Source organism: Phyllostomus discolor, chromosome 1, assembly GCF_004126475.2.
Source record: "Phyllostomus discolor isolate MPI-MPIP mPhyDis1 chromosome 1, mPhyDis1.pri.v3, whole genome shotgun sequence".
Lineage (NCBI taxonomy): Eukaryota > Metazoa > Chordata > Mammalia > Chiroptera > Phyllostomidae > Phyllostomus > Phyllostomus discolor.
The window spans coordinates 114,945,818-115,087,751 of NC_040903.2; the positions used below are offsets into that span (position 1 = coordinate 114,945,818).

A 141,934-nucleotide genomic window follows, 5' to 3' on the forward strand; every position below is an offset into this window, starting at 1 on the left:
CCTGAACAGACACTTCTCCAAGGAAGACACACAGAAGGCCCAGAGATATATGAAAGAATGCTCAGCATCACTAGCCATCAGAGAAATGCAAGTTAAAACCACAATGAGGTACCACTTCACACCAGTCAGAATGGCCATCACAAACAAATCAACAAATGACAAGTGCTGGCGAGGCTGTGGAGAAAAGCAAGCCTTAGTGCACTGTTGGTGGGAATGCAGACTGGTGTAGCCACTGTGGAAAACAGTATGGCATTTCCTCAGAAAACTAAAAATGGACTGCCTTTTGACCTTGGCAATTCCACTGCTGGGATTATACCCTAAGAAGCCCGAAACAGCAAATCAAAAGAACCCATGCACCCCAATGTTCATAGCAGCACAATTTACAATAGCAAACAAAGTCCTGGAAGCAACCTAAGTGCCCATCAGTAAATGAGTGGATCAAAAAACTGCAGTTTGTTTACACAATGGAATGCTACATAGCAGAAAGAAAGAAGGAACTCCTACTCTTTGTGACAGTATGGGTGGATCTGGAAAGCATTATGCTAAGTGAAATAATAAGTCAGGTGGTAAAGGACAAATACTGTAAGATCTCACCTGTAAGTGAAACCTAATCAACAAATGAAACATGTGAGCAAAATAGAACCAGAGACATGGAAACAAAGAACGAACTGGCAGTGACCAGAGGGGAGAAGTGTCAGGGGAGGGAGATAATGGGGGAAAGAAGGAGTAGGGTCAAGTCAAGGAACATGTAAAAAGAACCCTAGATCAAGGGCAATAGGATTTGGAGAGGACTGAAAGTAGAAGGTGGGGCAGGGGGTATATAGGGCAGGGAAGAATAATGTGGGGTAAATGAAGAGACAAAACATGTATAAGAAAAATATGAGAAGAGGCAAAATGTCAGAGGAGCGAATGGAAGCCACACTAACCTCCTCCCAGGGCCAATCTGGAATTACAAGTACATTGTGAAGAAACCACCCGGAACAAACAACTGAACAATAAATAGTGTGAGAGAAACCTTACAGCCTCGGACAGCTTCAGCACAACCTGTCTGGTAAGGAGCGCAGTGGAGGCTCGAGAGAGCTGGCTGGGCACCCACAGGTGGCAGCAACTGGTTGGATCCCCTGAGAAGAATGGGGTCTAAACTCTAAGAAACAAACATAAATTCAGTTTGACTTTCAGCTCTGCTCTTCTCAAGCCCACATTACACTGGTTTTTAGAGTCAGTTCAATGTGAGGATACCAGGTTAAATATCCTCTCAGCAAAAGTGTTTGAGCATGGAGTACTTTGGATTTTACTTACTAGCATCAGCAGAACTTTAGACTTGCAGGAATTAATTTTCACCTCTCCAAAAATGTTCATCCTCTTTGTATTTAAAGGCTTGTTTTGGTAGGCCAGCTGTTTGTCAGTCAGATTCTTTGCATCCATAAGTTAATCATAGAAGCTCTCCATGTCTAAAATGTTCATCCCTGTAAAATATTTCAAAGCACACGAAGTGTCATCACACATTAAACCTCTTTTCTCAGGGAAAAAAAAAGATTGTAAAGCACAGAGGTCATTTGAACTTGTGAAATTAAAGTTGGAGTTCAAATATCTTTCAGTTTTAGTAACAAAATCAGAAAGTCCTGTTTGATTTCACTGTCCTTAATTGATGATTTTTCCTATTCTAAAGCAGTCTTATTTCCAAGAAATTAGTCATGTTTCCACTGGATGAGATTTTGTCACAACCTGAACATAAATGGAACCAGTCAGGTGCACTTAATTTACCCTTTTCTATGGTCTCTTCAAAGATCAGAATGTTTTGGAGATACAGTGTAAAAATTTCCATTTTTCAGTAACTCCTTTGTACATTCTCATCCTCAATATATTTCCAATTAAAGAAGTTTTCACACTTTGAAAATATTATTTTGCAGCAGGCCAACACTTTTAAGGCTTTTCTACAAGACATCTCATAAGCATATGTCTAATGAGACTCTCTCCTTCCACTCCTAGGAATAAAACAATCTCATTAAGTGCTTCTGCATGCTCTGAGAAAACTGAAAAGTGACCCATAATTTCATTATGAAAGTCTCAATACCACAGGTAAATTGCACCTGTTTTTATTTTTATTTTTTAAAATATATTTATTGCCCTGGCTGGTGTGGCTCAGTGAGTTGAGCACCAGCCTGAGAACCAAAGGGTCACTGGTTTGAGTCCCAGTAAGGGCACATGCCTGGGTTGTGGGCCAGGTCCCCAGTAGGAGGCACTCGAAAGGCAACCACACATTGATGTTTGTTTCCCTCTCTTTCTCTCTCCCTTCCTTTCTCTCTAAAAATAAATAAATAAAATCTTTAAAAAATAATAAAAAATGAAAAGATATTTACTTATTGATTGATTGGTTGATTAGAGAGAGTAGGGAGAAAGAGAGGGAGAGAAATATTAATGCTAACCCGGGACCAGGCCCACAACCCAGGCAAGTGTCCTGAGCAGGAAAGGAACCAGTGGGATAATGCCCAATCAACTGAGCCACACCGGCCTGGGCCACCATATATCTTTTTAACAAGTGTTATGTAAAACGTGTGCAGGATAGTTAGCGGGTAAAACTTAAATTTTTTTTCTTGATAAGTTCATAGACTGAATGGAATTTTCCAAAATTTACATTTGCTACATTTTCACCATTTGCCAAATCCGCATCTGCACGAGCAAAGTCTAGTTTGGACAAGACACTGAATCTTCTGTTTCATATGTTCTTCAATTTCATGGAGATCTTCATGGAAATGAGGACAACAATTTGCAGCTCCATCTTTCAAATCAAAACACCCTGAAGTTGTGGGGAACAGGTTTTGCTGCCATGTTCAATATGACTCAATACTGGGGTGTCCAACTTTTTGGCGTCTCTGGGCCACACTGGAAGAAGAAGAGTTGTTTTAAACCATACATTACACAAACAGTAACCGAAACTGATGAGCAAAAAAGGGTTTTAAGTAGTTACAGTTTTGTGTTGGGCCACATTCATAGCCACTCTGGGCCGCACGCGATCTGCAGTCTGCAGGTTGACCATCCCCGCCACGTGTGCCTGCTGAAACAGCCTGCACATTCAGCTCTGCACTCCTAAGGGTCCCCACATCTGTTAGCAAAATTTCTCCCATTTCTTTCTCAACAGAACATTTTAGTTGCAAGCTCTGAACCAGGAAACATAACTTTACTTAGTTTCATAAAGCAATCAAAGGAACAATACAATAATGAGGGTTTGTTTGCACCATATGCCCAGGCTAATGCAGTGGCTGCTATGTTCAACCCAGTATTTGTGCCTTTTTGGAGGATAAAAGAAACTGATTCATTCAGAAATGCTTATCTCATTCTGCTGTGAGACTTAGCTTCCATATGTGCCAAACAGATCCCTCCCTCCCTAGCCAGACTGCTTGCCCAGTGGGCTCTCCCCACACTATGAGAATAGCTGAAGCACATCTCTTGGAACCAAATAAGAGTGTGTCACCTCTCCAGGCTAGAGCTGTTTTTCAGGGTGACTTTTCTAGATTGATACACAACTTATCAACTATGTAGATGGAAAGACAGGAAGTACTCATCATTGCTGCTTCTAGGCCTTACACCTGACTGAGAGGAGTGGGGGCATGCTTCGAAATGTGAGTGATGGGAGGATTTCACTAACATAATATCCTTAATTCTCTGCATTGAGGGGGGCAGGCATTGTGAGCAGATTCAGCTCCTGGGGTGCAGCCTGCATTCATGGGCCAGGAAGCAAGCTGGGTGACAGATGGGATACGCCTTTGTCATATTGGTGGGCAAGACTCTGCTCCATTCAGCCCCCTGGGAACAGAAGGTGCTCTGTCAGATTGAGATGGACTAGGTGGAGGTCCGCTGGTTGGAAGATTCCTGGGAAACACAGAGGGCTGGGCCACCTGACCACAGATTAGCTTCAAACTAGGCCAGTGGGAGGAGAAAAGTGAGCCTTGCCTGCAGCCTGAGCCCCTGTGGAAGGGAAACTCCCTTGCTGTTGGATGATTACATTGTTTCCAGTCTGTGGCCATTCCAGACAGTTCAGAGAAGGAATAATCAGCTAAGAACAATTGTTTTAAGTAAAAGGAAGAAAGAAAACCCATCATAATGAAAATCAAAGCATACAGATGCTTGAAGACGGGTGTTTGCAAAACTATGGGAAAACCAGTGATTGGGGTTAGGATATTCAGTGACTGGGGACATTCATGTGTGCTCAAATTCCTTTTGACGAGTCAATTTTTTGCCACAGTGGGGTGCTAGTTCTGTTGGACAATGTCATTTTTCCATGCCTTTCAGAATCACAAACTCCAGGAAGCTGGCAGAAATGGGGGACTTGTCAGGGGTCGGATATGGGGGTGCAGAAATAGTCCAGAGCCGGTCAAGTGTGATGAAAAGATAAAGAAGGCCCAGCCAAGCAGCCAGGCATTGGGACTCACCTCAGCAGCAGCTTGGGGGAAGGTGAACAGATTTTAGATGACCTGCTTTGTCAAGCGCAGCTGACTAACAGATCCACTTCCTGCATCAGTCACAGGTGCGCCAGTCCGCTGTGGAAACACCTGTACATATCCAGCAGCAAGAAGCTGGAGAAGGTGGACATGGATAAAGCAAGCAAGGCTGGCAGGGAACTCAAGAAACTGGCAGTCATTTTTGCATCTTCGACCAGCTGTTATAGCTTCATGTGAGAATGTCACATTAAGCACGTCAAGTCCATTACTGTTGTTCAGCACTGACCCCACCAGGAGAGAGGACTTTCAGACATCTGTGACTACGCATGTTTCCAAGGCAGAAAGGTGCATTTCTAGAATTCCTGGGAGCTACAGCTGAGAACGGGGAAACCTTGCTTCTAGGGCAAGCTTCCTTCTCTGTCTCCTGAGTTGAGTGCCAACCATTTATCCGTCTATCTGTCCATCCATCTGTCCATCCATCCATCCATCCATCCATCCATCCATCCAGAAAGCATACGTCCAGTACCAACTGTGCTTCAAGCACAGTCTAAGCTCTAGGAAAGGACGGTGAGTCAGGCACTATTCCGCCTCCTGCAGGGGTTCACTTCCAGGTTTCTGATGTTATCCAAGTTTTCATTCCCGGCAAACAATGTCTATAACTTGCCAGGCAAACAGAAGACCAGACTAAGGGAAAGATTTTCATGAGAAAGAAAGACTATTATTACAATAGTGAGAACATGCCTACCTCAGAGATCTGCACGTTAACATCAAACAGAAAAGGCTCTTCTTTCTCAGAGTGGAAGGATAGAGAGGAGAGGTGACCACACATAAGCAGCATCTTTGGAGGGGAAACTGAACAAGCAAGGGAAATACCAGTGAGACCTAACAGAAAGGTGTCCCCTGTGGTCAGCAAGTTCCCAGGAGAGGCTGACAGGGGGACACATCCCACTTTTTTGTGCTTGCTCAGGCTTGGGGGAAAGCTGAGTTCAGGGGCCTGTGGGAGAATGACAAGGCTGCCTAAGTGTGGTCAAGGCAAAGGCAGAGGGCTAGCCATGGGCAACTGCAGAAGCTTGGTCGGGCTCCAGGGACAGATGCTTATATATGTCAGGGAATGGCAAATACAAGACCACTGTGATGGCTTTCATTCCCCAGTCATTTTCCATTAACCATTCACTCACTTGCCCGCATACAGACAGACCCATGGGGCTTCCGTCCTGTGCTGATTTTTGATTGTGTTACTATATACTTTAAATATTTTTTAAAATTTTATTTATTGATTTGAGGGGGGAGGGAGAGATTTGTTGTTCCCACTTAATGCATTCATTGGTTGCTTACTATATATTTTGTATTTTCCTGGCATAAAGGGTATCTTCCCTTCTGGTGGGTAAAATTCAATGTAATTATACCTAGAGCACATCCTATATCCACAAAAAAAAGGAGAAAATGGTTCAGATATATCCCTTTGTTCACTGAGTAGAAAAGCAAGAAGATGGACACAGATTTTGTAACTTCCTGACCTTGAGAGGAAAAATACAATAAATAAAACTTCCTTCTACAGGAAATTATGAACTATATTTTATTATTATTTTTTCAATTACAGTTGACATTCAATACCATTTGATATTGCTTTCAGGTGTACAGCATAGTGGTTAGACATTTATATAATTTATGAAGTGGTCCCCCGATATTTCAAGTACCCACCTGGCACCACACATAGTTATTACAATATTATTGATTATATTCTGTACACTGTACTTTACATTCCTGTGAATATTGTGTAACTCCCAATTTGTACTCCTCAATCTCTTCAACCTTTTTCATTCAGCCACTAAAATCAACTCCCATCTGGCAACACTCAGTTTGTTCTCTTTATCTGTCAGCCTGTTTCTGTTCTGTCTGTTCATATATGTTGCTCTTTAGATTCCACACATAAGTGAAATCATGTGGAATTTGTCTTTCTCTGTCTGATTTAGTTCACTTAGCACACTAACCTCTAGGTGCATCTATGTCTTCAGATATGGCCAGATTTCATTCTTTTTATAGCTGAGTAATATTTCATTGTCTATATGTACCACATCTTTATCTACTCATCTATCTATGGGCACTTGAGTTGCTTCCATATTTTGGCCATTGTAAATAATGCTGCAATATTATGCAGTATTAATATGTGCAATATAGGGATGCACATATTTTTTCAAATTAGTGTTTTGGATTTCTTCAGATAAACACCCAGACGTAGGATTTCTGGGTCATATGGTAGATCTAATTTTAATTTTTTGAGGGCTCACTCTACTGTTTTCCATCATGGCTGCACCAATTTGTGACCCCAACAGTGCATGAAGTTTCCCTTTTCTCCACATTCTCACCACCACTTGGTGTGTGCTGATTAGTAGATGGTAGGCATTCTGACAGGTGTCAGGTGGTATCTTGTTGGGGTTTTAATTTGCATTTCTCAGATGATTAATGACTTTGGGCATCTTTTCATATGTCTATTGGTTATCTGTATGTCCTCTGGAAAAACATCTATTTAGGTTGTCTGCCCATTTGCGGGGAGCGGGGAGTTCTTTCTTTTCTTTTTCTTTTCTTTTTTTTTTTTTGGTGTTGTGTGAGTTGGCAAATATCTTGTCCCATTCAGTAGATTGATTTTAGTTTTACTGATAGTTTCCTTTTCTGGACAAAACCTTTTTAGTTTGACGTAGTCCCACTTGCTTTATTTTTTCTTTTGTTTCCCAAGTCCAAGGAAATATATCCAAAAAAGAGTGATTTCAAAGAATTTACTGCCTATGTTTTTTTCTGGAAGTTTTATGGTTTCAGGTCTTACATTTAAGTCTTTAATCCACTTTGAGTTATTCTTGTACATGGTGTAAGAAAGTTTCATTTTTTACATGTAGCCATCCCATTTTCCCAACACCATTTATTGAATAGACTGTCTTTACCCCATTGCCTCCTTTGTCATATATTAGTTGACCATATGAGCGTGGGTTTATTTCTGGGCTCTGTTTTCTGTTCTATTGATCTATGTGTCTGTTTTTATCCCAGTATCATGCTGTTTTGATTACTATAGCTTTATAGTATAGTTAAATGTCAGGTAATGTGATACCTCCAGTTTTTCTCTCTCTCAAGATTGCTTTGTCTATTTGGGATCTGTGGTTCCATATAAATCTTAAGATTATTTGTTCTAGCTCTGTGAAAAATACCATTGGTATTTTGATAAGGACTTTATTGAATCTTTAGGTTGCTTGGAGTACTATGGACATTTTAATGCTATTAGTTCTTCCTATCTATGAGCACAGTATAATGCTTCCATTTATTTGTATCTTTTTGAATTTCTGTCTTCAGTGTTTTATAATTTTCCAGGTACAGATCTTTTATCTCCTTGGTTAAATATATTCCTCGGCATTTTATTCTTTTTGATTCAGTTGTAAATGAGATTGTTTTCTCAATTTCTCCTTCTGATAGTTTGTTATTGTATAAAAATTCAATCAATTTCTGAATATTAATTTTTTTATCTCACTACTTTACTGAATTTATTTACCACTTCTAATAGTTTTTGGTGGAATCTTCAGAGTTCTTTCTCTCTCTATATATATTATTATGCCATCTACAAATAATGATCATTTTACTTCCTTTCTAATTTGAATACCTTTTATTTCTTTTTTTATCTGATTGTTGTGGCTAGGACTTCCAATACTATTTGCAATAAAAGTGGTGGAAGTGTACATCCTTGTCTTGTTTCTGATCTTAAAGATATTTCTTTAAGCTATTGTTTTCAACTTTTCACTATTGAAAATAATGTTAGTTGTGGGTTTGCCATTGGTAGGACTTTATCATGTTGATATGTTCCCTCTCTTCCCACTTGGTTGAGAATTTTTATCATAAATTGATGCTGGGTTTTGTCAAATGCTTTTTCTGTATTTACTGATATCATCACATGATTTTTATCTTTCATTTTGTTTTTGTGATGTATCATATTAATTGATTTGCAAATTTTGAACCAAACTTGCATCCCAGAAATAATTTAATCATGATGTATGGTCTTTTAAATGTACTGCTGAATTTGGCTTGCTAATATTTTGTTGAGGGTTTTGCATCTATGTTCATTAGAGACATTGGGCTATAGTTTTTTTGGTAATGTCTTTGTCTGGTTTGGGATTCAAGGTAATTCTGGTCTCATAAAATGAGCTTAGGAGCCTTTCCTTCTCTTGAATTTTTTTTGAATTGTTTGAGGATAAGTGTTAATTCTTCATTGAATGTCCGGTAAAATTCACTTATGAAGCCACCCAGTCCAGGAATTTTGTGTTTGTTGTGAGTTTTTTTTTTATTACCGATTCAATTTTGTTAGTAGTTATCAATCTGTTCAGATTTAATGTTTCTTCTTGATTTATTCTTAGAAGATTGTATCTTTCTAGGAATTTACTGATTTCTTCAAGATTGTCCAGTTTGGGGGCATATAATTGTTCCTTGTGTTTTCTCATAATCCTTTGTATTTCTGTGGTGTCATTTGTCACTTCTCTTTAATTTCTGATTTTATTTGGGTCCTCTCTCTTTTTTCAACTTTATCTTTTCAGAGAACTAGCTCTTGATTTCATTGATCTATTGTATTGTTTTTAGGATTATATTATGTTTATTTCCATGCTAATCTTTATTATTTCCTTCATTTGCTCCTTTTGGGCTTTGTTTGTTTGTTTGTTTTTCCCATTCCTTTAGGTGTGAGATTAGATTATTTACTTGATTTTTCTGGTTTCTTGAGGTAGGCTTGTATTATTATGCATTTTCCTCCTAGGACTGCTTTGGTTGTGTCCCAGAGATTTGGGGTCATTGTATTTTCATCTTTATTTGTTTCAAGGTATCTTTTGATTTCTTCTTTCATCTTGTTGTTAACACATTCATTGTTTAGTAGCATATTATTTAGGCTCCATGTGTTTTCCAGTTTTTAAAAAAAGTTTATTTAACTTTAGAGAGAGGGAAGTGGGGAAGAAAAAGTAGAGGAGAAGAGGGGGGGAAAGAGAAATATCCAAGTGTGGTTGCCTTTCGTGGGCCCCCTACAGGGACCTGGCCCACAACCCTGGCATGTGTCCTGACTGGGAATCAAACCAATGACCTCCTGGCTCACAGGTTGGCACTCAACCCACTGAGCCACACCAGCCAGGGCTCAGTTTTCTTTTCATAATTGATTTCTAGTTTTATACCATTGTGTTCAGAAAGAATGTTTGGTATGATTTCAATCTTCTTAAATTTATTGACACTTGTTTTGTGGCTTAACATATTGTCTATTCTGGAAAATGTTCTATGTGCACTTGAAAAGAATGTATTTTCTGCTGCTTTAGGCTGAAATGCTCTAAAAATATAAATTAAATCAATCTGGTCTAATTTGTCATTTATGGTTGCTGTTTTAATGTTGATTCTTTTTATTTGTCCGAAAGATCTACCCATTGATGTCAATGGGGTGTTTAAGTCCCCTACTCTTCCTGTATTAGTGTCTGTCTCTTGCTTTATGTCCATCAATAATTGCTTTAAATTGCAATAAATTTAGGTGCTCCTATGTTGGGTGCATAAATGTTTACAAGAGTTATATCTTCTTGTTGGATTGATACTTTTATTATTAGGAAATGTCCTTATTTGTCTTACTATAGTCTTTTTAAAAAGTCTATTTTGTCTGATGTAAGTATTGCTGCCTCAGCTGTTCTTTTTGTTTATATTTGCATAAAATATCTTTTTCCCTCCCTTTACTTTAGTCTGTCTTTCAATCTGAAGTGGGTCTCTTGTAGACAGCATACATATAGTTGCTGCTTTCTTATCTATAAGCCACCTTACATGTTTTGATTGGAGTATTTAATCCATTTACATTTAAAATTATTATTGAGGGGTATGTATTTATTGTCATTTTATTATTTATATTTGTTTTATTTACCCTTCTTTTTCTTTTTTAAAAAGATTTTATTTATGTATTTTCAGTCAGAGGGGAGGGAGGGAGAAAGAGAGGAAGAGAAACATCAATATGTGGTTGCTGCTTCTCACATGCCCCGTACTGGGGACCTGGCCTGCAACCCAGGCATATGCCTTGACTGGGATTTAAACTGGCCACCCTTTGGTTCACAGGTCAGCACTCAATCCACTGAGCCATACCAGCCAGGGATCCCCTTCTTTTTCTTACAGAAGTACTGTTGATTCCTTCTAGTGTAGCCTTCTTTTAGGTTGTTGTATTGTTCATTTCTGAGTGGTTCCTTTTTACAATTTCTATGTCCTTTTTTTTTTACCATTCCTCTCTGTAAAAGTTCTCACTAAATCTATCTATTCTCCCCTAAGTTTGTTGAGCACCCTTATAACCAGTATTTTAAACTCTGTATTTGATAGAGTGCTCGCTTCCATTTCATTTAGTTCTTCTTCTGGAGTTTGCTTTTGTTCTTTCATTTGGGACATGTTTGTTTCTATGTATTAGGTAGATTTGCTACATTTCTGGCCTTGACACGGTAAGTGTCCTTTGGGGCCCAGTGGTGCAGTCTCCCCAGTCACCTGAACCAGGTGCTCCAAAAGTGTGCTTTGTGTGAGATGTGTCTGTTCTCCTGTTGTAGTTGAGCCTTGGTTGCTCTTTGCATGCTAGTGGGTAGGGTAGACCCTCAAACTGACTAGCTGTGAAGATCAGCCATGACAGTAGCAGGGGCTGGTCTCCTGGACCAGGAGTGCCTGCCCTGGCAGGGTTTTGGCACCTGCCAAGATTCACCCCTTAGAAGTGCCATTTTTGAAATTAATCAAGTGGTGCTTTTTTGTGGTCTAAAGCTGGCCACCCAGTGTGTTGGTTCTGGGGCCTCTCCTGAGAGGTCCCAGTGCATGATGAGGTCAACCTCAGCCTTTGCCCAGCCCAGGGTCACCTCACTGGAGCTACAGAGCAATCTGCAGTTGGTAGCTCCCTGTGCTGGGCCTGGAGTCACATAGGAAATACCAGGCTGTGACCCAAGACTAGCTGCCACTTGTGTTGATCTGGGGCTGCTTAGCAAAAGGTACAGGATATGCAAGGCTAGTCATTGCATGCCTGAGGCCTGCAAACCTTGGAGAATTTTTTAAAAGTTTGTGGCATAGGTCATAGGTTTTTGGCACCTGTAGACATAGCCACTGAAATAGGCAAGGGCAGGGCATGAGTAGGATTCCAATGTCTCAGGGAGTCACCAGGGTGAAGTTAACAGTATTCAGCAGGCTAACGCAGATTCAGATTTGATGCCTACCTGTGTGTGTAGGGCTGAACATGTGGTGGTCTTCATCCCAAAGCCGCACGATACAGTTTCTCCTCATATGTCTCTTGTGCCTTTTGAGCTGCTATCCCTTTGCTGGAGCTTAGATGAGTGTTTGTGTGTCTGGGTGTGCCATTTAAGAAGCTGTCTGACTCCCTAGCAGCCCTCTGTGTCACCCAGGTAGAATCCCTGCTGATTTTCACAGCTGCCTGTCATGGGGACTCCTCTTCCTGGCACTGGACCCCTGGGCTGGGGAGGCCAGTGTGAGGCTGAGATCCCAGGGAGGACCTCTGCAGCTGAGATATCCTTCCTGATTCTCCAATTGTGGGCACTGGGGGGAACCCTTTTCGTATCACCACTTCTCTTACCAGTCTCAGTGTGGCTTCTTCTTTATATCCTTATTTACAGGAGCTCTGTTTAGCAAGTCTTCAGCTAGTTCTCCAGGTTTATTGTTCTGTATTTTAGTTGTAATTTTTATGTGGTCATGGGAGCAGGTGAGCACATTATTTCTCACAATAAATGGAACTTGACCTGTCTAATAAAAGGCAAGAAATAGGAGGACACAAAAACATGGCAGATAGGAAGCTCAAAATAAGGAGTTAGGAAGAGGCAATACATTATGAGTAAGTTGTTATCAATGGAAAAGAAAGCATTGAGACTGGGTTTTTGAAAATCCAGTTATATGTGATTTGCAAGTGTTGTTATCTATTGCCCCATGGCAAACTACTCCAAAACTTAGTGATTAAAGACAAAAATAATTTATTATTTCTCACAATCTTGTAGCTGGTGATCTGGACAGTTCTGTTGATGTTGTCTGGGATCACTCATGTGGCTGCTGTCAGCTGACAGCCCCACTAGGGCAGGAGAGTCCAGCATGTCCTCAAAACTGCATGGCAGTCGGTGATGGCTGCTGGCTGGGGCCCCTGTGTTCCCTTCTATGTGGCCTCTCATCCTGCAGGAGGTCAGGCAGGCTTCTTCAAAACATGTGAGCAGAGGGTTCCCACAGAATAAAAGAGGGAGCGCAAAGCCTCTTGAGACCCAATATCAGAAGCCACATGTCCCTTCTGCCACATTCTATTAGGCAGTCACAATTCTTATGTCAGTTGGTGTGAGAGGGACTGCAGGCATATTTGGGATCAGATAAGAATATAGTCAATGATATTTGAACTACTGTGTATGGTGTCAGATGGGTATAAGGTTTATTGGGATGATCACTTAGTAGGTTACACGAGTACAATGTCTAATTACTAGGGTGTACACCTGAAACTAATATAATATTGTGTGGCAACTGTAGTTGAAAAATAAAAAATTATTTTTAAAAAATGATCTTTAAAAAATATTGGCTGGTGTGGTTCAGTGGATTGAGCACTGGCCTGTGAACCGAAAGGTCACAGGTTTGATCCCCAGTCAGGGCACATGCCTGGGTTGTGGGCCAGGTCCCAGGTGTACAAGAGGCAACCGATCAATGAGAAGCAACCAATTAATGTATCTCTTGCACATTGATGTTTCTCTCCTTCTCTTTCTCCCTCCTTTCCCTCTTTCTAAAAATAAATCAATAACATTTTTTTGTTATTAAAAAACCCTGAACTTATGACTGCCTAAGGTTCAGTTTTCTCCTCTGTAAAAAAAAAAAAAAGATACCGAAAGGATAATAATAGTACTCTTAATTTATCAAATCACTTAGAGAGTTAGTGTAATGAACAAATTAGACAATTCACACACACAAAAGGAATATATTGAGCTGGTGATACATTTAGTTTTAGTTCAGTGACAAATGTTTATGTGGTTTTCAGTCACTTCTTTATAGAGTCATGTAATGGTAAAAACGGTGTTTGGGAATACTGCCATCAGCCACCGGGCTGACCTACCAGACGCTGTGACCTGAAAGGGCAAGACCAAACGTTGTATCCTACAATGAACTTGTTCTATGGCATTTGGAAATTATGTATGTGAGTAGTGGAGAAAAAACAGGTTTGAGATGTATGGAGCCAAAAGCTAGTCTGTGGAACATTCTTTCCATCCTCAGAGGTACAAAACTGTAAGGAGAGGACTTAGTTCTCACTGTAGCTTACTTAATGCCAATATCCTCTCCTGTGAGGACCATCAGATATACAAAATAGTGCAATACCTTCCAAATACTAAGACAAAATGGTCTCAAACCTGGAATTCTATACCCAGACAGATATTTTAAATAATTTTAAAATTTTAATTGTTGTTCAAGTACAGTTTTCAAGACAGATTATTGATTAAGTGTTATTTATTGATTCCTTTTTCTTTTTGAGTAGGAATCACATGAAATAGAATTTAGCAGGATCCCAGCATCTGTGAGACACAAAACTATAATGGTATCAAACGCCAAGTCCATTTATGTGAAGTCCCATGTTTTATGAATCTCACCTGGAAATATTGGAAAATAAATTTTGATCAAATGTGCTAAAGCAAAGACTGAATTACCTTTGTATTCTCTCAGTGGAAAATATAAACTGTTACAAAATCACCAGGAAGAAGCACTGGTGGCTTTCCAATGTGTCAACGAGGCTACTAGGCTGAAATTCCCATACGTTTCCAGTTAGGGTGCCCAAAGGAGAGGTTCTGGAGGGAGACATGAAGGGCGGGAGAGCAGCAGCAGCCGTTTTGTAGCTCACAGGTGGTGCTGCTGTCCAGCTGGCTTGCATCCTCGGTGTGGGGCAGCAGCAGGGCCCGCAGCTGCTCCACCTCCCCCTGAATGCTCCTTTAGCTCCTCCAACTCCTGAGCCACATGTGTGTGCTTAGCTTTGTGAGGCAGAGAACCAGATTCTGCAGGACACCCACATCATCTGGGTGGAGATAATTCCAATCTGTCCTTGTGGGTCTCAGCTTGTGCTCTTGGGTTTCAGGTGGTCCTTGCTCTCCCCCATTTTACATCCATCTTCCTTTCCACCCAGCCTGCCTGTTGACTTTAAGATCCAGCTGCAAATGCAAAGGCAACAGCCTTATAAAGCATGTTTAACTAGCTTCCACCACATGGAAGGGCAAAGCCCTGGAACAAATCTATAGATAGATAGATAGATAGATAGATAGATAGACAGATAGATAGATAAAAGATACATAGGTAGATGGATAGATGGCAGATGGAGGGATAGACAGATAGAAACTTTGCTTTCTAGTGGGATGTTCCCTCTAGTGGGATGTGCTTCTGATTGAACCTCAGCTAATACAGAAGCCATCAGAAATACGACTAAATTAGTCCTGCCTGGTGTGGCACAGTGGATTGAGTGCCAGCCTGCAAACCAAAGGGTTGTCCGTTTGACTCCCAGTCAGGGCACATGCCTGGGTTGAAGGCCAGGTTCCCAGAAGGGGGTGTGTGAGAGGCAACCACACTTTGATGTTTCCCTCTCTTTCTCCCTTCTTTCTTTTCTCTTTAAAAATAAAGAAATAAAATCTTTAAAAATAAAAAAGTTTAAAAAGTGTACATAAGAGGAAAGAAAATAAATAAATTTTAATAGTAGAAACAGATATTAGGCATATAATTTTTAAAAAGGAATTGCAATATGAATATGTGAAAGAATAAAATGAAAGACAAAATGCATTAAAAAGAACAAGGATACTATTTCATATTAATAGATTATGTAGTTCACCAAGAAGACATAATAAGCATAAACATTTATGCATCTACTAATATCACTTTGACAGAAGTATAAGAAAACAAATCTACAATAAAAGTGGGAGATTTTTGACACATCTTTCAGAAGATCAGATAAATAGAAAATAAGGATGTGGGTGGTTTGATAATAATTAAGTAGCTTGGTAGAAAACATGAACTAAAACATTTTACCCAATCATTGAAAAGAGCATATTTTCTTTAAGTACACATGACATTTCCCCCCAAATAAAACGTTTTTAGGCCACAAGAGAAATTGGTAAAGCTAAAGAAACAGAAATCAGGAAGTTCCGGCCAAGATGAAGGAGTAAGTAGAAACCCTTTGCCTCCTCGCACAACCAGAAGGAGAATAACAACAAATCTAAAAACAATAAACAATCAGAAGTGCCAGAAAATCAAACTACATGGAACTCTGACAACCAAGGAATTAAAAAAACCATCAACCAGACCAGTAGGAGCGAGCTGGGGTAGAAGGGTGGAGGGAGAGAGCCCCCAGCAAGGCAGCAGACTGCATGGGCGGGCCTGGCTGAATGGGAAACTGAGACTGATAGCTGACTATGCACTATGTTGGGGGTTGCCGTGGTGGGAAAAACTCCCAATCTCACACGAGAGTTTGTTGGAAAGTGGGTTAGAGCCCAGTAAGCAAGCCACATTGTTCCCTCTCTGACCGCTCCCCCACAGACAGCACCACAATGCAGCAAAGAGGGTTGCCCTGCCTGGATGAATACCTAGGGCCCCACCCCCTTATAACTTAACAGGTGTGCCACAAAAATATATGGCCCAAATGAAAGAACAGATCAAAGCTCCAGAAAGAGAGCTAAGCAATGAGGAGATAGCCAACCTATTTGATGGAGAGTTCAAAACCCTGGTAACCAAGATGCTCACAGAACTGATTCGGCTTAGTCACAAAATGAAAACACAAATGAAGGCTACCCAAAGTGAAATAAAGCAAAATAATCAGGGAACCAACAGTTAAAAAAAGGAAACCAGGACTCAAGTCAATGGTGTGGAGCAGAGGAAAGAAATAAACATTCAACCAGAACAGAATGAAGAAACAAGAATTCAAAAAAAATGAGGAGGCTTAGGAACCTCTGGGACAACTTCAAATGTTCCAACATCCAAATCATAGGGGTGCCAGAAGGAGAAGAACAAGAGCAAGAAATGGAAAATTTATTTGAACAAATAATGAAGGAGAACGTCCTCAACCTGGTGAAGGAAATAGACTTCCAGGAAGTCCAGGAAGCTCAGAGTCCCAAAGAAGTTGGACCCAAAGAGGAACACACCAAGGCACATCATCACTAAGTTACCCAAGATGAAAGATAAAGAGAGAACCTTAAAAGCAGCAAGAGGAAAGGAGACAATTGTCTACAAAGGAGCGCCCATAATGCTATCAGCTGATTTCTCAAGAGAAACCTTGCAGGTAAGAAGGGGCTGGAAGGAAGTCTTCAAAGTCATGAAAAGCAAGGACTTATATCCCAGATTAATCTATCTAGCAAAGCTATAATTTAGAATGGAAGGGCAGATCAAGTGTTTCCCATATAAGGTCAAGTTAAAGGAGTTCATCATCACCAAGCCCTTAATATACGAAATGTTAAAGGGACTTACTTAAGAAATTGAAGAAGATAAAAAACTATGAACAGTAAAATGACAACAAACTCACAACTATCAACAAAATGAACCTAAAACAACAACAACAACAAACAATAGTGAAAACAAATACTAAGCAAACAAGTAGAACAGGAACAGAATAAGAGAAATGGACATCACATGGAGGGTTATCAGTGGGGAGGGGAAGGGGAAGAATGGGGGGAAAGATACAGGGAATAAGAAGCATAATTGGTAGGCATAAAATAGATGGGAAGAGGTTAACAACGATATAGGAAACAGAGAATTCAAAGAACTTGTATTACCCATGAACATGAACTAAGGGGAGAGGAATGCTGGAGGGTTGCAGGGTGTAGGGTGAAGGTGGGATAAAGAGGGGAAATTGGGAAAACTGTAATAACATAATCAATAAAACATTTTAAAAAAAGAAATCATACCATAACACCTTCACAAATCACATACAACAAAATTAGGCTGGAAAAAAAAGCCACTGGGGGAGTGGGCTGGGACGGGAGTAAAAGGCAGAAAACTGTACTTGAACAACAATTAAAATAAAAAAAATTAAAATTAAAAAAAATAGCCAGATGAAACAACAGCACTAGCCACTACAAAACTGTCCACTTGAGAAATTTAAAGTACACTTAATGAAAACTCTTGAGTTAAAGAGGAAATTCAAACTGGAATTAGAAACTTTTTTATTGTGGTGAAATATACCTAACATAAAATTTTAATCATTTTTGATTACAGAGTTCAATGGTGCTAAGTACATGCTGTTATGCAACTGTGATCATCCCTACAAGTTTTTCATCATCTCAGACTGAAACACAAACTTTTTAAAAGAATGAAAACATTGCATGGTAAAATTTGTGAGATTTATCTAAAACAATATGCAGAAGATCTATAGCCTTCAATGAATTTACTCAAAAGCAATAAAGGTTAAAAAAATTAATTAAGTTCTCAACTCAAGAAACTGGAAGAAAAAAAATAAACCCAAAGAGAGTAGAAATTAAAAATTAGTAAAAATAAAAGTCAGAAATTAATGAACTGGACCAAAAATATAAAATGTAAAGTAATCAAAATTACGAAATTTTGAGAAAATTTTGAGAAATCCACAAGGATAGATTTTTTATTGTTGTTTTATTAAGTTTGTCCCAATTTTTCCTCTTTGCCTTCCCACCCAGTAATCCCCATTCCCTCCAGCAATCTGTCTCTTAGTTCATGTCCATGGGTCATGCATATAAGGTCTTTGGCTTCTCCATTTCCTGTACTGTTCTTAACATCCCCTGTCTATTCTGTACCTGCCAATTTGAACTTTTAATCTCTGCATCTTTTCTCCCATTCTCCCGCTTCCTCTTAACTGATAATCCTCTAAATAATCTCCATTGTCTTTGATCCTGTTTCTGTTCTGCTTGTTTGCTTAGTTTATTTTTTAGATTCAATTGTTGATAAATGTGAATTTATTGCCACTTTAATGTTCAGTTTTGATCTTCTTTTTCTTAAGTAAGTCCCTTTAACATTTCATATAATAAGGGCTTGGTGATGATGAACTCCTTTAACTTGACCTTATCAGGGAAGCACCTTATCTGCCCTTCCATTCTAAATGATAGCTTTGCTGGATAAAGTAATCTTGGTTATAGTTCCCTGCTTTTCATCACTTTGAATACTTCTTGCCAGTCCCTTCTGGCCTGCAAAGTTTCTTTTGAGAAATCAGCTGATAGTTTTATAGGAACTCATTTATATGTAACTCTCTTCTTTTCTCTTGCTGCTTTGAAGATTCTCTCTTTATGTTTAACCTTTGACATTTTAATTATGATGTTTCTTGGTGTGGTCCTCTTTGGGTCCATCTTGTTAGGGACTCCTTGTGCTTCCTATTTCTTTCACCAAATTAGGGAAGTTTTCTTTCATTATTTTTTGAAATAAGTTTTCAGTTTCTTGCTCTTTCTCTTTTCCTTCCAGCACCCCTACAATTCAGATGTTGGTATGTTTGAAGATGTCCCAGAGGCTCCTAAGCCTATCCTCATTTTTTGGATTTTTTTTCTTTTTGCTGTTTTGATTGATTTTTTTTCTTTCTTATGTCCCAAATCATTGATTTAATTCTTAGCTTCATCCTCTCCACTGTTAGCTCCCTGTAAATATTTCTTTATTTCACTTAGAGTAAACTTCATTTCTTCCTGGGCCTTTTTAATGCTGTTGAAGTACCCAATGAGTTCCTTGAGCATGTTAATAACCAGTGTTTTGAACTCTGCTTATCTCCATTTCATTTAGTTCTTTTTCTGGAGTTTTGTTCTGTCCTTTCATTTGGGCCATATTTCTTTGTCTCCTCATTTTGTCAGCCTCCCTGTGTTTGTTTCTGTGTATTAGGGAGAGCTGCTTTAACTCCCTGTCTCAGTAGCATGGCCTAATATAGAAAAGCAAACTGGTGGTTGGATGGGGAACAGCCTGAGGTAATCACCAGGGCAGGGCAACCCAAGTCACTGCTCTATAGCTGTGTGGGTGATGGCTCAGAGAGGGGACAATGCAGCTGCCTGGCCTCTGGAATTTTGTCCGGGAGAAACTTGTCTCCTGGCACTCACCCTGATATCAGTCACTTCAGTTTCTCCCTGTATGCCATTGGTGCCCTTCCAGCTGTTTTCCTGATGCTGAATCCTAGAGGGAATGAATCTACATTAAGTTCTAAATCCATCGTGGGCCTTTTAAGAAGAGATTCCTGAGAATCCCACAGTTTCTTCCACTGCCCCAACCCTCACTGATTTTTATAGCTAGAGGTTATGGGACTTACCTTCTTGGCACTGGAACCCTGGGCTGGGTGGTCTGGTGTTGGGCTGGGATCCCTCACTCCCAAGGTATCCCTCCCAATTTTTATCCACCACATGTGGATGTGGGACCACCAATTTCACGTCTCTGTGCCTCTCCACGCTTCTCTGTGCATCTCTGCATCTCCACCCTTCCTACCTGTCAGGATGAATGTGGCTTCTTTAAATCCTTGATTGTCAGACTTCCACACAACTCCATTTTCTGATAATTCTGGGTGATGTTTGTTTTGTAGTCTAGTTGTAATTTTTGCTGTGGTCATGCGAGTAGGTGAGCTGTGTTTATCTACACCTCCATCTTGAGCAGAAGTCCCCCACAATGATAGATTTTAACACACTTTCTAAGAAACTAATAGAGCAAGTAGACCCAAAATATTTGGTGAGAAAATAGAAGATATAAACAATAAAATTAACAAGCTTGATCTAATGAATGTATAATTATGAACCCAACAATCAATAATAAACATTTTTTTCACACATATAACATTTATAAAAATTAACTACATATTATTCCTTAGAATGAATTTTAATAATCATCAAATAACCAACATCATACAGTTCATGTTCTCTGACAATGATATTAGTATCAAAAACAAAGCAAAAGTCACAGGAAAAAAAACACACACATTTGGAAACTTAAAAGCACATGTCAAAGTAATTCATGAACCAAAGAAGAAATCTCATGGTAATAAAATATTTAAAACTAAATGACAATGCAAACACTACATACCAAAACTTGGGGGATGCTATAAAGTGGTACTTAGGAGGACATTAATAGCTATAAAGGCATATTTTAAAATGAAGAAAGCTTAACAATTAATGAATTAAGACAGGATTCAAAACATAAACAGTGAAAGGGTATTGGTCTGAGTCCGAGGGAACCAACACAATACATTCTGTAGTGCTACTCAGAGAAAATTTTGTTGTCATCAACAGGATTCTGGGCAGCCTCAGAAGGGATTCCCTGCTCCAGTGTGGCATCAAAGCAGCAAAAACCCTTTGTGAGAGGCAGTGGGAGCTGAGTCATGCCTGCAGACTTTTTGGACTTCACCGGGGCAAGTACCACCATCAGGCTGGCCCTGGGCCAAAGGCTAGCTCTCCATACAGTCACTATGGAGTAAAGATGCCACTTGATTTACAGTGGATACCGTGTTCTGGGAGCACCCAGTAGGAGTAGCACTTAACAGCTCTGCACTGAGACTGTGCTTGGTCCTCCTTTCTGACTTGCCCCACATGACATTTTGTTCTTACAATATCCCAGGACCACAATAGCTTGAGATGAGGAGGAGTGAGTCCTAGACCCTGAGAGGGATATGGATGGCAGGATAACACCCTCCACATGCCCTTGAGGAGACTGAATTCAACCAGATGGAAGTTCCCTGAGCTGGGGTGGTATTACTGACATTGCTGTATATTTCCATACAGATACATGCATGTTTATAAGTGCATGCAAAAAATTATCTGAAAAGACACATGTTGTTTTGGTCACCACGGGGGAGGTCTCTGAGATTGTAGGTGGTGATCAGGTGGCATTTCAGTTTACCAATATTTAATTACTTTAGGACAAGAGTGTGTTCATATGTTACTCATGATTTAATAAAAAATCTTTTAGAAAGAGACTGGGAGGGATATAAAATGTTAACTATGCTTTTCATTGGATGAGCATATTATAAATAATAGGTTATTTTTCTATACACTTCTGTATTTTCCAGTGTTCTATGACAACACTACCAAAGCACTTTCTGTGATGATGAAAATGTGCTACACCTCTGCTGTCCAATATACAGCAGTCACCAACAACGTGTAGCTATTGAACACTTGAAATGTGGCTGCTGTAATTGAGGAACTTAATTTTTAATTTAATTTTTTAAAAATATTTTTTAATGATTATACTATTACAGTTGTCCCCTTTTTTCTCCCCTTTATTCCCCTCCATCTTGTACTCCACCTCCCACCAGCATTCCCCAACCTTAGTTCATGTGCATGGGTCATACGTAAAAGTTCTTTGACTTCTCCATTTCCCATACTATTCTTAACCTCTCCCTATCTTTTTGTACCTACCATTTATGTTTCTTATTCTCTGTACATTTTCCTTCATTCTCCCCATTCCCCCTCCCTGCTGGTAACTCTCCATGTGATCTCTATTTCTGTGAATCTGTTCCTATTCTAGTTGTTTGCTTAATTCCTTTTTGTTTTTTATTTTGTAGGTTAAGTTGTTGATACTTGTGACTTTGTTATAATTTTCTGTTCGTATTTTTTATCTTCTTCTTTTACTTAGATAAGTCCTATTAACATTTCATATAAGGGCTGGGTGATGATGAACTCCTTTAACTTGACCTTATATGGGAAACACTTGATCTGCCCTTCCATTTTAAATTATAGCTTTGCTAGATAGATTAATCTGGGATATAAGTCCTTGCTTTTCATGACTTTGAAAACTTCCTTCCAGCCCCTTCTTACCTGCAAGGTTTCTCTTGAGAAATCAGCTGATAGCATTATGGGCACTCCTTTGTAGACAATTGTCTCCTTTCCTCTTGCTGCTTTTAAGGTTCTCTCTTTATCTTTCATCTTGGGTAACTTAGTGATGATGTGCCTTGGTGTGTTCCTCTTTGGGTCCAACTTCTTTGGGACTCTGAGCTTCCTGGACTTCCTGGAAGTCTATTTCCTTCACCAGGTTGAGGACGTTCTCCTTCATTATTTGTTCAAATAAATTTTCCATTTCTTGCTCTTGTTCTTCTCCTTCTGGCACCCCTATGATTTGGATGTTGGAACATTTGAAGTTGTCCCAGAGGTTCCTAAGCCTCCTCATTGTTTTTGAATTCTCGTTTCTTCATTCTGTTCTGGTTGAATGTTTATTTCTTTCCTCTGCTCCACACCATTGATTTGAGTCCTGGTTTCCTTTTTTTAACGGTTGGTTCCCTGATTATTTTGCTTTATTTCACTTTGGGTAGCCTTCATTTGTGTTTTCATTTTGTGACTAAGCTGAATCATTTCTGTGAGCACCCTGATTACCAGTGATTTGAATTCTGCATCTGATAGGCTGGCTTTCTTTTTATCACTTAGTTGTATTTTTTCTGGACCTTTGACCTGTTCTTTCATTTGGGCTATATATTTTTGTGTGGGCATACCTGTTATGTAGTAAGGGGTGGAGACTTAGGTATTTGCCAGGGCAGGGCAACCCATGTCACTGCATTGTGGTGCTGTATATGGGGGACAGGTTCAAGAGGTAACCATGCTGCTTGCTCGGCACTTACCTGGCTTTCAGTCACTTCCTCTGGTTCCTATAAGCAAATTGGGCCCTTCTGGTGCTGATTCCCAGGTGGGTGGTTTTGTGTACATTCTAGGGCTCTGTGAGTCTCTCCAATGAATTCTGCTGTGAGGCTGGAAGATTCTCTTGGTGATGCAACCCCCACAGGTTTTTTAAGTCAGAGGTATTTTTTAAAGATTTTATTTATTTATTTTTTAGAGAGGGAAGGGAGGGAGAAAGAGAGAGAGAGAGAAACATCAATGTGTGGTTGCTGGGGGCTGTGGCCTGCAACCCAGGCATGTGCCCTGACTGGGAATCGAACCTGCAACACTTTGGTTTGCAGCCCACGCTCAATCCATTGAGCTACGCCAGCCAGGGCAAGTCAGAGGTTTTTAAGCTCTACTTCCCTGCACTGGAACCCTGGGTTTCGCTGTCTGTCTTGCTCCCCAGTTGTTCCTCCTGGTTTATCTGCACAAAGATGTAGAACCACTCACTACACCAGTCACTACCTTGTCTGCCAGCTGCCACTTTGCTGCAAGTCTTCTGCACCCTGGCTGCCCATCTCCACACCTCCTACCAGTCTCATGAATGTTTCTTCTTTAACTCCTTGGCTGTTGGATTTCCATAACATTTGATTTCTTGGCAGTTCTGGTTATTTTTTTGTTGTTGTTTTTAAATTTGTTGTTGTCCTTATTTTGGTTGTGTGATGAGGCAATGTGTACCTACCTGAGCATCTGTCTTGGCTGGAAGTCCAAATTTTATTTAATTTTAATTAATTAAAATTTAAATGTAAATATTTACATGTGGCTAGGGACTACTGTATAAGATAGTGAAGTTTTGTAGTAAGTACATGCTTGATTTTTCGCCCTATTTCCAAGGGTTACTTTTGCAGTTTTAAAGACTGAGATATAGATTTTCTACCAAGATGGTGGTGTAAGGAAACAGTACTTGTAACCTCCCACAACCATATCAAAATTACAGCTAACCTACAAATGACCATCATTTAGATCTACCTAAAATTCAGACGAACTGAAGTCCCATAATTAAGGATATAAAGAAGAAGCCACATTGAGACTGGGAGGAAGGATGGATACGCAGAGTAGGCTGGTCCCACACGCATGTGTGGCAACTGAAAGTCAGGATGGATATCTTGGCTGTGGAGGCCCCCCTGAGGAGCCCAGAGTCCCAGCCTCACTCCAGATCCCCCAGCCCAGGGCTCCAGTGCCAGGAAGAAAGTATCCCTAACTTATTACTGTAAAACCAGTGTTGATGCTGAGCCCCCTCCCCACAGAGCTGGCAGGTGGGTACCATATCTGAGTCTCTATCAACTTGGCTCACACTGCCCTGCCCTGGTGATTCCCTGAGACCCAACCCCACCTAATTTTTGGACCCCACCCAAGCCCTTTCCAGCGACTTTTCCATACCAACAACCTGTCTTGGCTCATTCTGCCAACTTTCCTAAAATCTCTGAAACAAGCAGGATCTGGCCTCTCTATACCATGTGTCTCTTCATAGGTGGCCCCAGTACTAGCACTAGCAGCAAGAGGCCTCATTTTGTAGTTTGGCTTCTACCAGGCACCTCCAAGCTCAGTGCAACTAGCAGCTGTCTGCATATCACTTTGTAGTTCATGCCTGGTGGCCTCAGGCAAGGCACAGTTGTCAAGTCGCCTTGGCTTGCACCTCCCAGGAGGCTCCAGAGCTAGTGCACCCAATGAACAGCTACAGACCACACTGAAACACCACCCAACCACCTCCATGAGCAATGCACTGAAGGGGTGAACTTCGGGGGTACCTGAGCCCTACCGAAGTGAGTCCTGCTCTCTGGGGTTGGTGCCTGCACAGCAGATCCTCTATGGTGGCCACAGCCAGTACTTGCAGCTGATTGGCCTTGGTAAATTCCTCCCATTGATGTGCCAACAGAAATCAAGGCTCAACTACAAAAAGAGAGTGCACACAGCTCACAGAGGGGGCAGGGTTCACCAGAAGTGCTTAGCATGGGTGATAGGGGAGGCTGTGCCAATAGACCCTACAGAAGACCTACTACATGTGGTCACTCAACCAAGACCAGGAGACATAGCAGCTCTGCCTAATACATAGAAAACATGGAAACAGGGAGGCAGCCAAAATGAGCGGACAAAAAAAACATGTCCTAAATGAAAGAATAGAACAAAATTCCAGAAAATAACTCAACAAAATGAAGACAGTCTACCAGATGTAGAATTCAAAACACTGGTTACAATAAACAACAACAACAACAACAACAACAACAGAATCAGACTCACGGATACAGAGAACAGACTGGTGGTTTCCAAAGGAGAGGGGAATTGGGGGCCTAGGTGAAAAAGATAAAGGGATTGAGAAGTACAGAATGGTAGTTACAAAATAGTCATGGGGATATAAAGTATAGCATAGGAAATATAGTCGATAATATTGTATTAACTATGTATGGTCCAGGTGGGTACTAAAAATATCAAGGGGACAGTTTGTAAAGTATATGATTATCTAGCCACTATGCTGTATACCTTTATAAAATAATATAAAATAACATTACACATAAACTGTAATTGAAAAAAATTAAAAATAATAAAAAATCAAAAATAAAATCACCAGAAGAAAAAGAAAAAAACCCAAAACATTGGTCATAAGGATGCTTAATGAACTTAGAGGAAGAGTAGAGGAATTTAGAACTTCAACAAAGAGATGGGAAATATAAAAAAGAACTATTTAGAACCCTGGCTGGTGTGACTCAGTGGATTGAGTTCCAGCCTGCAAACCAAAGGGTTGCCAGTTCGATTCCCAGTCAGGGCACATGATTGAGTTGCAGGCCAGGTCCCCAGTAGGGGGCACACAAGAAGCAACCACACATTGATGTTTCTCTCCCTTTATTTCTCCCTCCCTACCTCTCCCTCTAAAAATAAATAAACAAAATGTTAAAAATAAAAAAAGACCTAGTCAGAGCCCTCTCTGGTACCTCAGTTGGTTAGAACATCATCCTGATATGCCAAGGTTGCAGATTTGATCTTCAGTCAGGGCACATACAAGAAGCAACCAATGAATGCATGAATAAGTGGAACAACAAATTAATGTATCTCTCTCCCTCTCTCTCAAATCAATCAATAATTAAAAAAAACTAGTCAGAAATGAAGAATACACTAACTGAAATGAAGAATAATTTACAGGGAATCAACAGTAGAGTAGGTGAAGCAGACGATAAATAAATGATTTGGAAGATAAGGGAGCAGAAAACAATCAGAACAGCAAAAATAAAATCCAAAAAATGAGGCTAGTGTAAGGAACCACTGGAACAACTTCAAACTTACCAATATTTGCATTATGTGAGTGGCAGAAGGAGAAGAAAGAGAATGAAAAATTGAAAACCTATTTGAAAAAATAATGATGGAAAACTTCCCTAACTTGGTGAAGAAAATAGACATACAATCCCAAGAAGCACATAGAGTTTCAAACAAGATGAACCCAAAGAGGCCCACAGTATAATTAAAATGCCCAGTATTAAAGACAAAGAGAGAATCTTAAAAGCAGCAAGAGAACAACAGTTAGTTACTTACAAGGGAGCTCCCAGAAGACTGTCAGCCAATTTCTCAACAGAAACTTTGTAGGCCAGGGGGACTGGCACAAAATATTCAAAGTGATGAAAACAAGGACCTACAACCAATATTACTTTACCCAGCAAAGCTATCATTTAGAATCAAAAGACACATAAAGAGTTTTTCAGCCCTGGCTGGTGTGATTCAATGGATTGAGTGCTGGCCTGTGAAACAAAGGGTTCAATTCCCAGTCAGGGCATATTCTTGGGTAGTGGGTCAGGTCCCCAGTAGTGGGCACTCGAGAAGCAATCACACATTAATGTTTCTCTCCTTCTCTTTCTCCCTCCTTTCCCCCTCTCTAAAAATAAATAAATAAAATCTTTTTTTAAAAGTTTTTAGACAAGAAAAGCTAAAGGAATTCATTATCAACAAACCAATATTATAAGAAATGTTAAAGGGCCTTCTTTAAGAAGAAGAAAAAATAAAAGACAAAACTATGCATAATAAAATGGCAAATATACATTTCCATCAATAATTACTTTAAATGCAATTGAATACTCCAAACAAAAGACATATGGTGGCTGAATGGATAACAAAACAAGACCCTTACCTATGCTGTGCACAAGAGATTCATTTCAGATCGAAAGACACACACACAGACTGAAAGGAAAGGGATGGAAAAAGATATTGCATTAAAATGAAAATAAGCAAACAAACAAAAGGAACAGCTGGGATAGCAATACTTATACTAGACAAAATAGACTTTAAAACAAAGGCAACAAAAAGAGGCAAAGAAGGACCCAGGAATTCCACTTCTGGATATTTATCCAAAGAAATCCTAAACACTAACTCAAAAAGACACATCCATTCATATGTTTATTACAGCATTATTTACAATAGCCAAGACATGGAAGCAACCTAAGTGTCCATCAGTAGATTAATGGATGAAGAAGAAGTGCATATATACAGTAGAATAAGATTTGGCCATAAAGAAGAATGAAATCTTAACACATGCAGCAACATGGATGGACCTACAGGGTACTGTGCTGAGTGAAATAAGTCAGAAAGAAAAAGACAAATGTCATATGATTTCACTTATATGTGGACTCTAAAAAAACAAAGTAAATGAAGAAGCAGAACAGAAACAGACTCGTATCAAGAACAGTTTTGATGGTGGCTAGATGGGAGGTGGGCTGGGGGACTGGGTGAAAGAGGGGAAGGGATGTAGAAGTATAAATGGGTAGTTACAGAACAGTCATGGGGATATAAAGTACAGCATAGGGAGTACAGTCAATAATACTGTAAAAACTATGCATTGGGTCAGAGAGGTACAACTGGCATGATCATTTTGTAAGTTATATAAATGTCTAATCATGGGGTTGTACACCTGAAACTAATATAATGTTGTATGTCAACTGTAATTTTTAAATTAAAAAATTAAAAAAACTGAGGTATAACAAATCCAGCCAAGTGCACAGCCTTAAGTATATATACTTTGACGAATTTGTGTGTGTATGTACACCCCCATATAGCCACTACCAGGACTGAGATAAAATTACATGCCAGCACCTTGGAAGGCTCCTTAGAGCACCCTGTCAATCTTAGTCAGTACCTTCCAGAAATATTCTGATTTTGTTCACCAAAAGTCAGCTTGGCCTGTATTTGGACTGCATGTGAATGAAACCATGCGTTACGTAGTCTTCTGTGTGTGCGTCTCTCACCGGGCGTCATGCCATTCATCTCACTGCTCACTGTGTGGCATTCCGCGATGTGAGTATATATACCGCGCGTGTTTTCCCCATTCTGCTTCTGGTGGGTATTCGAGTAATCTCCAGTTCGGGGCTATCGCGAATGAAGCCTCTGAAACTCTCTGGTGCTTGTGCCCACGGACACACTTGCTGGTCTTTTGATGGGCGTAAACACTGATTTCTGTTGGGTATGAGCCCAAGAGTAAAATTCCTAAATCGCAAGCAATTTTAATTTTAATATCTTTAATTTTAGTATACTGTCGAAGACGTTTCCAAGTGGTTACACTCATTTACCTTTAATCATGCATAACTTTTATAATCATGGGAAAAATTATTTTGAGCAATAAGAAAGACAGAAGAAAAAGATTTTTTCTAGACAAACTCCAGAATTGGTAAATTTAACAATATGTAAAATATATTATCCTTTGCCTAGATTGACAGAGGCATGAGGAGGACGCTTGGCTGGGTGGCTCGGAGCTCTGGTGTTGGGGTCAGACGACCAAGTACAGACCTCATCACCAGGGTGCGACCGTAGCAAATTACCAGCCCTCTATGCTTTTTGGTTTCTCTGCCTGTAAATTGGGATAATAATATTATCACCTCACAGGATTATTATAAGGATTAATAAAATAATGTTTATAAATTCCATAGAGTATGCCTGGCATATGGTAAGAGTTCAATAAATGTTGGCTACTATAGATATTATCAATACTTATACTAATATATGGTGACCATTACCAATTTTAGCCAGTCTAAATTTTTATTTTACTTTTTAAATAAAAGTGTATCTTATTAAATTTTATTAAACAAAAGCCACTTTTATTAAAAAGCATTAATAATTAATTCTCCATTCCCATCCTTTCCCCATTTGAACACTGATCAATCCTTATGAAGTTCCTCAGTTCTCTACAACTGTGGCAGTTTTTCTCTCAAATGGCTTTAGACGCAATTTAAGGGCCAGTTTGCTAGAATGTTGCTAGGAGAAAATGCATTTAATTTGCCAAAACCAAATTAAGTCCCAATACACAAGGGGGCATGTTTAAACAGTAAACAGTTGCTAAAAAATATATAAACAGTTTTATTTTCCTTATTCCATGTGGACTTAAACTTAATTATTCATTCTACATTCACATGTCCAAACAAAGCACACACAATTAGCACAATTCAAATCACCAAAAGTACTTATTCAACCAAGGGATGATACAAAGTCTTTCCAATATATTTAACCCCACAAAGTTGGTTTTATTTTCTACCCATCATGGCATGTTTGGATGGCGGGTTTTTTTTTTTGTTTGTCCTGTTTTGTTTTTAATCCACATCAAGTCTCATTAGGAACATTGGCCATGTTTTAAACTAAAGGCAAGACACTTTATAATTCAATCTCTTTTATATGCCAGTCACAGCAGCTCTTTCATTTTCAATATAATGTTATTCTCTATTGAGTCCTAAGGCAAAAGTCTTGTCATTGAACACATGTGTGTGGGTGGCTGCTGTGTTGCAAGTGCAATCAATTAATTGACACACTACAACTGAAATGGTTCTGCTTGCACCATCCCCAGTTTTCTGGCAGAATTGGTCTTGTCAGTGACTTTATGTTGGAGACTCACAGGTAAAGGTATTTGTTAAGTCTGATTTGGCAACTTACTGTCTCTACACGGGACATTTCCTGGATCCCTGTACCCAGGCCTGGCTTTTTCAGCCGAGAACCCACCTCCTCCCTGAAAGGACAGGCCCCTCCAAGTTCGCTTGCTCCATGCTCACGCAGCGTGGCTCTGTCTCTGCAGATGGTGCCTCTGGCCGTGCAGACAGCAGGTCTCCCCTTCCCTGTGGACAGTCTCATAACCGAGGCTCTGATGTGAAATCTGAGGTGAGGCAATCATAGCAAGATGCCACCCCCCTCCCCCTTACCTATCAAAATGCCTGGCCCTGAGATCCAGGAGGAAAAGTTGAGAACAGTATCACCACCAGGGAGTAAACAGTCCAGACATTTACTGATTCAAAAAAGCTTCAGAGGTAGTAGCTTTAGTTGTGGTTGCTATTCAGATGTCACGGGAGGAGAGCTGCCCTCCAGACTCCGGACTAGGAAGCAGAGGACCCCACTCGGCAGCTTCTTCCTCAAAGAAGCAGTACTTCCCTTTGTCCTTTTATATTAATGTACTTTCTTGAATGATCTTTGATGTTCCTCATTCCTGCTGATGTTTTAAGAGACATTGGAGTGGGGGACACTCCATTCAAGTCACCTTTCGGCACACAGGTTTCCAATGATCCAAGGCCACATCCCAGGCAGGGCGTCTGGTGTCTGTAGCTCAGACAATTACTGCTCCTGATAAATCACCATGAGTTCCAAGGTTGCTGCTGTCATATCGCATTCTCTGACTATTTTCCAGGTACCTCCCCACTCCCTTACCAAATTTACACCCACAATCCTCAACACATTAGACTCCATTCTCCTGTAGCATCCAAATCGGTTTTCTGGCAAAACACACTGGGAAGAGCTAAGCCAGTATGGCACCTGAGTCACCAGATACTATAAACAAACAAACTAATAAACAAATATATAAATGTCAGTGAATGAAAATCTTTGAAGCCCTGGAGTGAGAGATAAAGGTAGGGATTTCACTTCCAAACCTCTGCAGATTCTCACAAGGTACATCCCATGGCAGACTTGGGCTTAAGGGTTACTTGAGGGTGGGACACACTCTAAACTGCTCGACAGTTGGTTCCTGAAGGGGAGGGAGTGATGGTGAGCTCCCATCCCTGGATAAATAAGTACAAACAACCTCCTAATGGGGACGTTGCAGAAAAATAATTAAACCTCAGATGGGTAGTTGGATTAGCAAATCTTCAGGATCCCTTTCAACCCTGGGATTTTATGAGATTCTTGAGGAAGAAAAGAGAGAGAGGCAGAAGGAAAAAGAGACCAGAGAGGAGAGAGGGGAAGGAAATGAAAGAACACAATTTAAAAGGAGACAAGAAGAAGGCCAGATGCTGGGGGGACCCTCAGACAGGAGGTTCAGACGGAAGTGGGAGAGTCCTAAGAAGGCGGGTATCCAGTGGGCAGTCAGTGCAGCGCGGTGGCCTCCTTCCACCTCCAGTGCGAACCCATTGCTGTCCTGTGGGAGAGCCTCTGGGCCCAGCCTTGCTCAGGGAGCAGGAGGCCTAGCTGAACAATATGTGTTCATCCTTAAAAAGCTCTGCCCAGGACCAAGTAGTGTCAGAACTCTGCACATTCCTGCGGGGGAACTCAGGATCCTAGGGGGGAGGGAAGATCTCCGGGAGAGTTTCCACTCGTTAGGACAGTGGGGACAGGAAGGATCGCTTCTTCCCCTTTCCCCCCATTCCTATGACCAGAGTGCTGGGTTGGGCCAAAAAAAGGACTTTAGGGACCTAGCCAGGCCTGTGCCTAAAAGCAATCATGTGGGTGGATTTTTAAACCAATCACAGGAATTGAGTCAGTCTCTGCTTCCTGCTCAAAGGCAGCGTTTTCAGGTGGAAAAAAGTTCTTTTCCCAAAAGCCTATATTTCTGAGCTGTGTCCCTGACAGTGGGTTGGCTACAGGGGCAGGGCTCAGGCTGTGGCTCTGGGAAGGGAGTTTTTCCCTAAGAGAGCTTTGCTGGTTTGGGAAGGGAACCCAGGCTCCAGCCCTGGGAAGTGTCATAGTCACCACCTCTGTCCGGAGACAGGCTTGGATAGCTTGCTGGTGTCTGGAGCTGGGCCTGGCCCAATTGGGAAGACCTTGCACCCACAGAGAGAGTAGAGATGTAATCTTCATCTGCTCCCTTCGTTTTTATTCCTTTGCTCTTCTGTCTCCCTTCCTGGGTTCACTCCCTGTCCTAAGGGAAGATTCAGCTGAAACACACAGACAGCCCAAGGACAGCACTTCAGGCTGATCCAGATGCAGAGCAGGCATCCGCTGTGGATCTGCCCCTTTGTCTCTCCTGTTCCTCACCCAGGAAGCCCCATTTCTGAGATTATGAAATCAGTGTGCTTTCGACCTGATTCCACATGTGCACCCACCTTAGACCATCAGGCTGCCTCAGGCATCCTGACGGTTGTCTGACCACCATTCACTGAGGGCCACCGCTCCTCGCCCCACCCCCCACCCCCACGCTGGTGCACAGACACCAGGCTCCTGGGCTTAAAGGCATCAAGTTGTTCTGTGGAACCAGCCTTGCCAGGCTGTCCCTTTTCTGCTCTCCCTCATTTGCCTGCTCTGTGATTTGTTATTTGTGACGTCTTTTGTGCAAGCCACAGCGGTGTTGCCCTGTGAATCTCTCCACTGGCTCCTCAGAGAACTAAGAGGCTGGTGTTGAACACAACAACTAGGCAGTACACACACACACACGCAGCCACATCCCATCCCAGAAACAGGGTCAACCCAAGGAGCATTGCGCACACCCCCTGGAGTTTCTCCTGTTCGGTCTGCAGGGACCCACCCTGTCCTTGCCACCAGCCTCTCTCTCCCACGTGTTTTGCCCTTCCGCCCGGGAGCTGGGGGCTCAGGGAGCAGGCGCGGGGTGTACACACCGGACAAAAATCACTGGACAGACGAACAAACATGAGATCTCACAAAGAATCCCAACGGGAGGGGCCTCGGAGCTCCTCCCTTCCTCAGTTTCCTCCTGCACTCCTCCCCCCCCCCCGCCCCCCGCGGCTTCCTCCTTCCGTCCCGGACAAAGAGTCACCAAGCCCAGTTCAAATCGACCGTTTTATTGACTGTGTACGTACAGACACACCTTTAGAAAAGGGCGCGGCCCCGGGGCCTCCTCCGCCCCGGGCTGCACTTGTGCTGCGGTTCGAGGACCCGACGACCCAGACGCCCGAAACTCCCCACCCCAACCCCAGTGTTTGCCTTCGAGCGCGAAGAAGGACCCCAGTCAGAGTCGCCGCGCCCAGACTACCCTCCTCCGCCCACCCTCCTTCCCTCCCCGCCCGCCCGCCCCTACACCATAAGGTCACACTTTACAGGACACAGACTTTTCTCCTACAGAGCACGCTCGTCTAGGACGACACGCCAGGCAAATACTATTGTCGTGGAAGAAGGGGCGGGGCGGGGCGAAATGGGGAGGACCGAGGGGCGCTTCCCCACCCGGATCGCGCTGCAGGTCACTCGCAGGATTTGTGCGAAACAGGGCGCGCGGCTTCTCGAGGAACCCGGCCCCCGGTACCGCAGTTGCGTCCTCTGGCCCCGGAGCTTCTCAAGATGAGGTCCGAGGCCGTGCAGCGGTGGAAGCGGAGCTGTCGAGTGAGTGCACCAGTCTCCTGAAAACCCACCCCACCCACAACGAAACTGGCTCGGGATCAAACTCGCACCCTCGATGGGAAAAGGGTGCGGTTCCGAGGAGCTTGAAATTAGGTTCAGAAAGCAGAAAAAAACGGACCCTCGCCCCCGAAACACACACATACACATACACACAATTTTCCCAGAGGCTGGGAAAAGAGTGTTAGCACCAGGCTCGGAGTGTTGCTGTCTTTGAAAACAACGAGAATATGAAAATCCAAGCGGGGAGGTGAAAGGCGCCCCGGGCACCCGGATGGGCTCCAGCTGGTCAGAAACGCAGTGAGGCAGAGGGGGGTGGGGGGGCGGGGGACGGGGGAGCAGAAGGGTTTGGTTCCCAGTCACAAGGGGGCTTTAAAACTAAAAACTAGGGAGTTGTCTTCAAACCCTGGCTTCTAGGACATGCACCCTGGAAAGCGCAGAGTAGGGGTTGAGGCGGAACCTCAGAGCGCCCCACTGTAGGGACGGACGTCTGTCCGGGGTCCCGGGCCTGGCCCCAAGCCACAGCGTCACCGCCAGATGTTTCCAATGTTTTCTCCCCTTTTCCCTGGCTCCGGGCTCATGGTCGGGCGGCCGCGGGGCAGATGTCGAAGATAACTGCGTGGGAATGGAGAGGCGTGGATTTTGCCTCATGGTCAGCGGTGGTGTCTTATATAGGGAGAGAGGAGCTGGGAACTGTGCTTGCTGGAGGGAATTCAGTGCACAAGGACAATAACGATCGTGAGTGTAGCGGGGCTGGGGGGGGGGGCTGGTGAAATTGTTCCACTCCCCACTGTAAGTCCCCAGGGGTCACAGTTGGGGGTGGGGGCGGTAAGAGGGCTGAATAATTGGAGGGGGGCATAAATCCTGCCAGGCCCAGATTTCTGCTCCCAGGTGCCCTAGGTGGGGATGAAACCGGGCAGGCGGGGCGGGGGGCGGGGTTAGCCCGCTGTCTGCCTGTAGTTGCCGTTAATCTCCTGGTCAATGTTGACCGCCTCCGCACCCAGGGGCAGCCGGTCACTGTACTCTGAGCCCGCCTCAAACTCCTCTTGGTTGGCCTTGGACTGGGACTCCACCAGCGAGCAGGCCGCAAGGCTCTCCTCCCTCTGCAAGTCCCCACATGGGTCCCCCTGCTCTGCGTCTTCGTCGGGACCCTCCCCGGGGGCCTCCTCTGGCTCCTCACCGCCAGCTTCGCCGCCTGCCGGGTAGCTTTTCTCGGACTCGAGGTAGGAGGCACGCGGGTCGAAGTCGGCGGCGATGCGCTTCTCCATGGGGTCAGGAACCTGCGGCCGCAGGATCAGACGGTAGGGCTTCCCCGGGTGTTTGGCCAGCAGGTGGCAGCAGGCGGCGCCCAGCAGGGGCACGGTGGCCAGGACCAAAAGGAACACACTCACCGCCACGATCACCAGCAGGGAGGGCAACTCCTTTTTGGTGGCGAACACCACTTGTACATGGCAGGCCTCGCCCGCCTGCGCCAGGCACACGGAATAGTTGGTGCCAGGCCGCAGGCCACGGAACCAGTAGGCGTTGACGCCTTCTTCCACGCGCGACCACTGAACTGCCGCGCCTCCCCCCGCCGGGCACAGATAGAGACGACGCAGCGGCCGCGGCTCAGGCAACCCGACTCCTCCAGCCCCCCCAGGCCCCGGGCTCCAGCGCGCCGCCAGCGGCGTCAGCTGCACCCGCGCCTCGCGCTCAGCCACGTCCAGCGCAATGACGCCCAGCTCAAAGACGTGCGGCTTGAGGTCCGCGCTCTGGTTGAACGCGTGATTGGACACATACCGCGAGGGGTCCCCGTGGCCACAGCGCTGCTCCTCCGCCAGTTCTGCAGAGACCTGGTTTTCCGCCTCCTCTGCTTCTCCAGCCTCCAAAGGCCCCGCCTCCATTTCCCCAAGGATGCTACCCCGGGCTGGGCCTTGGCCTTTGATTTTGCCATCGGACTTGGAGGACAGAACGCTGTTGATCCGGCCTTTGGCTGTGGACTTACGCTCAGAGGTGGGACTCTGCACATCCGTGTCTCCCCCTGCGCTAGGAGCGTGCTTTGAGGGCCCGGCAGCTGCGACCACCACGCGTACTGAGGTGGAGTTGGTGCCCAGCTCGTTGTGGGCACGGCACGTGTAGACGCCTGCCTCTTTGGCACTCAAGAGGGGCACCAACAAGGAGCCGTTTGTTAGAGCCAGGAAGCGTGGGGTAGCTGGGGGCGCGGGCCACGCTGGTGCTGGAGACGGGGTTGGGGCCTCCGTCTGCATCGGCCCATCCCCATCTCCTTCCCCATCTCCTTCCTCGTCCCCATCTTCCATCCCGTCCCTGTAGTCCTCCCCGCTCAGGACCGGCGGCTCTAAGACTATGATGCCACCCGGGATCTGGAGTTGCCATTGAAGGCGGGGCGTGGGGTGTCCTTCGGCGGCACAGTGTAGCATGAGCGCCATGCCGGAGCGCAGGGGGCTGCCCGGAGCCCCAATGGGCGGCTCGGCACTCAGGTGCACACTGGGTGGCTCACAGGACAGAGTGGGCAGGCGGTGCACCGGAACCCCCTGCAGCGCGGTGGGCGTGGCGCACGCAATGGAGTCGATCTCAGGTAGCGAGACTCGCGTGCTCTCGGCCCAGGCTTGCAGCCACACGAGGCTGCAACCGCAATGGAAGGGGTTGTGATAAAGTTGCAGATGTGACAGTGCGCTCAACGCGTCGAAGGTGCCGGGAGCTAGTGTACGCAGCCGATTGTTGTTAATGCGCAGGGAGCGCAAGTCGGGCAGCGCACCGAGTGCGTCCCGGGGAAGCGACCCCAAGCGGTTATGGTTCATTTGAGCAGCTGTAGCGCGCTCAGGTTACGCAGATCGCTCCATGGGAAGCTGGATATAAGGTTGTGGCTCAGGTCAAGGTTCTTGAGCTGGCTCAGCACCGCCAGCGCGCCGCGCTCCACGGTTCGAACCTCGTTGTGCGCCAGCCACAGCGACGTGACCTGCGTGACGTCGGCGAAGGCCCCGCGCCGCAGCACGGTGATCTTGTTGGCGGAAAGACTAAGCGTGGTCACGTTAGCTGGCAGTCCTTCTGGCACCTCGCGAAGCTCCTTGTATGCGCAGTCGGCGAACTGGTGTGCATACTTATCCACGCAGGCGCACGGCTCGGGGCATGCTCCCGCCACTCCTAGCAGCGCCCAGGCCAGCCACAGTACTCGCAAGGGCAACATTGCGGATCCTGCAGGTGAAAGCGGGGAAAGACCGGAGACGATTCACCGAGTCCCACCTTCTTTGCCCTATCAAGCTCTGCCTCCGAAAACCAGTCTTGAGTGGGCCCCAAGGGCTCCGGTAACCTCCTCTACACCCAGGTGCCTCTCTTGGGCATGGGTGTAGCACAATAAAAGTCTCCGGAATCAATGCATGCTCCCTCACGAAACCCTGGCTTCCTTTTCCAGAGGCCTTCTACCTTGCTCTTTTTCCCCCCGCCTGTCTACCCCTCTCACCCAGGCGCCGGCCCCCCTGCACAGGCTCGGCCGGCAGATTGCCGCTCTGCCTTGGGCTCTGCACGGACTCGTCTGTATTTCTAAGCCTTTGTTTAATCCCATGAAAGGGATACACAGAAAGGGTATTTTTTGGTCTGTGACTGGTGTCTCTCCTCGAACTCTTTGTCCCGTATACAGCACTGGCACACACACCCACGCAGGAGAACAACAGTACAAACACACGCTCAGGCACCACCATCAAACCGCCAATTTCTGTGGTGGTTTAGAGGTTCACAACGCATTTTGTAGACACACAAACGTAAAGGCACCCAGACACAGAGACAACATACCCTGGAGACCTCATTGTTCTCTCAGCTGAGCCCAGCATTTGCACAGCGTTTCCACAACAGTGCAAAGCGCTTTCCTGTTCATTGTGGGAATTGACAGACACAAGGACACAAGTCCTCACTCAAAACGACCCACACACAGGGACACAAGCCCGCACTGGCACCTGCACACAGCTCTCCGCTAAGACTAAAATCCCAGCGGATTAGCGATGCGGAGAATTTTCAGCGGGTGGCAAGAGCCGTGGGACCCGCAGAAGCTGACTGGCAGACCCCTCAGCCGCCGCAATCTGAGCCCCCGCAGCTCCCTCCAGGAGACAACCAGGGTTGCTCAGTCAGCCTCCCACCTGAGGAAGGAGGTCTTCCCCCTTGCGTGGACCAGGAGCATGGGAGGAATGTCACTAAGGGTCCCACCCCACACCACAGAGCCCAGGCGGCTCCCAAGGAAGCAGACCGGTCCCTAGCCCACATGGATGGGGGAGGGGGGGGCTACCACTAGCTACGGAATTAGGAGAAGGTTCAAGATTTTGCCCCTTTTCTGAAGCTCTGTGATGCTCCAGGGACCCTTCTCCCGGCCACACAAACGCACTTATACACAGGCTCGGGGCAGGTCTGGCAGAGCCCCTCCGGCTGGGTTTTGGAAGCCCTTGCTCCCCACTCCACCTTTGCTCTCTGGGGAGAGCTCCTCCCCATCCCTCCCCAATCTCACGGGGTCCAGCACCCTAGATGGGGTCTACCCCCCCCCCCACACACACACGGATCGAGGTTGTGGGGCGGTCCGGAAGCTTACCCGCAGCTCTTCTGACTCCTCGTGTGCTGCCTCGGGCGTCAACCCCTCCGCCAGACTTCACGTCTCCGAGCCAGGACGACAGCCCAAGGGCGCATCTGTTGCTGCGACTGCGGGGAGACAGGGGCAAGGGACGGCTAAGTCTGGGGTCCCCTCCTGGCCCTGAGGTCCCACTCCAGTTTTTCCTTTCGTGTCTGTTCCCCCCACCTCTCTGGCTGCTGATTGACGAGACTCTGCGCGCGCTCCCGGCTTGGCAGGGACGCGCGGAGCCTCTCCCATCTCCCGCATCGTCTACGTTTGTTAACGCGGTAGAGGCTCTACCCCTCGCCGAGCCCCGTTTCGGCCCCCACACCCACCGCCCTCGGCCGGGCTCTTGCCAGTTCACCGCACCCCATAATCCATGTCCCCCCACATTTACACACCTGCAGACGTCGCCGCTGGTCCTTATCGCATGGCTCCCCCCACACATCCAAACACGTCACGGACCCTCGCCCCCTCTACACGGTCGGCCTTCGCACGTTAGAATTAGCCACCATCATGTAATAGCGCTGATGTGTTGAGTTCTCACTACCGTTCACACTCATTTTCAAAGGCACACCTTCACCCAGGACACTCGCCACTCGCCGCCTCCCGCACGCACACACATTCACCCGCACTCACCTTAGAGCGGTCCGCCGGGCCCCGTGAGCGTGGCTGCTAATTGAACCAGAGCTGCTTTTATGTCCCGCAACACGTGAGACAAAACGTCCTCGAGGAATTTGGGGGAAGGCAAGGCGCACAAATAAAGGGGGATCGTGTTTTGTGTTTAAACTCTTTTTGGAAACGCATTTAGTGGAACAGACAGACCTCGAGTGGGACGGGCTGAGCGGCGCGCAGTCGGGCTCGCGGGGACCCTTCCTTCCCGCACCCCCCACCCCCTCTTCCCCCGCTAGTCGCCTCCTCCCCAAGCCACGTTCAACACGGTGCATAATTTATAGTGTTAGCGGAGCACCTCACCCTCCCTACCGTTTTTGCCTGAATCTGGGCAGGCACCTGCCCAGGTCTCTCTCTGGGCCCCTGCCCCAAGCCTGTCCAATCCGAAGATGAGAACGCAGGGCGCTGCAGGGCGTGCGGGGAAGCGATGTCCCCTCCCCAGCCCACCGCGTACCCTGCCTAGCCTTTTAAGCTCGACTCTTTACGTCTGGTCCTTTGTAGCTAAACTAGCGCTGAAGCCCACGGCCCACGTGGCTGGCTTGTGCGCACCTCCGGGAGGAGCCGGGTGGGGCGCGTGGGTATCAGGCTCCGTTCCCAGTAAGCCTGCCCGAGCGCACCCAACGCCTCACCCTCAGTCCTTGACAGCTAGAGGCGAACGGGACATCGGGGCTGCAGCGGACAACGCTGCCCAAAGGGATGGCTATAAAAATGTCTGCTCCTCTTGAGCTCTGTGGGCTGGGAACTTAAGGCTCGAGCACCACTCTCCCTTTCGTATCTTCACAGCCTCAGGAGCAAACACACCTCCAACCTTACACTCGGTTCCCACAGTCTACGCCGCCGTCACCGCCCAGTGTCTCGCACGTTCACACCACACACAGCCAACCTCGACATACGCCGGCACTCTCGCTCCCTGTCTCTGGCGAAACCCCTACATTTCTCTTATCGACAAGGAGGCAGAGACGCATGAGTGTGCTAGGCATTGGGCTAAAAACCTGATTCCTGTCCGCCTGCATGGCCCCGCGGCCTGGAGACAGAGCTGCTGGCCAGGATCGGGACACGGGTACAGGATCCCGGACACACGCAAAGCCCTCACGTTCCCCGGTCCTTTGGGGTGGCGCTGGGCTCCCCCAGCCCTCAGCCTGGGTCGTGGGGAGGCTCTGGCAGTGGGTCGATGGCACCAGTGAGGGCCCTCTGTGAAGCTCAATCTCCGGATTTAAATGTGGAGCATTTTAATGAGCTAGGGAGGTGGGGCGGGGGGGGGGGGCGGTGGACAGGAGAGAAGTGCTGCATCTAAAGAGATCGCCCGACCCTAGTTCCGAGGATCCTTTGTAAATTAAATATGAACAAACTGGCGAAGCAAGCTCCGCGTCCCTCCCTCTCTCGGCCTCCTGCCGCCGCTACAGGAGGCCGAGCGGGCTGCTGGGTCCAGCGCATCTCTCTCAGCCCAGACTTCAGAACCCAGAACTTCATTCCACCTGCGGCTGCACTCCCCACAGCGGGCCCAGAGGACGGCGGTGGAGGGGTGAGAGCACCTTGACCCGGTGGTGGGACGGGCAACGGGTCCCCAGTTCGGAAGTGAGTCCCTGCTGTTTGGGCCTGGCTGGGTCAGGGTGTGGCGCAGCCTGCGGACCTGGCACAGCCCCTTTGTCTGCGGAGTAAGGGGGTCTTCCCGGCAGCGTTGTCCACGTCTTGGGAAACTTGAGGAGGCGGCTCAGAAAGCCTGCGCTCGGGAAGAGCGGTCCGGAGGAGGCGGAGGCCCAGCATCGAAGACGGAGAGTGGGGTCCAGATGGCGGGTTCCGGAGCCTTCCTCGGGCGGGGCAGGGCGGGGCGCCTAGCGCAGAGGCACGGATTGGGGTTCTGGCGCGAAGGCGCGCGGCTCGTGGACCCTTCGCCCAGTTTCCACCTCTCTTCCGTCCCCTCAACCCCCAGGAGGCTGACGGAGAGGCGGGCGGGCCCGGGACAACTTGGAAGGGTTCAGGGACTGTAAGACAGAGGGGCTGGGAAGTGGAGGTCAGAATGGTTTCGCTCACTCTCCGCGGAGTGTTTCTCTGGATCTCAGGGACCCGTCCAGCCAGCGTGCCCGGAACCTCTGGGACTCGCTGGCGGAGCAAGAACCCTTTCCTTCGCTTTCCTGCCGGCGCTGCAGAAACTGGAGAAATTCAGCAGGGAGATGGGGCTCCAGGCGTCAGGACCGCGCCTAAGGACGCGGTGGCCACCCAGCGAGGGCGCGGGTTCCCGCGGGGCCCTGTGGTTCCCGCCCACTCTCCAGCGAGCGCTTTTGTTCCCCGAGAGTGCCCTGGGGAAAGACAACCCTTACCCCAGCCTTCGGCCCTGGAGAGCCCAGTGCCTGCCTGCCCCGGCAGCCTAAAGCCCGAGTCGCCCCCGGCAAGGTCCGCGGAGAACCGGGGTGGGAACAAGGCTCCGGGTTCAGCCTCCGAGCTCAGCTGGAATATTGAGCGCTTTTCTTGCGCCGCCAGGCGCGCAGGAGCAGTCTAATGACTATAATGTTAATAATGGTACAGTAACCGATGGGCTGGGGAAACCGGAGCTGAGATACCACCCCCACCGCCTCCCACGTCTTTGATCGTTAAAGAAACAGGCCCCTAATCAGGTGGGTGGGAGTAGGTGTGAGCAGGGGAAGGAGATAAGGTTCAGAGCCTACAGCGCGGGGGGCCGCGGGGTGGGGGGCGTAGGGAGGGTAGCGGATAGGACCTGTAGAAACCAGGCTAAGGCTTTTAGACTAGGATGGGGCTTGGACCCTAGACAGACCCAGAAGCACAGAGAGGGAGCTCCGGGAAGGGTCCCCCCCCCCCCCTCGGAACAACCTCTACTGTAGATGTTGCGGAGCCCGACGGTCTGAAGGGTGGGGCGGGTCCAAACCCAGGAAACCTCAATGTGTCCTGCGGAAGCCTGTTCACGCCCGCCCCCTGCCGGACACCGCCTGCAGGGCGCCGAGGCCCGGAGCAATGGTTGGGGGTGGGGACGCGGAGAGGACTGCCGCGCCGAGGCCTGCTGCAGCCCCCAGCTCTACAGACTCAATGGGGCAATGTTCTGAAGCGGGGGACTCTTAACCAAGGCACCAAAGCTTTCCTTTCCATGTCCACCCAGCCTAAGTCCCAGGAATTCGCAACCTCCTTACCTGCCTAACACAGGTACAGCCCTCCGCTGTGGCTCTACTGTGTTTCCAACGCCCAGAGCACAATATACGGTGCCATCTGAATACTTGATGAAGAATAGTCCCAGGCAGGAACCAATGAGCTTATGCCTCCTGGGACAGACTTTCCTCTGCACCTTCTCAATCCTCCCTCGCCTTTGGTTGGACCCTTTCTCTTAGAGCCCCGTTTGAAGCTCTAGAAAAAGGTCCTCGAGTCTCAATGCCCTATCAAATGTCTGATGTCTGAAAAAGAAAATCTTTTTGGCTCTTAGTGAGGCAAAGTAAATGCAGTTGAAAGTAATGGGTGTCTGAGTAAGATTCAGTTGCAACCACCGCACTCAAAGTTGTGCTCGCCCTGTATTTAGCATGGCACGTGGGTGATTTAATGGATGTGGGAGGGCCTCTGGAAGGAGAGCCAGGCCCCAGGAGGCCATCGAACACACCCAGCATGGCAGCCTGCTCAGGGGACTCTCCCCACAGCTGCCCTACACTCAGTGCTTCCCACCTTTCAGCTCTGTTGTCCTGCCCCCTTACCCCCCCAACACACATTCACACAGTGTTTCCAACATTTTCAAAAGCTGCTTTCCTTCCCTAACTTCTAGCAGAAAGCCCACTCTTCTGTTTACAACCCCCCTCCCACCTTCCATCTCTCCTTTCCCTAATACACACTCTACAGTGGTTAGGAGGAAAGATGGTAGTGTCAGACTTCACCATGTACTAGCTGTGTGACCTTGGCCAAGTTACTTAACCTCTCTGTGCCCTAGAAAAAAGGTTGTATATAAAAATAAACCCAATTTTATTGGGTTGCTGTGAGGAATAAATGAGTCAATGCATGCAAAATTCTTAGTACCTAGCACTTAGATAGTGCTTAGAAATGAGCTAGTATTTTTCAATAATAACTAGTATTAGCCATCATTATTGCCTTGCAGAGCTGAGTCCCAGTAGGGTGAGATGTTCTGCTGCACATGCCCCCACAGGCTTTTGTCTTGCCTCCTGCACAGGGGAAGGACCTTGGCCCTGCCCTCAAATGTCCCTCCTCACACCCTCTCCCTCCACACACACCACAGCACAGGTAGCAATCAGAATTCCTATTAGTATTTGTGAAGATTTCTAGTCTGAGATGCTTCCCGGATTCTGATCCTGTGGCTTTCTGTGTGCCAGTTTCCAAAGAGAGGCTTGCAGCTACAGCTTTGGTGGGAGGTTTTTGATTAAAACCACAATCTGTCTAAGTGTTTATTGGGCTCTGTGATTTTAATTATTTTCTAGGGAAAAACAAAAAACTCACATTTATACATGGGAAGACTGTTGATTCAGAGGAAAGCAGCAACCTGTGGCACTTTGCTGGAGGCAACCTGAAGGAGTTTCCCGAATGGCTCAAATGAAGCTTGACATTATTAATAACCTGGGATCCAGCCTGCGGCCTTCCTCCTAGTGCTTTCATGAAATCAGCATAACTGCTGGCAAAGCCCTTTATTGCCATCGCAATTAACGACAGCTCTTTCCGCGGCATCTCAGGTGATTGTCTTGGTTTGTGCTTGTCCACTCAAGACGGGGAGCCTCTGCCTGTAATAGGCAGCACCCCTGCCCATGAGGAGCAATATGCACAGCTGTTCTACCCACTGCAGATGGGACTGGCTCTCCCCAGATGGGAGTCCCTCCACAGCAGGGGAAGCAGGGGAGGGGGGGCAGGGAACCGTTTCAGATGCTTCATCTGCAGATATCAAAATTCCCGTCTCAAAGTGTTTTAAGTGATTGAGTGTCATCTCACCAGCGGAAGCAGGGCTGGCTTCAGAGCTGATTGACTGAATGACACCAGCAGGCCCAGTTTCTCTCTGTCTTCTCTCCTCTGCCAGCCTTAAAGGGTAGCAGCCTGAGACTTGCATTCCTTGGTGCCACTGGGGGTCTCAGCAGCAGCTGGGGACCCATGCTTATTGGTAACAGACTAGTGGATAGAGAGACTAGATTCTTTCCAGAAGCCACAGCCTCTCCTTAGGTCTTATCAACACACACTGGCGTAGGACTCCCCATCTCTGAGCCAATCACTGGCAGAGGGGATGGAATTAATTGGCTTGGGGTAATGATTATCTAGCCCTGAAATGGATGTTGAGGAGTCAATTCCAAGCATGAAATCCCCCTTAAATAGAAACATTGGAAAACTGCATGATCAAAGTAATCTAATACTGTGTCAAAATGAATTGAAATGAGACTGGCCATCATTACAGTGAACCATATTAGACAACCCCTTATCTGGAGATTAGACCAGTCCTTGTTCACAGTGTGGGGCTAGGATCAGGGCCCAGTGTGTGAGCAGGATTGGGGCTCAGTATGTGAACAGGGCCAGGTCAGTGTATGGGCAGGATCAGAGAGTTCTTTGGATAGGCATACATACAAACTAGAGGATTGTCTGCTTTCACAGAATTCTTGAAAGGATAAAAATGTGTTCTTGGAAATGTCTGTGCTGGGATCCAAAGCTATTTTCAGAGCAGTGAAAGCTTCGGTTTCTAGTTGGGTATTTATGAACAGGAGATGTTTATGAATTCAAAGATGATCCTACATGACTTCACATCCTGAATATGTTACCTGACCTCATATAGCTGAAAAGAGAACCGCTTTACTGTTGAGGTGGAAAACAGAAGGGAGAACTCTACCCTGGTCTTACACCGGGTGGGGAGGCCACCCAAGGCTGCCAGCTGTGCAGACACGCTGTGGGATCTTCAGCAGCTCCTTCCAAGTCTCCGCCCTTGCACCGGAAGGAGAATGTGCTGGGTGTGCTCTGAGGCCCTTCCAGTGTGGCTATCCTGAGACCCTGGCCCTTCGGTGCTTCAGGGGAAGCTGGTTTGAGGGTGAGTCCAGTGGGCCTCCACCTGGGCTTCCTGCAGAAGGATGTCTTCAGAAAGTCTGAGGACTGTTGCTGGCCCTACTCCTCATGCCCCTGGGCAGTTTCTTTGTTTTTCACCCCATCATACTCTGCACCTGTTTCATCCCTTGAGGTCATCAGCACACCTGGGCCCAGGAGTTAACCCCTCTCCCTAAAACTGCTGCTCATTCTCTGTGGGCAAGAGGAGTCCTCCTGCTATAAAACACTTCCTGAAGGCCCTTCATATAGCAGGATCAGGGCGTGTAAGGGGTGATGCCATTAGAGATAAAATCTGATCACTGTGTAGGCGTGTGGACCCAGGAGCTCCCTGGCTGGTGGGGGCATGTAGAAGGGCGACATGACTCTTCTTGCAGTTCTGGCCACTGCTTTCTGCCCTGGGGCCTTCGGTTCTCTGTTGTCTGGTGCCATCAGAGCATGTGGAGAGGGGCCACGATAAACACATATTCTGAGACTCATTCACAGCAGAGGACTAGTTCAGGAAGTCTCTGCCTGGCGTGTTCCAGGGAGCTCGGTACAGAAATCACACCTCAGGGTTTGTCCTGATTTAGGCAAGAAATTGGTTTTAGTGAATGCACAGCAGGCAGGCATTGGCCAGGGGCCACTCTGGGGACTGAGACTTCCAGGCACTTCCCTCTCTATGCCTGCAGGCAACCAGTTCCAGTAGCCCAAGGGCAGCTCGGAAGAAAGTTGCAGGTGTGAGCTGTCAGAAGAAACACAGCCCCAAGCCAAGGGATGGGCACACAGAACCAGCCTGCTATGTCACTCATTCCACAAACAGTATTGATAATTGAGTTTCCCCATGTTGCTGGGGCTGCACTGCCATGTGTGCAGCTGTGAACCGGGCAGAGGGAATCTCGGCCCTCAGGGAGCTCACAGGCTCCGGCACCTCCCAGCATGGTCAGGTCTCCTGTGTGTGAACCTCGGAGCTTCTGGAAGGCTAGCATCCCCAGGACAGGCTCCGTCTGCCCCAACAGGTCACTGAGGGCCATGGCTGCAAAGAGACTGCACCCACCTGAATGGACAGGGAGCTGTCCAGAGTCACAGGATGTCAGATCTTGGGGCCTGGAGGTCCTCTATCCTTACTCCTTCACTTTATTGGAGGGAAGACTGAGGCCGAGAAGGAGGTCATAGAGCAGGTGGGAGTGTGGAACGCCCCCAGTGTGCAGCACCTCTGGGCCAAGACAGGCCAATCTCAGTGGGCATCACTGATCCTGCTGGTTAGGAGACCCTTAAGACTCTCCAATGAGGCCTCTCTGATGGCTGTTTCTGGATGCGCAGGCGGTTTAGTTCAAGTCTGTAGTAGCTCCCTGGATTCCCCCAGAGACCAAGGCTGCGCCTCCGTTGGAGAAGCTCTAGTAATAGCATGCCAGCCCCAGCATCCAGCCCCCACAGAGACAGCAGCTCCAGCAGCTCCAGCAGCTCCAGCAGCTCCAGCACCCCCAGCACCCCCAGCCCCCACAGAGGCAGCCAGTTGGGACAGACGTTTGGAGGCAGTAGAGCCTTCCCCGAGGTGGCATGTTGCAGAGGTGCCTCTAACTGTGCATCTAGGCAAGGCCAGTTTTAATGGTAATATCTTGGGGACAGCCAGGTACAGTTCGGTGTAAGGGACCCTAGAGCAGGAGATCAAGGTCAGAGGGTTGTACTTGCCTTTCTGTGAGACTCTGAAAGTGTCTCTCTCCTTTCTTGGCCTCAGTTTCTCCTCCTGTGCTGTGGGGCTAAATGTCCCCCCAACCCACCCACCTCAGCTAGGACAGATCTGTCACATTTTTGCTCCTCAGGCCTGTCCCTACCAAATCCGACATGAGGAAGGTCCTTCATGCAGTGACCTGCCAGGAGGCGCAACCCCCAGGCATAGCTCTCTGCAACATTTCAAGTGCCCCAAAGAGGTTTTTCAGGAAAGCCAGTGTGGAAGGGTGAACCTGCACAGTGCCTGTGAGCGTCTCAGCCTCCTCTCCCCGAGCCCTTATCTCCAGACCCAGCTGGAAACTTGATGTATTTATTTGCTTCTCCCAGGACCTCCTCTGTCTGACCCACATCTCTGCTGGTGCTGAAAGAAAATGACCTTCCTGCAGATGGCTGTCTGGTAGCCAGGTGGGGGCTGAGGGAGGGAGTGTTATAAATCCTCCCAGCCTGCAGGGTGACCTTATCTGGGTAGGGGAGACAGTCCAGGGGGCTTAAAGAAATGGGAACAGAGGTACTGGGAGAAGTAGCTGGGGACAGAGTCACCCAGATCCTACACTCACCAGAGCCAGGGAAGAGAGGAGAGGGGGAGAAGAGAAAGGATGGGAAAGGGGCGAGAGGAAAGGGGAAGGGGGGCTTCAGCACAATGCTTTCTCCTCTAAGGTGTTGGTTGTATAGTTATTTTTTATTGAGCATTACCAATTTACAAAGTTTAGTGCTTTATGTTGAAGTATGCATTACACCCCCAGTTTGCACGAGACCAGAAAGACTAAGCAGTTTATCCAAGGTCACGCAGCAGAGCTGGCATTTGAGCCAGGTGCCCTAGGAAGCCCATATTCTAACTACTACATGGCACCCTCCCCCACCCCCAGGCAGACACCAGGGTACCCTGTGGGCACTTCCTCCTCGGTCAGCTGGACTTGCTGTGGGATTGGTTTACCAGGGTGTCATCCAGGGGCTTTATGGCTGTAGAACTCCAGGGGAGTCAGCCCTGGGGTAAATTCTGGGCTCTATCTGAGCAACAAATTTTATTTTTAAAAATTTTATTTATTTATTTTTAGAGAGAAGGGAAGGGAGGGAGAAAGCGATGGAGAGAAACATCAGTGTGAGAGAGAAACATCAATTGGTTGCCTCTTGCACACCCCCATCTGGGGACCTGGCCTGCAACCCAGGCATGTGCCCTGACAGGGAATTGAACCAGCGACCTTTCTGTTCACAGGCCACACTGAATCCACTGAGCCACACCAGCCAGGGCAACAAACAGTTTAAGACAATCAAATAAATGACACTGAACTTTCCAATATATTCTATTACACTTGTTGGGCTGGCTGGCTTTGTGGAAAATATCTGTGCTTAGCTTTTGCAATCTGCTTGGTTATCAAGTTTGGGATATTTATATTTATAGACTGATTTTAGCATAATCCAGGCAGCTGGTCTTTAGAGAGTTCCTTTGTGCTGAGCTTAAGGAAGTTCCTTGAACCAAGAATGAAGGAATTTTCTCCTCACTTGTCAACAAATGCATTTTGTAAGGGTGAGTAGAGACTCCCGAACTTTGTTTTGTTTTAGGTTTTTAGGTGTGGAATCAGTTAAAATTCTAGACCCTCCCCTCAACAGAGTCACCACAGACAACTCCCTTATTCAAGTCCAAAGGGTCTGGAGCTGACACCCTCATTCAGACACAGAAATAACGATGACACTGCCCTCCTCCCCCAGCCAGCCCCAGGCTCTGCCACGGGGCTCAGGCCAGGACCAAGGCCGCTCACGCCAGGGAAGCATGTCTTTCTTCAGACACCTCTGCCGCTGCTCCCTTCCACCTCCCTGCAGCCTGATCCCACCTCCCCCATGCCTGTGAGCTGAGCTCCATGGAGGGGTTAGCACCCCCGACACCCCTGTCTTGCATTTTAACTGGGGATGGACCTTCCCCCAAACCAACATACATTCTTGACAGGGGCAGTATTATGCCACAGAGAGTAAACCTGGTTCAAGAAGGCCCAGTAACAATCTTAGATATTCCAGTGGTTTCTGACCCTCCAGAGGACCGGAGCACGTGAATATTTCATCTGTGTACGAAAGAAGTCAAATGTTCTCTATTTGTAGGTGACATGATCTTGTATGTAGAAAATGCTAAAGAATCTGTAGTATATCTATGGTATTTAAATTTTATTGCAGGGAGCCATGACTAGGAAAAAAATGTCTAAAAAGGCTACTTATGGAGGCAATAGTTGGGGGGGGGAAGGTTTGAGAAACAGTCTAAAATGAAAAAAATTCAAATTAAAGTAAGTTTAAGTGCTGGGACCAGAAGGTAGGTTGTGAGCTTTTGGGGGCCTGAATTTTGCATCGTACGAGACCAGCAGACCAGGCGGGCATGGGAGCGAGAGACAAGGAAACTGGCTCCCCCAGCACACAGCAATGCGCCTGGCAGCGCGGGCCCCAGGTGGCTCCCGGGGAGACCCGTCCCACCCCGGACTCATCTGTAACGTGGGGAGGATGTAACCACACGGGGCTGTGGGGACACTAAACGAGGTTACCTGTGCTAAATGAGGAAACACCTAGTGTCTAGTTCACCATTATCTTCTAGTTGAGTTACCTGGGAGCATTAGTCACCTGCTTGCCCCAGCAGGGGTGTCCAACCTGTGGCCCGCAGGCCGCTTGCGGCGGGAATGGCTATGAGTGCAGCCCAACACAAAATCATAAATTTACCTAAAACCTTTTTTTTGCTCTTCAGTTTTTGTTAGTGTTTGTGTATTTAATGTGTAGCCCCCCAAAACTCTTCTTCCAGTGTGGCCCAGAGATCCGAAAGGTGGGACGCCCCTGCTAGCGGCTGTCATGCTCGGTTTTGCCCCTCCCCCTCAGTGAGCTCCTGCAGAACCCCTGCTGGGCGTCTCCAGAGGTGGATGCGGGGCGGGGGCGCCGCCCTTGGGGTGCCATTTTGGGGGGTCTTCCTCAGAAACACCTGCCCATCTGTCTGCAGTTTCATGGACTTTTCAGTTGCTAACATGACAAATACCTGTGGCCGAAAAAGTGACTCTAACTCTATTCCTCACTAAATTCCTAACTCCAGTCCTAACCTTAATCATCAAATATGACCCTAAATTTGATAAAACCCCAAACCCTAACTTCAGGCCTTGCCCCAACTCCTAACCCCGCCCCATCCCAGTTCTAACCAGGGCCCTCGCCCTTGCTCTATCCTTCATCCATAATCCTCTTCTTAATTCTGACGGTAACTGAGAGTTTCCCAAAATTATGTCACTCACTATCACAGTCACAAGCTTTTCTGTACCTGTGCTCCTTCTGAGCATATAGCTACTTAATAGTTGTCTTTAAATTAGACCTTTAAAGAATCCCACTGTAGAGTCATTCTGAGCAAGCATATCCCAGAAACAATTAACATTTAAAAAAATGTTTCTCCATGCACTATCTACCTAACTACCTAACGTTATTTCTCACACCGCAGGAAGCAGACCTGGACTTCAAAGCCCACGTGGAACAGCGAGCACCTCCACAGCCAGGCCTGGTGGGGCTGCTGCGCCCTCTGCTGGAAGAGTCTGGGAGCAGCTCTAGTTCAGCCCTGCTTCCCTCTGGGCAGGGTGCACAGGGTACTCTCTGACTTGAACTTTGTTGTCATTAGCTGTGGGGTTCCCTTAATTGTGAGTGAACAAAAGTGAGAAAGGACCCCCTTGCTCTAGGCATAAGGGCTGGGCGCCTGGGGTGTCGGGTGGGGACAAGTCTGAAGTCAGAGAAGGGTCCTGTCGAGCAGGGGAGGGGCCGTGTCTGCTGGGAGATTCAGGGTGCAGGGTACATTTTGAGACACAGAGTATTGTCAGAGTTGGGACTAGGAGTCAGAGTGAGTCTAGGGTAGAAATAAGAGTGTGAGTGAGGCAGGCCAGGGCTGGATGAGGGGAGGGCGCAAGGAGGGAGCACTGCAGGGCTAGGCACCAGGTAGCAGCTAGGTGTTACGCAGGTAGGAGAGCAAGGTTGGCTCCCTTGAGGCTAAAGCAACTTTTTAAGTGACCTTCCTGGGGTGTGACTGAGTCCTGGAGCCTCAGGAGGAGGCACTGGAGCAGGGCTGGGCGGGGCTGTCACAGGAGGTCTGCTTTCTGGGCGAGGCCTGCGTGGCTGATGTCCCTGCGCTGGGTGTATGGGGGACACAGAGCCAGCTGCTGTTTAACCACTCAAGGCGGATGCCCCTGCTCTCCTTCCCAGCTCCCTCAGACCCGGGACTCCCACAGTTATCTGCTTCGTGCCAAATCTTGTTCTTCACCCCCTGAAGACAAGCCCATATACTTTTTGCTAAGATTTAGTATCTGTTTATTTTTCTGTAACTTATAAATAACACTGTCACCTTGGTTGTCTGTAAAATAAGATCGTACATTTGTGTGGTTCTTCACATATTAAAGAGCTATTGGGTTGGCTAAAATGTTCATTTGTTTTTTTCTGTAAGATGGCTCTAGTAGCACTTAGTTGTCTTTAACTTCATTTGAAACAATTGTTAGAGTGTACTGTGACAGCTGTCATATCAGCCTGCATTTTTTAAAAAAATCAAAATTGGTGAAGTTTGTGTAGCTGTTTTAATATTAAAGATTGAAGAAAATATACAATGTATTTGGCATATTATGCTTTATTATTTCACAGAAGGTAAAAACACAACTGAAACACAGAGGAAGATCTGTGCAGTGCATGGAGAAGGTGCTGTGTCTGATTTATTGTGTCAATCAATGTGGTTTGCAAAGTTTTGTGTTGGAGATTTCTTGCTGGACGATGCTCCATGTTTGGGTAGACAAATGGAAGTTGATAGCAATCAAACTGAGACATTAACTGACAAAAATCAATGTTATACCATGTGGGAGAGAGCCAACATACTAAAATATCCAAATCAATAAAGTTATTGGTGAGAATGAAAAATATGTCTTTTATTTTATGGAAAAAACGATATGGACTTCTGAACAAACCTAGTATTTTCCCAGACATTTTTTCTCACTGGTTCATGCAACATCCTATGAGGTAAAAATGCCCTCATCCCACTTACAGAGTCAGAGCCTGAGCCTGGTGTACCAGACCAGCCACAGGCCAAGCACTCATGGTTAGATGACGTGGACAACCCTGACAGAATTCAAAGATGAAGCACAGATAACATATTTGGACTTGCTCTTAGAGATTAAAAACTCCAGGACTGGAATTTGGGCACCTGGGACAGGGCAAAGGGGTTACGGGTGGTAGCAGTGACCAAATCCCGCTAACTGGCTCTTCACCCAGGCCAGGGGAGAGCTGCCACCTAGTCTGTGCCACAGGAACCCCTGCAGGTACTAGTGTGCATTTCAACGGTGACATGTTAGTCACTCATTGTTAATATCCCAGGCCCCCCCTACCTGCCTGGTTAAGGGTTTCACCACTTGTGGCTTTGGGACACAGACAGGGCATAAGACGACCCAGCAGAGGACGGAAGTGAAGTTCCTGCAGACCTTGGTGTCTGGCTCCCGGCTCCCTCTGGGGGTAATCCTTGAAGCTGGTGCTTCATTCCCTCCACATGGCTCTTCCCTTCAGAGGTAATCCTGGGCAGGCCCACCCTCATTTCCCCACTTGGAATGGGGTGGGAGGGGGTTTTATCGGGGAGGCCTTCAGCACTGAGCAATGAGGGGCTTTCTGCTCAGCTAAGTCCTGGAAGGTACCCAGGAAGAGTAGCTCCCCTTGGCCTGGAAGCACCCCCTTCACAGGCTGCTGCTCAGTGGCTCCTGGGCAGGTGACATCAGGTTTTGAAGATTGATGACTTTATTAAAGGCTGTGAAAGTGGAGAGAGGAAAGAACAGCCTTTGTTATAAAAGCTTTGATGAACTGATCAGAAGGTGACAGGCACTGGGGGACTGGGCTTGAGCTGGAGTCACTAGGCGCTGCTCAGTCTGGGCCAGGCTGCCTCGCAGCTGCTAAGACGATGGCCGCCACAGCCCAGCTGGGGCCCCCGCAGCCATTCTCCCCACCAGCCTATTCCCATCAGGCTTCAGAGGCAGCACCTGCTTTAAGTCGGAACCCTGTTTTAAATGCACTCGAGTTCACTGTTAGAGCGGATGCTCCCACCATAGCAGCAAGATCCTATGTAATCCCTTAGAGGGTTTTCAGGGAGCCCCCTGAATGGGGGCTGGGGGGGCCCACAGACTTCACTCCTGGGACAGGTGAGCCCATGGAGGCTGGGGGTCTGGGCCGCATCCCAGGAGCAATGGCCAAGGAACAGGGATGGGAGGAAGGAGGTGACAGTGATTCTGCTAGTCAGAAGGGACGGCTCTGACCTGCCAGTGTTCTGCTGCTGCCCCTGGTGTGACCACAGGTTGGGAGCCTGAGCATAGGTCTGGCGGCTAGGCTAGGGTTCAAGAATGAAACCATCTTGTCCACTCCCTCATCAGCCTGTTGTCTGTTTTGGTTTTTTTGTTTTTGTTTTTTAAGATTTTACTTATTTTTAGAGAGAGGGTAAGGGAGAGATAAAGAAAGGGAGAGAAACATCAATGTGTGGTTGCCTCTCGTCCCACCTCCCCACACTGGTGACCTGGCCGGCAACCCAGGCATGTGCCCTGACTGGGAATCGAACCGGTGACCCTTTGGTTCACAGGCCAGCACTCAGTCCACTGAGCCACACCAACCAGGGCCTGTTGTCTACTCTTAAAACCCTGGAATGGCACAGTTGGATGGGACTCTGAGACTGTCCTGGCCAACCAGCCATTTTATAGGTGGGGACAAGGGGGCTCAGGTCACATCTGATGTACAGAGTCGGGGTGAGGCCAGGGTTTGCTCTGCTGCTCCACACGGCTCCTCCTTCGAGCAGCGATCTACACGGCAGTGGTTCTGGAACTCAGCGGGCACCAGCATCACCTGGACCACCTGTTAAACTAAACAGCGTGCTGGGGCCCACCCCAATGAGTCAGATACTGGAGGTCTTGGGTAGAGGCTCTCGGGAAAACCAAGGTACAAGTCCCTGCACTGCACTGAGCAGCACTGGGCAAGAGGACATTCCTTGACAGGGCAGAGGTGGGCAGTGCAGGCACAGCGACGGGCCATGCAGAGAGGAGTCAGTGGCCTGAGGACCAAGGTGCAAAGCCTCGACTAAGGGGAGGTGTGTGTGTGGCCAGGAGGAAGGAAGCAAGTGTGGAGGGCAGTGGGGACCGGCCTGGGCAGCAGGTTCTGTCCCTGCAGATATGACGCCCTGCAGGGATGAAAAGGGTCCAGAGGGAAATGAACAGAGAGCTAGCCTCTAGGAAGGCAGAGGCTGGGAGAACCCCAAATCATGAGGGGCAGTTTGGTTCGAAAGGCACTTTGGGTAGCTATGGGGCCTTAGAGAAGGAGAATTTGGTCCCAGAGAAGGAGAACTATTCTAGACCAAATGCCAGCTGAGTATTAGGGACCAGGATCTTGGAATGTTGTGATGGGCAGGCCTGGCTGAGGGACACCATCCCTCTGTGTCTTCCAGAGACGCCAAGTCAGTAATCTTCTCCTTTCAGTTCTCCTGGGGGGCCTCTTTGGCCAAGCTGTGGCTAGCCAGAGGGCTAGAGATGCCCTCTGCCTGGGCCAAGGCTGGCTCCTCCAACAGGCCTTTGAAGTAGGTGCTCAGAGCTTGCAGGTTGAGAGCAGGCTGGGCATGGGGCGATGAGGTGGCCTTCAGGTACCGGCTGTACTTCTTCAAGCCCCCCTGTGGATCTTGGCGGTGTGTGGTCATCAGCTCCATGAAGCTCACGTTGTGGAGGGCCAGGAGGCGGGCCTCGGCCCGGGATAGGACAGCTGCCTGCACCAGAGGCTGCAGGGACCCGAAGCACTGCAGGCTGCTGAAGAAGTAGACATGCTGGGCTAGCTGGGGGCCCGGGGAGACCTCGAGGAGGCGGCACAGGTCGCGCATGGCCAGCACGGCGGCCAGGGCGCTGTGCTCGCTCATGTTTCTTGCCAGGTAGGTTTTGGCCAGACTCTTGAGTTTGAAGCTGCTGGCCTGGGGCACACGCTCCTGGATGAGGGGCAGGGTGGCCAGGAAGCCGGAGATGGTCTCCCGGAACTCCCACAGCTTTTTCATGTTCTCCAGGGCTCGGAAGAAGTTGGGGAGGCTGGGCCCCCACAGCTTATAGCAGGCCAGGATGGGGCGGCGCATGGAGCTCAGGAAGCGGAGGAAGTGCTGTAGCCCCACCTCCAGGGAGACCGCCTTGGAGTAGATGCTGAAGGCCTCGGGCTGGATGAGCACCCGGAACTTGCTCTCCTGGTTCACAGCTGCCAGCTGCCTAATTTCCTGGGCTAGGCAGGGGAGAAGGGTAGGGTAAGGCCCCAGGGTCATGGGAGGCATTGGGGAGGGCTGGGGGATCTCCAGGGCTGCCAACCCACTAGCCAGAGACTCCACCTTGGGGCCTGCTGCCAGGAACCAAACATTGGCCTCAAAACGTTTGCAACTCTGCCCTTGGCTCTGCTGGGGACAGGGGAGGAGGCCTGCTGCCCTCAAATACCCCCTGCTCACTGGCTGGGAGTCCCCCTTCCCTGCCACCTGCTTCTGGGCTCACCAAACCCTTTAGAATCAGGTCCCTCCTATAGCTCTTCTGTCAGCCTCACCCACCTACACTTGAGACCCCTCACAGTTTCTACCTGGCCTTCTGCTTCCTGCCCTTGGCCTCCAGTACCATCAATCACTTAGCTATAGCTAAGGCTCCCAGCCAGTTGGAGGCTAGGACAGACAGCACACACCTGCCCAATCTACTGTACTCAGAGCATGGCCCAGAGCCTTATGTGAGGTCTGCAAGTGACTTCCCTGTCCTGCAGGAACACCTGCTGCTTCTGGCTGGCTAGGCTAGCCCCAAGCCGAGTCTGTGCCACAAGGCAGGGCCTGGGAGTCGCGGGGCTTCTGGAAGTAGGGGCCATATCTCTCTGGGCCCATGACTCTGTTGATCTCCCTGTACAGCCTCTTGTGGATTGGGTCTTGTACTCAGAAGCGTGCAGTTGCAGCCCAATGCCTGACTTGAGTTGCTGTTCTCAAAGCACTGACTTCCTGCATGCTCTGGGTTTCTGTTTAGAAGCATCTTCCCAAGGCTCTCCATGTAAGAGAAGTGCCCGTCAGAGGTGAACTCCTCAGGGCTCTGGACTCATGTTTTCAGGTGCTGGTCAAGGCAGCTGTCCTTATTCAGACAACCAAGTGGTACACCTGGGAGTCCCAGGGGAGATGCAGTTCTCTGTCTGTCTCTCTTCCTCTCCTCCCCCACCCCCCCCAGGTGTGGTCACTGGCCAGAGGTCAGGGCTTTCCTGGGCAATGCAGATGGCTCTGCCTGCCCTTATCTTGGGGACTTAGAGACCAAGCTAGAAAGGGGTAGGGATGGTCATCAGAGAACCCACTTTCACTGTCAATCTTGAGGTCAAAGAAAACCAGGGGTCTGTCTTCTGACCAGAGGTCTGTGAAGCCGTCATCCAGGGCCCTGAGGGAGCTGGGGCCCTCCAGCTGCAGGTCACTGGACTCGCTGCTGCTGTCATCTGGCTCCCGGAAGGACTGCAACACAGAAAACCAACCGGTCAGGGGGCCGGAGGTCAAGCATGTGCCCACACGTAGTCACACGTGTGGGAACACGAGCAAGCTGGTATGGCCCATGTATCTGCAGGCACAGGCCCAAGGGCACGCTCTTAGGGAAGAAAGGCGCAAGTACAGGCCAGTGCACATGCATGAGAGTGTGTGCATATGCAGGACATGGATGTACATGTGCACTTGTGCAGGCTGTGTTCCAGACAGTGCACGTGCATTAGTGAGGAGGGGTGAGGGGATGAGATTATGTGGGCAAGTGTGTGTGTGCATCTGGGTATGCAAAAGGAGGTGAGAATTTGTGAACCTGTGTTGCCACAAGTGTGCCAGCTGCAAGTGCAAACTTATGAGCAAGTGTGCACAGGGGTGAGTAGCGCTGGTTGTGGAGGCTTGGGGGAGGGGCAGTGCTATGGAGGGGAGGGCTGGAGTGCCTGCTCCTCACTTACTTCACATCTGAGCACACTCAGAAGAAACATGAACTGGGACAGGAGGAAAGAGTCTCACCTAGAACCCCATGTTTGTCTGGAAGGGACCAGGAGCCTGGCTTTTGTTGTCCCCAAGGCCAGCCAAGGTCCCAGTATCCTACATAAAGGGGAGGGGAGGACTGCACAGCCTCTAGGACCCACACTAAGGTGGACACAGAGCCTGGCACCAGGAGCAGTGGAGGGATAAAGCTCAGGGCCTGGAGGCTGTCTTGCAGCAACCAGGAGCCGGCTGCTCAGCGAAGCCTGAGGCTCCTCCAGGCTGAGCACCACGGCAAGAGCGGCTTGAAAGGCCTCTGCTGTCAGGGGGCAGAGGGGGGGGAGGGTGCTAGCTCCCAAGGGGCTGGGGCTAGAGAGGCAGATGCAGCCTCTCATAATATAGTCAGCTGCTCTTATCTGCACGGCTGCCAAACCCAGATGTCATCTTTGGTGGCCTGCTCAGAACCTCCTGTGCATGCCATCTGTGAGTATTAGCCAGAGACCAGGAGGGAGGCACGTGGCCAGAGTCCAGGGCTGGCTGGGGACACCACTGGGACATAGTCCACAGCAGTCCTGTCTTCCCTCCTATGGACTGCCTCTGGCGGGTTGATGGAGTTGGTCTCACTTGGGGCCATCGAGGCTTCTGACTAATGTCCCTGGACTGGGAGATAACTAGCATGTTTTCCTAGGCCCTTCTGTTCTCCAGGTGAAACATTTAATGAACAAAACATCAGCCCACAGTTAAGTCATTACTAACCACAGATAAAATATCCTTGATTTTCCTAGGAGTAGCAGAATTTTACTTTGTTTGCATTTCAAAGCCCTACCTCAGGCTCACCAAGTTCCTCCCAGTCATTGATAGAAACATTCGCTAGAAATCCATCTAGAGCTGGTTTTACTTAGAGAGGCCTGTGGGCTCCAGGGCTTTAGACAGAAGGCCCCAGTAAGAGACTTTCTCAAATGCCTTGCATATCAGTACCCTTGAATGGCCATGCATCCAAGGCTGTTTGCGTAATGGGCTCTGACTCTGTCTTGCTGTCCTGGCTTCCTTGCCTCCCTTGAAAGGAGTCTTTTGGACCATCTTCCTTGAAGTTGACAGCTGGTGCCCCAGAGACTCCGTCTTCCCCTGTGGGGAACCCAGTGCCTCTCTCTGCAGCCTTCCGGGGCTGGTTCCACTCACAAGGCAGAGGTGCTCTCACACTCGGTCTGGTGGAGAGCTGGCTCCCCTTGCTACGTGCTCGCCTGGGCCTCCGCCCTCTCTCACCAATGGCTGAAGAGTCATGCCTGTGGCTGAATCGTCTCTGCCACCCACTGACACAGCGCACTGGGCTTTCCAGTCTCCCGTCTTCCTTCTGCTCCAAGCCTGAGTGCACGAGCCCTCGCAGGGCCCCGAGGGCTTCCACCTGTCTCCTTCCTTCTGTGTGTCTCTTCGGGCCTTGAGCCAGAATCTTCTTCTAGGACATTCTTTTCCATGTCACCTCCCCGGAGAGCAGCACGACTGCATCCTTGGGCCAGTCCCCCATCTTCATGCTGGGGTTAGTTAGGATGGCCACCAGAGCTTCGTTATTGGAGCTTCCCATTGTCCTGGGGTCATTTTCTTTCACAGTCACGGACACGTCCTCTGTCCCGTACTCACTGAAGACTACGGAGGCTCCCTTAATGAAAGGGCACAACTTCCTTCCCGCTGAGCTTTCCAGTGGAGGGGATCCACGTCTCCCAGCCCTGGTTCCGCGTCCTCCCAGATTCCTCTTACCCCTGGGGACTTCCACAAAGTGTGGCTTCACTGTGGGGCTGGTCTCACAGGAACATTTTCCACTGAAATCAGCCACCTGTAACTCAATTCCCTCACCCTGAAAAGCACTAGAACATTTTAAAAAAAGACTTTTCTAAATATTTCATTTATAAAAAAAAAGAAAAGGTTAACAGAAGGGCAATCAGCAGATGGAGGGCCTGGAGCAAGACACCTTTCCGCCCCTGCTCACTAAGGAAAACCCTCCTGTTCCACCCCACCCCTCCACACCTCAACTTATTCCGCCATCTGGATAACCGAGCGGGCAGGGGAGCAGAGAGAGGCACAGCGCAAGAAACCACAACCCAAGAAGCCAGGAAATGGCCTTTACTTGGAAAAACCTGAGGCTCACTTGGCTGGGAAAGGGGTGGGACAGGCGTGAAGTGGGGACAGATGAGAGTCCCTGTGTGAGGGAGGACTGGACAGTGAGCACTGGGGAGACATTCTGAGGACCGAGGAGAGCTGAAAGCAAAAGAGGAAGTTAAGAAGTGCTGCTGAGTTATGAGTTGGATCCCTTTGAAAGATGCAAGTAATTACTGGAATGTATTTTTTAAAATTATACTTGGCTAATGAATGGACTGTGTTTCTCAAACTGAGCCGTGAGGGCATCCAGGATCTTCTTCAGGACACACATGCAGGCTGGCTCACAAGCTGCTTCACTTATTTTCATCACAGGCCAGCTGAGCAGGTCAGCCGCACCCCAGCTAAGCCCTGCAGGCCTACCGGCTACGCCAAAGGTCCAGGTGGCGTATCTGGGAACACCCAGCTCCCTCCTTCCCCTCTGGGTGATCTCCCAGGAGGTACGTGTCGCCTCCACCCAAGGCTAATGCACATGTCTGAGCACCACACCTCTGACACGCACGTGCCACCAAATCCTCCAGTTCTCCCAGGGTTTTCTCCTCTGGCTCGGCATGAGTAGCTTGAAGAAGTCGTGATGCCCAGCCCCCACCCCAGACCAATCCAGTTAGGGTCTTTGTGGATGGGACCTAGGAATCTGTCGTCGGTAAACCCCCAAATCACCAATGCCAGGCAGGGTTGAGACAGACTGTCCTAATATTGAGATAGTCCATGTTCAGTCATCAGCTGGTCAGAGAGGAGCCCCAAACCTTTGATATTCAGCATCTGGTCACCAGAAGATATCTACCTAGTGTTTGACATTATTGCTTCCCAAGAGTCTCCAACTCCTGAGGGACTTTCTCAGCGTCCAAGCTTCAGCAACAGCTGGGATCATTGGGACAGATACAAAACCCCAGTGCTTGCTAAGTCCAGAAAGCCCCAGAGATATCTCACCTGTACCTGTGACCAGGCCTCACCTGTATCTGTGCACCTGTGGCCCCACTGCCCCTCTGGCAAGCTGCTGCCGCCTTCTGGAGACCCAGCTCCTGTCTTCCCAGCAAGGTGTCTTTTTGTCTGACACGCTCACCAGCATCACTGTCCCTCCCCTGGATCAGCTGCTCCCCACGGGCCTCCCTTCCACTTGTCCCCACCTCCACTGCCACACCCCCTTGCTAGGCCCCCTCTGCTTCCACTTGGTCTTCCTGCTGCCAGACCCTAAGACCAATCATCTGCTGAAAGGGTGGTGAGAACACCTATTTTTTTCTGCCTTGGGTCCTAACACATGGCCCATAGCAGAAGCACTGCTGACCACAGGTGTCCACTGCCAGGCCTGGGTTTCACCTCTCCACTCAGCTACTGCCTCATCCAGCTGGGGCCGGAGGTCTCCTTCAGAGTTCCCCTCTTGCTCACACAGTCTCTTCCTGGTCGAGCAGGTCTGCACCAGAGACCTCAGACTGTCTACATTTCAGCAACTGGCACACCTGCAGCCCCAACGGGAGGCGGGGGTGCTGCATGCCCTGGTGCACTTGGAAAACACAGCGCGTTAGCAGGCTGGTATCCTACAACTGTCACCGGGAGGTCAGAGAAAGGCCACAGAGGGGGAGGACACGGCAGTGCAGGAGGCTGGAGCACCAGGGAGTGTAGCCCTGCCCCCTCCCTCCAAGCTGCTTTGAGTACTCCAAGAGCACCAGGGGGACTTGCTTACTTTTAAATTTTTTTTTCAGAAATTTTTTTGAGAGTCTTGTAATCGTTAATTTAAAAATAGTGGGTCTGAAGAATACCTACGCAAAAGCAGTTGTCCTCTGTCTCTCTCCACACCCACAGACCTAGTCTAAAACACAAGCAGTGGTTTCTAAATGTTTAATTCTTCGTGACCTTCAATGTGCTTCTCCCTCCTTCCTTGGTTAACCCCAGGCACCACCTAGCTCTTTGCTGACAGCTGAGCATTGGACTGGCACTCTCACCAACCCCCAACCGTGGCTGTCAGTTCCTCTGCTCGGCTCTCAGGAAGCCTGGTGAGACCAGTGGTATCGTCATTTTCCTTCCCAGGCCTCCACCTCCACCGGGCTCAATTTTCATTTTATCAAGGTTATGAGAGAGAAACAAGTGCCCAGATTTCAGAGGAATTCAGAACCTGGATAGAAAGGGGGATGTGTTATGGGCGGCTCCGAGGTGTCGGCTTGTATAACCGTGCAGATGATGCAATCCACCAAACAGAGCCAGAGCTGAGTCTGAGGTCTCTACGGGGCATCGGAATGCAGCTGTGGGAAGGCTGCCGGACTGTGAGTGAAGACACAGGCCTGGCTGAGATCACGGGAGAGTACACAGACCAAAAGAGAAGAGGGCCCGGGACCAACACTGAAACGTTTAAGGGACAGAGGCGCTGAAGGGGAGGAGCAGCAGCAGGCTGCAGGAGGGAGCCCTCCTGAACCAAGGGGAAGCAGCCTCTCGGAGGGTCCTGTCCTGGTCAAGAGTAACGACTGAAGGTGACCATCGGACTTGGAGGCAGGGAGGGCTCACTGGCACAGTGGGGGCGGGAGGGCAGGGAAGTGGGGGCGGGAGGGCAGGGAAGTGGGGGGAGTGAGGAGCATCCAAGGCTGGGACAAACACACAGGGAGGAGACGAAAAGAAGGCTCTGAGATGGGAAGACTTCCTTCAGCATGCTTAGATGTGGCTCATATGGAAGTGGAGGTATTTGGAGGCGCAGATGAGGATGGGGAGATGGGCAAGCTCCCAAGCAGGCAGGTGCTGGGATCAGGACAGAGGAAGAGTCCCAGCAGGAGGTGGCTGTCCCTCCACCCTAACAGGACAGGGGAGAATGTGAGGGGGTCCGGACAACATGATTGGATATCAAGATGTCGATGGCTCATTTGTCATCTGAGGGTTCCCACTGTCTACCTAGGACAGAGGGTGCAATCACTGCCACGAGTGTGGGTGGGAATGAGGACCCAACGCTCAGGCTGTGGAGGTGCAGTGAGCTGGGGTAGAGGCTGGGAGTGTGCCTTAGACTAACTATCCTTTGTGGTTTTCCTCCCATTGACTTTCTGCAGCAGAATTGGCTCCAGGTGGCAGTGCAGCGGCAAGCCACTCAATCCCTCCAGGGCTTTTTTTTTGGAGGGCAGGCTGTTAACAGAAGGTCAGGAGGAGGCAGGGCACTGAAATCCTGATGAAAGATTGGCTGAAATGGTGGGCAGACCTTGCCAGCTGGAGGTAAAGGCAGGAGGAGCTGGGAGAGACTAGAGGTCCTGGTCAGTCTTGAGTGGGCCGGTTTAGAGATGGACCGTTGTAGTGGGGTGAGGGCCTTCGGATGACCTTGTGGTGAAGACCCTTGAGAGGTCAAGGATAAGGGAGGACAGGGTGGTGGATGCTTTATTGTCCCAGGGAGAAGGGAGCGGAACCTCAGGAGGCAAGTGCCAGAGCCTTCCCCAGGTGGGGCAAGGGGGAGGACGTCTGACATGAGCTGGGAAAGCGGAGCTCACCTCAAAGGTGGTCTTCCCAGATGGCAGGACTGAAACAGCCCATCTGGTAGGCACAGAGGGTTTTGACCCCACCTCCTGCCGCTGACACTCACAGATTGTGGGAGGAACAGGACATAGTGACCCCACAGGAGAACCAAATGTCAGTGTAGGGAGGTGATAAAAGCCACCTGCAGGAAAGAGCTAAGAGTTAGTCCATGACTAACTCCTGCCCGTCTGTTGGTCATGGAGGAAGGGTTTACAAGTGCGGTCTTTCAACAAACATTTATTGAGCAGCCATTCACACCAGGTCCTGGGACGGACATAGTCCCTGCCCTCATGGGCTTAGTTCCTGGCAGAGGCCCAGTGGAAAAGCATGGGGTAAAAGGGTGGGGCTGTGGGAGGTACAAAGGGCAGGAGAAGCTTCCTTTCCTTGAGCAGAGGCCCAGGTATGTGAGAAGTGGTGGCCTGAACCTGCCATGTCCTCTTGGCTGAAGAGGACAGGAGTCTCCCTGCCCAGAGTCAATGCATTCATTCCCTCCTCGGTTTACTCCTTGACCAAGATATATGAATGCCTACTGTGTGTAGGGCCTTCAGGTGTGTGGGCTGGGCTGGGCTGGGCAGCAGGAGGGAGGAGGCGGTGGAAGCAGGACATGAGTGTTGGCCACAAGGTTACAAGCTGGCCAACACCTGCATGGGGAGGCACTCAGGGCTCTCAGAGGCTGGTCTGAGGGAGGCCCAGGCTGGTGGAGGGCCCTTCTGGGGTGGGAAGATGTGGGGATACATTTTGAGGAGCTTCCAGTGTGACCTGGATTTGGGGACTTTCCACAGGGGTCCTGTCAGAATCCTCGGGGGAGACTCCTGCCCTAAGAGTCTGGGGTGACTGGTCTTCTGCCCTTCCCCGCCTGAGAGAGGTATCAAGCTGGGGAGCCACAGAGGAGAGAGGAAAAGCAAATTTGTTGAGCCACTGAGCTACATGGAGGGACCCCCGGAGGAAGTGACCTAGAGACCTCCCTGCCCTTCTCGCCGGTCGGGGTTGGCTGATGGCCCTTTGGAAGCAAGCGAGACACTCCTGGGGATTGGCAAGATGGTTGGGAGGCTCTTTGACGGCAAGGGTGGCGGCTTGGACCATGGGAGAAGGACAAGTCCATGTGGGAGCACAATACACTTTGCGTGGCAAGCGGAAGATGTGGTGAAGGCGGGTGGCTCTTTGTGTTCTCCGAGACGGGTAGCTGATCCCACGGTGGATGGCAGCATGCTCCTGGTGTCCGGCTGGCGGGCTGGGAGACTTGGCATGGAGAACGGCAGCTTGCTTGGTGGGATTATAGGGAGTCCAAGTCAGGCGGCAGCGTATGCTTCGGGATAGATGGAAGGCCCGGCGGGTGTGGGATGCTCCTGGTGCTCTCAGCAGGGGCTGGGCTGGCAGGGAGTATGGCGCTGTGGTCTCCGTAGGCTCCATGCACTTTCCAATACAGAACCTCAGACTGAGGGCTGGAAGCAACTCAGGGGCCACCCAGTCCAACCTGCCACTCTGTTCAGATCCCCGTTGCTTCTGGAGAGGTGACTGCCTAGCCACCATTAACAAACCTCAGGGACAGAAGGGTCATAACCCACAAGCCACTGTTCCGTTACAGAAGTTCTTTCTTACCAAGAGTGAACCTCGCTTGTGTGGGCCCTGTGTGGTGCTGCCCGTGCCCTCACACCCTGCACTGGCCCTCACTGGTGTCTACCTCCCTTTCTGAGGACTTAAGAAGACAGAAATGCTTAAGGAAACTCCCCACAAAGGCAATGGCTAGTCCAGAAAATAGATAGAGCTCCGGAAGGAAGCATTCTACCAGCATTTCAAAAGAGAATATTCAGTTGCTGAAGGCCCCTCACCTGGAGGGAGGGCTGGAGCAGTTACAGCCCACAGCCGGCATTTGGAGACTGTCTTCAGGACAGCTCAGGACTTACTGCCTCGCTAGAAAATGCCCTAGGTGCAAGGCAGGTCTGAAAGTCACCTGCTGTGATTGTGTCCCCTGGGACCTGGAGTGGGGGGAGGCATGAGTCCCGGGCCAAACTTCTGGGCCACTCACCGAGTTTTCGACATCTGAGTCATCTGAGCTGATCACCACAATGCGCTCCTCTGAAACGAGGTAGGGGAGGCAGCATCAGGCCCTGCTGGGAATACCCACTCCTCCCCCCAACCAGTGCTCCCATAGAAACCCTTGCATTCCAGTGGCCTGGGGTGGGGGGCAGGGGGAGACATGTGGCTTGTAAGAGAGGATGTCAACACTGACGTGTGCCTACATGAACTGTCTACGCACATTGGCTTTCCATGACTGCCTGCTGTGCCTCCTGTGAATACTTAATCCAGCTGCTGGGCCTGAGGGCAGGATCCGCACCTGGTAGTGCTGCCTGCCAAGCACCAGCTGGTTTGGAACCTTGTGCGATGCTAAAGCAGCACACTGGTGTATTCCAGTTCTCAGCCCTGTGAGCTAAGATGTGCAAGTTAAAAGAGACCCTACTATCTAGTTAGAACCTTTTGATTTACCAATAGCATTTGTGAGTGAGAAATATCAGTTAGGGTTGGTGTGTGAGCAGGGTCAGGGCTCAGGCTGGAGCCTAGAATGAGAATAAACCTGGACTGTCATGAACATTCCAGAATTCTATGGGTTGGTCTCAAGTCATGCCCAAGGACTCCCTATCTGGCAGTGTCCATAAAAGATGTCTAGGACAAATGAGGTCTTTGAAGAAAAATTTGAGAACTGATGGGTGTGGATTTTACTCGAGTCCTCTCTGGGAGGCTGATAGGCACACACCAAACAAACGTTTCCTGGGGAGACCCACGCTGTGCAGAGGCATGGCGCTGCGTTCCGTAAGAGTATGCTGGGGGAAGGAGCTAAGGAAGTGTGGGCTTCAGCCCTCCAGCTCCCCACACTGGAACTTTAGCAAAAGCATCCCCTTTCACCACCCAGGCAAACTGTGGGCTCTCCTTGCCCCATCTGGTGGCAGCTGAGGGCAGGACACAGGGAATGCTGTTGGCTTTGGGCTCCCTGGGTGGGGTCAGAATACAGAAGAAGGGGCCCCACCCAACCCCTGGAGGACAGCCTGTAGGCCTCAGCCTCTGTGGTCCCAAACCTCCCTACCTGCCTCTTCAGAGTCGCCAGTCTGGTGGTTGCTGTTGAGCAGCAATCCCTCATCTCCCGTGGTGTGGCTCTCGGGGCCCCCCTCCTGGGCAGGTGGTGAGACTGCCTTGGAGGTGCTGGGCCTGGGCTGCTCAGGGGAGCTCTGGGCCAACCTGGCCTCCTTCTCTTCCTCAGACTCCATCTTGATGAGCTTCCTGGGGCACTCGGTCTGGCAGGACTTCCTCTTCCATTGTGTGGCTGTGGTGGAGACCTCCTATGCATAGAGGAGTTACAGTACCAGGTCAGGAGCCTCCATGGGCCCTGAGGTGGTGGGCAGAGACCCAGAACTGCATGGCAGTGACCTGTGGCCATCCCTCTGCTTTCCCCCATGCTTTATGCTCTTCCTTGCCCTTGGCTGCTCTCCCCACACAGAAGGCCCTCCCAGGCTGCCATGCACACTGGCCCTGCCTACTACCCCCTGGCCTCTGCAGGCCTCTGCCTCTCCTGCACTGGCTCCTAGCTTAGAGTAGAGGGGAACTTCCTGACAAGGCAGCCAAGGGCAAGGAAGGGCATAAAGCAGGTGCCCATTTAGATCTGCATTCTCACCCAGCTCCACCTCTTACTGCCTGGTGGAATCTGGGATCTCAAGACGGAGGCAGAGACTGGGGAGAACTTACCTGCCCGCAGGAGGGGTCTTTGATGGAGTAGGCGCACACTGGCACAGGGTGTGCCCCAGGCACCGACTGTACCACGGCCATAGGCTGAGTGTCAACCATCCCCAGGGCCTGCAACTGAGCGACCTGTGGCCCCTCTGGCTGCAAAGTCAGGAAAGGAGAATCAGAAATGATTGGGCAGCAGGATAAGGGCTGGGAACCCAGGTCTTGGGTCAGCCCAATCCCCAGGGCCTCACCCAGTCACAGGTACAAGCTGCTGGGTCCAAAGCTTGGAGTCCCTAGGGACCAGGCATCTTCCCCACACCCCAATGGCTTCACCTCATGACCCCGAGGTGCTGGCATCCTAGAACCACTGCCCAACAACTCCTCGAGGCTTGCTCAGTGTCCAGCCTGCACAGCTCCAGGGACCAGTGCTTGCTGCTGTCGAGACCAGCTCCTCTACAGCAGTGAGGCTGTAGCCAGAAGGACACCCTTCCACTGACCTGCAGCTGGCCTCGCTGCAGCCTTCACTCTGCCTGGGTCACAACGGCCATTACGCACCTTAGACAAAACACTTAAAACTCCTGGGGCCTCTCAGTCCCTCTCTGTAAGTGGAAATAACCACGTTGTCTGACTCACAGGGCAGCATGGGTAAAGCACGGTACTGGAAGAGCACCTGGCACTTAGCACCTGACGGTGATGACAGTGTTTTTACTATTGCTGTGCCAGGCGCAGTGCCGAGCGCTGCATGTACCCATCCCAAAATGAAGTAGAAACAGTTCTTCAAAAAGTTAGAGAATTTTCATGTGATTCAACAAGTCTATTCCTAAATATGTGCCCAAAGGAAAAGAAAACAAGATGTTCAAACCAAAACTTGCACATGAATCTTCACAGCAACACTTCACAACAGCCAAAAAATGTCTAGCAATAAAACGTGCTCACCCACACAGGGGAGTATTATTCAGCCATAAAAAGGACTGACATTCTGGTACACACACAGGAATGAACCTTGCATACATTATGCTCAGTGAAACCAGCTGGCCGTGCCCTGGCCAAGAGGCTCAGTTGGTTGGAGCGTCATCCCTTACACCAAGGGGTTGTGGGTCTGATTCCCAGTCAGGAGCCTGTACAGGGAGGTGGCTGATCAATGCTTCTCTCACACTGGTGTTTCTCTCTCTCTCCCCCCCTTCCTCTCTAAAATCAATAAACATATCCTTGGGTGAAGATTAAAAAAAAAAGCAAAACAATAGAAAAAGCCAGCCACAAAATATACATATTTTATGTTTCCATTTCTGTGAAATAATTCAGAATAACTAAATGCAGAGACAGAAAGCAGTCTGGGGGTTCCCAGTGGGTGGGGGTGGCACAAAGGAGAGCGAATGCTTCGTGGATGCAGGGTTTCCTTTTGGGATAGTGGGAATACTCTGAACTGGAATACTCTGAACTAGACAGGTGGGGTGGTTGTACAAGACTGTGAGAGTACCAAACGTCACTGACTTTCACATTTTAAAATCATTAAAATAGTGAGTTTTCTTACATGAACTTTACCACAATAAAAAGAAATTGTAGTAAGAAAAAGAAAAGTACCATCCTGATTATCACTGATCTACAGAGGAGGAGACTGAAGCACGAGAGGCAGAGTGGTGTCCAGAGGTCACACATCTAGTGTTTGAGGCCAGTGTTCTGAAGTGGAAGGTCCCCACCTGTGTCTCTGCAGCTGGCTTTTCTTGTCACTGCCTCCGGTATGTCCCTCCCTGTTGTGTGAAACTCAACAGCCTGCTGGACCACTTGCTGAAAATGAGTAATATGGGAAGTGCTCCTTCAAAAGGGGAGGCCCAGTGACTGCCACTCCTAATCTGACCCCTTGGCCCCTCAGTGGAGACCCACTACTCAGGAGCCTGCAATCTGTCCGCAGGGGAAGAACAGGCATTCCAGCCTGGCGGGGGCCCCTGGTCAGGCAGAGCTGCACGGGAACCACCAGGGGTACGGCCGGCCGTGAGATGACGAGGCCAGGGATCCGCTTTTTCTTACTGGGACGAGATCTGCCCCTCCTGTGTGGGGAAAGACTGGCCAGGCTGCCCTCAGAGGGGACCCCAGGGATGACCTGGCCGAGCCTGGGCCTGGGTAAGCAGGGAAGCCCGGTGCGGCGGCCGCATGCAGGGTGCCCACCCCAGCCAGGCAGGGCTCCTTCCCGGGTCAGTGATCCGAGGTGGGCTGTGCGCTCCTCCAGTCTACCACAACCGACTGATTTCCTCCTTTCCTCCTGCATTCCTGGGTTTCTTTTGCTCAGCATCTTTATAAAAGGGAGGAGCAGCCCTGGCTGGCATAGCTCAGTGGATTGAGCGTGGGCTGGGAACCAAAGTGTCCCAGGTTCGATTCCCAGCCAGGGTACATTCCTGGGTTGCAGGCCAGAACCCCCAGCAACCGCACATTGATGTTTCTCTCTCTCTCTCTCTCTCTATCTCCCTCCCTTCCCTCTCTAAAAATAAATAAATAAAATCTTTAAAAAAAAAATAAAAAAAAATAAAAGGGAGGAGCGTTGTCTTGGGATCAGAGAATGAAGCCTGTCTGGGGGAAGGGGAGAGAACGAACACTCTCTGACGCCGGACAGCGCGGCCCCCACTGAGCGCTCTATGCCGGTGTTTTCACACTGCACACCCCGGACCGTTAGATCGTGAGAGCAGGCAAGCGTGTCGTGACCTGTGTTTTTTTTTATGTTGTGGAGAACAGAAAACATCAGTGCAATCCCATGTGGTGAGTATAATTTGCTCTGCAAAACTGCTATTTTAGCTAGAGGCATGTGTGTGTCTATAGGGCATGGGCTAGATGTAAATACTTTTTTTTTACAATGAGTGGTGGTCCAAAAAGTTTAAACTACCTATTTAAAAAAAGTACGGGTGAGAATGTGGAAAAAATTGGAAACCTTGCATACTGTTGGTGAGAATGTACAAGGGAACAGCCACTATGGAAAATTGGAGGGCAGTTCCTCAACAAATTAAAAATAGAATCACCATATAATCCAGCAATTCCACTTATAGGTAAATTTTATGTTGTGTGTATTTTATCACCATTACATTTTTTAAAAAAGATTTTATTTATTTCTAGAGAGGGAAGGGAGGGAGAAAGAGAGAGAGAAACATCAATGTGCAGTTGCTGGGGGCCGTGGCCTACAACCCAGGTATGTGCCCTGACTGGGAATCAAACCTGCGATGCTTGGTTTGCAGCCCACGCTCAATCCACTGAGCTATGCCAGCTAGGACCATTACATTTTTTTTTTTAAGTTGAAAAGCTCCTGCTCTATTCTTTCATGTCTGGCTCCGCAGCTTCGCGTGTGTGAAAGGCCTCGGGTGAAGCCACGCCTTCTCTCTGGACCTTAGCTTCATCCTCCGTGAAGGAGATTAGACTCCATGCTCTCTCCTAGCTCTAAAACTCTCAGATCCAGAATCCTGTCTCCTCCAGGAAGCCTTTCCTGGTTCCTCAGCCTTCAGCAATCTCCCACTCCTATGGGCTATGCCACAGCAAAGCTAGGAAGGCTTGCCACCCTGACCGCCCCTATCAGAAGACATCCTTTCCACGGATGTCTGATCATTTCTGGGCCCTGATCCTGGACAGGCAGACACATGCAAACCTGGATGAGCAGGATGGCAAGGAGACCAGATGCCTGGTTCCAGAAAGAAATGAAGAAGCTGATCCTGGTGGAGAGTGCCATGCATACAAGCTCCCATGAGGGCAAGTCAAAGGTGTGCCATGGCATTTCTACCCAGGGAAACACTAAGTCAGAGCGGTCCAGAGATGGGAGTGACTGCCTTCAAGAATGAACGAGTTTCCTGTCCTTGGAGGTACATGGATGAAAGTGGAACTGCAATTGGTCAGAGGCACTGCAGAGGGAATGCCAAGATTAGAGGGGGTGTGGGCCCCTTCCAGCCCTGAGAAACTCTGGTTCTTGGATATATGCTGGCCCTGAAATCACACCGATAGAACCCAGACTTCTGGGTGGAGGTCTCACTCCTGGCGCCATTCTCCATTCACCATGTGTGAGGGAAGAGGAGGGAAAGGTCCACACATTGACCCCATGTAAATATCTGGGGTGGGGTACAAGGAAGGGTGAGGTCACCAGGGGCACCTATCGGTGACCACCTCCTTTACCTCCTGTCCATCCTTAGGTCTAACTGCTGCTGAATCCACCAAGAGCTCATGTCCCATCCAGAGCTACTGGGGCATATAGGAACCCAGAGCAAGCCAGCCCCTTCTTTCCTCCCTCCCACTGAAAGCTCCAGTCCAGTCACCTGCTATCCATCTCTCAGGTACTCTCTCTACTCTGCTGCCTACATACACAGGGATAGCAAGACTTGGTTTCCTTTCCAACACAGGGGAACTCCCAACCTGCCTGACCCCCTGACCCACTGGACCGTACCACCTCCCCATCAGCCCTTAAGCCCATCTCACCAGATTAATGTTCAAAGGCTCCCTGGGAGTGCTGGTAGCCTCTGGGCTGCCTCTCCTGGGGACGGCTGCATCTGGAGAACACAGAGAAAGTCAGAAGCAGGTCAGGGACATCCCTGGTGAGAGGTACCCTGGCCTGGGAGAGGGACAGAGGGAAAGAGGGAGTGTCCCTGTTGCTTTTCCTAGAGATCCATTCTCCATGGCCTCTCCCAGCACTGGAGCAGCTCCATGGAGGGACTGGCAGTTGGAAGAAAAGCTCCCTAACGGCAGTGGCATGACCCTAACCACAAGGGAGAAAGGGATGGCATTAGCGAGCACTCGCCTTTGGGCCCCAAACAACAAGCGCACCTCTCTCCATCTCTGGGCCGACACCAAAGCAAAGTGTGAACAATGCTAAAGTGTGTTATGGATCACTGACTTCTCTGCATACAGTGAGAACTCCATGATAGTCTTCTGACCCACAGCCTGGTTTTTATTGAGTCTCATGTAACTCTTTCATGCTTTAGATTAAAACATGTAACTCCTTTCTTTGCCACTGTCCAGTTCCAACACCCAAGGCAAGCTGTTTAAAAGTCTGTGGGGTCATTTCCTGTATATGGGGTAACATCCACTGCCTAGGTAGAGGAGGGGCAAGTCCATGCCCACTCTAGGACTAAACTTTTATGAACCCATGTCCATCAGCTCCAAGGGCAGGAGGGAGGAGCCCTCTATCACTGGCACCCGCCTCGGGGCCTTCAGATTCTTAGCCCCCTTTCCCTTTTTCACGCCAGCTGTCTAGAGCTCAGATTCCAGCCTAGAGGTTTCCTCAAAAAGCCATTAAAGCCTCCTCACTCTGGAGGTCCTCTTGTGTACCCCCACCTCTTGAAAGTCTCTTTTAAGTCCCCCTGGCTTTTCCAGCTCCATGGAGCTGCTACAGCTCCTGAATCTGGACTGCAGAGCCAAGCACTGTCTCCTCCAGCTACGTGATATGCCCCCATTTTGCCTTCCAGTTGGAGCAGATAACTTGAGGTGAAGAACTGGAGGGCGGTCTCCCACTTCCCAAGTGCCCAATACCAGGCAAGGCCCACGAAGTGGCAGTTGGTTCACATGACAGGCCATTTTGGTGGCAAATGATCTTCTTCATTGAGCCATAGTGTACTTCTGGGGAAGTACCCAGGCACCCCAGGGGATTCTGTGAGCCCCTTTCTGTCCTAACTTCATTTTCTAGTTCACTTTTCTGTTGCTAAACATAGCTGGCTTAAGAGAACTTCCTGGAATCCTTGGTTCCTCTGGGGCTAAAATGGCATCGGTCTAGTTCTCAGCTTTGTAGCTCCTTAACTTCTCCAAGGGTTGCAAGATCACAGCTAATCTACAGGGTCCTGTCAATTATTGGGTTGGCTAAAAAGTACATTTAGTTTTTTTTCCATAAGACACATTTTTCATTTTCACCAATAACTTTATTGATTTGGATATTTTGAGCATGTTGGCTATCTCCCACTATTGGCTTGTAGTGGGTAGAGGCCAGGGGTGCTGCTAAGTATCTCCCAATGCATAAGACAGCCCCAGAGCAAAGAATCATTTGGTCAAAATGTCAATAGCACCAAGAAACTTTGTAAACCACTTTTGACAGGTTTGATCAATTATAGCACCTTTTCCACATACTGCACAAATCTTTTTTGTGTGTTTCAGTTGTTTTTACTTTTTGTGAAATAATAAAGCATAATATGCCAAAAATGTTGCATATTTTCTTCTATCTTCAATATTAAAATTGCTACACAAAAATTCACCAATTTAGATTTTTTTAATACATGCTGATATGACAACTGTTACAATACTATCTAACAAAATTGTTTCAAATGAAGTTAAAGACGACAAAGCACTACTAGAGCCATCGTACAGAAAACAACAAATGAACTTTTTGGCCAGCCCAACAGTAAAACGCAACCCCTCTGGGCGGCTGCAGCCCCACGTCAGGGCCTCCTTTCCCCTTCATCCTGCGCATATTGGAACCTATGATGCGATCACACCAAAGAGACAATTTTTAAAGCCCTGTTTCCTTTTCTGTCATAAGGAAATATTTTCTCCCCTGCCTTCCTCAGAGAGCTGCAGCAAGGCACAACTCTTAAATGGTGAACAGACCAGCCATGCGGGTTACTTACCTGTCCGCTGGGTGATGCAAGAGACAAGATCCTGCAGGCGCACCTTGAATTCATCGAAGCTGTCAGTGCGCACGGTAGCTTCCAGGCTCTGGGGCTCCTCCCTGTGCAGTGCGTTGAGTGCCTTGCGGAGGAAATCATGCATGTCCAGCACCTCCTGGTCCGAGGCATAGCGCTTCATCCTCTGCACCAGCACACTGCCTGTGCGGATGCGCTGCAGAACAGCGTCCAGACGACCTAGTTGGCCTGCAATCTTCTCGTACTCACGCTGGTACCGCGTGTTCACTGCCTCCAGCAGCTCGGTCTCCTGCGCTTGCACGTGTGCTACTAGCTGGCGCACACCAGCGCGGATTACCTCCTCCGTGTCAGTGCGCACGCGCCCCAGCTGGCTGATGGCTGAACGCATCTGCGCCAGTGCCGAGTCGAAGGCGAGGTCCTGCCTCTCCAACAACTGGGTCATGGAGCCCAGCTCTTCCTGCCTCTGCTGGATCTCCTCAGTGATGTCACACTTGAGGTGGCCATGGCTGTTATCCAGGAGGGCACAAGTGCAGCACAGTGGCTTGGCACACCCTTGGCAGTAGATGCTGCAGACATACAAGGCAGGCCTGAGTCAGGGTTCTCCTGCCTTTTCCCCTTTAAGTTTTTATTAACATCCTTTTAAAAAATTATAAAACTTTGATTCATGGTATGTGTCCAGGTTTGTGCTATCCCCAGTTCAGTGTTTGTTGTTATGGTGATAGCACCCAAACTACCAATACATCATTAGAATATTAAAAAGTTACTGAAGAAACAATGGCTACCCTGTAGCCATGAAACAATGCAAAGATTTTTTTTAAAAAATCAGTCATCTATTCCCACCACTTCTGAATTTCCTTTCTCCACATCTGTGGTAACCCAGTGACCATCCTCCTTCCACACCTTTCTCCACTCAAAGCGCCCTACACAAATATCCAGACTAGGCAGTTGCTTAAAGGATTCTAAGGACTTGATACACTTTATCCCACTTCATCCTCGCTAGAGCTGCTTAGGGGAGAGTGGCTGTTATCCTCATTTCACAAAAGAAGAAACTGAGACCTTCAGAGGTTTAAAAATTGGCTCAAATAAATATAGCAATTGGGAGGGGGTTGATACTTGTACTTTAAAAAATGAGGTCATGCTATACCATTACTTTGCAACCCTCCTCTAATTTAACTTTCATTCAGAACATTGTCATATAATACGCCTTTTAAGTATGGAGCTAATGTATTTTCTTTAATAGCTCATTATATTACACATGGACCACAATTGATTCAGGCCTTCTCCCGTTAATAGACATTACAGTGATTTCCTGTTTATGCATTTTTTTCTTTTTCCTCTGTTTCTCTTTTGGCTGATATGGCCAATGCTTTATGTAGCCAAATGCATGGATGCTACTCCTTCTATGAAATGGATTAAAAAAAGTATTGCCAGATCAAAGAATGTGTACCTTTTTATTTAATAGATTTCAGCTAACAGACAATTCCATAGCATTTACTATATGTCAGACACTATCATAAACATGACAAATATTAACTTGTTTAATCCTCCCCCAAATCCTATAGAGCAGGAACTCTTATGCCCATTTTAAAGATGGAGAAACTGAACAAAAGGTAAAACAACTTGTCCAAGGTCACACAATTAGTAAGTAGTAAGAGTCCAGATGCAAACTGTAGTAGGCAGAATAACGGCCCCCATCCATGTACTAATTCCCAGAACCTGTGAATATGTTAGCTTATCAATATGTGGCATAAAGGGCTTTGTAGGAGTGATTACATTAAGGATCTTGAGATGGGGAGATCATCCTGGATTATCTGGATAGACCCAATGTGATCACAGAGGCTCTACTAAAGGAAAGGGGGAAAGCAAGAGAGTGAAAGAAGGGAGAAGTGATAATGGAACAGAAGTTGGAGTGATACTGTCCTGCTAGTTTTGAAGATGGAAGGGGGTCATGAACCAAGGAATGCAGGCAGCCTCTAGAAGCTGGGAAATGCAAGAAAATCCATTTTCTCCACAAGCCTTTAGAAGAGAAGACAGCCCTGCTGACATCTTGATTTTATCTCAGTGAGGCCCAATTCAGACTCCTGATCTCCAGAGCTACACAGTAATGAATTTGTATTGCTTTAAGCCCCTAAGTTTGTGGTAATTCGTTACAGCAGCAATAGCAAACTAATATAAAAACACAGGCCATCTGGCTCAGAGTCCATGCTCTTAGCCATTGTAACATTGCTTCAAATATTACTAGGAAAAACAGTGTTAGTTACTTTCTCAGAAATATTGTTATAATTTACTCTCACCAACGATAATACATCAGCCCGCGTAAGGCCAGGAGAAAGGCTCTCAGCTGACCACTCTAGTTTCAGTTACTATGATTAACTTGTCCTGGAACTGCAGGCAGACAGCCGAAGAGCCAACCTGACTTGAAAATCAGAGCACTAGACATGGGTCCTCAGCTTTGCTGGCTCTCAACCTTCCCAAGTCACCCAAGAAGTTAAGGTCTCAAGGCTTGATTCTTCTGATCAAGAACACTTACTCCAGGCTAGCCGAGATCTCTTGGAGAGCTCAGAGAGTGGGAAAAGGAACTGAGGGTTGATATTGGGTCCTGAGCATGCAGCCGCTCCAGCCTTTGGGCATCTGGTCTAAGTAACAGAGACCCATTACCTAGAGACAGGGCCAGTGACTGAGGTAAGTGGCAGCTGGAACAGAGAGAAGAGCCTGGCAGACCTGGCTCTGCCTCAGCTCTGTGCCTTTGGCAGATCACTTAACCTCTACGCACCTCAGTTTTCTTCTTTGTAAAACTGGGAAATTTCCCATCACATGTGGTAGTGCTGGAGAGGATCACATCAGAGAAGTCTCTGTTCTTAACAGAGACTTAACAGAGTTCTTATAATTGAGTGAAATATCAGTGCTCACCAACATCACTATTAAGGAGAAATACTAAGCAACTATGTAAAGAACTAATAACTTTACAACAGAGGGCAATTAGGCAATATCCATCAAAATCACAAATGTGGCCCTGGCTGGAGTGGCTCAGTGGATTGAGCATGGGACTGACAACCAGAAAAGTCACTGGTTCGATTCCCAGTCAGGGCACATGCTTGGGTTGTGCAGGCCAGCTCCACATTTGGGGGTGTGTAAGAAGCAACTGATCGATGTATCTTTCATGCATTAATGTTTCTTCTCTTTCTCCCTCCCTTCCCCTCGCTCTAAAAATAAATAAAATCTTTTTAAAAAAATCACAAATGTATTTATTCTTTGACCCAGCAACACCTCTTCTAGGTACCTATTCTGCTGCTCTATCTTCACATGTAGGAAATAAATCTGCACAATCCAACACAGCCCATGATAGTAAAGGACAGAAACAACCTAGTGGTGAATATACAACATAGTGTACAGATGACGCATTATGGAATCATGCACCTGAAACCTGCATAGTTTTATTAACCAGTATCACCCCCAATGAATTCAATGAAAAGGAAACAAAAAATCCTAAGTGTCCATCACTAGCAATGAGTGACATCAATTATGATGCACCCATACAACGAAGTACTATGAAGCTGTAAAAAATTAAGGAAGCTCTTTATATGGAAAAATATCCATGGCAAAATGAGGATGGTAACTGGAGTATTAGGAGGATTAAATAAGATAATACATATAAAAGGTTAGAACAGTGAATAGCATATGAGTGTTCAATATTTGTATTATGATGCGTATATTTATATATTTTTTAAGATTTAATTTATTTATTTCCAGAGAGGTAAGGGAGGGAGAAAGAGAGAGAGAAAGAGACATCAATGTGCGGTTGCTGGGGGCCATGGCCTGCAACCCAGGCATGTGCCCTGACTGGGAATCAAATCTGAGATGCTTTGGTTCGCAGCCCGCGCTCAAACCACTGAGCTACATCAGCCAGGGCATTATGTATATTTTAAGTAAAAAAAGAAATCAAAGTGCAAACATGTATGTATAGGGTGCTACCTTTTGTGTTAAGAGTAGAGAAAAATAAAATATATTTTTTAATATAGAAATCTCTGGAGGACATATAAGTAATAATTATGGATAGGGAAGGATAGATGGAGGGAAATACTTCATTGTATGTCTTTCAGATTACTTTCATTTTTGAACATTGTGAATATATTACCTATTATTTGAAAATAAATTTAGTGACTTTACAGGATATAGAAATACAGGAAGGAGAACCAGAGCCAGTTATCACTTTCCCTGCTTTGGATCTATGGGAAAGGGGCTGAGTCTGAAGCTGGCCTTCCTTCCTTAGAAAAAGCGCTCCAAGCCTGGGAGGGGCACACCTCAGGTGGCCTGGCTGAAGGGAGAAGACCTTCTGGGTGGACCACAGTCTCTGTCCATTTCTATTTCTAGGCCCCCTCTACCCTGAATGGAGCCTCCCTAGGGAAAGGGGTCACTCTCCACCTTCGGATGGAAGTGGACAATTGGCATGAGTTGGTTGGCCTAAATCAAACGCCCTGGGTCCAAAAGCCCACAGCCTTCTGATATGACTGAGGTATAGACCCTGTATTGGAATGACCCATTAAGGAATTTTTCTAGGACTAGAAATGACCTTCTTGGCCTAGGATGCCTTCACTCTCACTCAGCGGACACTCACTGTACCTACTGTGGTCTTAGCATTTTTGGGGAGCCAGAGGTGAGGTGGGCAGCACCCACAGGAGCTCCTTGACAAGAACCCAGACTTAACCAGACAGAGAATGGAATAGCTCTGAAAAGTAAAATGACAGTTCTTTGCTCCTGGAATACTCAAAAGAATGAACTACAACACCACAGAATTAATAAGTTGCTCAGCAAAGTGGCTAAATTATCTGAGAATTAGGAAGAGAAAACAACTTAATTCTATCCCAGCAAAGCAGATGAAAGGAAATATGGGGAAAAATCTCCATGCTCCCATTCACAACAGCAAGTTTTAAAGTAAAAAACAAAACAAAACAAAACAAAAAACAAAAAAAACCTAGATATAATTCTAATAAGCAATATAGGACTTATATGGAGAAAAGGACAAAAACACCCACTGAGAAAGTCTAAAAACCAGAAAAGTATATTGAGGTCCCAACCGAAGAGACTAAATATTTTAATGTTAATCTTCCTCACATTCGTATAAAGGTTTAAAGCAATTAGTCAGATTACAAATGCAATTCTGAAACTTAACCAACTAATTCCAAATTTCACATGACAAAATAAACAGATCAAACAGGTAAGACATTTCTGAAAAGTCAGTATAAGGAAGGGGACATATTATAGGGCTCCCATTATTAAGAATGTGGTACTAACTAGTTTAAGACTCAAGAGAAAAATCACCAGAACATACCACATAGCCCTGGCATCCACAAGAATGTACATTTTATATAATAAAGAGAGCATCCCAAATTGGACATTAAAGAGGTTTCCAACAACTGGGATCATATAAAATGGTGGGGCTGGGGGGACAGGAATTAAGTTAGAGCTTTGCTTCATATACACTCCAAGATACACTTCTGATGGCTCACAGAGTTAAATATAAAAATATCCCCATAGAGGAATGTAGTTGACTATCTATTCTCATAATGGTAAAGACCTTATAATCACAAAAGAAATGAAGAAATCACACACTCAACAGATGCAATTACCTAAAAATTCAAAACTGTCTATTTTTTTGGAAGACATTCATGACTTCCTATAATAAGGAAATTGACTTCCAGCCAAGATGGAGGCGTCGGTAGACACACTGTGCCTCCTCACACAACCAAAAGAAGGACAACAACAATTTAAAAACAAAAAAGAACCAGAACTGACAGAAAACCGAACTGTACGGAAGTCCAACAACCCAGGAATTAAAGAAGACACATTCATCCAGACCGGTAGGAGGGGAGGAAACAGGCAGCTGGGCAGAGAGGACTCGCAGCAAAGCAGTGGACTGTGGAGTGGGGTGGAGTGTGCAATTCTGCAGCTGGCTGGCAAGGCAGCAGAGGGCAGACCTGGTGAGGTGGTGGATTGTGGACCAGGTGGTCCCATGTTTGCATGCAGATAAACCGGGAGAAACAACTGGGGAGTGGGACAGACTGTGCGACTTAGGTTCCCAGAACCTAGGAAACAAAGCCTCAAAGCCTCTGACTGAAAATACCTGTGGGGGTTGAGGCGGCAGTAGGAGAAACTCCCAGCCTCACAGGAGAGTTCATTGGAGGGGCCCACAGGGTCCTAGAATGTACACAAACCCACCCACACAGGCATCAGCACCAGAAGGGCCCAATTTGCTTGGGCGAAGCAGGCAAAGTGACTGAAATCTGGCAGAGAGCAGAGCAAGTGCCATTGTTCCCTCTCAGACCCCTCCCCCACAAACAGCATCACAACACAATGACAGGTGTTGCCCCGCCTGGGTGAACATCTAGGCTCCGCCACTTACTATGTAACAGGTGCGTCAAGACAAAAAAAAAATGGCCCAAATGAAAGAACAGATCAAAGCTCCAGAAAAAATACAACTAAGCAACAAAGAGATAGCCAACCTATCAGATGCACTGTTCAAAACACTGGTAATCAGGATGCTCACAGAATTGGTTGAATTTGGTCGCAAATTAGATGAAAAAATGAAAGCTATGCTAAGTGAAATAAAAGAAAATGTACAGGGAACCAATAGTGATGGCAAGGAAACTAGGACTCAAATCAATGGTGCGGACCAGAAGGAAGAAAGAAACAACCAAACAGAAAAGAATGAAGAAACAAGAATTCAAAAAAATGAGGAGAGGTTTAGGAATGTTCAGGACATCTTTAAATGTTCCAACATCCGAATTATAGGGGTACCAGAAGGGGAAGAGGAAAAGCAACAAGTGGAAAAGTTATCTGAACAAATAATAAAGGAGAACTTCCCCAATCTGGCAAAGGAAATAGACCTCCAGGAAGTCCAGGAAGCTCAGAGTCCCAAAGAAGTTGGACCCAAGGAGGAACACACCAAGACACATCATAATTACATTACCTAAGATTAAAGATAAGGAGAGAATCCTAGAAGCAGCAAGAGAAAAGGAAACAGTTACCTACAAAGGATTTCCCATCAGACTGTCAGCTGATTTCTCAAAAGAGACCTTACAGGCGAGAAGAGGCTGGAAAGAAGTATTCCAGGTCATGAAAGGCAAGGACCTACATCCAAGATTGCTCTATCCAGCAAAGCTTTCATTTAGAATGAAAGGGCAGATAAAGTGCTTCTCAGATAAGGTCAGGTTAAAGGAGTTCATCATCACCAAACCCTTATTATATGAAATGTTAAAGGGATTTATCTAACAAAAAGAAGATAAAAATATGAACACTAAAATGACAGCAAACTCACAGTTACTAACAACCACACCTAAAACAGAAACAAACTAAGCAAACAACCAGAACAGGAACAGAACCACAGAAATGGAGATCACATGGAGGGTTAGCAATAGGGGAGTGGGAGAGGGAGGGAAGGGGAAAAGGTACAGAGAATAAGTAGCATAAATGGTAGGTAGAAAATAGACAGGGGGAGGTTAAGAATAGTATGGGAAATGGAGAAGCCAAAGAACTTATATGTACGACCCATGGACATAAACTAAAGTGGAGGAATGTGGGTGGGAGGGGAGTGAAGGGGGGAAAACAGGACAATTGTAATAGCATAATCAATAAAATATATTAAAAAAGAAAAGGAAATTATGGGACCTAGGTGTTGTTCATTTTGTTTCAGATGACTACAGAGATAGCCGGAAGGAAAGGAAAATGTTTATATTGGTAAGAGTTACCCTTCTCCTTTTCCCTCCCCCTTTTATCCTATTTAGATTTTCCAAAAGTTTCCATAAAAAGTTTGAAGCAAAGAAATTTGGATTTTAAATAAAAACCAATGGAGGGCCCTCAAAGAACATCCCATTTAGGAATTTCCACAAAGTTCTTTGTCCTCTTCCGTGAGATGTACTGTTTCACTTACCCCCTTTATGACTGTTCAGTGAATTTACTTGTTAATATTTTACTTGAAGCCCCAACATGTTTCCTGGGCTGTCAATCTTCCCATCCTGAAGCTGCTGCCTCTGTCTAAAATGGCATACCAGAGGCCACCTGTCAGCAGAAAAGGTATGAGTTCTGGTGGAGGTAAAACTTGGGCCTGACTCTGAGCTCTCTGATTCTTAGCTATGATCCGCTGAGTAAATTACTTTCTGTCTTTATGTCTTAATTTGCCCATCTATAAAATGGGGATAAGGATGCCTCTGTCATAGACTGCTACAAGGACAAGATGGGCTGGTGTGTGTGCAGTGATTGGCATGGTGCCAGGTACACAGTGGACATTCTGGAGCCATCACAGAAGAGAGGCATTAACTACCCACATACACATGGGCAGCCCAGCTGTGGCTGGGTGGACATCTCAACCTCAGCCAGTAAGGAAACATCACCACTAAGTGTGGTCTCTGAGCTGTCCCTTCCCGTATGGATAAGCCACCCCAGCCTAGTCATACCTCCTGCTGGGATTAGAGCACCATGCCACTTCTGTTGTCCTAGAAAACAGGGTACCTCAGACATGCAGAAATCCTGTGAAAATAGGACCCATGGAGGACAGCTAACCCCAGAACAGGACTCCAGGGCAGGGCCTGGCTTGCCTGAAGGGCAGCTAGAAAACTCTCCACTCCACTTCTCCACCACCTCCACAAGAATGGACTGTGAGCTTTCCCTTTGGTGGAGTAGCAAGAGGAGCAGCCTCCTTTGGAAACTCAAATAGTTAACTAGAAGGCATTTAAAGGGACCCATTAGTCATTTACACAGTAGTATTAATGCATTTACTCAGACTGGCTTCCTGCTATCCCCTGGGTGACACAGTGGAGGAAACAAGATTTCTGAAGCCAGGAGAGGAGATGGGTAATTCTGCAGAGTCTGGGATACTTTCAGAGAGAGAGTAAAAGCATCATTCCTACGGCCCTCCCCTCTTCCAAATATTCATTGGTTGAGAAGAAGGTGGCTGATATGGGAGAACCTGAGGGCACAGAGAGGAAGATACTGGAGATATTAACTATGATGCCAGTTTAAAGAAGCAGCAAGGAAAGGTGAGCGGAGGAAGCCTTGTCTGTTTCACACTACTGTCTTATGCTGGCTTCACACCTAACAATGAGGACAAGTAAGTTTGTGCTTTTTTTCCTTCCCCAATCTTCTATGTGGGTCCCTGCTCCCAGGACAAAGGGCTGGAAAATCCATGGTATATAATGTCCTGTTGGGTCACATTGCTCATTCAGGAGGTAGCAGAGGCGCTGCTGTGTGGGTGCCTTGATGCTACTGCCCCCTTTATGGCAGTGAATGGCACTACCTAAAATTCAAAGGCCACTCAAGCCAGAGACCAAGGGGAATTACAGATTCCTCCCTGCCCTCTACTGCTTCAACAATAATTCATTACTGCCTTATGAATTCTACTTTCATTCAAAAACAAAAACAAAAACAAAAATTACTGAGTACCAACTGCGTGCAGGTATGGGGCTAAGATATAAAGACGATTAAAGCAGAACCTGGTTCCTAAATCAGTTCCCATGGCTACTCTCCTTGTTTTTGCCCATTATGGCTTATTTCCTTTGGCACCAGCCCCTGACAGGCCTTCCTGCCTCTGGTCTCCCCAGTCAACCCTTCCCAGAGACACTGAGATGCTACTTCTGAAATGTGATTACTGTCATATGCTGAGATGACTGCAACGATGCCGCCAAGGAGTACAGTTGGAAGAGAATGAGTGTAAGACATTTTTAAAGTATCATATAAATTATATGTTCATAACGGAGATTCAATTTTTGGAACAGTTAGGTCACTGAGGAAAATGTATGGCTTTTATAGTAATGCACTACAATTATATAGGACTGAATATTAGTGAACACTAACGCAACATGAATTTACAAGCCAGTAAATGTTACAAGACAGTAAGACAAAATTTATCACATAGATGAGTACAGTGATTATCAAGCTATTTAAATCTGATCTAATTTCAGGAACTGAAATGGAAAGAAGTGGAAATAGCTAAAACAACAGATTGATTAAAGCCATAAATAAGAAAAATAATATTTGATAATTAAGGTAACAATAACACCATATGAGTTAAGTAACATAGTATAATTAGGCAGTTCTTCTATTTAGTCATACCAATCTCAAAATACCCCACCAACTCTACAGCTTTGGCAGGATAAATCCAAATTATAAAATATGCCAAAGCAGAAATCTGTTAGGGAATTAAATGACTCAGGTTTTTTTAAAGATTTTATTTATTTTTAGAGAGAGAGGGAGAAAGAAAGAGACAGAGAGAAACATCAATGTGTGGCTGCCTTTCGCATGCCCCCTACTTGGGACCTGGCCTGCGACCCAGCAAGCCAGGCATGTGCCCTGACTGGGAATCGAACCCTTTGGTTTGCAGGCTGGTACTCAATACACTGAGCCACACCAACAGAACTCAAGTTAATAAACGTTAAACAGAATCTGGTAACATAAAAACAGCCAGGGAACCCTATATGACAGAAAAAAATTTGGTATCCTCAAGTACTTTTATAAAAATGTGCATACAATGATTTTATGTAGCTTTGAATGTATACTGTGGTTCAGATCTTTGTTATTCATTCAACAGTCATTAGGTAAATTCCTCCAAATTGTAGTAATACCATTAAAATTAGTAATCTTAAAAAACCTAAAGATAAATTAAAAATTGTAATACTAATGGTAATAGAGCAAGAAGAGGAAAATTAGAAGGGAGAAGAGTAATATAAGAAAATGTCACTGAAATGAATAATGCAGTTAAATTAATAAACTTATTAATAAAGAAAGAAAAATATCTTTAGTCATTGAGACAGAAAAAGTATTAAAATAAGTAAATTATGCCTCAGACCTTTCCTCATGAACATTTGCTGTTGGAAGACAATGCAGCCAAGTCTATGAAGTTCTAAAAGAGAGAGAGTGACCCAGGTGCACCAGTACACTCAGCCAAGATTTCATTCAAGTATCCGAGTAGCCAACGGACATCCTGAACATCAGGAAGATTCTAGGAATTCAGGACCCAGTTGTCACTCTGGACAAAAAACAAACTGCTGATTGACGACATCCATCCAACCAAGAGCTGAATCAAAATTAAAAATCCATGAAATGTGATGTCAAAGTAAGAGAACCAGTGCTGTCTATTGGAGCCGCTAAGCCAAGGACCCAATGCATGGGAGGGGACCATGCTGACCTTCACAGCAGAGGCTCAATCACTTCTGTTTAAAGTGAAGCGTTTCATTAAAAGCAAACTATAATGACTGCTACCCTCTAATGTCTTAGCAATTATTTTGCTTACTCTTAGAGAGATCTTTTAGGAAAATATTTTAGGATGAAGAAATAGTTTGTTGAAGCTTAGTGTATCTAATTTTACTTCAGTTCCTTTTCGTTCCATTAAAGTCAAGGAAAATTAAATTTTAACATTGGTGAAGTAGCATGCTTCCTTTTAATCATCTAGTTCTAAGGGAAACCAGTGACTTACAGAATCCTTTTTTGAAACTCAACCCCGAGGTTCGTTGAGCAGTGTGTGAGTGCAAGGCCAGCACAGCAGGAAAGGAGCACAGGCTGCAGTCAGGAAACCCTGCATCCTGCGTGGCCCTGACTCAGGCTAGCTCTCCTGTTTGGGTTAGCTCTCATTAATGTTCTAGCCTATCGCCCCATTTGTATAAGGGAAATAGTTCTCTCTTCCTCAATAATCTTACAGGAGGCTGTGGGACTTAAGGATCATTTTAAGGGAGAAACATCTCAAAAGGTAGGAAAGCGATCTACTGCGTTAACAAGAGGTTGAATCCAGCCAGATATCCCCGCCTCTGACCATACTGGGAAAGGGAAGCTTCCTTTTGGAAAGGGGAGGCCAGGCATCAAGAAGTCAGGGAGCTTCACTTGAGGCTGGCGTCAGGTCCGTTCCTGCCCCAGTGCATTGCACATACCTGGAATCTTTGCTTTCACCTGCAGTGGTTGCTGCTCATTTTGCCAAGACACATGAAGGACACACTCATCTCTTTTTATACCATGCAGAATTGGACTTCCCCTTTAGGGAGCCCCACACTCCCTATTTTCAGCCCCGGGGAAAAGATTCTCACTCTCTGACACTGGATTTGAGGATGAGGGTGTGTAACCTTTGGAGCTGCTGCAATCATCTGGCAGCCAAGAGGTAGAAGCTCTTCTGTGCATGGAACTGACCTGGAGGAAAGCCAGGTCACAAGAAATACAAAGAACATTGGTCCTGGTGACATAATTTCAGTATCTAATAAGGTTAGGCCAGAGGCCAGCTCCACATCTATTCACTTACTTAAGCCATTCACTCAATTTTTGCTTAAGCCACTAAAAATCTGTTGCTAATTTATACCTTTGTTTTAGTTGAAACTCATACACACAAATCTCCAAGGTCAAAGTACAGCTCCAATGTCAACTCTTTTATTTATACCCTATTTCCCTTCCGGGGGTCCTCCCAACTAAACACAACTTTCCCCTCCTTAAAACTGCTCCAGCACTTTATCTGCCCGTATCTTCTGATATCTATGGGTCCCTGCCACAAACCACAGGGCTGTGTGTACCCACAATTTACTACAGACAGAAATCCTCCACAGATTCAGACTTCAAAGACAGGGATTCTTATGCTTGCTCTTGCAGCAATAGTAATCACAGTGCCAGGCATGAAATAAATGTTTGATATATGATTATTCAATGGCTGGCTGGACAGGTGGATGAATGTGGTTCCAGGCAGTTTAATCTTATGAGTTAGGAATCAATGACAAAAGCCTGTTAATTTCCAGACTTAGTGCTAAAAATTCTTCTAAAATGTCTAAGGCCTCCATCCCTGAAAAGCAAAGCCTACTGAAGAAAGCAGAGATCCGGCTTCAGGAGAACTGAGACAGGGACGTTAATACTAACCCTGACATTACCTTGGATTACTTTAAATTCTTTACTTCTTTCTCCAAAGCATGAAAAGGCATTGGGCAGGGTGGGGTAGGTAGGGAATTCTTTTTGCCTATGTATTATTCAACCAAATCTACCTTCAAGCTCCCTCATCCCCCACTCCATAAAAGGAAAAGCAGTTGCTCCTGGCTCTGAAACCAAGTACCGTGGGTGAATTCACAGAAAAACTTGAAAATGCGTTATTTGACTGTGCCCTAAGTTCCCACAGCAGCCAGGATGAGGAGGCCAACCAGACAGCTAGGATGCAGACTTTCAGGAGGGGAAGGGAGCCCCTCAGAGTTGGCACCCTTGGTACCTGGCTTTCCTCCCCCAGTCCCGGCCCGAAGAGGGCCCATCAGGATCTGTCTTTTCCATTTCTTCTTCAGCCAGCAGCCCTCCCCTTCCTTGCCATGAGCTTTGCCACTGCATGATGTCCACCTCTGCCCCGGAACCCTCCCCTGGCCTGCCTGGCGTGCCTCTCCCTGACCTGCTGCCAATTATTCCTACCTCTGGTCTCGGGAACTCTTTTCTCAGTTTATGATCTCATCACACCTTTCAAACTTTATTAATCAGTCTTTTGTTTTCTCCATTCAACTACAATTCAAGCTCTTTCTGTCCATAAACTTTGGTGGTCCTGAATTAACTGCCCCACCCCATCTGGTCAAGCTTTGGGATATGATACCCAGGCATGGGTCTCAGCTCCACCTGCCTCCTAGACCCATGTTACTTTTGGGCAGCGTCTCCATCACACATGATGGAAAAGCTGGTAGTTACCTTGACCTGTAGGTTAGAAAGGCCTTAACCTTCTTTCCACCCTTCATCTCTGCACTCTTGCAGGCCTCATGCCCCACCCCCTGCACCATGGCCTCAGTCTCCCACTGGGGCTCCCTTCTTTCTACTCTGGATTCTTTTTTAAAAAAATATTTTACTTATTTATTTATTTTTTAGAGAGGGGAGAAAGGAGGGAGAGAAATATGGATTGGTTGCCTCTCGCACACCCCCAACTGAGGATCTGGCCCACAACCCAGGCACATGCCCTGACTGGGAATTGAACCTGTGACCTTTCAGTTCACAGGCCTATGCTCAACCCACTGAACCACACCAGTCTGGGTTGGTCCAGATTCTTTGCTTCAGTTTCTGTTGGGCACATACTCAACAGCATGGTAGGAAATCCCCTCAAATTCTTAATGGAATGAAGTAAAATATAAATAAGCATGTAGCCAAAGAAGCAAATCCTGGTCTCCCTGTTCCCACACTCACCCACTTCAATCACAGTAGCACAGTGCAGAGAGGATCTGATCTTTCCACTCTCTGCTTTCACACCCACCAGTGGGTTTCCAAGAGTCCCCATGAGGTCCCACACATATGGTGTTCTACAGGACATTCACTGGTAAAACAACAGTAAGTTGCATGAGAAAGGAGCAAGCTGAGAACATTCTATGTCCTGGAAATTGTTGGACAGGGTTCTGATGCCTCCAAGCTCATCTTGTCTGACCCCAGCCCACTCTCATAGCTCCTGCCTTCATATGCACTCTGACTTGCAGTTCCTGAAATGCAGTAGACTTGATATTGCCTCTGTCTGCTCCTCCCCCTCCATGCCCTTCCTCCTTCCTTATGTCAGCCTGTGTTGACACCCACTTGGAAGCTACCTTCCCCAGTAGATGCAGGCTGGGCAGGTGGCCTTTTCCGAGATCACTCACCTCTGTGACTGCCATCCTTCTGCCCTTCTAAACTGACTGAGCATACACCAGCCGGGTATACTGGCGAGGGAGGATGTAAGCAAGAGGGTGGTGTGATAAGGGGAACTATCAAAGCAGAGTGACTGACAGTGGGGAATGGGTTTCCTCATGGCACTCTGCAGCCTTGGTTGTTAATTACAGATCTGGTTCCTTCATGGGATTGTGACCTCATGGAGGGCCAGGACTGTATCTGTTCATATTTAAACCCTATTACCTATCAGAGGGCCTGTCACACAGTAGGAAGGTGGGCTGAAAGAATGGATTCCATAGTCCTGGTGATCAAATGCCAATGTCTCCAGTTTAAGAGCATCTCTGGTGCTGCTCTCCAACATGTGTCCTAATCCCCCCAGGGTCAAAGGATAGAGTGACTTATTACTGGAGAAAGTTGTGGGATATTTCTGTCACTGAGGTTTTGTTTAGAAAAAACAAGCTGAGTTTTTCCAGTAACTACTGGTAACTTGTAAAGCAATGTGAAGTGTGTGTGTATGATTCTTAAGCAATCGGGTCATATTTTTTAAGCCATCTGCCATGCTCATGGATCAGGAATCCTGCCCCCTTGCTGGCTGAACCAACCTTACCCATTGTACCTGGGGATAAATCCACCCCTGACCCCTACACTACAGGTGGGGCCACTTATAAGCTACCACTATCTGGGGGAGAGGCCCCATCTTCACTGCAGGAGTGGGAGGTGGATATGGTGGTTTATACACCTCTGCCAGCCCACACCAGCTACTAAAACATTACAATTTAGATGTCAACATTTACATGTAAGCACACAACCCAGAATCACAGGACCTATAAAGAGAATCAGCAGCCAAAATGGGGACCAAACTGATTCTCGGCCCACTTAAAAAAGAGAAATATAGGGAACACAAAACATCTAAAAATTCTCAGTTTGCTTTTCAGGGAAATTAAAGAACATTCTATATAAAGAAAACAAGAATAGGCTGACAACAAAATCCATCCTGAGAACATGAACCTGTCAGCAATGAAAAACCATGGTTCTTAAGAAACACAAAACAATCCTGATTGGTGTGGCTCAGCTGGTTGGGCACCATCCTGCAGACCTAAAGGTCACCTGGTTCAATTCCCAGTCAGGGCACATGCCTGTGTTGCAGGTTCGCTCTGGTGGTGTCATGTGTGAGAGGCAACCGATTGATGTTTTTCTCCACATTGATGTTTCTCTCCTCTTTCTCCTTCCCTTTCCCCTTTCTAAAAATAAATAACCTCTTAAAGGGGAAAAAAAAAGAGGTTCTGGCCAAATGGAGGCATAGGGAGAAACCCTTCATTTCCTCGCACAACCAAAAGGAGGATAACAAGCAATCTAAAATCACTTCTAACAACCAGAAGTGCAAGAAAATCAAACTGCATGGACCTCCGACAACCAAGGAATTAAAGAAACAGTCAAACAGAACAACCAGACCAGTATGCTGAGACAAAGAAACATGGCCCAAATGAAAGAACAGAGCAAAGCTTCAGGAAGAGAGCTAAGCAATGAGGAGACAGCCAGCCTATCTGAAGGAGAATTTAAAGCCCTGGTAATCAAAATGCTCACAGAACTAATTGACCTTGGTCAAAGAATGAAAAAAACAAATGAAAGATACCCAAAATGAAATAAAGCAAAATATTCAGGGAACCAACAGTGACAGGAAGGAAACCAGGACTCAAAGCAATGATTTGAGACAAAAGGAAGAAATAAACATCCAACTGGAACAGAATGAAGAAACAAGAATCTAAAAAAATGAAGAAAGGCTGAGGAATCTCTGAACAGCCATTCAGGACAGCCTGAAACATTCCAATATCCAAATTATAGGGGTGCCAGAAAGAGAAGAACAAGAAATTAAAAACTAACTTGAACAAATAATGAAGGAATACTTTCCCAATTTGGCAGAGGAAATAGACTTCTAGGAAGCCTGGAAAGTCCCAAAGAAGTTGGATCCAAAGAGGAACACACCAAGGCACATCATCATTAAGTTACCCAAGATTAAAAATAAAGAGAGAATCCTAAAAGCAGCAAGAAGAAAGGAAAGAGTTGCCTACAAAGGAGTGCCCATAAGGCTGTCAGCTGATTTCTCAAAAGAAACCTTATAGGCAGGAAGGGGCTGGAAAGGAGCATTTGAAGTCATGAAAGGCAAGGACCTACATTCCAGATTGCTCTATCCTGCAAAGCTGTCATTTAGAATGGAGGGCAGATAAAGTGCTTCCCAGATAAGGTCAAGTTAAAGGAGTTCATCATCACCAAGCCATCATCATATGAAATGTTAAAAGGACTTATCTAAGAAAAGAAGATAAAAAAATATGAACAGTAAAATGACAACAAATTCACCACTATCAACAAAGGAACCTAAAAGAAAAGAAAAACAATGAAAACAAAAACTAAGCAAACAGCCAGAACAGCAACAGAATCAGACAGATGGACATCACACAGAGGGAGTTCAGTGGGGAGGGGGAAGGAAGGAATGGGAGGGAAAGGTACAGGGAAGAAGAAGCATAATTAGTAGGCATAAAATAGACAGGGAGAGATTAAAATGGTATAGGAAACAGAGAACTCAAAGAACTTACATGTACAACCCATGGACATGAACTAAGGCAGGGGGAATTCTGGAGAGTCGGGGGGAGCAGCTCGGAGGGGGGACAAAGTGGGAGAAATTGAGAAAACTGTAATAGCATAATCAATAAAATATACTTAAGAAAAGAAAAATGAAACTCATCATAGGTAGTAAATAGTAGAAAGGAGTCTCCTAAAAAACAAAAGAGTTAGTAAATTAGAAAATCAATTCAAAGAACTCTCTGAGAATCTGGAAGAATAAAAGCAAAGTAACAGAATTTTTGAGAAAAAGTATAAAAGATATAAAATATGGATTTAAAGCTCCAATATCCCTTTAATAGTTGAAAAGGAAAAATACACAAGTGAAGGGAAATCAATACATAAAAAAGCAGAAGACAATACTTTTGAGCTGCAGATTTCAATTTTCTGATCAACAATGTCGTAGAGGAGCATTGAAAAGAGACCTATACCTGACAGAGCCTCATCAATCATTTCTGATTACCCACAAAGAAGAAATAATTAGACAGTAACCGAATTTCTCGTCTGCAACACTGGGGGCCAGAAATTTATGAAGCAATGTTTGTATGTTACGTGATGAAGGAATTGTGATGGTGACCCCAGAGTTTTACACCTAGCCGAACTGTCTTTTATGTGACAGCAAATGTACATGCAAGTTAAGACACTTAAGGCCTCAGAAAGTAAATTTTCTCTAAACAAACAAACCAAAAAATTACTTGAAGTAGTCCAGCCAAATGGGAAATTAAAATCTAAGAGATGGCTAACAAGCAAGTTATAATGTGATTACGACATTTATTAACTATGAAGAAAGAAGGCTTATGATAGAAAAGGCATAAAAATTTGGCAATAGTGATAATCTACTCTCAATAAATGTACACACACACAAATATGTTCTAACGATGCTTGTTGAAAATTTAAACAAGAGTAAAAAGAGAGAGCTATATAAGATATAATATTTGCATATATATATAGGTGTGTGTATATATAGATGTGTGTGCACTCTATAAAGAATACAGATTTTTTTAAAGTCCTAGGAATATATTTGTTCAAGGAATATTCTAGACCCTAAAGAAAAACTCAATATAGTCTCAGATATAGAACTCTTACATATTAAGTGACTGGACTATAGAAATTAAGATCAAATACAGAAACCAAACATTACATGTTTTGAAAATGAAACAATATCAATAAGGAATATAAGACCAAACACTGGTACTTTGAAAGGATCACTGAAATAACCACAAATATAGATTAGAAATAAGACAGGAGACGTAATTACAGGCATAGAGATTTTTAAATTTTGAAAGATAACTCAGAAGGAACTAAAAAACATTCCAAAAAATCTGAGTTAAGATCCAAAACAGATCAATACCATGGAAAAATAACCTACTCTTCAAAAAAGGCACCAGTCTCACTGTTTTCCAAGAAACTTCTATAAGCCTTAATTGCTTATGTTCTTTAAATTGTTTTAGAGCAGAGAAAGGATAAGAACAGTACGATTTTAACATTGATTGTTAACATGTGCCAGGTACTATGCTAAGTAATTTATAGACATTATCACATTCAAAAAAGTTAAGCTTTGCCCTGGCCAGTGTGGTTCAGTTGGTTGGAGTGTCATTCCATACGCCATAAGGTCATGGGCTCCATTCCTGGTCAGGGCACACGCCTGGGCTGCGGTTAGGTCTGGCTGGGAGGTGCATACAGGAAGCAACCCATGGGCCATTCTGTCTCGCATCGATATTTCTCTCTGTCTCTCTCCCTCCCTTCCCTTCTCTCTAAAATCAATGAGCATGTCATTGGGTGAGGATAAATAAAAATAAAAAAAGGAAGTCTTACAAACTCATTAGTATAAAATGAGTAAGAAAACATGACAAAGAAATCATACATATTCATAAAAACTGATCACATCTATAAATATACATTATAGACTAAATAAGATGTTATAAATGGACTCCAGCTATGAATGAATGAGAACTAAAAAGCGGTTCAACATAAAGAAAACTATTAATATAATTCATCATACTAAAAGGAAACCTTCACAGCATCCAAAAGTACTCATTCCTGAGCACTTAACAAATATTTTTGTTAAAAATAAAACAAAACTACAACAAAATTCTTAGTAAAACAAGAAAAGGGCAACCTTTTTTTCTCTTTTTGTTAATGAGAGAGAGAGAGAAACATCGATTAGTTGTTCCATTTACTTATGAATTTATGCATTCATTAGTCGAATCTTGCATGTGCCCCGACCAGGGATTGAACCTGCAACCTTGGCAGATGGGGACAACGTTCTAATCAACTGAGCTACCAGACCAGAGCCCAAGGCAACCTTCTTAATTTGATTTTTAAAAGTTACCTAAGGAAGTCAATAATAAACCTCATATTAAACAAGAAAACGTAAGAAAATTTTTCATGTACCATAGGAACAAGATAAAGTTGTTTTTTCTAACCACTGTTATTCAATATTGTTCTGACCAATGAAACAAAACCACAAAGTAATGTATATAAATACTGGAAAGAAAAAAGATTTTATTATTTGCAGATGATATGACTGTTTACCTAGAAAATCCAAAAGAATCAACTGAAAAACTTAAAAAAATAAGAATTCAATATAGCTGGCTAGATGTAATGAACACATCTGAATTAAGACCATTAGTGAATGATAATGATGATCAGTTGAAATTCTAATGGAAAAAGATTCCATTCACAGTATTATTAAATATTCTAAATTTAACTATAATTTAAAAATTCAATATGTATGTGAATAAAAAGATAAACCAAAAAGATGAGGCCAATTCTTCCCAGATTTACTGCAATTTTAATAAAAATTCCAATGAATGTGTAAATTCTAAAATTGTGTAAGAGCAAAAAAAGCAAATTATTTTTGAAGAATGGGAACTTGTCCTATCAAATATAAAGTTACAGAACTCCTTATAGCAGGGTTAGCATAAGAATAGTCAGATTATTGTCACAAAACAGAGATTTACAAGCATACCTTTGACTACAGGGGCATTCAGTACATAAGAAGGGCATTTCAGACCAGAGCAAGGGCGCACTATTAAATTCTATCAATAGAAATCGAGAGAAAGGGCTTTCCATTTGGTGAGAAAAGCAAAGTGAAGGTTTCTGCCGTATATATGCCACACACAAAAATAAATGCCATTTGAATTCACTATTTAATTATAAAAACAAAACTATGAAATCATTAAAATAGACTATAAGAAAATATTTTTAACATTGGCTTGGGAAGAAAATCTTTCCTAGGACGATCAACACCAGACACTATAAAGGAAGAGGTTTATGGATTGGACTACATAAAACTAAAAAAACACTGATACCTCACGTTGTATGAGGTATTGTTTTTGCTAGTACAGGCTCTTACCATAAAGGAGATTAATTCCTCCAAGGAGGGAAAAAAAGGCAAAGGACTCAAATTGGCAATTCACAAATGAAGAAAAAATGGTAAATAAACATATGCAAAGCAGCTGAAGCTCAACCTTAAAAATAAGCAAAGAAATCCAAATTCAAACAACAATATCCACTGTTGAAGAATGAGGGTGAGGCAGGAGACTGTGTGAACCAGCGGGAAGTGAGCCACACGCAGTTTAGCAGGAATGTGGCTCTGAGCGCATCGGGCCGGCACATGCCTTCACTTTCTGGGCACGCAAAGCACAAGCGATCTATTGGGGGAGGGAGTCCCACAGTTCACTAGAACACTGCCTTTGTAGCAAAAAGGAGTAAAAATAAGTCCTCAAAAGACTATTTATTCCTATCCCTGTATATATTCACAAAGAAACTCTGGAAGCATTCCAAACTCATGACAATGGTTACCTGGATGGGGAAGGGAGAAGTGGTGGGAATTAGGCAAATTATAGAGAGGAACAGAGACTTTGCCCTCTTTACATTAAGTTTTGTTTGTAATTTTTGAACCATATAAATGTATTATTTATCAAAAAATGATTTAAAATCTTGCTGTTTAATGAAAATGATAACCGTAGTTGATTGTTTTTTCCATACATACATTCCCAGATAGCACAGTGTTAGGTTTTGACTTGAAGACAGAAACTACCTGCATCTGTCTCATCCTAGAATCCAGCTGTATACCAAGATCCCAGGGCAATGCTTGTGGAAAATTCCATGATAAGACTTTCTAAACAGCACTTTGATAACATGTATCAAAATGTAAAATTTTCACACCTAGCAATGGCATTTTTAAAAATGTTATCCTAGAGTAATTACTGAATAGAGTGCAAAGATGATTCTGCAGTATTATTTATTACAGGTGGACCCTGTAAACCATCATGATCCACTAGCGTGGCATAGCACAAATTGTGGTCACTGCCACAGATGCTGCTTGTTTGTGGACCACACTTGGAAGACCCTAGAAGCTCCCTGTCCCACGTTCTCAGCTTTGTGACTCTGGATCTCTGCTCCCCACTCACCCTCTACCTGGGTCTTTGATGCGCCGCCCCACCCTGGCCAGGCCGCTGGCTCACCTAGTAAGCATAGGGCTGCGGTGGTTGGGGTTGGAGCAGAAGATGTTGTTGGACTTGCGTGTGCCATCCAGGAACTCGCACACCGACTGGCTGCGGAGCTCTGCCAGGGGCCGGGCCTCGTGCTTGAGGAACCATTGATGCGCCTCAAAGCACCTGGCGCAGAGGAGCTGCTCACACTCGAAGCACCAGGAGTCCGCTGTCTCGTTGCAGCGGGTACACCGGGCCTGTGCATCCACGATCTGCCGGTACACCGACAGGCGCCGCTGCAGACTCTCGAAGAAGATGTTATCCAGGGCCGGCCCACTAGTGCGGAGGGACTGATCAGCCCGGCAGATAGGGCACTGCATGCCCGGGCCCTCCAGGCATCCTGAGCATAGTGTGTGTAGGCAATGCAATAGCTTAGGGCTCTTGGCTTCTTCCTGGCAAGAATGGCAGCGCAGGAACTGGAACTCCTCCTCCTCCACAGCTTGCTGGGGAAGCAGAGAGGGATGAGACCTAAAGTCCCAGGAGTCACCCCCCTCCCCTATGTCCAGTCACATGCTACTTCCCCTCTTCTCCCCACCCCTGCCCAACCAGACACCTGCCCCAATGGCTGGAGGCTGAAGTGGAATTTCATATTCCATTCCCTGGCAGTCACTAGATCGTGCAAAACCCAAGCTTATCAGTACCCCAATTTCCCACTTACTCAGGCCTTCCCACTCTAACTCCACTTCTCATCAGGCACAGTAAAAAGGTAAACATAGAACTATCTAACATATGATCCAGCAATTCCACTTCTAGATACCCCAAAGAACTGAAAACACTGACCCAAATGGATACTTTACCCACATTCATAGCAGCACACTATTCACAACAGCCAAAGGTGGAAACAACCCAAATGTCCACTATTGTTTGTGTATATTTTACCACAATTTTTAAAAATGCAAAAAAAGTACATAATGCAGTACATGGCAAATGAGAAGAGCTCATAAATACTAATTAGTAATGTTAATCAATATTATTTCTAGATGCAATTATGCAAGTAATACAACTTACTACAATTGGGCCTGGAAGAACATAGAGCAAAAGATCTAAGTAGTTCCTTTTGGGGGCGGGAAGCTGGGGGTTTGTCCAGAAGACTAAGGCAAAACTTCCCGGAGGAACACCTAATAAAGCCCCTTGGGAATAGGGGCTGGGCAGGCAGGGTGTTCCAGGAGACACATAGGGAAGGCTTCCTGGAGAAGGAACCACAGGGGCTGTGAGGCCTTAATAGTGATTCATCTCTTTTATCCCGGCCACAGTTTCCCATTCTGATCTGGTACTTGGGCTTCGTTTTTTCCAACATTCCTCCCAACCTCCCTCCCCAGTCAAGAGCCACGCTGAGGCAGGGGCAATAAGGCTACTGCCCTGGGGCCTTCGTTAGAGCAGGGGCAAAGAAGCAAGTTGCTGGCATGTGGGAGAGAGTCCGGTCCCACATGCCTCTCTAATCAGTGGAGAATAGCAGCCCAGAGGGGCTCCCCTAACTCACCCTGGTCCCTTTTCCTACTCTCCCCTACTCCTACTCTATCCAAGAGGGTCAGGACCCTAGGGTCTGGTCTTCCCTCTGCGTACCTGGTGGCCAAGTTCCCTCTCCCTTCTCGTATCTCCCTCCACCATAGCGAATTAACAAAGTCTAAACCCCGTCTCCCCAAACCAAATAGTACCTCCCTGGGGCTCTGGTCCGGGCTGGGCTGGTGGCTATCGGAGGACTCCGGGGGAGGCATGGTGGGCGCGTGCGGCAGTGCGGAGTCCTGCTGGGACACCAAAGATCTGCTGGGTACTGGTTCTTGCTGCATGAACCCCAACGCAGTTTCGATTCTCAGTTTTGATCTTGGAGGACAGGAAAAGCTGAACGAGAATCGTACGCCAGATGGCTGAGTTTCCGGAGCTGTCTGAAAGGGGAGGTGCCAGTTCTGAGCCAGTCTCGGGAGAGGAAGTGAGACAGGAGCTGGAGGCGGTTCTAGGGGCGGAGAGGCAGACAGTGGGTTTTGAAGACACTCCCAGCTGGGGTAATGGGAAAGGGGCAGAGCTGATGGGGAGGCAACCCTGGCCCTGGGCTTTGAACCATTCATCAGCCCATAGTGGTACAACTTTGTGGCAGCTCCGAGCTGGGAGCCCCAGGCACAGAGATGAGCCACAGATGGCTCTTGCTTTGTAAGAGTCCCAGATCTAGTGGAAGGACAGTCCCTAAAATGGAGATTTTCACACAGTATTGAGACAGGCTAGAAAGGAGGTCTCTCAGTTGGGACTTGGAACAGTGGAAATTCACCAGGGATTCAGAGATTGGGAAGACTGTTTACACAGAGAGAACAGTATGTGCAAAGGCATGGAAGTATGAAACAGGACAACCTGTTTAGAAACTAGTTTTGGTTATTTTCTGATTTAACAGGGATCCATGAACAATGTTGGCCCAGGAGTGGAGTGGGGAAGATTATAGCTACGGAGATGGGCCAGTTTTTTGGATGATAGAGTTGGTTTGGAACCTAGAAAAATGTGATCCATTGTGCATGACAGGAAAGTCACTCTGACAACCTAGGGGTAGGTGGTGTGTTCTAGGACAGTGGCTGTGGGATACAAGGAGAGAACTGAGTCAGAGACACTAGGAGGACACTGAGCAGAGGAGAACAGGCTGATGCCTTGGGTGATAATTAGAAAGGTGGGTAAAGCTTAGGCAATGGGGGATAGGGAGGGTAAGGGAAGAGCTGGAGACCAGGTATGAAGAGTGAGGAGAGAGCAAATTAGTTCTCGGTTGGCAGAGAAGCATGCTAGGCCCGCACTGGGTGAGGGGACAAAGTATAGCTCCAGGTGGCTTCACTGGGGCCATCCTAACCACTGTGCTGACCCTTGTGTACCTATTCTGTGCTCAGTTCAGGCTTAGAACAGACTAGAAGGGGTGGTGACAGGGCTCTGCTCTTATAAAGGCTTATACTCTGAAGGAATGAATGGAGGGGAAGTAGGGGACAACCAAGCGCCCAGGGACTGTGCCAAGGCCTCAGGAACCTCCTCTACCCTCCAGCCTGATCGGGATCCCTAGGGTTTTACAATCAGGCCATCAAACTAGGAAAAGCCAAAGATGATGAGCAGCCATCTGCAGCAGGGACCTATAGGAATGAAGATCTCACCTCTGGATGCTCTGGAGGGGCTGCCTGTGACCGTTCTGTGCAAACCCCTCATTTATTACTCTACTGTGCTTCCGGAAGTCTGCACACGAAATTTTCTCTCCTTTTGTGCCAGAGTTCAAGCCTTCCGGCCCCACCTTGACCACAGTGACTTAGTCAACAAAAAAGTACTGAGATCACTCTGTGCCAGGCCCTTCTTGCTGGGCTGTGGGGACACAAAGTGGAATGATTTGCTGACCACACCCTGGAAAAATCGTAATTCTAGATAATAGGCTTCCCACTCCCAACTCCCCTTCCCACAGGATACCCTAACCACCACTCCCCCCGTCGGTACTTGAGTTTGGAGAGGGAATAGTACCATTTCCGTGATTCTAAATAAGATTCGGCTACTGAAAAATCTCTTTCAAAGCCAACTTCCCCTCCTGATCTTTTTCTAAGGCCGAGGGGCAGCAAGCAGAAGGAAGCAAGGAAGGACTCTAGCCGACTTCCGGAAACGAAGACCACTCTCCCGCCCTGTCCTGCGGCCGCAGTTCGGCCCTCCCAGCGCAGGCGGCGCTGTGACAAGGCGGGAGTTGGGCAGGCTAGCCTCCGCGTCCTGCTCCCGGAGCGTCGCTGCTGGCGCGCAGGGAAAACCGGAAGTGGTGGCCAGCTGGGGCGAGGTGGGGCGGGGCAGAGCAGAGGCCTGCTGGCTGGTCAGGGACAGTGTGGGGGTGTGGGATTGTGTCCCTGCAACCCCACAGTCAAGCACCATGGTCGGCAGGTCAGGTTACCGGGCGCTGCCCCTGGGGGACTTGGACCGTTTTCAGCAGTCAAGCTTTGGCTTCTTGGGCTTACCGAAAGACTACTTGTTCCCGGAGCCGGGCAGCGTGGGACCGGGGGCTGGTGAGTGGCCCCCCAGCCCCCGCATAGAGGATCTGGGAGGTAGGGGGGCGACCCGAACTCTCTTCCCCTGAGAAGTCAGCTCGTCTGGCATAGTCGCACTCTAAGAGGAGGCGGGAGGGGACACGATGTGGAGAGGGGCCTGTATAGCGCTGGGATGCTAGCGCCGATCTGTCGTTTCTAGTGCCTTGGGGCTGCAGCCCCAGAGTTCTCATCTTCAAGGAGCCTCGCCCCACCTCATCCCTCCTCGGTTCTTATCAGCCTTTTAGGCCTGGGCAGAGGTTTCAAGTTCTCGTTTTGACCAAGAAGAAACAAAGGTCTAGGAATAGAAGGTAATCAGCACGCCAAGGGCACTTGGCTGCAGTGTCAGGGGATTCTCAGTGCCCCCACCCTCATCTCTTAGATTCCCTGAGCTTGAGCACCTACCTCCCTGTTTACTGGTGGAGATGTGCAGGCTAAAAAGGCTCTCGGCTGCCTCTGGTCTGCTCTGGCTCTGTCTTGCCCCAAAGGCTTGAGTCCCGCATTCCTCAGCCTGACAACCAAATTCTGGAGGAGTGGGTCTCTCCTTGACCCTCCTGTAATGACAGCTGCCCTATCCAAGGGTTCCTTTTCTGAAGGGGCCCTGTGGATCAGAGCCAGGCAGGAAAGGAGAGTTAGGATCCTGGGACACAGGGAACCTAGAGGGTATGGGGTTCCTGAGAAGATGGGGCAGAGGTTCCTTCCTGCTTCCTGTCTAGGGTTGGGAGGGAAAGAGAAGAGAATAACCTCATCCCAGATTCTGAGGTTGGCTCAGCTTTGCTCTCATCCTGGGCTCCTGGCTCTTCAGGGGCCATAACCTGAGGCTCAGATGAACCTCGTCTTCCTAGTTAGTCTCTCTCACCACCTCCCATCTAAAGCTCTTCAAGTGAAGCATGCATTTGGCGGTCCTTAGGGCATTAAAGCGGGGTAAAGAATTATGAGCTAGGAAAGAACATCTTAGTCCTCCCCTGTGGCTCCTATTGGTGAACTATTAATGCTTTATTTCTTTAGGCAAAGGATTCCTTGAAAGTACACTTCTGGGCTGCTGGGAGAGGAGGGGTGTGTTATGCCTGCAGCTTTCAGTTTCACCCCAGCCTGCATTTGCAGAGTCCCAGGTGCTCCTGGCTCTGTGCCAAGTCTGGGAAGGCAATACATTGTAAATCAGATAAGATTGCTCCTGCTCAGCCCAATGAAGAGGGCATCACATGATTTGATTCTTTGATTCAGTGACCATTGTCCAACAGAATAGTCTTGGGAGGGTTGGATTTGGGACAGATTAGTTTTTTGTTTTTCAATCCTCACCTGAATATATGTTTATTGATTTTAGAGAGAGAGAGGAAGGGAGAGAGAGAGAAACATTGATGTGAGAGCAAAACATTGAAAGACATTGATGGGTTGCCTCCTACACATGCCCCGACCGGATATAGAACCTACGAGCTTTTGGTGTATGGGATGATGCTCCAACCACCTGAGCTGTGGCCAGGGCCGGACAGATTAGTTTTGTTGTGTGGGAGGAGAGAACAGTCCTTAACTAGCACTTGCCCAAAGATATGGGAATGTTAGGCGAGGAGGAGGATTGAGAGCCCGAAGAAGGAAAGGAGGTGGGCAGAAGGCATACTTGACCCCATTCACTCTGCCTGCATCTGCCTCTGTTCTCTCGTCCCAGATGCACCTCAGACCTGGCCCTCTTGCCTCTGCCACGGCCTCATTAGTTTCCTGGGGTTCTTGTTGTTGCTGATTACCTTCCCCATTTCTGGCTGGTTTTCCCTGAAGGTAAGGCTGACTAAGACAGCTCCAGAGTGGTTGGGCCATACTGAGAGCTTTGGCACTGATGGATGAATTTTCCATTCTCTGCTTCCTTCCCTTAAATATTTGTTATCACGCTTCTGTGAAATGGGCTGGGTGAGGATAGTTCATGACCATCTTTCAGATGAGGAAACAGAGACTCAGATGTGTCCAAAGTCACATGGGAACCAAACTGCCAAGTGATGGGGCTCTGGAGAATCTTGTTCAGGTGCCTACAGATATTTTTGCCAGATCTTCCTACCTTTTAGCAGGGGTGTCAAACTCATTTTCACCGGAGACCACATAAGCCTTGCGGTTGCCTTCCAAGGGCCTAATGTAATTTTAGGACTGTATAAATGTAACTACTCCTTAACAGCTAAGCGAGAGCTTCATACTGCCGCTGGGTAGAAACAAGGTGCCGGGTCAGCTAAAATAAGGTGGAGGGCCTGTGCTTTAGGTTAGGTTAAATTAGAAATGAAAAACACTCAGGTTGGCCAGCAGATAATGAGTGAAAGGAAATCTGGCCTCGTTTTCACAGGGGGTGGTGCAGATGGGAGAAGGATAAGCCGCAGCTGAGAACCACACCTGAAAGCTGCAGTGTGCCAGCCCAGGCAGGCCTTGCCCTTTGTGTGGCCCTGGGCCACAGCTCTTCTAAAAAGCCTCTGGGTTTGGTGTGGTCTGGAAGGACATCCTTAGAAAGTCCTAAATCCTAGCCCTAAAACTGCCACTGAAATATGTGTGACCTTGGGCAAGTCACTTTGCTTCTCTGGGCCTTCATTTCTCAATTTGGATGTATTTGCTTCTTTGCAGACTCCAGGCACCCAAAGTTGGCAAAGCCTTTTGCTTGGGGTTAAGGGTAGAACAGCCCAGAATTTGCTCCTAACTAATTCAAGAGCAGATGGTTTCCTGGTTTGAGTCACATCTAGCTTCAGACCACAGACATGAGAAGTTTCTCTGAGGATCAAGCTAGTACAGTATGGTAGTTGAGAGCATTCAGAATTCCATTCAGATCTTGCCTATTTCACTTAGCGATGTATGATTTTTGAGCAAGTCACTTAACCCCTCAGAGCCTTGGTTTTCTTATCTGAAAACAGAGAGTTGAAGGATACCTGACACTGCCCAGGGAAAGGGGGAAGGGAGGGAGGGAGGGCCCTGGGCAGCCATCATCACCAGCCTGGTCTCCCTACCCTCAACTCTTCCTTTGCCATTGTGGACAGATTGTGCCCACCTATGAGCGGATGATTGTATTTCGACTGGGCCGGATCCGCACCCCTCAAGGGCCTGGCATGGTTCTGCTCCTGCCCTTCGTTGATTCCTTTCAGAGGGTGGATCTGAGGACACGAGCCTTCAGTGTCCCTCCTTGCAAGGTGAGGGGCTTCCTGGCTCACCTAAACCAGGGGGTGGCGGTTGTGTACAGTGTATTCTGGGTGCCTTGGCCTATGAGTAGCTATCAGGGACAGGGGAAGGGAGATAGAGAGGAGACCAGAAAATTGAGGATGGAGGCTGGGAGCCCATCCTTGCTCCATATACCTGACCCCATGTACTTGGGGTCACCATTTTGTTCACAGGGTGCTAGTGACCAGGTGGGTGGATCAAACTGAGTGGTCTCAGTGGCTTGACCTCCCTGCAGCTTCCGCTCCTTGAGTGTCTCCTCTTTCATGGCCTCCCCCAACAGTTGGCTTCTAAGGATGGGGCCGTGCTGTCTGTAGGGGCTGATGTGCAGTTCCGCATCTGGGACCCAGTGTTGTCAGTGATGACTGTGAAGGACCTGAACACAGCCACACGGATGACAGCCCAGAACGCCATGACCAAGGCCCTGCTCAAGAGGCCTCTGCGGGAGATCCAGATGGAGAAGCTCAAGATCAGCGACCAGCTCCTGGTAGGCAGCCTTTGCCTGCGGGATGCTTTGAACAAAGCAGCAAGTCACTTGGGCCTCAGTTTACCATATGCCTGAGGAATGTGACAACCTTTGAAGAGCCAGTGGTGTGGGTGGGACTATGAGTTGAGGAATGCCAGATGGGCACAGGCCATGGCAACCTGGGACAAAGGAGTACCTGAAAGCCAGGGGGCTCTGACAGGGGCATGGCTTGACAGGAATTCTGGGGGTCTGCCTCTGACTGCTGAGGCTTTGCCTTCACTGTTCTGTTGGCATGGCCATGACAACACAGGGCCCCAGGGTCCTTCAGTAGACTTGGGGCAGGCAGGTGGGTGAAAGGAGTGGGGCCTGCCTGGCCACTCACCTTCTGGGGAGTTCTCTGCCCCTCAGTGCAGCATGTGCTTTTTTGTGGTTTTGTGTTCCGGCTTCTCACAGAAGAAAGGAACACAAGGACACTTGGAACTTGGTCCTGCTTCTCCATGTGTAAACAGTTATCTACACTGGAATTCACCTTAAACCCTATGACGAGTTGGGATAGAAATGAGAACACAGGTGGTGGTGGTGGGTCCCTTGACCCCCTGTCCTAACAGGGAAACAGGTGAATTTGCCCCTCATTCCTCTCGGCTCTGCTTTCCCAGTGAACTGGGATTAGAGGAAAGGAGTGGGGAGTAGGGCATTGCCAGTCCTGGAGGTCCCAGTCCTTTCTGGAAGTAAGTCAACCAACTCGGTGAAATTCCCGAGAAAACACTAGTTGTCATAGTAGCAGTACCTTTTATGGGCAGATCATTTTATAGTTTATCAAGTCCTTTTGCCAGCTCCAGTGTATCTCAGCTGTACATTTTGCTGCAAGAGGGGTGATATTGTATTATTTTGGAGGGAGGAAACTAAGCCTCAGAAATTATTTTGCATGCCTCTGAGAGCCATGGTCAAGGGCAGAGCTGGACCAGAGCCAGAACAACTGCTCCACCACCTCCCAACCCAGTGCTAGATCATTTTAAAAACATTTTTTAAAAATGTTTTTCAGTTATAGTTGATATTCAATATTATATTAGTTTCAGGTATACAGCATAGTGGTTAAGCATGTATATAACTTACAAAGTGATACCCCCAATAACACCATGTGTAGTTATTACAATACTATTGACTGTATTCTCTGTGCTGTACTTTACATGCTCATTGACTGTTTTGGTAGCTGCCAATTTGTACTTACTAATCCCTTTGCCTTTTTCACCCAAACACTTAACCCTCTTCCCACCAAACCCTTAACCTCTTCCCATTTGGCAACCATCAGTCTGTTCTCTATATCTGTGAGTCTATTTCTGATTTGTTCATTTATTTCATTTTTCAGATTCCAGATATAAGTGAAATCATATGGTATTTGTCTTTCACTGTCTGACTTATTTACCTGAGCATAATACCCTCTAGGTCCATTCATGTTGTCGCAAATGGGAAGATAACCATTCTTTTTTTTTTTTATTAAAAGTTATTCTTTTTTTTTTTCCACTTTTTAAAATATTTTATTGATTATGCTATTACAGTTGTCCCATTTTCCCCCTTCACTCCCCTCCACCCCTGTACACCCTCTCCCACCCATATCCTCCCCTTTAGTCATGTCCATGTGTCATACTATAAGTTCTTTAGCTTCTACATTTCCCATACTATTCTTACCCTCCCCCTATCTATTTTCAACCTACATTCTATGCTACTTATTCTCTGTACCTTTTCCCCCTCTCTCCTCCTCCCACCCCCCTGTTGCTAACCCTCCATGTGATCTCCATTTCTGTGGTTCTGTTCCTGTTCTAGTTGTTTGCTTAGTTTCTTTTGGTTTTGCTTTAGGTGTGGTTGTTAATAATTGTGAGTTTGCTGTCCTTTTACTATACATGTTTTTTCTTTATCTTCTTTTCTTAGATTAGTCCCTTTAACATTTCATAAAATAAGGGCTTGGTGATGATGAACTCCTTTAACTTGGCCTTATCTGAGAAGCACTTTATCTGCCCTTCCATTCTAAATGAGAGCTTTGCTGGATAGAGCAATCTGGAATGTAGGTCCTTGTCTTTCATGACTTAGAATATTTCTTTCCAGCCCCTTCTTGCCTGCAAGATCTCTTTTGAGAAATCGGCTGACAGTCTGATGGGAACTCCTTTGTAGGTGACTATCCCCTTATCTCTTGCTGCTCCTAGGATTCGCTCCTTCGTTTTTACCTTGGCTAATGTAATTATGATGTGTCTTGGTGTGTTTCTTCTTGGGTCCAACTTCTTTGGGGCTCTCTGAGCTTCCTGGATTTCTTGGAAGACTATTTCTTTTGCCAGAATGGGGAAGTTCTCCTTTATTATTTGTTCAAATACGTGCTCAATCTGTTGCTTTTCCTCTTCCCCTTCTGGTACCCCCTATAATTCAGATGCTGGAACATTTAAAGATGTCCTGGAGGTTCCTAAGCTTCTCCTCGTTTTTTTGAATTCTTATTTCTTCATGCTTTCCTGCTTGGTTGTTTCTTTCTTCCTTCTGGTCCACTCTATTGTTTTGAGACCCAGTTTCCTTCCCTTCACTATTGGCTCTCCTCCGCGTATCTTCCTGCATCTCTTTTATGGTAACCTGCATTTTTCATCTAATTTGCACCCAGATCAACCAATTCCGTGAGCTTTCTGATCACCAGTGTTTTGAACTGTGCATCTGATATATTGGCTATTTCTTGGTCGCTCAAAAGGATGAGTCCTGGGGGACTGATCTGTTCTTCTGTTGGAGACATGTCTCTCCCTGTCTCTCCTTTTTTTTTTTTTTTCAGTCTGGTCACTCTTGTTATGGTGAGGGGCAGAGCCTTAGGTGTTCACTGGGGCTGGGCACCCCAGTCACTAGATTTTGACGTTATATGTGGGGGCGGGAGCAGGGGCGGGAGGGAAGAATGGTGGTAGTTCTGTCCTCCTGGGATCTCAGTCCCTTCTCTGGGATCCTGGGTTGCGAGCTCTGTCCTGGTCCACAATCGCTGCCTCACTGGGTCCGACAGCCGCAGCTTGCGTACTCAGGGTCCACCCGCTGCGATCTTGCTCGCCCGGATGGCTTATTGCGCCGGGTTCGCGCCAAGTTCTCCCCGACCTCCTTGCGCCGCTGACCCGCGCACGCCTGGCTCCTCCTCTCCGTCCCTCCTACCGGTCTGGGTGAACAGGTCTACTTCAACTTCTTGGCTGTCCGACTTCCATTCAGATAAATTCTCTGTCTGTTCTGGGTGTTATTCTGGCTCTAAATTGTTGTTGTTCTAATCTTGGTTGTGCGTGGAGGTACAGTGCGTCCACCTATGCCTCCATCTTGCCGGAAGTCCCTGGGAAAATACCATTCTTTTTTATGGCTATGTCACATCCCGTTGTATCTGTGTAGCTCTTTTTCACGATCTGCTTGTCTATTGATGGGCACTTAGGTTGCTTCCATGTTGTGGCTATTATTGTAAATAAAGCAGCAGTGAACATAGGGGTGCATATAACATTTCAAATTAATGTTTTTGATTTCTTTGGATTAACATCCAGAAGTAGGATTGCTGGTTTATAGGGTAGTTCTATTTTTGCGGGGGAAACCTACATACTGTTTTCCATAGTGGCTGTGTTAGGTAGGAACAAATGTCTCAAGGTCTGGGTAGTTCTTCCTAAATGCTATTCTTGATAAGTGTCAAAATGTAGCACAGTATTTTATAGAAGGAGCTATAAATATGATGAGTTTGGCAGGAACCCAGCCTGATTAAGTGTAGCCAGCTGCAAAGAAGAATCAACATGTAATTAATCAAATAGTGAATATAAGCAATGGCTAAGCCTCCCTTCAGGGAGACAGAGCTTTGGATGTGAATTCCCTGTCTCCTTGACTGGCTCCAAGTAAATAAAAGTACCTGAAGACGATGTCAGTCAGCACTCCCCAAGTGGGGAACTCCTTGAGTTAGGTGACAGCTGTACCAGTCTGCATTCCCACCAACAGCACACAGGGTTCCCTTTTCTCCACAACTTTGCTAACACTTTTTGTTTTATTTACCTATGATGGCCATTCTGACAGGTGGAAGGTGATATTTCATTGTGGTTTTAATTTGTATTTCTCTGATGAGTAGTGACTTTGAGCTCCTTTTCATACGTCCATTAACCATCTGCATGTCCTCTTGGGAAAAATGTCTAGTCAGGTCCTCTGCCCATTTTTTAATTGAATTACTGTGCGTGTGTGTGTGTGTGTGTGTGTTGTATAAGTTCTTATATATTTTGGATATTAATCCCTTATCAGATTTGTCATTGGCAAATATGTTCTCCCATTCAGTAGATTGTCTTTTCATTTTGTTGATATTTCTTCACTGTGTGAAAACTTTGTAGTTTGTTGTAGTCCCATTTATTTACTTTTCTTTTGTTTCCCTTGCCCAAGAACACATATCCAAAACAGTATTACTTACAGTGATGTCCAAGAATGCCTGTGTTTTCTTCTAAGAGTTTTATGGTCTTGGGTCTTACATGGAAGTCTTTAATCCATTTTGAATTTATTCTTGGACATGGTGTAAGAAGTGATCTAGTTTCATTTTTTTGCACATATCTGTCCAGTTTTCCCTACGCCGTTTATTGAGTAGACTGTCTTTACCCCACTGCATGTTCTTGCGTCCTTTGTCAAATATTAATTGACCATAAAGTTGGGTTTATTTCTGCGCTCTCTGTTCTGTTCTGTTGCTTTATGTGTCTGTCTTTATGACAGTACCGTGCTGCTTTCATTGCAATACCCTTACAGTGCAGTTCGATATTGGGTGGTGTGATAACCTCCACCTTTGTTCTTTCTCAGGATTGCCTTGGCTATTGGGCATCTTTTGTGGTTCCAGACAGATTTTAGAATTTTTTGTTTAATTCTGTGAAAAATGCTTTCAGTATTTTGATAGAAATTGCACTAAAACTCTACATTATTTTGGGCCATGTGGACATTTTAATGGTGTTAATTTTTCCTACCCATGAGTGGGTATATACTTCCATTTATTTATATCTTCTTCAATTTCTTTCTTTAGTGCCTTACAGTATTCCAGGTACAGGTCTTTAAAGTCCTTGTTTAAATGTATTCCTAGGTATTTATTCTTTCTGATCCAATTGTAAATGGGATTTTCTTAATTTCTCTTTCTGAGAGGTTTTTTTTTTGTGGTACCTTAAGATTCTATCTGTATAGCATCATGTAATATGCAAATAAGGATTTGCATACTCTTTTACTTCTTTCTTTCCAATTTGGATGCCTTTTATTTCTTTTCCTTGATTGATTGTTTTGTTGACTTCCAATACCATATTGAGTAGAAAGCGGTGATAGTCTTGTTCCTGGTCTTAAAGAGAATGCTGTTAGCTTTTTCCCACTGAGTAGGATGATAGTTATGGGTTTGTCATATATGGCCTTTATTATGTTGAGATGTGTTCCCTCTATTCCCATTTTGCTGAGAGTTTTTATCATAACTGGATGTTGGATTTTGTGAAATGTTTTTTTTCCGAATTTATTGATGTGATCATATGATCTTTATCCTTCATTTTGTTTATGTGGTGTATCATGTTTATAGATTTGCAGTTATTGAACCAGCCTTGCTTCCTAGGAATAAATCTAACTTGATCATGATATATGATCTTTTTAATGCATTGCTGAATTCAGTTTGCTAATATTTTGTTGAGGATTTTCTTTTTGATTTTTACCAGGGATATTAGTCTGTAGCTTTCATTTTTACTGTCTTTGGTTTGGTATCAGGGTAATGCTGGCCTCATAAAATGAGTCTGGGAGCCTTCATTCTTCTTCAGTTTTTTGGAATAGTTTGAGAGGGGGAGCTGTTAATTCTTCTTTGAATGTTTCATCAAATTTACCTCTAAAGCCATCCAGTCCAGGACTTTTGATTGTTGAGAGGTATTTTTTGTTTGTTCGTTTTTTAATCTTTTTTTATTTTAATTGTTGTTGCAGTACAATTTTCTATCATTTACTCCCATCCCAACCCAACCACCCAGCCCTCCCCTCCTCCCTCCCATTTCCACCCGCCCCTAGTTTTTGTCCATGTGTCCTTTATACTTGTTCCTGTAAACCCTTCCCATTTTCCCCTGAAATTCCCCTGAAATTCCCTCTCCTCTCCCCTCTGAACACTGTCAGCCTGTCCTCTTTTTCAGTTTCTTAGGTTATATTTTGCTTGTTTCTTTGTTTTGTTCTTTAGGTTCCTGTTAAAGGTGAGATCATATGGTATTTGTCTTCAACCGCCTGGCTTATTTTGCTTAGCATAATGCTTTCCAGTTGCATCCATGTTGATTGTTGAGAGTTTTTGATTACTGATTTGATTTTGTTAGTAGTTACTGGTCTGTTCACATTTTCTGTTTATTCTTGAGTCAGCCTTGGAAGATTTTATGTTTCTAGGAATTTATCCACTTTTTTTACTAAGTTGTCCAATTTGTTGGCATATAGTTGTTTATAATATTTTCTTACAATCCTTTGTATTTCTGTGGTGTCAGTTGTCACTTCTTTCATTTCTGGTTTTATTTATTTGGTAAGCCCAGTTTTTTTCTTGATGAATCTGGTTAAAGGTTTATCAACTTCATTTAACTTTTTCTAGTTTCTTTAGATGGAAGGTTAGATTGTTTATTTGAGATTTTTCTTGTTTCTTTAGGTAGCCTGTTATGCTATGAATTTCCCTCTTAGAAATGCATTGGCTGTGTCCCATATATTTGGAGTTGTTGTGTTTTCATTTTTGTCTCAATATATTTTTTGATTTCTTCCTTGATCTCATTGTTTACCCACTCATTGTATAGTAACATGTTATTTGGTTCTATGTGTTTGTGTGTTTTTCAGTTTTCTTCTTTTAATTCATTTCTGGTTTCATACCATTGTGTTTGGAGAAGATGGAGAAGATGGATATGATTTAAGTCTTATTAAGTTTATTGAGACTTGTTTTGTGACCCAGCATATGGTCTATCTTGGAAAGTGTTCCATGTGCTCTTGAAAAAAATGTATATTTTGCTACTTTAAGGTGAAATGTTCTTAAAAGTATCTATTAGGTCCTCACAGGTTCGATTCCCAGTCAGGGCACATGCCTGGGTTGTCCACCAGGTCTCCAGTAGGGGGTGCTTGGGAGTCCACCACATATTGATGTTTCTCTCCCTCTCTTTCTTCCTTGCTTCCCCTCTGTCTAAAAATAAGTAAAATCCTTTTTAAAAAAAAATTGTGAAATCCATTTGGTCTAATGTATCATAGAAGGCTGCTGTTTCCTTGTTGATTTTCTGTCTGGATGGTCTGTTTGTTGATATCAAAGGGGTGTTAAAGTCCCCTACTATGGCTGTACTACTGTCGATCTCTCTCTTTATGTCTGTCAGTATTTGCTTTCTATATTTAGGCGCTCCCACTATATCCTCTTATGATCTCTTCATCATTATGAAATGTCTTTCTTTGTCTCTTGTTATAGCCTTTGTTTTAAAGTCTATTTTGTTGGATGTAAATATAGCTACCCCAGCTTTTTTTTATTACCACTTGCATGAAATACCTGTTTCCATTCCTTTACTTTCAGTCTATATGTGTCTTTATTTTTTTAAAGGGATGATATATTTCTCTATTTCTCTATGTCTAATTAAATCTGTCCTGAATCTCAACACTTTTTTTAAATTTGTTTTTATTGTTTAGTCCATTTGTGTCTTTCGTTATGAAGTGGGTGCCTTGTAGGCAGAGACATGTGTGGGTCTTGTTTTCTTACCCATTCAGACAACCTGTGTCTTTTGACTGGATAATTTAATCGGTGTACATTTAAAGTGATTATTGATAGGTATGTAGTTATTACCAGTTTATTATTTGGGTTTTTAATTTCTTTTTTCTTCTTCTTAAAGAAATCCCTTTAATGTTTCTTTTAAGAATACTGGTTTGGTGATGATAAACTCCTTTGGCTTTTTCTTGTCTTGGAAACTCTTTCTCTTCCCTTCAATTCTAAATGATAATCTTGCTGGGTAGAATAATCTTGGCTATAGGTACTTGCTTTTCATCACTTTGAATATTTCTTGCCAATTCCTTCTTTCTTACAAAGGTTTTGTTGAGAAATCAGCTGACAGTCTTATGGGACTCCCATGTAGAAGCTTTTCTCTTGCTGCTTTTAGGATTCTCTCTGTGTCTTTAACCTTTGGCATTTTAATTAAATTTGTCTTGATGTGGGCCTCTTTGGGTTCATCTTGTTTGGGACTCTCTGCATTTCCTGGATTTGTGTGTCTTTTTCCTCTGCCAGGTTAGGGAAATTTTCTGTGATTATTTCTTCAAAAAGATTTTCAGTTTCTTGCTTTTTCTCTGCTCCTTCTGGTACCCCTACAATGCAAATGTTTTTATGCTTGATGTTGTCCCAGATGTCCCTTAAACAATCCTTATTTTTTGAAATTCTTTTTGCTGTTCCATTTGGGTGTTTTTCACTACCTTGTGTTCCAAATCGCTGATTCCATCCTCTGTGTAATCTGCTATGGATTCCATCTAATGTGTTCTTCATTTCAGTTGTAGTCTTCATTCCTGACTGGTTCTGTTTTATGGTTTCTATCTTTTTGTGTAAGTTCTCACTTAGTCTATTTTTCTCCTAAGTTCATTTTCAGTGCTCAGTCTTATACAGCCCAGATAATAAGTTGATAACAATTTTTATTTATAGAACCTCATTACATTTTAATTTACGTTTAGGAAAAGAAAATTGATCTTGGCCTGTTCCACTTGGCTTTGGTGCACAAACCCAAGAGAGGCAGTTTGGGAGGAGTCAGTCTCACACCAGGATGTTGGAGTCATTTAGGGCCCGGGCCCAGGCCCGGCCTGAGTTGGCTGCTGGTAAGTGGAGTCAGTGTTATGGTTAAAATGAAATCTCGGGAAAGCCTGCACATCTCCTTAAGTCCTAGTTCTGGCATACACTTTTCTCTCGTATTTCCCTTTTGCCTACGTTTTATCTGGAGGGACTGAATACTCCCTGCCTTGCTGGACTCTCCTTAGCTGCTCCAGGCCAGCTGCTTCACCCCGCACTCTCCTGGTTCAGCCTTCCCATCCTCACGCATCACTCTGTGCAGCAGGCCTGGCCTCCTAAAGCTCAGGTGAGGAAAACTCTAGGACAAGAACTCTTTCAGCTTCCTCCAGCATCACCCCTACGGACTCATCAGCATCTGTGCTAGTTTTTATGCCTCATTGGAAACATCTGCTTCCTCTGTTCGGGGCTGCACTGCCCCTGCAGCAGCAGTGCTCTGGGCCCAGGACCCGGCTCCCTGTATCCTTTCATTACCCTTTCATCCTCTCTTCCTCTTGCCCTCATACCTCTCTCCTTCTTTTCTTCCTGTCCTTAGTCTGGGCTTCTTCCAGGCTCCCAAGACGGACATCACGTGAACTTCCTCTTGCTAATGCAGAGGGCACTTTTCAGCCCTTCCCCTTCTTCACCTGCTGGCAGCCTTTGACTCTGGGCACCCATCCTTCTCGTACTCTAGATGGATTGTCTGCTTTTCTGGGCTTCCGTTACTCCACACCCCAGCTTTCCTCCTTCCTTCCGGTTACCACTATTACTCCTTGTTGTCCTGCTCTTCAGAGTCCAGGTTTCTGTTAACGGCCTGTTTTCATCTGTGACCTCCTGGGTAGACCTCATTTACCCAGAGCTTTTGCTGCCTCTGGACAGTAATTATTTATGCCACTCTCCTCCAGTGCCACTCTCTCCTGCACCCTGGACCCATTTATCCAACTGCCCAGTGGACAGTTGGCTGTGCTGTGCACACCTCAAGCTTAATGTATTAAAAAAATGATCATCCCTCCTCTACACATCCCCAGCTCTGCGTCACCCACTGTGTGTCCTCCTAGGCAGGCATCCACACTTATGAGCCATACCAGAAACCTGAGTTCTCTGATTTGTCGTCACACACCTGGGCAGCCAGCTAGCCCACTGGTTCTCTTTCTCCAGTGTCTTTCTGTAGCTTCATGTAGCTTACAGAATTGTGCCCTTCCCTTGGTGTATCTTTTCTCCATGGTGTCTGCCTTATGCCAGATTCACATCAATTCTGTGGACACTTTGAAACAATATCCTACTTGGTCCCTCTGCCTCCACCCTCAGCCTCTCCAACCCAGTGTCCACACGGCAACAAGAGAATCTTTCCAACAAGCAAGTCTGTTCTCTCAGCTCCCTGCTAAACTCCTTCTGGGGGTACTTGTACCTCAAAATAAATCCAGGTGAGCAGGAGCAGCCACCTCAGACCCCTCAGCTGTCTTCAGTCTCCCAGCCCACACTTGAGTGTCTAACTGAAGGAGCTATGGTTACTCACAGTTCCAGAATGTTCCAGGTTCTCCTGTTTGGATTTGTGTGCATGCTGTTCCCATTGCCTGGGAGGGCCCTCCTTTCCCTGATGCCCCTTTGCCTGGATAACTCACTGCCCCATGTCTTTCCTGGTAAAGTGAGCCCTTTACCTGGATAAAGCAAGCCCTGGGTGCTTACTGCCAGCAGCCCACAGCTGGGTTGTGATTGTCTCGTGCCTGTGTGCCCAGGAGAAAACTTTTCAAGGGAGGTGTGGTGTCCCGTGTGCCACCATGTCCATGTGTGGTTAGCCCAGCCTGCCCAAAGAAGCTGCTCCGGGAAGGTATGCTCAGTGAGTTCCATTTCTCCCCACACTGTCCTCCAGCTGGAGATCAACGATGTGACCAGGGCCTGGGGGCTCGAGGTGGACCGCGTGGAGCTGGCAGTGGAGGCCGTGCTACAGCCGCCCCAGGACAGCCCCCTCCAGCAGCTAGCTCCCCACCTTCTGGAGGTGGGCATGTCTTCAGTGGCAGGATGTGCCCTGCCCCTGGGGCAAGGTGAGGAGCCTCCAGAAAAGGGTGGGGACTCAGCAGAGCACTCAGCTTGCTGTCCAGCACAGGTCGAGCTTTGTTACTTGCTCCCTTAATCAAGTACCTTTGTGTAGTCCATACCCTGTCTGTCTGTCAGGCTACTGTGAATCTAGTGCTGTCCAGAGCTCAGGCGGCAGGAAAAACCCAGCTGTTTGTGAGTGCATGCAAGCCTTTGGTAGCCTGCAAAGCAGGAAGCAACAATATCCAGAAAAGAGATTTCCATTTAAGACTGGAGTCCCTTAGAGATGGGGTTTGGGAGTTAAGGCAGAAAACTCAAGGGCAGCTTCTTAGCAAAGAAGAAAGTTGAATCAGGACCTAAAGGGGATATAAGAGGGAACTGCTGTGAACCAGTGATCCTGATCTTAGCAGCCAACTGATCTTCCCTCTCTACCCCCCTCCTCAACCCTTTGGGCTCCTCTACCACAGACACCTTGAAGATCGTGAGTGAAGTTGAGCTGCCTGCCCCTCACACCGGTGCTGGGCCCAGCTTGAAGCAGCCTGTGGCCGAGGGGCTGCTGACGACTCTGCAGCCCTACCTGTCTGAGACCCTGGTCAGTCAAGTCGGGGCCTGCTACCAGTTCAATGTCATCCTGCCCAGTGGCACCCAGAGCGTCTACTTCCTGGACCTCACTACAGGTGCAGCGGCCCTCCCTGCCCTCTCTTTTCCACCCAGGTTGCTTGTAGCCCCCATCCTCTCCCCTGGGTCCTTTTTTAGACTATCCCTGCTTGTGATAGCAGTTTAGGGTGAAGCCACAGCAGTCAGGGGCGTAGACACCGTGTGCAGACACTGATTGTCCTGGCTTTTGCCTCCCCACCCTGTCTGCACCAGCAGGACAACTCAGATAGCTGAGCCTCCTGTACCAACAGTCCTGCACACGCTGCAGGCCTGCCGTGTCCCAGGATCTGTGCTGAGTACTTTTTGTGCATTATCTCTCCTACTTATCATGAGCCTATAATTTAGGGAATGTCATCATCATCCCCATTTCACCAGTTTGGAAACTGAGACTCAGCAATTACTCAGCCAGTAGGTCTTGAACCCAGGTATTAGACCATGAATGCTTCACCACTATTCTCTGTTCCTCCCAGTGGGATGTGCTGACCACCCCCCACCCAACATAGCTGTCCCCCTCCTCACATTTGGTTTTCTTCTCCCCACAGGGCAAGGGAGAGTGGGACGTGGAGTGCCTGATGGCATCCCTGACGTGGAGGTGGAGGTGGCTGAGGCAGACCTACGGGCCCTGTTGTGCAGGGAGCTGCGGCCCCTGGGGGCCTACATGAGTGGGCGACTAAAGGTGAAGGGTGACCTGGCAGTGGCCATGAAACTGGAGGCTGTCCTCAGAACCCTGAAGTAGCAGCCTTGGCTGACCATCCGTAGCCCAGCCCAAGCCTGGCACCAAGCCAGGGGCATCTTGGAGGAAGAGGCATTGGTGCTGCACCTCAGATTACTGAGTCCCTGAGAAGTGTCAGACCCAGCCAGGAGCCAGTGAATGGAGGTTGAGTCGGGCTGCTCTGCCCTTCCCAGTCCCCGCCAAGGACCCAGCCCTGAACTGGGCACACAGCACAGTGACAGGAGCACCAGGCCTGCTCTGCCCTCCCACCTGTCTGATCGGAGGGGCAGGGCCCACAGAAACAGCCTGGTTTGGTCCCACTGTGAAGGGGCAAAGTATGTGGCTCAGGCTCCCAGATCCAGAGTGTGGTTGGGGTGGGGGGAGATGGAGAGGAAAGTGACCACCGAGAAGAGGTCACTGCAGCCAGAGGGACCTGGGGGTCAGACAGGGCCCACGGTCCAGACTGCAGTCCAGGCCCACAGGTCGGGATGGGTAGAGTGGAGTCTGCTCCTCCCTGGGCCCCAAACACCTCTTGACTTGCCTGACAGCTCACTCTTACACGCCTGCCGGGCCAGGTAGGGGCCTAGGGCAGCATGAAGGGAGCCCTGCCCTTCCTGTACTGCCTACCACAGGTTTGAAAATTCGAGTTGGGGAGCGGTAGGATGTGGTGTTGGGGGATCCCCAGGCTGTTCCCCTGGTGTCTGTGGCCAGGGACTAGGGCCCTACAGGCTGACACAAACCCTCACGATGCTCTTGAATCCTTGCGGATCCTCTGTGCCGAGGGTCTCAAATCCTCTGAAGCAGGAGCCGGCACTCTGTTCCTCTGTATAGAGAGGTGTGCCAGGAAAGGGGGGGTGTTGGGGTGTGAGGCGTGGTGGAGTCACCCCATTCAGGAGAGGTGTCAGGGCTGGTCTGTGCCTCCCCTTCTGTCACACCTCGTCTCACCTTCTCCACTGGATAAAGGGAAGGAAACAAAACCTGCACAGAGTTCCAGCCTGGAGACCTGGCCAGGCTTGCCGCTTCACTGATCCAGCCCAGACCCCAGGCAGCCTGGGGGAGGGGCCTTTCACTTCTCCGGTCCTCATCTGAATCTCACTTCCTGAAGAGGCCTGTGAAAAAGCCCCACAGAAACCCGAGCGTCCCTTGAGAAACAGCTTCCCGCAACAGGCCTTCCTGTGAAAGCTTAAAAGAAACCGAAACTCCTCAGAGTCTCTGGGCATGGAAGGACCAGGGGAAACTGAAAGTTCCCGGAATTGTCTGTGGTGGAGAGCAAGCCCTGCCGCCAGCCATTGATGCCCCTCCGTGGGGCTGTGCCGCTCAGGCAGGGCCGGCACTCCAGCAGGGAGCCCATGGTCTCAAGGGCCCGTGGGCTTCAAAGGGCTGAGCGGAACTTAGTCCCTATGGGAGGACAAGGGGTACCTACCTAGCAGGGCGAGGGTGTCAATCAAAGAACACTTCCTGAGAGGGTGGTGCCTGAGATTTGGAGCTGCGTGGGCAGGTGCCAGCAAGGAGAAAAGGAAAGAAAGAGGGAAGCCCTGGCCGGGTAGCTCAGTTGGTTAGCACATCCTCCCCATAAACCAAGGCTGTGGGTTTGGTCCCACGGTAGGGCACACACAGGAATCAACCAGTGAAGGCATACGTAAGTGGAACACCAAATTGTTTCCCCCCTTCTCTCTCAAACTATCAGTAAAATTTAAAAAAAGGAAATGTGGGAAAAACATTGGACAGAAAGGAAAGCCCTTCTGAGGACACAGAAGGAACTGGGCACTGTGGTACGGAGCAGGGGAACCCGGACTATGAGGAGGGTGAAGGAGTGACCGTGTGCCAGGAGTGCCCCTGTGGTGGGCGAGACGCTGCCCCTGCCTACCCGGCACTCCACGGGTCCAGCAGAAGTGGGGCCTGCTCGAGTGTGCTTGGTAGGGTGATAATACGGGTGTACGAATTTAGTTTTCATTTGGGCATTTCACCTAAAATGTCATTTGTTGTGCTTGAGTATGATACTGTTATGTTACAGAATTATATGCTCATGATTTCGTAATAAAAAGGGCATTATTTGTGCCAGACCCTGTAGTTATGCTGTTTATATATTAATATCTAATATGTCTCATGTTAAATTTTGAATAGCTTGTATAATCACCTGGTTTATCCTGTGTGTTTTTTGTTTTACACAAATTGCAACATAGCAAACACATGTTTTGTTCACTTAACATTAAACCTTGAGGGTTTTTTTTTTTATATTAGCACACGAAGACTTTACCCATTTGGTTTTGCTAATTACGTATGATTCCATTGTTTGGATGTATCACAATTTATTTCACCTGTCTTGCACTTAGATTATGTCTTGAGTTTTGCTATTTCAAGCAATGTTGCACTCATAACCTTTAAATATGCCAATTAAACTGTGCTTGAGTTTGGAGGATAAACTCTTAGAAGGGAAATTGCTAGCTCAAAGCATTTGTAATTTGAATCAAGTAAAAAGCCTTCATTCTGCGGTTATAAAAGAATTCCATGTATTCTTATAATTTCATATTTTTACATGTAAATTTTTGACCCATTTGGAATATAAATGAAAGTGACTGGAGAAAGAAGGGAGGAACTTGGAAGAGATAAAGTATGCGCCCGCTTCCACACGAAGCCTAGCCATGGGGTGTGTTGTGTGCCAAAGTGAAGCCACAGAGGTGCTGACGATGAAAATCTCTGGGTCACTCACGCAGGTCTCCCTGGTTAGCCTCCCAGCGGGGCCTTTAAACCAAAAGCTATGAACTGAGTGATCAGGAGGTTGTGAGAACATTTGGAACTATTGGAAGCTGGGAGAACATTTCTGTCTCTTTTTGGTAAATGTTTTTTGATTCCTATCCTAAGCCAAGTGGAGCCCAGCTCACCAGCCAGGGCAATGAGTCTTTAAGTGAGGCCAGTGTAAGGAGAAGCTGGGAGCAGGATTTGAGCCTGCAAAGCCATGGCTGGGTGGGAGGCAGTTCTGGAGAACCTCAGGATTCCCAGCTGGAAGGGAGCAAGTGATTGACCCACACAGCTCATTTCACAGATGGGAAGACAGAGGCCCACCAGGCCCTGAGACAACTTGTCCAGAGGGGTTTGGGGTGGAGCGGGGCCCAGAACCTATGTTCACTACATCAGTATGGATCATGAGGTGGTGGGACTGGCTTAAAGAGGTTCTCAAGGTCCTGGGGCTCCCTGGTAGGGTAGCTCAGTTGGTTAGAGCAACATCCCAATATGCCAAGGTTGTGAGTTCAATCCCCTGCCACAGCACATATAAGAATCAACCAATGAATGCATAAATAAGTAGAACAGCACATCTCTCTCTAAAAAATCAAATGAAAAAAAAAAGATCCTAGTGCCTCCGGTTGCTCTGCCAAGTTTGACTCTACTACTGTATGGGATTGGGCAAGGGGACAGAGTCCCCACTTCTAGTGCTGTAGCTTCTCTGCCACTCAGCCAGGAGGGGACAGGGAGGGGGCTGAGAACGAAAGGGCCTGCCTTACCACAGGCCTCAGCCCTGGACTGGGGTCCCAACGTGCTCTCCAGAGCCTGGCAGTGTCTGCCATAGCATAGGCACCAGCAACTGGTTATTGAAAGTAACTTGCTGAATGCGGGGGTATATTGGGTTTGTTGAAGAAGGTGGAAGTAGAGAGAGACAGGCTGGGAGAGAGAGATGGGGATAGGGAAGGAGAAAGAGACTGGAAGGCAAACAGGAGAGACAAAACAAGGAGACAGGGACGGAGAGGGAGTAAGAGGTGAATCCTTGTGTCCGCCAGGGTGGTGCAAACAGAGCCATGTGGGTTGCCCTGGAGGGGCTGGAGGCATTTGAGGGGGAGATGCTTGGGGAGGGGTTCTGTGGCTCTTGGCTTCCTGGTCCCAGTCTTGTCTTCCTAAAGGGAACCCATAGAAGCCTACTTACGAGCTTGTGGCACCACCTTGTGGCAATTTTGGGGATAGCTGGTTTTCTCATTCCAGATTTATCTTTCAAGATCTGGAAGGATCTCTGGGACAGTGGAGAGAAAATGAAGACAGGAAAGGGGCCTTAGGCCCAGGCCTCTGAAATGTTAGCTTGCCTGACCATTCCTGTATACATTCTCATTCATTCTCTCCCTCTCTCTCTCTCTCTCTCTCTCTCTTTCTCACACACGCACACACACACCCCTGTGTTCAAGTTCAAGGCTGAAGTTGGCAGTGATGGAGGGTAGGGAGAGAGTGAGGGAGTGGAATGGTGGGAGGGTTTAGCCAGAAGGAATTGGGGAAGGTTGACTAGTGTGACCTGGAAAGTGCAGCTCATGGAATTAAATCTGTAAAATGGGGCTAAGTATATCAAAGGCCAATACTCCAAGAATATTTCCAGGAGTGAAGAGAGAAAATGCATAATGATAAAGTAGTCAAGTTCATCAAGAAGAAAAACAACCTCGATGTGTGTGCACTGGGGCACACCCTCAGGAACACAAACAGGGTTGCAGCTGGTAGAACTGAAGGTGTACTTCTCTCTCAGTACGTGTCAGAGTGCGTGGGTGCGCAGAGCGTCAGTCTGGACGTGGATAGCTGGAGCAGCAGCATGAACCAACCGGACCGGACCGACACTGCGGAGCGCGACGCCCACCCACAGCAATGTATACATTGTTTTCAAGGTCTATGGAATAGCCACAATGCAAATCTCAAAAAATTAAAAAATAATTACAATCATGTAAATATGTTCTCCCATCATAATGAAGTTAAATTAGAAATCAGTAACTGAAAGGTATCTGGAAAATCCCCAAATATTAAACAGCACACTTTAACTCATGATTGAAGGAAGACACCATGAGAATAACTAGAAATATTTTTAATTAAATGGAAATGCAAACACAGCATATAATTCGCAGGGCACAGTTTAAAGCAGCGCTTGGAGGGAAACAACGGTGTGACATGTTTACGTTGAGAGCACAGGAGGAGCGCAGTTAGCGGCGCTTCGATGAGGCCGACGGTGTGATCATGATTGTACTGGCTTCCACCAAAATTCAAAAGAAAATAAAAATGCACACCACAAATCAGGAGAAAATATTTATAAAACACATAACTGGCGAAGGACTTGAATCCAGAATAGATATGGAACTCTTCCAACTCAGTAATAAGACAGAGAGACTAATTAAAAATAGGCAAAGGGTTTAAACAGCAACATCCTCAAGGATGAGATGTGGTGGAAAATATATACATGAAAAGATGCTTAACATTATTAGTCACCAGGGAAATGAAAGTTAAAACCACAATGAAACACCACCAGATACCTACTAGAATGGATTAAAAAAAAATAAAGCAAGCTAGTACAAAGTGACAATAGCCACTTGGTGGAGCACTAGCCACTTGGGGAAACAGTTTGGCAGTTTCTTGTGCAGTTAAACATACGCATGGGACTCAGCCACCTGATCCCCAGGTCAATAACCAAGAAAAATGAAAGCACATGTCAGTTCAAAGACCTGTAGGTGGAGATCTATGGCAGTTTTTTTCATAATGGCCCCAAACTGGAAACGACCTAAATATTTCTTCTCTGATAATGAAGTATTGAAATATTACATAATGAAATATTACTTAGCAATAAAAAGGAACAAGCTATGGATACATACACCATGGATGGATTTCAAAAGAAAAACTGTGTTAAGTGAAAGAAGACAGATACAAAAGGCCACATACCATATGATTCCATTCATATCAGACTCTCTGGAGAAGGCAAAACTAGGGACAGAAAGCACATTGGTGGTTGCCAGGAGCTGGAGGTGGAAAAGAAAATCAACTATATAGAGGCATGAGAGAATTTTTCAGGGTGGTAAAAATATTTTACATCTTGATTGTGGTTTTTTTTTTAACAACTGCACATAATTGTCAAAACTCATCAAACTGTACACCTAAAATGGGGGACTCACACTGCATGCAACTTATTCCTTAATGCACTTGGGAAGAGTCAATAGCTACGAGTCAGAAATGAGATGGTCTTTGATGCCACATATTCTGTGCTCCTTCAGGTGGCCTCCAGGCACAGTGACAGTGTTTCCTGGCTAAGAAGCTCGCAGGCTGCTGGGATCCTGGAACCCCCTTGCTTGCCTGACATGGGTGCTCTGCCAGCTGGCTCAGGTTCCTTGGGCCCGGGATTCGGTTGCCCTAGTGACCACAGGCAGGTACTATGCCAAAGTTGTGGGGGGTACACACACTGCTACAGTAAAAGAGGGAATTCCATCAGGATGTGATTATTTAGATGTCACCAAGCCTAGCAGGGAGATGCAGAGAATGCAACCTATTTAAAAACAAAGGAATGGGCAGGGGAGAGCAGTGGGGGAAAAGGCAGGACAACTATAACTGAACAATAAAAAAGTTTTTTTAATTAAAAAGAAAGAAACAGATGCTTAAGAACTTCTCAAAAAGGAAACAAAATGACAAATTATCAATCCAACAGGGTATTCCAGAGGACCACGTTTCCAACAGAAATTCCAGCTTTTGCCTTTTGTGTTCTGTGAGCTTTGCACTCCCTCTCCAGCTGCCTGGACTGGATACCAGGTCCCGTTGCAGTGTCAGTGTGACCTAGGTGCAAGAGAGCATGGCCAGGCCCCAGGGGTTGGATAGTTGGGAGCCATGTGGACTGCACCAGACAACATGGTGATAGATATTTTGGGGGAGCTTTTTGCATGGGGTTGTTGTCTCCATTGCAAGAGTAAAATTGGTGTGTGGGTAGCATCAGGAAGGTGGGTGGCTATCTTTGTCAGATTTGGTATCAGGATGATGTTGGCTTCATCACGTCCATTCAGGAGCATGAAATCAATGCATTGTTTCCACCATATGCTCTGGAAGAATTTTAATGATGTAGAAATGACTCTCTACACCTGGTGTCTTTTTTAGAGATGACAACTTTTAAACTCTTATGTGGTTGTCGGTCTTTCACTCATCAAGTCAGTTTTGGCAATTTACAAATATGTGCCTGGAATATTATTATTTAATGCTGAAACACTCTAAGTCATAAGCATGGAGTTTTATATACTATTCTCTTAAATTTCCAAAGTCATCTCCATGGCTGTTAGTATTCCATCTTTCTCAACTCATATCTTCTTTTTTTATTTTTGTTGTCCAGACTCATTGATAGTTGGCCCATTTTAATTTGCTCCTCCCTTTCACTGCCCATGAGGAGCAATCTAAGTATGAATCACGCTTCTCCTGGGAGGAATCCCGTGTCTCCTCCCCCCGCCTGCAATTGAGCCTCAGTTCCCAGCAGTCCTGATTCCAGAGAGCTGCGAAGGAAGGAGATGAAAGTTGAACAGTGTTCTGGCCATGCTTCAAAGCACAGGCTTTTTCTCTGGTCCCAGACTGCCTTTGAGGATCTGGGGGAAGCCTGCCCCCTGTCTCCAGAATGCTCCTTTGTTTGAATCTTGGCATGACATCTCTATGCTTCTACTCCCCCATCTGCAGATTGGTAATAAAACAGTGTCCCCTTCATGAGGTCATTATGAGGATTAGCGGGGCTAACCTTTGCAGAGCATGTAGGGCAGAGCCTGACACGTGGTGAACTATGGAAGAAGTTAGCTGCCACCATCAATCAGCATTATCAGTATTCTCCTGCTGGGTCTTTTCTACCTCCCCCCCCCCTCACAGGTACTTGTGCTTCCTGCTCCAGCCCCGCCCCCACACCGGGGTCAGGTCTAATGCAGCTTCTGTGAGCTGAGGCACACTGTGGGCCGGTGGAACGATGGAATGTCACCTGAAGGGCAAGAGAAGGAGGGACGGAGTGAGGAGTTAAGGGGGATGTGGTGAGGGCAGGCAGAAGAAAGGTACTGGGAGAGCTGGTGGTAGGGGCTGGGAGCCTGCTAGCAGCAGGACAGTGTGCTCACCCGGCAGCACCCGGGGTGTGGTGAACTCGGAGGGACACAGCTGCCTGGTGCATGGTGTCCAAGCAGTGCAGGCATTGGAGGTGCCGACCTCGGCCTCAGGGCTTCAGCCAATGCGCCAGTGAGAGAGAAGTAGAAGGGACTGAAGACCGCAGGGCCCCTCTCTGATCTTCCGGGCCTTTCAAGGCCTTTAGGGTGGGAGAAAACGGACTCATGACATTGAATTTCCAACCTGGTAGCCAGAGGCTTAAAGCAGATGAAATTTGATTTTGAAAAAGGGAGTTGCTGGGGGGAGGAAAGTATAAGGGGACTAAATGGTAATGGGGGAAAAAGACCAAAGTTTTAAAAAATAAAAATAATTAAGTGGAAAAAAAAGAAGAAGAAATTACTTCATGTAGTCAGGGCACATGGGAACCAACATGCACACCTGCTTTCCCCGCCTTCCACGGTTTGCGTGGCAGCATCACAGTGTCTCCAAGGCCTTCTCATCTCGGAACGTTCCACAGTCTCCAGGGGGACGTGGATCATGAGCACCCTTGGGCCCCAGGTTCTGGCTGCTCCCCACAGCTGTATCCACAGGCTTCAGCGAGGCTCCTGGGGCACGGGCAGCGCCTCTCATGCCCCAGCTAGGCCTGCCCATGGGTGCCTCAGGCATCGATCAGGGGGGTGCCAGGGGGTTTTGCTGAGAACCAAGCAGTGACCCCTAACAAATGCTGGGGCTGCAGTGCGTGCCAGGATGTAGCAGTAGTAAGGGGCCCATTCCTGTGTGTGACCAGCAGTCCTCAGAGGCTGTGAGTGGGCAGCAAGGGGGCCAGGGCCTCTCGTCTTGACCACGAAGGGGAGGAGATGGGTGTTGGGAGCTGGGCAATACCTGCCCTCAGGTTAGAGGGCAGGTATTGTCACCCTGGTCAGTTGGCATCAGCAGGGCAAGCAGGACCCTCCCTCAGCTGGGGGCCAGGCATCACAAGGGTAAGGTGCAGCCTGTGTGCCATTGTGGGTGCCAAAGGATTGGGCCGAGAGACCCAGTGCAGAGGGGTAGGTAGGGGCTGGGCCCTGGGTTCCCTCTCTGGGGCCAAACTTCCGAGGCTTTGTTTTCATGAAGTCTGTAAATATCTTGACAACCCACGATGCCTGGCCAAGCAGTCTGTTGGAATGCTCTCTTAAAAGTCACTCCAACAGATTAAGAAGCTCTTCACTCAAATGTCAGGAAGGACATCAGACCAGCTCTGCCATTCATGCTGTGGCTCTCAGAGGTCTCCATGATGCAGGCCTAAGTAGCTTGTTTAAATAGGTGGGATTTTTGTCCCTGGCTGGTGTGGCTCAGCCTCTGGACTGAGCGCTGGCTGTGAACCAAAGGGTCACAGCTCGATTCCCAGTCAGGGCAAGTTTGGGTTGTGGGCCAGGTCCCCAGCAGGGGGTGCTTGAGAGGCAACCACACCTTGATATTTCTCTCTCTCTCTCTCTCTCTCTCTCTCCTTTCCTTCCCCTCTCCTCTGTCTAAAAATAAATAAATAAACTGTTAAAAATAAAATAAAACACTGCTGGTGTTACAAAAAAAAAGTGGGATTTTTGTGGAGTGAGGGCCCTATACTTGAGGCTGCCGCTGTCTTGGGGAGCAGGCAGCTATAAGCTTCTGGGGTTGGGGTTGGGGGAAGAAGGCCATCTGTGGCCAGGATGGCAGTGGGATCTGGGTCCCAGCTGTCCCCTAAAGTGGTTCTCCTCAGCAGTCCTGGCCCTGCCCAACCAGCCACACCCTCCTCTGCAGGGACAGCCTAGCATCCTCTTTGCACAGGAGGCCTTTGTGAAGTCCAGTCTGGTTTGGTGTCTAATGGCCCCACTTCAGGCCTCTGTCTGCAGGAAGCCTCAGGCTCCCCCAGCTGCAGCCTCTCCGCTGGCTGCCCTGCTCTGAGTCCCATAGTCTGTCCCCTGCCTGCCCTACATGGGCCGGGCTTTCCCGTCACCTCTTCTTCCCTTCCCCACCTTCTCTGATGGAGCAACCCCAGAGCTCAGGTGGCCTCTCAGAACACAGGCAGGGAGACCGAGGCCCAGTGGAGGACAGAGATAGGACAGCAGCCAGGTGCCCTGCCTCCTGCGTAGCCTCTGTTTGTACTTCTGCTCCCCAGCTACACCCACTCCAATTGTTAGTACTCAGCAAATTCTGTGGCCATGACAGAGGGAGGCTGACTGGAGGCCCATTTCCTCTCCACGTGTTTCTAACAGTAGTGTCTGAGAGGTGGTGAGGCTCTCAGCACTGGGTCTGAGCAAGATGAGGGTGAGGGGTATTGGGCAGGTGACTGAGAGGCCCTTTGCAGCCCAGGTGGATTATTGCACATTAGCACCCAGAGGTGCTGCTGGAGACCCTCTGGGTCTGTGAACCCCAGAAGGAGGGAGGTTCTGGGTCAGGAATGGAGATGACTTGCCCACCACGCCTCCCTCCTTTCCCTGGAAAGCCCTGTGTGGTGTGGAGTGCCAAGATCAGGTAGGCCCGCAGGCACTGCCAGGGACCAGGAGGGACCGGGGTTGGTGCCAAGGCCCTCACCAACCGGCAAATTTTCTTAGAAATGCACTTGCAAGAAATAACTGTTAATTGGTTCAGCCAGGCAAGCTTGTCCTGCTCTTCCTCCTCTCCTCTGCCTCCTTCCAGCCCTCTAGCCTGTCCAGAGCCAGGCCACCCTTCCTCAAGGAGCACCGTGTATCCCAGGAGCTTCCTGTGAGCATCGGCTGAGCCTGTGGCCTCAGACAGACTCCCATTCTGGGCTTCCTTTCTGTCCTGGGAACTGGGGACTTTTGATTCCACCTCAAGGGTCCTCGGACAGTCTGGAATACAGTGACCTTGTCTGAGCTCTCTCTTGCTCACTTTTGGGGGTACCTAGAATGGAGAGGGATGGGCTAGAATTAAGAGTATCTCAGAGGCAAACATGGGTGAGGGGTGCAGCAGGATGACAGCCCTTAGACAACAGGCTCTCACTACTCTCGGCAGGCCTCCCGGCCCAGCCCTGGATGGAGAGCACCAGGGTTGAAGGGCCCTCCCTGTGCCAGGAGAGAGCTGGATCCTGGTGATCCTCAGTGAGGGAAGGTGAGAGGGACAGTCTGGGCTGGGAGTGGCCCAAGGACTCAAGGAGCTGGGGCAAGGACCTTTCTGGAAGCCTACCATGGCTCCAAGAAGCCCTTCCTGTCCACCCTGTCAGAAGACCTAGTTGCTTGGCACACTGAGGTATGAACTGTATGACAGCCAAAAGGGGGGCTTCCTTCTCCTTTGGGACTTGGTACAACTAGGTGGTGGGTCCACAGTGACCTGGAGGGTGGCTCCAGCCCCCTGCCACTCACCCAATACTTGTCACTGCAACAAGAACTCACACAAGCGCTCCACTGCACTGTGTGGGCCTGGCAGGAGAGCGTGCTCACCTGATGCTGGCGACACCATGGCCTTGGTGTAGCATGACTTACCCGAGGTCACACATCCAGTGAGCAGGACAATCCCTAACCCTAACCCTAACCCTGGTTCTTGGACATGCCTTGCCCTATTTCACTACTGTTACTCTGCTGGGAAGGCAGGGAGCTGTTGGGGGCAGGTGGCTGTAGAGGTATCCTGAGCTTGTGGGAGGGGAAGAGGGCAGACACCTTCTGCTTCTCCCTGCCATGACCCAGTGTCCAGGACCTCGGGGATACCACCACTAGGGCAGGAGAGTGAGGGCTTCGGCAGCCAAGGGCCTCCCTCTGCCCCTGCCTTCCACCCTCATCAGCCTCTGACAAGGACACCCCGGTGCCTTCCCCTCCTGGGGAGACACCGCCTCCCATGTGCAGTCTCCACCATTCCCCCCAGGGATTGTCTCACTGGGTGTGGCGTGCACCCGACTCCATCCTGTGAGCTCTGAGAGCGGAAACTACGTCTGATTCTCCTGTGTGCTCAGCCTCAGCACAGCCCAGCATTCAGGAGGCGCTCAATACATGAGTAAATGGCTGGTAGAGTGAATGACTGTGTATGAAAGTGAGGAGGGTGAAAGAATGAGGCTGCAGGGGCAGGAGGTGGAGTGGGAGACTGAGCAGAGGTCCCTCCTGCAGGGGGGTCCTCTTTCCACACAGAGAGCTTGGCTTTGGAGTGAGCCCCTTGGGGCTGCCACAGCAGAGCTCATGCCCTGTTGTTCAAGCTGTAGTCCTGATGAGGTAGTGGGTGACCTTTCTGAGTTCTGCTAGGAGAAGGAGTAAGTCCCAGGTTGTCCCCAGAGCCCAACCCAGATCTGGCCAGCCTAGCAGGCAGGCCACAGGCAGAGCCACAGAGTAGAAAACCCTTGTTTTATTCAGCCCAGGTCTGGGCAATTTTGCTCTGTGGTATGGTCAAAATATAAAAATAAAAACCAACAACTGACAAAATAACATTGTAGAGAAAACTTAAGTAAGAAATTGGGCCTGGTGTCCAGAATCCCTGTGGTTTCGGTCCAAGTTTACTCCCTGAGGCCGGTAGGAAGGGATGCCCCTGTGTTCAGTTGCCCCTGCCTGTGGGTGGGGGGCTTGCACCCTTTGGGCCAGGTTTTTCCTGGTGGGAGGCTGCCTGGGGAGCAGGACCTGCTTTGGGAAGCGAGGAGATTGGCCATCTGTCCACCTTCTCGGAGATCAGGATCTAAGGAGAGAAAGAGATGCAGGCTTCTGGGTAGGGCCCCTTACTGCACTACCAGCAAGGCCCACACCACCTCCCCAGCTGCACGCGCTTCCCCTCCACAGCCCAGGCCCCGCGTGGACGGGCAGACGCAGCTTCACTTCTCTCAGTCGTCTGCGCCTGGGGAGAGGGGACCCTCAGCGCAGATCCAGGAAAAGGGGTTTCACGGACCCCTAAGCACCACCCCTTCCCTACGCCCCCCGCCCGGGAATGTTTTCCAGGCAGAACTCCTACTGTTTGGAAATACTTTCTAGCTCAGTACTTAAAAAAAAAAAAAAGAAAAAAGCCTCTGTTTCCTCTTCAGAAACAAGATTGAAACCCACAGGCGTCAGTCCTGTGGCCTTTCTGGGAAAGCTCCTTCCAGCTTCCTGCGCGCTGGGCCGGCCGCCCGACCGCGGTCAGGGTCGCGGAGACGCTCTCGCGAGACCGAGTGAGCGGGAAGCGCCCGGCGGAAAGGGCCGAAGGCACCAGGTGAGCGCGCGGGGTCAGGGCTGCCTGGCTGCCTGCCCTGTTTCGGGCAGTGCCCGCGGTGCCCCCAGGGAAGGGGGGCTGTCTGAATCCACTCTTCCCGACAGCAGGTAGGACAAGGGGAGAAGCAGGCTCCCCGCCCCGCTGCATACCCCTTTTCCTTGTATACCTCTTCCCCCACCGCGCTTCTCCTTCAGAGCTGCTTCCCAGAAAACCTCAACCATTTAGTGATCCCTGAATCTGCATAGCTGAGACAAGCCCTGAGGAGTGAGAAAGTGCCGGAAATCCAGGCCTGCAGAAGAGCCCTGTTGCCCGGGGTGGGGCAGAACTCAGCTGTTTCAAACACACTCTGTGATGTGGATAATTCCGATCTAACTCTGCTTACGAGGAACTTAATCTCTGCACAGAACTAGAGGCTGCTATTCTCATTTTTCATGTACATGGTGTGACGGTGTGTGCGCGGAGGGCTGTGAACAGCCTACCCAGCGCTAGCAGCCGAGGGTGAGAGCTTCCTCTCAATGTGCCTCATCCCTGCTCACACGCTGAGCCCTGACCATGGTTACAGGTTCCACCTCCCACACCTGGCAAGCATCAGTCGCACACACTTTTGGGTGAAGAGTCCTCTCTGGGCCTTGGAATCTCTGCCATTCATCCCCCAGCTGACAGACTAAAGCTCTAGTAATGTGCTCGTGTGCTCTCTCTCTCTCTCTCTCTTTAATGGAAGAGTTGCTTTGACCGGATCAAACATTTTAAATCCACTTAGAGTGTGGTGGGGTTTCTTTGTGAGCCTGTAAGCAGCAGGTCCCTCTGCAATGTACTTATGTGGGGAGTCAAGAGAGAGGCTGAGGGCAGCTGGCCTGGGGCAGCAGCAGCTGAGGACCCTGCCCAGGAGCCACTTGCCAAAGACCTGGTCCCAGGGTTTACCAGCTCAGCAGTGGGGCCCAAGGATTGATGATGGCTCATTCCAACTAGAATTGCTTCTAGTCTGTAACTGTTTAAGCCAGTCTACTTAGTAAGGACACTAATGATCACAGACACCATTCCTTGAATGCTGCTGGGAAGGGTTCTGGAACACACAGACCTAAGGCCTTTAAACCCTCCTTACCAGCCTATGTGGGATATAAAAAAACACCTATTTTCTAGATTCCAGTTGAGAAAAGTGAAATGAACAGTTCAGTGTCACAGATCCTGGGAGTCACAGAACTAGGATGGCAGATCCTGGGCACCTCCGCCCACCGCTGGTTCCCCCTGGAGAAACCCGAGGAAGCCACAGCCCAGACGGGCACTGCTGCCTGAGCCCCACCACGGGCACTCAGCTTGGGGCTGGCATGGGCAAGGCTCCTGTGCTCAGCCTGTGGGCGGGCAGACTGCAGCCGTGTTTGGAAGTCCAGGTGACACCAACGTGTCTCGTGTGTTCTGTGTGGTGAGCCAGCTTCCCAGGCAGGAAGCGGGCTGGGCAGGGAGAGAGTAGGTGAGAACTTACTGGACAATTTTGCAGTTTGTTGTAGAAACATAGCGACCTGTATAGTGGATGCTGCATCTCACCACGTTGTTGGTGAAGTCAGACTCCAAAACAATGTACTTAGGATTCACGTGCACCTGCAGGGGGAATAGAGGGAAGAGAGGTCTGGTCAGGGGGCTACGCTCCACTTGGTCACCAGGAAAGGTGGTGGAGAGGCAGACAGACAGATGTGATGCAGAGGAGAGAGAGGAAGACAGGGAGGTGGAGAAAGACCACATGAGACCAAGAGACATAGAGTCAGACACACTGATGGAGAGAGATGGGGAGATGCAGAGACAGAAGGAGGAAAGAGACAGTTGTAGTCAAAGAATACATCAGATCACCCTTAGGGAGAGAGGGGAAGCGTCCCCAGAGCCAGAGCCCAGGCCAGGGTGGGTCCTGCAGCACAGGGCATCTGGGGTTGGAGAGGTTGAGTCAATGCCCCGGGGAACACAGCTAGGAGTGAGGGGCCCAGCAGAGATCCCCACCTGGTCTCACGACTCTGAGGCGTACACCCTTTCACTGCACATGCCCATCTGCATGGACTGCGGACAGCCTGTCTGATGCCAGGTGGCACCCCTGCCTGACACACACGGAGACGGTGGCTCAAGCTCAGCCTATGCTTTTTGTCTGAAGAACAATCCAGACACAAGGAAGCCTTTCACGTGTTGGATTCTTGGTGGAGGCGAGTGATTCACTGGGGTAGGCTATGCTCAGCAAATTAAAGAGAACATTTAAGATCAGATGGAAGGATGCTAGCTTTAAATCCTCGTGCACTCCTTAAAGGCAAGAACCACTCATTGCTTATGTAGCTTGAATCCTTAGTGCCCAGAACTCAGAGGGGCCTTTGTAAGGCAGAGACAGGCCTGCGGAGCCTGCTGAGAGGCACTTGGGCCGCTGTGTTCTGAAACTCGGCAGCCCCAGCTGATGACTTCATGCAGGTTAAGGCCGCCTCCAATCCATCTTGACAACTCCTTTTCTGAGCTTCGTTGTGGAGCAGTGGGTCTGGGCGGCCTGGCACGATGATCGCAGCCCTCACTCTGCACCTGTGTGGAAGAGCTGCGCTCTGGCCCTCCCGGGGGAGGTCATGACGGCTAGGCCCCGCTCGGGCTGTTCAGGGGTGCACCACATCGCACTGTGTGTCCTTAATGTGCTTCTGTGCTTGCCCCTACCCCCCATCGGAAGGGGTGTCGGAGCAGGCGTGCATGGGAGGTGGGGCTCAGGCTAGAAGGGACACTTGGTCACAGGAGTCCCTAGCTTTGCAGGGGTCACTGTGAGGAACGGAAGGAAGGTCTCTCTCAGAGGGTGGTGTCCTCTCCCAGATGGCCTTCACTGCCCATGGACAGGGGGTGGACCACATGGTTCTCCAAGTCCTCTGTCACTTAGGGAAGACAGAGACATCATTTCTGCCACCACCACACCTGGCCTGAGGTTCCTTGGTGCCTATGTGGAAAGAGGCTGTATCTGCCTGAGGCTAAGACCTTTGGGTGGGAAGTGCAGACCTCGGCAGGATGCCCCACGAGGCTCCTTCTGCTCAGCTGCTGGGAAGAGGGGAACATGCCCACAAGCTGAAGCATGTCTCAGAGGTGGGGACACTGAGGTGAGCAATGGGCTAGAGGGGATGCCCCAGCTCGGGAGGCCCACCTTGAGGATGTAGTTGCCAGGCTGCACATCGGTTATGTCAATCCATTGGCAGTCGATGTCCGCATTGTAAGTGTCATAGCAGCCTGGGCTCAGGCCCTGAGAACAGGGGTGAGAGTAGAGGATGGGGTGCCACGTACTCTGCAGAGCCACTTATGCCAACTTCAGCAGCCAGGGCCCCTCCTTCCTCTTTGCTTTGCCCAACCCTGGTCTAGGGCAGCTGTTCAGAGTGGATCTGCCCCTTCCTAAGCCCATGAAGTGGATGGACCACGAGATGGCAGACAGATATAATCACCAGATTAGAGGGATCAAATAAGGAGGGCCCTGCCTGGGAGGAATGGATGGAGGACAGATGGCCACTCTGTGATGTCTGCGCGGAAGGACAGAAAGATGGATCTGGGAAAATAGGCAAGTGGAACCTCATGCCACCCCGGCTCTGCTGGACTGTTCCTTTTCTGACATGAGCAGGCACCCTAGGAATGAGGTAGGAAGGGGCCTGGTGGAGGGGGGTTCCCCAAGGGGTCCTATGGTGGCCTGAGGACTGGCAAGAAGACCCCCATTCTGGTTGAGCTGAGTGGCCAGGGGCCACAGCACTACCCCTTAGCCCAGTCTGTATTGCTGTCTGCTCCTGCAGCTCCCAGGTCAGGACTGCATCCTGCACCCCTGCCCCTGCCCTGCCTCTCTAGCCCAACCTGTGTGTGAGAGGTGCACGCGTAGCGCTTGAGGTTGCCGAAGTCGCAGGTGCTGTCCTCTAGGCAGAAGCTGGCCTTGTGGCCCTCGGCTACCTTCTTGCCTGTGGCTGCATCCAACAGGTCATAGTGGCTGAACTCGTCCATGCTGTGGTAGTGTCTGGAGACAGAGGGCAGGAGGAGAGAGACGGAAACCTTGCCACCCCGGGCTTCCCATCCCACCCCCTTCTGAGAGGGGCCCAGGTGACACAGCCTCCTGAACAGTCTGGGCTCCTGGGTCCCCTGTTTCCCACAGGGCAGCATCTCTCCTGCCCCACCAGCCAGGTCGTCCTAGGAAAGCACCCCCTCAGGACTCCTCATTTCCTTTTCAGCAGCTACCTGTATGGGCCTCCCGTGGGCAGTGCCCTTTATTCCACACGTTTCCATTTTTTATCCAGACTGATCCTTCCATGCCCCCTCTTGCAGCCCAGATTTTACTAAGGCTCCTTTGAGAAACTCTTGCCTCAGTGACAAATCTTTGGCAGAAAATATCTCAGGGCCCTCCCACCAGCACCTGCTCCCCCAGGAGTGGGGTGGCCGGTGCTGGGGGAGGGGAGCTGGGTCACAAGTCCCCCAGCCTAGAGTAGGGGTGGGAGAGGCCACTGGCCCCACTCACTGGTGGCAACTGTGCCACTCCCAGGTGTGCCGTGGCCGGTTGGGGAGGAAGTCCGCCGTGCCCTGGTTCTTCACGCGCTGGGGGAAGCGCAGCAGCACCCGCACGTCGTAGTCGGTGGCCTCGGGGGCATAGGCTGTGCTGCAGGGGCAGGTGGGAAGACAGGAGTGGGGCAGGGTACTCTGACACGGAAACCCAGAGTGGGCCAACTTGTCCCTGAGGACCCCAACACCCGACTCCCTGCTCTGAGCCAAAGGCTCAGATCTCTCCCCCTCTCTCCATGAGGCTGGCGCACCTGGTCTGACACTGATGCTCTGAGGGTCTCTGGTTCCTGCCTGCAGGTGACTCTCAGCTGGGGACAGCCTCTGGGGGTGGGGTCACATCAAAATCTTTAGAGGCCCTTTAAAAACTGGGCCTATGCAGGAGATTCTGGTAAGTCTTCCCTCCTCAGACAGCCCCAACAGGTGCCGCAGTGTGCCATGTCTGGGCTGTGGGCCTAAGGAATGAGCTCAGGTTCTTTGGCATCAAAACCCCTGCCTGTCCCTGGTCCTGTTTGTCTCCTGCTCCCCCCCACACCCTGGGCTCCAGCTTCAAACACTGATTCCTTTGCTAACCTAGACTTTTGCCCATGCTGTTTGCTTGACCCAGAACTCATTCAGCCTCCTAGGCCAATTCAGGTCCCCTCCCTCAGGAAGTCTGCTCTGACTGCCCGGCTTAGAGAAACGTTGGCAGCTTGTGAGCTCTAACGGTGATTCCGAACACTCCCTACACTAGGTCCAGGTCACTAGGCCACCTCCCCTGACTGTGCAGCTTTGGGGCCTGAGGCCTGCCCTTTTCCGTTGAGGAAGAGTGGGTCTGGTGTGGGCTGCCTGCTCGCAGTTCACTTACTGGTCCCCACTTCTCCGCTGAAACGGGCTGTCTGGCTGGCCTCAGGAGGACTTCCCTGGCACTTATTAAGGTCTGGGTCCTAAGGCCAAAGGCAGAAGGCGGCCATTTGTGGGAATTAGCTCTCTCTGAGAGGATGTCTGGACAACAGGCAGTACAGATTCCTCTTTGCCAGGACATAAGGCCCTTGGCTTTGTCTAGGGGAGGCTTGGAATCCATCTGTGTCTGGGTTGGAACAAACACCCTCCTTCCTCCTGTTGAGTTCAATGCTGCCCTTCTGTTCGGCTCAGCACACCGTGGGAAACCATCAAGGTCTAGGGTCCAGGCCCAGCTTGGCCACAAACTCGTGGTGAGACTTGGAGCAAGTCCCTTCCCTTGTCTGGGTCCTGCTGGCCGTCTGTGCTCTGGCACCAGCCCGCAGCCCACACTTCCGATCATCTCTGAGGGCCCTGTGCTCCGGGGCTCCAGTTTTGCAGGGTTTTCTAGGGCTGTCCTCCACCTCCGGCCTCCTCTGACGCCTCTGCCCTTGCTGACCCCTTCCTCTCCGACCTCCAACAGCTCCAGCCTGCAAACTGCTCCTGCTATCTCTCCTCCCACTCCCTATTTCCTGGTCTGTCCTTGGGGCATGTCTGTCCAGCTAGACAAGGACAGCCCCCCAGGACAGGGCCCAGTTGCCTCCTCCCCAGCCCATCCAGGAGCTCAGGGCTAGATAATGTGGGATGCTTCAGGAAGATGGAGTGATAACAGGGCTTTGACTCAAACTCCTCAAAACTCGGCCTTCGTAGATTGCTGTGGAGGCTGTGAGCCCCTCACTGTCACAGGAATCACAGCAGGAGCATTTTCACTGCGCTTTCTTCCCGGGAGATGGGACCAGACCGGAAAGGGCAGCTGACTGAATGGCACTCAGCATGCAGGCCCAGGACTGCTGTCCGTACACACGCTGTTTGTGGCCAGTCTGTGAGGAGATGTGCAACTTGCCCCAGCATCTAAATCACCTGCAGTACTAATCGCACTGTTTGCTGTAGCTGATCTTTCTTTTTTTGAACCTGGATTTTCTTGATGAAGAAACCAGTAAGCTGAGCTACTCCCTGGTGCAAGCTCCCTATCTTGGTGCAAGGAGATTACAGGGTGGTCAGCTGCTCTGGGGGTTAGTGGACTAGAAGTTCCACAAGTGAGAAAATGTTTAGATTCTGAAAGGCTCCCCAGATACTAAAAAATAAAAGTAAATAAAGACTCCAAATGTCAAAAAAGCAAGTAATTAAGAAAACAGGGTGCCTCCAGCATAAGAGAAATGTCAACAAAAGAAGTAGGTCAATGTAATCCTTAACTAGTTCTTTACCACAGGGGGATGTCCCCAAAGCATGCACACTGGCACAGAACATTTGCTGTTAATAAAGCTAGAAGCCAGCTCTGCGGCAGGCAGGGTCACCCAGGAATGATGGCCGAGCTCACCTTTGGGGTCACATAAACTGGTCTCTTTCCCCTCTCTGGTGCCACATAACAGACGCCTCTTTGTCACTTGTGCCCCCTGTCCGTGCTGTGACCCAGACAGCCTGGGCCAGCCACAGACACACCTGTCCTCTGCAGAGGTGCCCTGTACTCTGGATCTCTGTCTTGAGTCTTCCTGAGGACTTCCCAGGTCCTCACAGGAGGGCTGGGAGCCGCACCCCCAATGAGGAGCCTTCTCATAAGGTGGCTTACGGCAGGAAAGTGTTAATTCCTGTCATTGCACCTCAGGGTCCTGACTGGGCAACACACACCTTCAGGGCTGATGTGAAGATGAAAAGCCCCAGTAAAAGTAAACTTCCTTATGTGGTGAAGTTTTCAGAAATGCTGGATAACAGCTTGTTCCCTACCCCTCCCGACTCCCTCGGGGCGGGGCAGGCAAGGCACAGAGATAGCAGATGACGGGGATGGGTCCTGGGAGGCTCAGACGCTCGGCCAGTGCCATGTGGCTTGTGGTCAGCCTCACAGCCTGGCTGGCATGCAGGTGGGTTCTGGGTGACTCCTAGGGACTCTCCCAGTGCTCCAGGCTTCATCCCCCAGCTCCTTACCTTGCCAGGCACTTCTCCTCTGCTGCACAGCGCAGGGAATACAGGTGGGCTCTCTGGACGTAGGTGGACGCTTGCACATAGTTGGGGTCTGGGACCAAGTCAGGGAGACCTGGGAGTGGGCAGCAGGAGAAAGGGAGGTGGGAGGAAGAGCACGACATTGAGGAGAGTCAGGCTGGCCGTGGTCAATGCCCAGAGAACACCCAGCTCTAAACACCCTTTGCCATTTTTCTTCCTCTACGCAGGCTATCACCTCCTCCAGGAGGCCTCCCAGCCTGAGCTATATATGGGATGTCTACCCTTCTCCCTAGGTTCAGGTGTGAGGTCAGGGAGGTCAGGGAGCAGGAGCTCACCTCTGGAGGTCCATGCTGTGGAAGTGCTGAGACCTCTTGGCAGAGCTAGGATATGAGTAAGAGCTGGGAGATGGGGCAGAATGTGGAGACCCAGAGAAGAGGGAAGGGTATGCTTGGTAGGGGGAACAGCATGGACGAGGGCCTGGAGGCAAGACTGAATGAACCAAGTGTTCTGACGGAGACCCTTTCTTCCATGTCCTTGTTCCCCAGGCCCCTACAGCAGCATCCAGACACCCTGTGCTCCTCGCACCCAGCATTCTTTATAAAGCACCGAGACATCCCTGGGCTTCTGGCCCCAAGGGGGTCCCAGCAGGCTTGTGGGAAGAGCCAGGTGAATGTTGGCTGGCAGAAGCGAGGGTGGGCAGGAAGGGATGGGCTAGAAGGAAAACGTCCCCAGAGCAGGCCGTTGACTGGGCAGGATTCTCAGCCTGGGGCCCCAGCCCAGCTCCCTTCTTCCTGCCATCTGCCCCAGACAGGCCCATGCTGGCTGCCTGCAGCCTCTGGCCTCTAACCTGGGGGCGCCTGGCTCCCTCCCCTGCAGGGCGCAGGGGAAGTGCGGAATCTGCTCCAGCCCCAGGGATCACTTGTTCCCAGGATGTGCTAGGGCTGGGGCCTGTCCATCCTGCCTGCCTTCCTCCTCACTCCTCCCCAAGAATAAGTTATTCCCATTGAACCGTATTAGGAATTAGCAAAAACCAAACTCAGGTGTCAGGACCCCATCTGTATGAAATAAAGAAGCAATGATCTTGCTGCTGGGAGTGTGGGAGCGGTGGGGTGCAGGGTGGAGTGGCAGGTGGGCAAGGGGGCCCCAGAGCCCTGGGCTCCTGCCCAGCCACTGAGCGAGTCTACCCAGGGAGTGAGCCCAGACCTCTATGCCCCTCCCCTCTCAGGCTTCAGGGATCTGGCAGATAAATGATGAAATGAGGTTGTGAGTTCCTTGTAGCTTTGTTTAAGCTCTCTGCTCTTGGGGAACAGGCAAGGTAGGGGACTTGAGTCATGTGGACAGGCTTTCAGCTCCCTCTTCTTGCTGCCAAAACCCTCTTTTCAGCTTTTAGGTTCTGAACATGAGGTATAGGAACTCTGGCTTCTAAGGCTTCCACAGAGGTATCTGCCTGCATGCCATCCCTCTGCTCACCCTGGGGCCCAGGCCTCAAGTGGGGACTGGGTCCAGGCAGCCAGTGTGACCTCACCTACTTGGAATGAAGAGAAAATTTGGAGCACAGGGTGGGTGAGGATGAGGTGGCTCCTGGCTGAGGGGCCGTCTTGGCCAGCCTACGTCCCATTACTCAAGCCCCCAGGAATGCCTGCAGTCATTTCCCAAGTGGTCCTTAGGTCCTCAGAGCAAGGGCCACCTTGGTGCCCTGCTGGTACTCACCCACTGGTTCCTAAAAGCTGGGTGGGGGCAGGTGAGGAAGATAGGAATCGTCCCCTTCCCTGAGATCTTTAAGCAACGTGTGGGGGTGGGTCAGCTGGACTTCAAGCCTCATGAGACCCAGAATTTGGCACCAGAAGCCCGATTTCAATAAACACTGCACAGATGGCTCCACAAGCTTTCCTGGCCCGACCCCTCCTCTCCAGGCCATTCCAGGGGTTAGCTGTGCAGGGAAGTTAGAAGAGCCAGCTGAAGAAGAGGCCAGGGCTATCCCAGGCCAGGGAAGGTTTGTGCCATTCCTGACCTCTGACGGAGTCCTGATCCTGGTCCTCCCTGAGGCCTGACTGTAGCCACACACTGAGTTCCGACACCTACCAACAGCTCCAAACCTTGGAGTCATTGCTGTTTGCCCCCAGATTATAGACTGACGTGCGGTACTTCAAACAAACAAACAAACAAACAAACAGACCATCTTAAAAGGAGTTCCTTTGACATAATCAATTCTTTTTTATTGTAACTGAGTATGGTTGGCTTTTAAAGATAACCTCCAGGGCCATGGGGCCGGGAGCGGATCTGTGGCACACCACATGCAGGCGGACCCCTCTGACTGCTGGTCACAGTCTGGGCCCTGGCCCTGGCTGTACATGATCCTCTTCCTCTTCCTGTTGAGCGCTCTCAGGTTCAAGTGGGCGCTCCGGCTCTAGGAAGCCTTCCGTTGGCATGGAAGACCCACCCCCAGCCTGATGTTGCAGGGGTTCCCTCTGTCAGTAAGCTTCTTTAATGATTTGCAGCCTAATGGAGTTGTCCCTCAGTATCCAGGGAGGCCTTGTTCCAGGACCACACCCCCAAGCACACCAATAGCTGCAGATGCCCAAGTCCCTCCGTCGGCACACGGGACCTGCCCGCTCCCCGTGTCCGGTTATGGGAGCCGACTGTGCTTTACTGCTCCCGCATTCACAAGCGTGCTCCTCACCACTGGGAGGTGCTGGAGGGAAGTGAGGCTCAGAAAAGGCAGTGAACCTACCCACAGTCGCACAGCCAGTTGAGGCGGCTCTGGGAGGAGATCCCAAGTCCTGAACCCCTCCCAGAGCTCCTCTTGTCATTCCTCTTTCTCTAAAAATGAACACTTTTTAAAATTTAATCTACACATGGTTGAATGCACAGATTTTAGGTGTACAGTTGACAAGTCTTGACAAACGCGTGCTCCACGCAGCCGTCACCACTGCCAGTCCACGGATTGTGGCCATGGTCCAGGAAGTTCCCTCCGGCCCCTCCCCACCCCGGTCATCACTAACCTGCCTTTTCATTACGTTAGTTCTGCCTTTTCTAGAACTTACATGGAATCACCATCACCACCTTTATCCTGTCTTCTTTTTGTTCCATACCTCTGACCATCCCTGGGTTCTTCGACTCCGCTAACTGGCACCGCCACATGCTCCATCCCCTTGCCCCTTCATTACCCTGGGGGAAGCTGCCAGAAAAAAGAGCAGCCTGTAGGCTAAGGATCCCTGCCTCCCCATACCCTGCCTCAGCCTGGCCCCCTGCTGAGGACTCTGGGAGCAGCAGGCCCTCCACCCTCTGCTGGTATGTTTTTTCAGGAGGGAACAATGCCTCTTTATCTGGCCTGCTCTTCTGGAGGCACTACAGCAGCAGCCAGGCCTGCAGGCTTGGGCTCTCAGTCCCCTCACAGGGGCTTGGGTGAGGGGGCAAACTGTGGGATATTGGAAGGGGATGCGGGAAAGCCTGTGCAGGGCCTTGTGGATGTGTAGGTAGGGGTACTCGTCTGTTGTTTCTGGCTTCTGGGATACAACCAGGCCCTCCAGGCAGGTGACCAATGTTGGGTGAATTACAGTTGCAACCAGATCGTGTATTCAACCCCCACCTGATGCCAAGAAGTGTGCATTTTAGCCCTGACTGGTGTGGCTCAGTGGGTTGGGTGTCACCCTGCAAAGCTAAAGGTTACCGGTTCAATTCTTTGTCAGGGCACATGCCTGGGTTGTGGGTTTGGTCCCCAGTTGGGGATGCAAATCAGAGGCAACCAACTGATGTTTCTCTTTCACATCGATGTTTTTCTCCCTCTCTTTCACCCTCCGTTCCTCCCTCTCTAAAAAAAAAAAAAAAGGTGTGCATTTTAAAGAAAGACCCTGGAGAAGGCAATGCTTAGTCAGGAGGTGGAGATAATCATTAGTTGTGGGGATGTAACTTCAAAGAGGAACTGAGATCTCTTATTTAGAAAATAGGGAGTCATCCAGTCCTTGCACGTGGCACTGGAGATTCTATTAAGTGGGTTCCAATGAGAATTTTCCTGGAGACTCCCATTTTTATAAATGCAGAACAATGGAATTAATCATAATTTTCATTTCAGAGCACACTCACCATTATCATTGGTCTATGCAAGGCCCCTCTCTTGTGATAAAATTTGCAACCTTCATCTTCACTCCTGACCCTTAGCTATATCCTGTGAGAGGGGAACTCAAGAGTTAAAGGTTTTAGCTTTAGTTATAGTTGATAGGCTTAAGAGATTAATGCCTGTGGAAGGCTGTTATTTCCAGGAGGTCAACAAGCAATTCAACCTTGTGCCCCGGGAGGGTCTGCAAGCTCTGGGAGATGGCACCTGAGCCACTGTGTTCCAGGGAGGGGAACACGGGGCAGATAAAGAATTGCTGACCAACAGATAAAGAAGTACTAGGAGAATCTCTGTGGGTGGGGCTGCAACTCTTACCCAATTAATCTTTTTTCCAAACCCCTCACCTGCCCTTTCTTCTCCTCATAAAAAGGTTGGCTTGAGATGAGATGTTAAGATGGTTTTTGAGGGCACATTACCCGCCTTCTTCTCAGATCACTGGCACCCGAATAAAGCGCCCACAGAGTCAATCCCCGTCTCTAGTTACTGGTTCTAGTAGTGACAGGCAGCGTGAATGCAGGCTTTTCTGCTTTCATTTAAACATTTGTGTCTCTACAGAAAATCTGTAGTGCTTATGTATTCTTAAAGTATAGAACTTATATTGTCTTATCTTATTCTAATTCTTGAGTTTTCAGTCAATGTAAACTTTTAAGATCTTCCTAGTTCATCGCTTGTCATTGCCAAATAGGACTCCACAGTGTGCACCCCCCCCCCACCCCATGGCTAATCTAATTGGTTTCCTGGGACAGACCCCCCAGGATGCAGCTAACCACCCAAAGGATAGTCTTGCTCAGGCTACCCAGAGAGGCCCTGGTAACCATCAGCATATGGTCTTCTGCTCCCAGGAGGCAGGCAAGAGCCTGGCTTTTCACCCTTTGTCACAGACCTTCTGTGTGACCCTGGCCAGGGCTGGCCCCTCTCCAGGCCTGATGGCCTCAATTTCTCCAGATCTAATAGTCTGTATTCCACTCATGGCCTGGAGCCCGGAGCCATCCCTCTGTGGGCACTCCTCCATGCTGACCACAGGTTGGCCCTTAAGGATTCAGGCTGCTTAGAGCCTGTGCCAGGTGGAGAACATTGAGTCAAAGGGCAGCAAAGGCCCCTGGGTGGCCACAACCAGGCTACTTGGCTAAGCAGGGGCTGGGTATAACTGAATTGGGTCCCAACACCATTCCACAAGCAGCTGCTAGTCTAGGAAGCTCTTCAGTCTCAGAGGGTCCCAGCAGAGCCTCCGGGGCAGTGAAAACACAGGGCCAAGGACAAGACCAGCTTTCCTATTCTGGCTCTACCCCTGGAACCTCCTCTGTGGAGGATCCAGGGCCCCTTCGTCTATGCTCAGGACCAGCCTGCCCTGCTCCTCCATTGTCCAGGTCCCTTCCCTTTTCACAGGGACAATGGGGAGATTGGACTAACTGGTCTTTGAGCATAATTTGATGGCTCCATAAACACTTGGAGATTAAAATACTTTTCGGGAGCTATTCCCCAGCCTTGGGCAAGAGCCCAAGACCTCTCACAACCTCTACAGACAAGCCTTCAGCAGCCAGGAAATTCTCCCACGTCTGACCTAAATTCTTCCTGCTTCGGGGGAGACCTGTTCCCTCCTGCTCAGTGGTTCCTGGAGGCTGCCCAGCGCAGAGGGCCTGTGGTTACATTCCTGCTGCTTGCCCACACCTCACCTGTTTCCCTGCTGGTTTCTCCTTTTCTGTGGGTTCCATAAACCTCGTCTCCTTGGAAGTCTTTCCTCCTCAGCCCTCCTCTCACAAGCAGCAGATGAAGGAGAGTAGAATGCAAAAGAGCCCTAATCTCCTGAGCTCTGGCTGGAGGATAAACAACTCCAGCAGGAAGTGGGCAGTGGGCTGTGAAATATGTGTGCAGCCAGACTCCAGAGGAGCCCCAGGCAGGGAAGCAGACCGCTCACAGAGAACAGCCTTGAATAAAGATGAGATGAGAGGGCTTCCGGGGCAGGAGCTGGCAGCTCTGTGACCTAGGAAATTATCATATAATAATCAGAACATTAGTCCTGGCTGGTGTGGCTCAGTGGATTGAGTGGTGGACTGCAAGCCGAGTGGTCACCAGTTTGATTCCCAGTCAGGGCACATGCCTGGGTTGCCGGCCAGGTCCCCAGTTGGGAGTGAATGAGAGGCAACAGGTCCATATACCTCTTACACATTGATGTTTCTCTCCTGTTTCTCCTTCCCTACCCCTCTCTCTGAAAGTAAATAAAAATCTTTTTTAAAAAGAACATTAAATTGTCAGCACTGGCCTGACAGTGCCACACCAGGCAAGGTGGCAGCAAGGTCCATGGTGTCCTACCATGAATGGGCAGTCACAGCCCAAGCAAAGATGTGATAGCCATGAAGTCAGACCCAGAACCTACGCTGGTTCCCCACTGCCTACAGAATCAGGCCCGGGCTTCCCAAGGTAGCACAGCAGCTAAGGCCTCTGTGGCCTCTGGCTATAACCTGACTTTCCAGATCTCTTAACCTTAAGGATCAATACACAGCTCCTTAGTGCACCTGACCTTTTCTTTTTTTTTAATATATTTTATTGATTATGCTATTACAGTTGTCCTATTTTCCCCCTTCTCTCCCCTCCACCCTGTACCTCCTCTCCCACCCACATTCCCCCCTTTAGTTCATGTCCATGTGTCATACTTATGAGTTCTTTAGCTTCTACATTTCCCATACTATTCTTGTCTTTCCCCTATCTATTTTCAACCTACATTCTATGCTACTTATTCTCTATACCTTTTCCCCCCCTCTCCTCCTCCCACCCCCCTGTTGCTAACCCTCCATGTGATCTCCATTTCTGTGGTTCTGTTCTTGTTCTAGTGGTTTGCTTAGTTTCTTTTGGTTTTGCTTTAGGTGTGGTTGTTAATAATTGTGAGTTTGCTGTCCTTTTACTATACAAGTTTTTTCTTTATCGTCTTTTCTTAGATAGGTCCCTTTAGCATTTCATAAAATAAGGGCTTGGTGATGATGAACTCCTTTAACTTGACCTTATCTGAGAAGCACTTTATCTGCCTTTCCATTCTAAATGAGAGCTTTGCTGGATAGAGCAATCTGGGATGTAGGTCCTTGTTTTTCATGGCTTGGAATATTTCTTTCCAGCCCCTTCTTGCCTGTAAGGTCTCTTTGGAGAAATCAGCTGACAGTCTGATGGGAACTCCTTTGTAGGTGACTGTCCCCTTATCTCTTGCTGCTCCTAGGATTCGCTCCTTCGTTTTTACCTTGGCTAATGTAATTATGATGTGCCTTGGTGTGTTTCTTCTTGGGTCCAACTTCTTTGGGGCTCTCCGAGCTTCCTGGATTTCTTGGAAGACTATTTCTTTTGCCAGATTGGGGAAGTTCTCCTTTATTATTTGTTCAAATACGTGCTCAATCTGTTGCTTTTCCCCTTCCCCTTCTGGTACCCCTATAATTCGGATGTTGGAACGTTTAAAGATGTCCTGGAGGTTCCTAAGCTTCTCCTCGTTTT

The 141,934-nt window shown here is 47.9% G+C and overlaps 4 protein-coding genes across 20 annotated transcripts in view; 1 reads left to right on the forward strand and 3 right to left on the reverse strand.

Annotated features, from left to right (window-relative positions):
- Window positions 1–33,198: 33,198 nt before the first annotated feature.
- ISLR2 (immunoglobulin superfamily containing leucine rich repeat 2) lies at window positions 33,199–41,393 on the reverse strand. Its single transcript, XM_028507519.2, is given in 4 exon segments — window positions 33,199–36,320; window positions 36,323–36,712; window positions 38,091–38,197; window positions 41,099–41,393. Coding segments are annotated over 2 exon segments (2,244 nt in total). The 5' UTR covers window positions 36,705–36,712; window positions 38,091–38,197; window positions 41,099–41,393; the 3' UTR covers window positions 33,199–34,458.
- Window positions 41,394–52,141: 10,748 nt separating this feature from the next.
- PML (PML nuclear body scaffold) lies at window positions 52,142–96,210 on the reverse strand. Of its 13 annotated transcripts, none has more exons than XM_028507719.2 (9): window positions 95,788–96,083; window positions 94,106–94,575; window positions 72,393–72,973; window positions 70,258–70,328; window positions 65,836–65,973; window positions 65,180–65,432; window positions 64,127–64,176; window positions 55,833–55,983; window positions 52,142–54,749 (listed from the first exon to the last, which is right to left on the reverse strand). In XM_028507719.2, the coding sequence occupies exons 1-9, from the start codon at window positions 95,917–95,919 to the stop codon at window positions 53,971–53,973; spliced, it is 2,625 nt and encodes an 874-aa protein (XP_028363520.1). In that variant the 5' UTR covers window positions 95,920–96,083; the 3' UTR covers window positions 52,142–53,970. The 13 variants fall into 13 exon arrangements, with proteins under 13 accessions (XP_028363520.1, XP_035883949.1, XP_035883960.1 ...); XM_036028067.1 differs by having other exon boundaries at window positions 54,603–54,744; window positions 95,788–96,079; XM_036028056.1 differs by lacking the exon at window positions 65,836–65,973 and having other exon boundaries at window positions 53,218–54,749; window positions 95,788–96,210.
- A 1,678-nt stretch (window positions 96,211–97,888) lies between these two features.
- STOML1 (stomatin like 1) lies at window positions 97,889–116,183 on the forward strand. Of its 5 annotated transcripts, XM_028507061.2 has the most exons (7): window positions 97,889–98,124; window positions 99,806–99,912; window positions 101,142–101,291; window positions 101,600–101,803; window positions 112,405–112,576; window positions 113,036–113,245; window positions 113,768–116,183. In XM_028507061.2, the coding sequence occupies exons 1-7, from the start codon at window positions 97,992–97,994 to the stop codon at window positions 113,959–113,961; spliced, it is 1,170 nt and encodes a 389-aa protein (XP_028362862.1). In that variant the 5' UTR covers window positions 97,889–97,991; the 3' UTR covers window positions 113,962–116,183. The 5 variants fall into 5 exon arrangements, with proteins under 5 accessions (XP_028362862.1, XP_035884007.1, XP_035884017.1 ...); XM_036028114.1 differs by lacking the exons at window positions 112,405–112,576; window positions 113,768–116,183 and adding an exon at window positions 111,597–111,958 and having other exon boundaries at window positions 113,036–113,209; XM_036028124.1 differs by lacking the exons at window positions 113,036–113,245; window positions 113,768–116,183 and adding an exon at window positions 111,597–111,958 and having other exon boundaries at window positions 112,405–112,564.
- Window positions 116,184–126,065: 9,882 nt separating this feature from the next.
- The window catches only part of LOXL1 (lysyl oxidase like 1), a 26,139-nt gene continuing 10,270 nt past the window's right edge, over window positions 126,066–141,934 (reverse strand). The window contains exons 2-7 of the mRNA XM_028507741.2: window positions 134,332–134,440; window positions 131,396–131,533; window positions 130,744–130,900; window positions 130,055–130,150; window positions 128,393–128,508; window positions 126,066–126,405 (exon numbers count right to left, since the gene is read on the reverse strand). Coding sequence (XP_028363542.2) covers window positions 126,399–126,405; window positions 128,393–128,508; window positions 130,055–130,150; window positions 130,744–130,900; window positions 131,396–131,533; window positions 134,332–134,440 — 623 coding nt within the window. The 3' untranslated portion in view covers window positions 126,066–126,398. The remainder of the gene's footprint in view (window positions 126,406–128,392; window positions 128,509–130,054; window positions 130,151–130,743; window positions 130,901–131,395; window positions 131,534–134,331; window positions 134,441–141,934) is intronic.

Excerpts from the sequence above, each read along its gene's own strand:
- PML (XM_036028056.1), bottom strand. The coding sequence starts at position 96,195 with ATGAATGGTTCAAAGCCCAGGGCCAGGGTTGCCTCCCCATCAGCTCTG. Across the intron at positions 72,974-94,105 it reads CGCAGCCCTATGCTTACTAG|CATCTACTGCCAAGGGTGTG; the intron begins GTGAGCCAGCGG and ends GTATGTCTGCAG. Across the intron at positions 54,750-55,832 it reads CCTCAAGATTGACAGTGAAA|CCCAGGAAATTAGGCAGCTG; the intron begins GTGGGTTCTCTG and ends TCCCCTGCCTAG.
- STOML1 (XM_028507061.2), top strand. The coding sequence starts at position 97,992 with ATGGTCGGCAGGTCAGGTTACCGGGCGCTGCCCCTGGGGGACTTGGAC. Across the intron at positions 101,804-112,404 it reads AGATCAGCGACCAGCTCCTG|CTGGAGATCAACGATGTGAC; the intron begins GTAGGCAGCCTT and ends ACTGTCCTCCAG. Across the intron at positions 112,577-113,035 it reads TGCCCTGCCCCTGGGGCAAG|ACACCTTGAAGATCGTGAGT; the intron begins GTGAGGAGCCTC and ends CCTCTACCACAG.